Source organism: Meles meles, chromosome 7, assembly GCF_922984935.1.
Source record: "Meles meles chromosome 7, mMelMel3.1 paternal haplotype, whole genome shotgun sequence".
Taxonomy (NCBI): Eukaryota; Metazoa; Chordata; class Mammalia; order Carnivora; family Mustelidae; genus Meles; species Meles meles.
The window spans coordinates 21,220,053-21,351,713 of NC_060072.1; the positions used below are offsets into that span (position 1 = coordinate 21,220,053).

The following is a 131,661-nucleotide window of genomic DNA, read 5'->3' on the forward strand; positions in this document are numbered from 1 at the left end:
AATAGAGACCGGAACAAGACCAGAGTGGAGAGGGAGGACTACAAAGCACAAGAACGTTCTGAGATTGGAAATCAAAGCACACTGTGGCGTCAGGGCGGCGAAGGACACGCGTCCAGTCCGGGACAGGAGTGGCGGGGCCGCACACCACCCGCGCGGGTCGGAGCCTGCGTTGCCCCGCCCCACGCCGAGTCCGCCCCGCCCCGCCCGTCCGCCCCCAGGTCTCTTAGGTGATGCTGCAGCCAAGATGGCGTCGGCGGCGGCCACGGTGGCCTGAGCGCGATGCTCCCGGTCCTCAGCAGCGGCGGCGGCGGCTGTGGCCTCGGCCGGGGCCTCCGGTCTCTCCCGGGCGTGAGCGCTCAGGCGACTCTCCTCCGGCCGGGTTAGTCCGGACAACGAGAGGCGGCCACGAAGAGAGGAGGCAGTAAGAAACGCGGAGAGCGAGCGACGCCTCCTGACGCGGCACCATGGCTGGGCTCATTAAGAAGCAGATCCTGAAGCACCTCTCCAGGTCAGCTAGAGCCTCAGGCGTGGGAGCCCAGTGCGCCTCGGCCCTCGCCCGCCTTGGGGGTGGCGGGAACTGGTAGCCGTACGGGAGGCGACTCTTGAGCTGCCAGGTCTAGCCAGGGCAGGGGGTCGCGGCCCCGGGGTCGCGGCCCCGACCTCCCGGCGCCTGTGGCGCACGGCTCTGGCCTCAAGAGTCGGCTGCCTGGACCGGTTCTCCCCCAACCGGCTCGCGGAGCAGCGTGGAAGGCACGGGGGGAGGCAGCGCGCTGAGATTGTTCCCCCACGCAGCGTCTGGGGGCGTCTCGGGGACCGGCTTGGGCGGTCCTGCGCAGCGGCTGGGGATGGTTTATGTGGCAGGGTGATTCCGAGCTCCGTGCTCGCCTTTTTCGGAGCAGGGCGATTCCGCTCGCTAACCCAGGTCATCTGGAGCAGTTTGGACTCTGGGCTGAGCTTGTCTTCGTGAAATGTTAACCTTGTTATTTTCTGAACTCACGCCCCACCTCGCCGTTCCCTCTTTGATGCATTAGAGGGTGTGCCTGTTTGCACAGTTAGGATTTGTTTTAGGTAAACAGCCAGAGTTCCCAGCTTTGGCAAGTTCTTCCTGGAGTCGTTTTAGTTCCACATCATTTTGGCAAAACAGCTTTTTGCTTTTTAAAATGTGAGATCCGTAAATTAAGGTAGTCAACATCTGTGGTGATAAACACAATACTTGTCATTCTTTCCATTTCATAACTCGGTTTTAGTCAGAAACATGACTCAGTAAAGCTGGCAGTTTGTTACTTCTGACTTCTCCATATTTGTCTCAAGACACAGGCTAAATGTGGAATCTTGTTTCCAAGTTAACAGCGAATTCAAAGCACTTGTTATGAACCATTTCTCTGTTATTTGTAAGTTAATGATATTAGGGAAAAACTTGGGTATACTGGTAGGTTTCTATGGTAAAGCCAATTCTTGATTCTCCAGATCATTGAGTTCAACAGGTTGTACATTGGGGAACAAAATCAATATTTCTGTGAATTAGCAAATGTTATCTAAACTTAAACCATTGAGATATAACAGCTTTTTAAAAAAGTAGCAAATTATAGCAGCATTATTATTTTGTTGGAAAGTTTTAATATTGTACAGATGGTCCAATACTGAGTTATCTTATTTTGGAAAAAGGTTTTTATCTTTTATTTTATTTTATTTTAAAGATTTTATTTATTTATTTGAATGACAGAGATCACAAGTAGGCAGAAAGGCAGGTAGAGAGAGAGAGGGGGAAGCAGGCTCCCTGTGGAGCAGTGGAGCAGAGAGCCCAATGCGGGGCACGATCCCAAGGCAGAGGCTTTAACCCACTAAGCCACCCAGGCGCCCCAAGGTTTTTATCTTTTAAATTATTATTTAGGTAATATCTGACCTCTAGCCTTTGTCATACTCCATTCCACAGGAAAATTGAGACGTACAGAAAATGATTTGACTGTTTTTCTTGCAAGGGTCATGGTACGTGGCTAGTTCCATTCAGTTGCTTGTAAGGAAAGTTAATTCAATCAATGAGTGCCTTAGGGTGTTAAATTCTCTTGTAGAACTCCAGTTGAGAAAGACTCCTAAAAATTAATAGCGAAGGTGATGGCTTATTTCACAAAAGAGACCATAACTGCGTATTCAGAATTGAGTCCTTAGGAGTACTGTTTTAACCTGTATGATTTCTAATACTTTTGTGGCAAATAGTAATGAGGATTTTTTTTTTTTTTTTAAGAGATGAGGATTTTTGTTTCTGCACCGTGGGCCGTTGGTATGCTTTTCTCTTTTTTTTCGAGTTATAGTTGACACACAATGTGAATGTTAGTTTCAGGTGTACAACATAGTAATTTAACAACTCTATGGGTTATGCTGTGCTCACCACAAGTGTAGCTACCATCTGTCACCATACAATGCTATTACAATACCATTGGCTGAATTCCCTATGCCCTGCCTTTCATCCCTGTGACGTAATCATTATATGCTGGAAACCTGTACCTCTCTTTTCCCTTCACCCATTTTGCCCACCCCCAATACTTTACTCTGCCAACCATGAGTTTGTTCTTTGTATTTATGGATGTTTCTGCTTTTTGTTTGTTTCCTTCTTTAGATTCCACATATAAGTGAAATCATATGGTATTTGTCTTTCTCTGTGTGACTAATTTCACTTAGCATAAAACCCTCTAGGTCTATCCATGTCGATGCAAATGGCAAGATCTCATTCTTTTTTATGGCTAAGTACAGAGGTGAGTTTTTGAAAACACTTGAATTTTTGGTTATTTCATATTTTCAAACAACTCAGGTGATTGAAGAGTGTCAAATTCATATTCTTGGTTAATATATTACTCTTAACTGCTATTGCTGTCATCTCCTAAGAAAAATAGTTATTAATGTAAAGTATGACAATAGATGAAACAAGGTGGGGGTTGTGATAAGTTACAGTTATTCAGGTAGGGGTGAACTTTTGAGATTACCTGGATTCAAGCTTAATTTTGCAAATTATCCAGTAATAAAGATGTCTCTATAATGAAGTAATCATCTGGAGGACAGTTGAATATTTTTAACAGGAAATACTTAGAACACATTATGTTGCAATAATAGACATTTCTTATAGCCAGTGGATGCCATTCATGACACCTCAAAGGAGGCCTTATCAGACCACCCTTTTCATCCTTTCCTGTGCATATATAGATAGATAAATATAGATATGCTTGTTCTTTGTCTTCTTCACTAGAATGTAAACTACATGGTGCCAGGGATTTTGTTTTGAGTCTAGCATAATGTAGGCACTCAACAACTTTTTTTTAGTGAATTATTTTTTAATGAACTATTTTTTATGAAAATGAACTACTTAATGAACTGTTTTTTTTTAAAAGATTTTATTTATTTATTTGACACAGAGAAAGAGATCACAAGTAGGCAGAGAAAAGGGGAAGCAGGCTCCCTGCTGAGCAGAGAGCCCGATTGGGGGGGGTGTGGGGCTGGATCCCAGGACCCTGGGATCATGACCTGAGCGGAAGGCAGAGGTTTTAACCCACTGAACCACCCAGGCGCCCCTGAACTTTTTTTTTAATGAATGGCACCAATCATTGACTTTGCCTCACATTTTCTTAACTGAAGTAACACTATATGCCACCAGTATTATTACAGATATTGGGTACTACCAGTTCCCATGGGGTTTTAGGAAGGTAATGGAATCATTGAATAAATGAGCCTTTTGTTGTTTTGGAAAGGAAGGACTAGGAAAATAACCCTTTCTCAATGGGGTCTTCCAGTAAGGAGTAAGACTTTATAGGAATGAACAGGAGAAAGAGAATGCTTACTCTGAGCCTTGAGACTGAAGTATGGTGAAATTGTAACATTAAAACCAGTGTTAGGCAGATATAGGGGCTTGAGAAACTGGTATAGTGGAAAAGTATAAAAGAGAAATTCATAAAAGATTAATAAATGCTGTAAGTAAATGCTGAACTATTTGAGAAATGTAATTCTGTATACTTGTTCCCTGCCTAATTGTTTAGTTTGTATCCTAAGCATCTGTTGCATTATTAATAAAAATAGTTTGTGTACTTGGAACTGATTTGAAAATGAACAGGTTGGGAGAGAGGGAGAGGGAGCAGAGCTGGGCAGATTGGGCAAGGGGGCAGGACAAGAGGGTGAAGAGAACGTGTGTGTGTGTGTGTGTGTGTGTGTGTGTGTGTGTGTGTGTGGTGGGGGTGGGGGTTGGACTACTTAAATTTTAAGAGAAGTGAAACAGGAAAAGCCTTTGAAGAGAAATTATTCTGATCTTTCATACTATAACAAGCACAGAATATGTTTTAGAGTCTTCATCAGGAGACTGTTTTTTTCACAAAGGAACGGAGAGTTCCAAAGAGAAGTTATAACAAATGTAAGAAAGGAAATAAGAACAGGAGTTACCTTTCAAGGCCTCATGTTACTGTGGCATTTGTACTTGTGTGCTAGAGCAAAGGAGATGAGGAGGAAAACAGAAGCTGGAAGATAGCCAGGACCTGAAAAGGAGTAAGGAAGATTTAGATACAAATACGCCCTCTTCCCTTCCTGCCATGCTTTCCCTTTGGCTCATATACACTATGCTGACAGAGGGCAGGACAGGCCTGGGTGGAGTCTTCGTATAGTTTAAAATCCTGGTTTCTAGTCAGAGATGATTTTGCCCCTTAGGGGGCATTTGGCAATGTCTGGATACATTTCCGACTGTCACGACTTGTAGGGTGGGATAGAGGCTAGGAATGCTGCTAAACAGGCTTGCCTACACAGCACAGTCCGCCACAACAAATAATTATATTGCCCAAATGCCATTAGTTTTGAGGTTGAGAAACTGGTTTGAAGTATACAAGCATGTCAGTTGATTGAACTAGGGTACCGTGCTACTTGAGGCTGTTTTGTCTGCAAACAACAAAAAACTCTGTTTAATGTAGGTAATAGGAGAAATGTAACAGAAAGCTGTTGGGGTGGGTCACCAAGTCTGGGAAAGGGCAGGACCTAACCAGCTCCTGAAACCTCACTGGGCAAGTTAATTCTTTGTTGTGAAGTCTGCTCCTTGTGGGATGTTTAGCAACATGTCTGGTCTCTACCCACTAGATGCCAGTAGCACTCCAGGCATTACCAAATGTTTCCTGAGAGTAAAATATGTCTTGGTTGAGAACCACTGCTTCCACCGATCACAACTCCCAATCTGTGGTCTCTCCTGTCAAGTTTGAGATTCCTGGGAGAGAGAACCTGTTTGGCCCAGTTCTACTTATCAACATAGATCAGTTAACAATGGCAAAGGGTCATAAAGCAAAGAAAGGGTCATAGGGAGAACTGTTTTGAGTGTGGCTTGCTGTTCCATTTGGTGTCTTTAATAATCACTGAACTAAATTAGATTTCAGAAGGCCTCATTTGCTACGTTAAAGAAGTTGAACTTCATCCCAGGAGGTGCCTGCTAATAAAGAATTCCAGGCAGAAGAGGGACATGATCATCAAAGATGCTTGGTTATCAGTTTGGTTTTGGAAATCAGGGTTCAGGAGCTCTTGACTGTGGTGGAAGTACCGTCTACAAAGGATCTCTGATTAATTTATACAGAAAAGTAATGTATTATAAGGTTATCATTCCACAGAATTTATGGAAGGCTTGGGGACCATACTTGAAAAGGGATTGGATCCATGTCAGTTCTAATGATCTAGGGAGAAATTACTTGACAATCTCAGCAAGATATGTTCCCTAAACTAAGGGGAGGGAACAAATAGAGAGGGTGGCTTGAGAAGATTGTTGAATATTTGGAATATTTGTTAGGTAGATTAGGAATGGTTGAACACTTGCCAGGTCTTGTGACTGAATGGCAAAGTGATAGGGAGTTTAGGGTGCCTTGCAGTGAATTAATGGAATAGGTTACACTGTGTAAGAAAGTAAAGGGGGGAACAGCAGCTGATAGTCTGGAAAGAATCTTCAAAGGGTTGGAAATTTTATCTGGGTGGGAGAGCAGTTGAGAAAAACAAAGAACTGGAAATATTGGAGGTTTTGTTTAGAAGTATTAAAGTTTAAAATTTCAGAGGAGGATTGGGCCTAATATAGAGCAGGGTATCCGTTAAGGCCATGGAACTGAATTGCTGAAGAGAAGTTAAGGTGGATATAATCTTCTGGAGTGGAATGAGGAGTGAAGTAAGTAGAGGAAGATGAGATCAAAGAGAAAACTGGGCCAGACCTTGTGAGGCTTTCCGAATTAAACATTCTTAAAGGGAAACACAACATGATTTAGACTGTCAGAAATTATTTTTTCAAATGATAATTTTATATGTTTATTGATAGGCTAATTACATCTTTCACTTTTATGTTAAAGCTCAATAAATAATTTTGAGAGTTTATGTTTATCAGCTTCTTGAACACTGGGCATTGGAGATATAGAGATGGATAGGACATGGTCTCAGCTCTTGGGAACCTTCAGTGATTCTTACTGTGGCATAGGAAGCATGAGTAGGATCACTAAATGAACCTCTTTCTAGAAATACACTGCCATATGAAGTTTATGAGATTTGATTTACTTGGACTGGGCAACTGGGAAAAAAATCAAGTTATTACCTTTTGGAACTAGAAATAAATTTACTTTTGTAATTTTGGGAATTTTTAAAAAGTAATTTTTAGTTACTTAAATTGACCATATTCTTTAAAAAATAACCCCCAGGGGCGCCTGGGTGGCTCAGTGGGTTAAGCCTCTGCCTTGGGCTCAGGTCATGATCTCAGGGTCCTGGGATCCAGCCCCGCATGGGGCTCTCTGCTCAGCAGGGAGCCTACTTACTCCTGTCTCTCTACCTGCCTCTTTGCCTACTTGTGATCTCTCTCTCTATGTCAAATAAATAAATAAAATCTTAAAAAAAAAAGTAACCCCCAATACTGTTGATTTTGACCCTAGATATATAACAGTTATTTATTTAACAAATATTTACTGAGTGCTACTTTGTACCATGCACTAGTCCTTAGTGCTATGGCAAGAATCCCTGCCCTCTGGAATTTACATTTTTAATCAAAGGAGGCTGATAGCAAAAAAGTAAAGTACATTATACCAGTTTGTGGTAAGTGCTATTAAAAATATAACACAGGGAAAGAACCAAGATGCCCTTCAACGGATGAATGGATAAGTGGTACATATAAACAATGGAGTATTATGCCTCCATCAGAAAGGATGAATACCCAACTCTTGTAGCAACATGGACGGGACTGGAAGAAATTATGCTGAGCGAAATAAGTCAAGCAGAGAGAGTCAAGTATCATATGGTCTCACTTATTTGTGGAGCATAACAAATAACATGGAGGACATGGGGAGATGGAGAGGAGAGGGAGTTGAAGGAAACCGGAAGGGGAGATGAACCCTGAGAGACTATGGACTCTGAAAAACAACCTGAGGGTTTTGAAGGGGGGGGGGTGGGAGGTTGAGGAACCAGGTGGTGGGTAATAGGGAGGGCACGTACTGCATGGAGCACTGGGTGTGATGCCAAAACAATGAACACTGTTATGCTGTAAATAAACAAATTAAAAAAATATATAACACAGGGAAAGGGGTAGGAAGTACAGAGAGGTAAGGGTAGTTTGCAGTTTTAAATTTGGTGATCAAGAAGGCCTAATTGAGAAGGTGGTATTTGAGAAGAGATATGAAAGAAGTAGTGGAAGTAAATGCAAAAATCCAGAAGTGGAAGCTTGCTTGTCATTTTTGAAATATATCAAGGCCACCAACATGAGTGGAGTGAGGTGTGAAGTAAGTAGAGGAGGATGCATCAGAGAGAAAAAAGGGCCAGACCTTGTGGGGCCTTGTAATGACTTTAGCTTTTACTCTGAGTGAGATTGGAAACCACTTAAGGCTTTGAGCCAAGGATTACTCTGCAGCCATGTAGGAAATAAGTAATAGGAACTCAAGGGCAGAAGCAGGCACCCAATTAAAAGTGTTAACTATCGCAGAAGCAGGAACCCAATTAAAAGTGTTAGCTATCGGGGCACCTGGGTGGCTCAGTGGGTTAAAGCCTCTGCCTTCGGCTCAGGTCATGATCTCAGGGTCCTGGGATCGAGCCCCACATCGGGCTCTCTGCTCCTCTGAGAGCCTGTTTCCTCCTCTCTACCTGTCTCTCTGCCTCCTTGTGATCTGTCTGTCAAATAAATGAATAAAATCTAAAAAAAAAAAAAAGAAAAAAAAGTGTTAGCTATCTAGGTGATAAAGGTTTTGGCTTGGACTAGGTTGATGCAGTGGACTTGTTGAGATATAGTCAAGTTCTGTAGTTCAAAGGTAGAACGACAGGATTTGCTGACAGGTAAGATGTGAGTTGAGAGAGAAGGAACAGTCAGGATATAAGCAACTGAGAAGGTGGAGTTGTTGTTAACTACGTAGAAGACTGCAGGAGAAGCAGGCTTAAGGTACAGAGATAAGGAGTCTGGTTTTGGATGCATTAACTTGGAGTTCCCTTTTATTTGTGAACTAATTTAGACTACACATTTTAGTCCTCTGTTCTGTGAAATGGAAGTAAATGCAAAGCAACCTTCAAAGGCCTAAGGAACCATGACTGAAGAAAAACACCAAGTTCATCTTGATGAGAAATGGTTTTTTAAGGAGACTTATGGACAGAAGCATGTCTTGGGGGGCTGCAAAGCGGTTAGATCTCCGCAGTCCTGCCTCTTGTGAAATCTGCTTTTATAGCTCTAGGGGCTGGGGAGTACATGCTAGGAGACTACCAGGGAGGAGCATGTGTAAGAATAGGTAAGTATCATAGTTATACCTCCAGAGCGGATCTGAAATGTTATGCCCTAAGGGTGTACTTAGGGGTGCTGTTAAATAAAAGGAAAGAATGGGAATGGGGGCTGTATTCAAGAGGAATCCGGGTCACAGAGTAGCCATCATGGTGTTAGTCTGGTTCACATGTCTGGCAGCACCAATGTCAAATGTTTTGGGTGTGGTTATTCTTTGGTTTATGCAGTACATAATTACAGCGAAGTTGAATTGTGAGATGAATTAAGGGGTGGACTTTATAGTGCTGTATTTTTTGCTATTAAGAATGCTATGTAGAAGTATCAAGCATGTGCCCATTTCTGTCACACTGATTTCCAACTAAAACCAGATATTGATTCTTCAGAAGTTAATTTCAGGAGATTGATTTGTAAACTTTAGTTGAAAGGGGACTTGGATGTTTGATCCATTGGATGTTGTAATATTAACCATTCTAGAATCAGAGGGGATTTTTTCCGGTCTCTGAGAAGGAAATTATTAAAACGTTAAGATTAATTACTTACCCAAGGTTTGCCAGGTAGTGTTGTGTAGTTAAGTCACTGATCCAGTACTCTTTTATTTTTTTTAAAAGATTTTATTTATTTATTTGACAGACAGAGATCACAAGCAGGCAGAGAGGCAGGCAGAGAGAGAGGAGAAAGCAGGCTCCCCGAGGAGCAGAGAGCCCGATGCGGGGCTTGATCCCAGGACCCTGGGATCATGACCTGAGCCAAAGGCAGAGGCTTTAACCCACTGAGCCACCCAGGCGCCCCCAGTACTCTTTTAATATGATTATTCTGTGCTGCCTGCTCAAGCTGTTGTTCCTCCCCAACAGTTTGCTTTGCTTTTACTCTATTTTCAGTATTTATTTGTTATAAAATTTCAGTCTTACTGCTCTTTTGTGGTATTTCACCATCCTGTTGCAATATCCCTTAGGAGATTCTTTTATTATTTGGGAATCCTTTGGCTCTGTAGTCCTTTGAAGGTTGGGAAACAGCCTTTGACTTAGCAATTCTGTGAAATTGGGAAAGCATAATTTCTCCATTTCTTTATAATTGCATAATTTTTTTTTGCAATATAACACTTTGCCTTAACACTGCAGTTTCCAATCTAAATATTTCCTTAGTAAGTTGATTTCTTATCAGTTATATATGTTCTAAATGTTGTACATTATTTTGCATATGTTAGGATGAATAATTTAATATTTCCATTAAATACTGGTATTTTAACTAGTTGTTATTAGTAACGAGCTCAGATTGAATTTAAGTTACAGGTGTAATTTATGCTATTTCCATGAATGAAATATGAGCAGTTATCACATCGAGACCAAGTTATTAAAACAAAGTTGAGAGCTGCAACAAATATGATCCAGGATAGAGTAGTTATTATTTATTTTTTCAGATATTAGATTTACTTATTTTGAGATTTCTGCCAGACAAAATGAATGTTATATATAAATTTTGAATCTCTAGATTAGTCTCTTCTTTAAGAGCTATATGTATATGTACTCTTTTCTATCCAAAAATACCATTAAGAGAGAGCTCTCTGGCTTCTTTTTGCCACTGCTAGCATAACATCAAGTGTTATTTTCTTTTCTTTTCTTTTTTTTTTTTTAAAGATTTTATTTATTTATTTGACACAGAGAAATCACAAGAGAGAGGCAGGCAGAGAGAGAGGAAGGGAAGCAGTCTCTCCACTAAGCAGAGAGCCCGATGTGGGACTCGATCCCAGGACCCTGAGATCATGACCTGAGCTGAAGGAAGCGGCTTAACCCACTGAGCCACCCAGGCGCCCAAGTGTTATTTTCCTTTACTGTTATCTATTTGTAAACTTTTTGTTTGTAATTTTATTGTTAGGAATTAATATTTAGAGAGAAACTTAGAAATACCAGAAGATTCAGTCATTTTAAAATTTGCTAAAATTGTGCTGTTAGGTACTAAATTTAGTTCATATTCCAAAGTTTTCTTCTGCAGAGATGGATCCTTATATATAAATGAACTGTACTATAAAAAGGGACATCATAAAATCTAAGATTTGTATTATCTTTAAGGAATATTATGATTATTCCCATTGATAAATCATTCATTTATTCTTTCCACCAATACTTATGGAAGATCCATGAGATATATAAGAGAAATTAAGAAGAATTATAAATGCTTCTGAAAACAGTATGGTAGATGATTAAATAGATAACAGGATAAAATGTAAGTCTTAAGAGACAGGCACAAAGTACTGTATGCAACTTTAATGGAAGTAGAGACCTTGAGTCAGAGGTGGTTTAAGTCCAGAGAAACTGTAAAGAAATAATGAATTAAAAATACATAAAGAGGGGCGCCTGGGTGGCTCAGTGGATTGGGCCGCTGCCTTCGGCTCAGGTCGTGGTCTCAGGGTCCTGGGATCGAGACCCGCATCGGGTTCTCTGCTCCGCAGGGAGCCTGCTTCCTCCTCTCTTCTCTGCCTGCCTCTCTGCCTACTTGTGATCTCTCTCTCTGTCAAATAAATAAATAAAAATCTTTAAAAAAAAATACATAAAGAACAGCTTATGTGATATAAAATGGGTAGTTATTAAGTCTGTTTGCTTGACAGTGGCATGCATTCCAAGGGAATATTTAAGGCAGTTGTTTAGAGAAGTTAGGGATACTTCATTTTAAAAAAAAATTTTAAAAAGATTTCTGTATGTACCGTAGCACCAGAGCATGTGCACAGGAGTGGAGGGCAGAGGGTGAGGGAGAGAATCTTCAAGCAGATTCCTCAAGGTCAGTAGTGTAATTGAGCTCCATCCCAGGGCCCTGAGATCATGACCTGAGCCAAAAACCAAGAGTCAGATGCTTTACTGACTGAGCCCCCCAGGCGCCCCATTAAAGATACTTTAGATCCTAGAAACTTGGCTGCAGTTTTTCTACTGTTTTCCAGTACTACACTTTCTCTCCCTTTTTTGTTTTTCACCCATCTTTTGTTGTCTTATTACTGTAGCCAAATTGTCTACCTTCCTTCCTGCCTGGGTATCCTCTCAGGCTTCATTTTACTGGTGCATCTTACATGGGCAGCTTTAACTGTGTAGACTAGTCTTCATTGGTCTTAAAATATTTTATTACAACAAAATTTTATGGTTTTAGTTCATAGATTGTCATCTCTTTTTTAAGTTAGTTTCTTTCTCTCTCTCTTTCTTTCAAGTAGACTCCATGCCTAACATAAGGCTTGAACTCATGAGTGCCATGCTCCGCCGACTGTGCCAGTGAGGTGCCCTCTAGATTCATCTCTTTAAGGGCAGAATCACCCTGACAGACTGCATTCTGAGGCAGTGATTGTGTTTCTCTTGTTCACTTTTGTATCTGTAGCATCTGGCACAGTATTATTACACATAGTAGCTGTTTAGAAACATTTTTAGCTAACTAGAGAATAGATTAGCTTTGACCTTCATAGAATATATAGGATATAAATTGGTTGCCCTGAATACATTTTTGGCAGATGACTCATATCCAAGAAATTTAGATTAAAAACTTTTTTTTTGATAAATATTCTAGTTCTCTGATTTGTTTTTGCATATAAACATAAAATTTATTTTTGGATCTCTCCTTGGTTTGTGAGTTACTTTTCATAGCTAACTTTACTCTTTAGTGTTCTCCATAAAATGAAGATTACAGTTTTAAATGGGGTTTTTAGCAGTTAAACTAATTCGATAATTTGTATTTGTAAGTAGCTTGTCTTTTAGAGTGCTTGTCCTATTTGGTTTGATTTAACGTTGAATTACAGTTCAGTCTTCGCATAACTTTTATACAACAGAGATATCTCATTTTTGTTGATATTTTTAATGTGAAAATTTTTGAAAATATTGTCAGAGTAGTAGTAATACCAGTGGTAGAGAGAATGAAGGAAATCACAAATGATTAATTTATCTTAGAATTTAAGCAGTGTTTGCCTTTAGTTATTCCAGTGTGAAATACAACTGTATTTTTTTAAGTGCATCACAGCTAAATATTTTTATCATATCATTCCTTTCCTCTTCCTTCCCTTAAACTTGCTCCCTCCTGTGTCCCCCTGTGTACCCATTCCCTGCAGCGATCCCTGCTGGCTGTGGTGGAGATTGGTGTGCTGTGAATTTCATAATCAAGGAGTCTAAGAAACCCTGGCAACTGACTACTTGCTTTCACCAGGAATAGGGACCTTTTGTGTGAATTTCCTGCCCTCAGGTAATACTTCTATTCCCCATCGTGTTTGGTTTCTTTTTCTTTCTTGTCATAAATGCAAGCACTTATTTTGCCCCACATAAAGATACTTTGAGAATATTTTCTAATTCTTAGTGTATTAGTCAAGTACTCTTTTCCTTTCCTTTTTTTTTTTTTTTTACCGTAGCTAAAGGATCATGCAGTTCCTTTCTTAGATTGTCTTTTCTAACGTATAAGGTTTGGCAATGCACTTAAAGTTATAACCAACTTTCTATTGTTAAAAGAGTTTTATAACTTACAGTCAGCTATTTGAGAATAGTAATTAGCATTTGATCTACTCTTTAATGGGTAATATTTCATAGTCTGATGTAATTAATGAGGTATGAAGGCTCTTTCGATAAAGAGAATGTTTTCATCACTTCTCATTGAAGGACTTAAGAATTTATTTTGTGTATTTAATGTTAATTATAATCTTTATCAAAGAGATTTAAGTAATTCTTATGAACAGCAGTGAAAATAGAGTTCTTGAGGAATGTAAGGACTTGCCACCACATTTAATACTTCCCCTCTCCCCTTACTTCTTTTAAAAATTTATTATCAGGAAAGTAATTATGTTATAAAGCCAGATTCATGGAAATGGCACTGAATTTCTTTCAAGTTGGACTTAGTGAAAAACCTAGAAACTTACATCATTGAACACTTAGAGTGTTTAGGAAATTTATCCACATTAATACTTTAACATATCCATAAAGTCTAGTGAGAAATTGGTAATTAAAGATTAACTATGATTGGAGCACCTGGCTGGCTCAGTTGGTAGAGCATGTGACTCTTTTTTTTTTTTTTTTGAATTTTTATTTATCGGACAGAGAGAGAGCACGCACAAGAGCCTGCACAGGCTGGCAGAGTAGCAGGTAGAGGGAGAAGGAGAAGCAGTCTCGTTGCTGAGCAACGAGCCTTATGTGAGGCTTGATCCCAGTACCCTGGGAAGATGACCCGAGCCAAACGCAGACACTTAACCAACTAACCCACCCAGGCGCCCTGTAGCATGTGACTCTTGATCTGGGGTTGTGAGTTCAAGCCCCATGTTAGGTGTAGAAATTACTTAAAAATAAAAAAAATTAGTCAAATAACTAAATAAAATCTTTTAAAAAAATTAAAAAAATATATTAAAAAAATTAAAAGTCCAAAAAAAGAAAAAAAGATTATCCATGAGCAGAAATGTGTAACTCATCTCAGAGGAGTAATGTGATATTTGATACACTTACTTACCATATGTTAGCAATTGTGTAAATATCAATTAAGTATTATTTTCCAGTATTCTTGTCCACCTTGATTCTTTGATATCATTTGGGTGTCTGGATCTAAACCAGAATTGCCAAGGGATAGATGCCAAACTTTAGCCTTAGGTAGACCATTAGGGAAACCTTTGAGGTTATCTTTAGAATATTGTTAGTTAAGGATGTTGTTTATAAAGGCATTCAAAGATGGTTCTGGTTTTGTATATAACTCTAGTAAATCCTCTGGGAGCTTTGCTCTTAAAGTATAGTCATAGCTGTAATCCTTTGCTTTTTTTTTAAACTATACTTCCTTAACATATCTTTATTTGACCTGATTTGTACTTAGCTTATTGAAGATGAGGTGTTGCAATTTTATTCTTAGTTTAAACCACAGCTATCTATTTGTTCATTCAAGTCACCTACCGAACTTAATTCCTTTTCTCTCTTTATCTTCTCATTTTAATTGCTTATGATGCCTTTTTATTAAATAACTCTTAAATTTACCTTTCTTTTCCTGAACCTAGCACATCGCAGGCATCTTGGCCCAAAGGAGACATCAGTAAAGACTTGAATATCTCTGTTGTCATGACCCAGATTTAACTCGACATGTCTTGTGTTATTCTTGCAAATAAGCATTCTCATTTCCTTCTGGTCTCATACTTTTCTATTCTATCCTTGGCACTGTTACTGGAGAGATCTGTTCAAAATGCTAATCTTACCATTTGATTTCTTGGTAACCATCTTTTTTTTTTAATTGAAGTATAATTGACACAGAATGTCCCATTAATTCCAGGTGTGCATCATAGTGGTTTTTTTAAGATCTTTTATTTATTCATTTGAGTGAGAGAGTGAGCAAGAGCGCTAGCACAGGGGAGGGTCAAAGAGAGAGGGAGAAGCAGATTCCCCTGCTAAGCAAGGAGCCTGACTTGGGGCTCAATCCCAGGACCCTGTTGTCATGACCTGACCTGAAGGCAGATGCCCAACTAAGTCACCCAGGAGCCCCCATAGTGATGTATTTGTTTTAAAGATATATTTATTTATTTTATTGTATTATTATTTTTTAAAAAGATTTATTTATTTGACAGAGAGAGAGAGCAAGACAGCGAGAGAGGGAGCACAAGCAGGGGGACTGTGAGAGGGAGAAGCAAGCTTCCTGCTGAGCAGGGAGCCCAACATGAGGCTTGATCCCAGAATCCTGGGATCATGACCTGAGCTGAAGGCAGACACTTAATAACGGAGCCACCCAGGCGCCCTTATTTATTTTAGAAAGAGGGAGAGAGAGGGAGACCTAGAGGCAGAGGGAGAGGGAGAAAGAAACCCAAGCTCTGCTATATGCAGAGCCTGGACACAGGGCTTAATCTCATGACCCCGAGATCAAGACTGGAGCCAGAATCAAGAATTGAGTGCTTATCCAATTGAGCCACCCAGGCACCCCATCATAGTGATTTTTTTATACATTTCGAATTGAATCCCACAATAAGTCTAGTTACCATCTGTCACTGCACAAAATTGTTAAGAGTGTTGTTGGCTGTAGTACCTATGCAGTATATTATATCCTCATGACTTACTTATGTTATAACTGGAAATTTGTGCCTCTTATTCCCCTTTATCTATTTTGCAGAGCCCCCAATCCCTCCCTAGTCTGGTAGCCAGTAGTTGCTTCTTATATCTGTGTCTCTTTTTGTTTTGTTTATTTGCTTTGTTTTTTAGATTACACATGTAAGTGAAATCGTATGGTATTTGTCATTGTCTGACTTACTTCATTTAGCATAAAACCCTCTAGGTCCATCCATGTTGCAAATGGTAAGAGTTCATTCTCTTTTGTGGCTGAGTAATATTCCATTGTCTATGTGTACCACGTCTTCTTTATCCATTCATCTATTGATGGATAATTAGATTGCTTCTGTATCTTGGCTGTTGTAAATACTGCTACAGTGAACTGAGTGTAGCTCTTTGAATTGGTGGGGTTGGGGCGCCTGGGTGGCTCAGTGGGTTAAAGCCTCTGCTTTCGGCTCAGGTCATGGTCCCAGGGTCCTGGGATCGAGCCCCACATCGGGCTCTCTGCTCCGCAGGGAGCCTGCTTCCTCCTCTCTCTCTGCCTGCCTCTCTGCCTAGTTGTGATTTCTCTTGTCAAATAAATAAAATATTAAAAAAAAAAATGCTTTGAATTGGTGGGGTTTTTTGGTTTTTTGTTTTGTTTTTGTTTTTTGTTTTGTTTTGTTTTTGTTTTATTTCGTTTTTTGGGGTATATACCTAAAGATGTAATTGATGGATTGTGTGGTAGTTCTAATTTTAATTTTTTGAGGTGCTTTCATACTGTTATCCATGGTGGCTGTACCACTCTGCATTCCCACCAACAGTGTATGAGGGTTCCCTTTTTTCCACACCCTCACCAACACTTATTTTTTTGTCTTTTTGATAATAGCCAATCTGACTGGTGTGAGGTGGTATCTCCTTATGGTTTTGATTGGCATCTCCCTAATGATTAGTGATGTTGAGCATCTTTTCATGTGTCCACTGGCCATCTGTATGTCTTCCTTGGGAAACTGTTTATTCAGATCCTCTCCTCATTTTTAAATAGTATTTGTTTTGTTTTGTTTTTTAATATATTAAGTTGTGTAAGTTCATTACATATTTTGGATATTCACCTCTTATCAGACATATGATTTGTAAATATCTTCTTTCATTCACTTAGATTGTTTTTCATTTTGTTGATAGTTTCTTCTGCTGTGCAAAAGCTTGTAGTTTGATATAATGCCATTTATTTATTTTACCTTTGTTGCCCTTGCTTAAGAAGACTGGTTCCAAAAAAAAAATATGGCTAAGACTGGTGGCAAAGAGCTTACTATCTGGTTGTTGTTTTTTTTTTTCCCCTTGGAGTTTCATAGTTTCTGGCTTCACATTTAAGTCCTTAATTTTGAATGTATTCTTGTATATGGTATAATGTAGTGGCCCGGTTTCATTGTTTTTTGTTTGTTTGTTTTGTTTTGTTTTGTTTTTTACATGTGGCTGTCCAATTTTCCCAACACCAGTTATTGAAGAGATCATTTTTTCCCATTGTGTATTCTTGCCTTCTTTGTCATAGATTAATTGAACGTGTATGTATAGGTTTATTTCTGGGCTTTCTTTTTCTGTTCCATTGATATATGTGCCTAAGTTTTTATGCCAGTACCATCCTGTTCTGATTACAACAGTTTTGTAGTATTTGAGATCAGGAAGCATGATAACCTCTAACTTTGTTTTTTCTCAAAATTGCTTTTGCTCTTACAGGTCTTTTTGTGGATCCAGGCTGGTTTTAGAATTCTTTGTTTTAGTTCTATGAAAAACGACATCGGTATTTTGATGGGAATTGCATTGAATTGGTAGTTTGCTTTAGGTAGTATGGACGTTTTAACAACATTTTTTTCATTCCATGAGCACAGAATATCTTTCCATTTATTTGTGCTGTCCTCCATTTCTTTCATCAGTGTCTTACAAGAGTGTATAAGTCTTTCACTCCCTGGTCAGATTTATTTGTAGTTTATTCTTTTTGGTGCTGTTGAAAATGGGATTGTTTTCTTAACTTCTTTCTGATAACTCTTTATTAGTGCAACCTATTTCTGTATGTTAATTTTGTATTCTGCAACTTTACTGAATTCATTTACTAGTTCTTATTAGTAGTTTTTGGTAGAGTCTAGAATTTTCTATATATTGTATTATATCATTTACAGAGTAACAATTTTATTTCTCCTTTCTAATCTGGATTTCTTTAATTTCTTCTTCTTGCCTAATTGCTCTGGCTAGGGCTTCCAGTACTATGTTGAATTAAAGTGGTGAGAGTACCATCCTTCTCTTGCCCCTGATTGGGGGAAAATCCTTCAGCTTTTCACTGTTAAGTATGTTGTTAGCTGTGGATTTGTCTTAAGGCCTTTATTATGTTAAGGGGTACATTTCTTCAGTGCCCACTTTGTTGAGAACTTTTATCATAAATAGATGTTAGATTTTGTCAAGTGCTTTTTCTGTCTACTGAGATGTTCATATGGTTTTTATCTTTTACTTTGTTAATGTGTGGTATATCACATAAAGTTTGGTAAAAAAATTTTAATGGCTCGGGCACCTGGGTGGCTCAGTGGGTTAAGCCTCTCTGCCTTCGGCTCAGGTCATGATCTCTGGGTCCTGGGATCAAGCCCCACATCAGGCTCTCTGCTCTGTAGGGAGCCTGCTTCCTCCTCTCTCTTTGCCTGCCTCTCTGCCTAGTTGTGATTTCTCTCTGTCAAATAAATAAAATATTTAAAAAAAAATTTTAATGGCTCTCTCAGAAAGAGAGAGGGAACACAAGCTTTTTATTTTTTTTAATTTTTTTAATTTTTTAATTTATTTGACAGAGAGAGATCACAAGTAGATAGAGAGGCAGGCAGAGAGAGAGAGGGAAGCAGTCTCCCTGCTGAGCAGAGAGCCCAATGCGGGACTCGATCCCAGGACTCTGGGATCATGACCTGAGCCGAAGGCAGCGGCTTAACCCACTGAGCCACCCAGGCACCCCGGAACACAAGCTTTAAAAAAAAAAATGTTTATAACAGTAAAATTTTTTTGTCCAAAGATATATTAAAATAGAACTTAACTGCATAAGATAGGCAAAAAGTAGGGCTCCTTGTTAATGGAACAAAGACCGGCTATGCTTATAATTGCCTTTTAGTAATTTAGTTGAATCAGTAATTAGGGCGATCAGCTATTATATCTTTTCCCTTTTTATGTCTACTCCCAGCTATGTTGAATCATGAGTCTTCTTAGGAGCATTGTGGGAACAGTACAGATGCATAGGATGAAACCTACATTCCTTGGCACGGGATGCAAGTGTCCTTTGTGATCTGGCTTCAGTCCATCTTTCAAAGGCATACCATTTCGTTACAAATTACCTGATGCCTTATACTTCTTCCATGGCTACTGTATGTGATCCTGTAGCCTTGAACATTCTGTCACTGTGCCTGAGATGTCCTCCTTTATCCTATTCACCTGGCAGAAACTTAACTCTAAACACAGTTCAAGTTTGGCCTCCTTCATGAAGCCTTCCCTAAACAGTGTTTTTAACAAATGATCACTACTTCTCTTGTACCTCCATCTTATCCTATTTTCATTTTTATTGTAATACCTGTCACACAGTGCTTGGCACATAGTAAAACTATAATGTACTGTCATGATTTGTGTATGTGCTTGTCTGTAATAATAAACTGTGAGGTTTTTGAAAGCAGTAATTATGTCTTGTCTAAGTCACCCAAGAGCCTAATTAATCATTGTTCAGTTTTTGCCGTGAAGGATGCATGTGTATTTGTTTCAGATCTTCCAATATTTCAACAAAATTAGGAAACCCAGATTTTAATATAATGTCTACTCATTTTAAATGTTAGCCACCGATTCAGGTTTTTTTTTTTTTTTTTTTTTAAGATTTTATTTATTTGACAGATAGAGATCACAAGTAGGGAGAGAGGCAGGCATAGAGAGAGAGAGAGGAGGAAGCAGGCTCCCTGCCAAGCAAACCAGGCGCCCCGATTCAGGTTTTTTAAGATTTTATTTATTTAGGGCGCCTGGGTGGCTCAGTGGGTTAAAGCCTCTGCCTTCAGCTCGGGTCATGATCCCGGAGTCCTGGGATCGAGCCCCGCATCGGGCTCTCTGCTTAGTGGGGAGCCTGCTTCCTCACCTCTCTCTCTCTGCCTGCCTCTCTGCCTACTTGTGATCTCTGTCAAATAAATAAAATCTTTTAAAAAAAAAAAGATTTTATTTATTTATTTGACAGAGATCACAAGTAGGCAGAGAGGCAGACAGAGAGAGAGAGAAGAGGAAGCAGGCTCCCTGCTGAGCCTGATTCGGGGCTCGATCCTAGGACCCTGAGATCATGACCTGAACTGAAGGCAGAGGCATTAACCCACTGAGCCACCCAGGGCCCCCGATTCAGGTTTTTTAAAACACTCTGCAGACAAAACGTATTTGTGGTAAAACAAAGCTCACAGGGTGTCAACTTATAACTTCTTCCATCCTTTAAAACTTTTCATTTCTTTAAATGTGAAAAAACTGGCTAGACAAGATGGGTTGATTTCCTTTATATGTGTGTTATAGAAATAACCAAGCCAAACAAACTCTGTGAATTGAGAATACTAAAAAAAAAAATTCTTCCGTATTACTTGTGTGTATGTGTGTGTGATTTCCTTTATTATAGATCTTTTTTTTTTTTTTGTAGAGGGATTACCATGTAATGCAGTAAAGCACTATTCATACATATGATTTTACTAGGGTATACTGGTCAAGTTCTCTGCTCAAAGTCTCTGTTAAAAATATTTTTTCTGGGGCGCCTGGGTGGCTCAGTGGATTAAGCCTCTGCCTTCGGCTTACGTCATGATCTCAGGGTCCTGGGATCGAGTCCCGCATTGGGCTCTCTGGTCAGCAGGGAATCAGCTTCTCCCTCTCTCTGCCTTCCTCTCTGCCCACTTGTGATCTCTGTCTGTCCAATAAATAAACAAAATCTTTAAAAAAATATTTCTTCTGTGGGAAAAGAAGATAGGCTTTGGATCCTTGTTTGCATGCACTCTGTAAAAATCAATGCCAGATTGGCAGGTTCGTAAATACTCTAGGTACCCATTTCGAGGCAGCCATGTAATCTGCACAATGCTCTCTGCTAAGTTACTAAAAACAAAAAAACTGGATGTAAGAAATTCTGAAAAATTTTATGAATCAAGAAATAATACTGGTTGAGAGACTTATAGCAAAGATTTTTATTAGGCTTCTCATAGTCTTAATAAGAATTAACTCCAGTGTTATGCTTTGGATTTATGCTCTCAGTTTGCATGACTCATTAGAGCTTTTCATTTACCCCTTTGAAATAAGGTATGCATGACAGATTTTCTATGGTTGAGAAAAACAGATTTTAAGATTAGCTATTCATGGACTGTTTTAAAAAATTGAAAAGACAGGATTTAATAGCATTGGAGTCCATCTCTTTTATTAATATATTATAAGGTATAGTACATTTGTCACAATTAATGAACCAGTATTTACAAATTATTATTAACTATAGCCTATACTTTGCTCACATTTCCCAATCTGGGAGATTTATCTCTTCTTTCCCAGTTATTTATTCAATCTTGTATTTATATCTGCATATATTCTGTATATTTATTTTACATTTTGAGTTATAATCTAATAATTTATTTTGTTGCCCAAATTGTTCCAGCTTTAGCCATTGGGAATGCTTTCATTTGATTCCTATGTCCCTTCATTTGATTTGATTTTTTATATTTCTCTTATATCCTATAACCTTGCTACACTCATTTATTAGTTCTGGTAACTTTTAAAAGGGTTCTGTATGGTTTTCTGTACAGATGATCATGTCTTTTGGGAAAAAAGACAGTTTTACTTCTTTTCTAAATAGAATCTTTTATTTTTTTCTTGCCTTAGATTGTGTTGGCTAGAATTTCTAATACAATGCTGAGTGGAAGTGATAAGAGCAGATGTCCTTGTCTTGTCTCTGTCTTAGGGACAAAGCATTTTAGTCTTCCATCTTTTTTTTTTTTTTAAGATTTTATTTATTTATTTGACAGAGGAAGAGGTCACAAGTAGGCAGAGAGGCAGGCGGGGTGAGGGGAAGCAGGCTCCCCATTGAGCAGGGAGCCCAATGCGGGGCTTGATCCCACGACCCTGAGATCATGACCCGAGCCGAGCCGAAGGCAGAGGCTTAACCCACTGAACCACCCAGGTGCCCCTAGTCTTCCATCTTTAAGTATGATTTTAGCTGTAGGATTTTCATAGATGCCCTTTGTCATTTGGAGGAAGTTCTATTCTTCTTATTCTTCTTCTTCTTTTTTTTAAAGATTTTATTTCCTTGACAGACAGTGAGAGCAGAAACACAAGCAGTGGGAGTGGGAGAGGGAGAAGCAGGCTTCCTGCTGAGCAGGGAGCCCATTGTGGGGCTTGATCCTAGGATCATGGGATCATGACCTGAGCCGAAGGGAGCTGCTTAAGGACTGAGCCACCCCGGCGCCTGAGGAAGTTTTCTTCTGTCCCTAGTTTGTTGAGAGTTATTTTTCCATGTATGGTGTTGACTTTTGTTTAGTGCTTTTTTATGTCTCTATTTTGATCATCATGTGATTTTACTTTTTATTTTTATTTATTTATTTTTAAATGTTTCATTTATTTTGAGAGAGAGAGAGCACACAAGCAAGAGAGCATAAACTGGGGGAACAGCAGAGGCAGAGGGAGAAGCAGACTCCCCACTGAGCAGGGAGCTGGATGTGGGACTTGATCTCAGGACCCCAAGATCATGACCTGAGCCACCCAGGTGCTCTGTGCTTTTACTTTTTAATATGGTGTATTACACTGGTTGATTTTTGAATGTTAAACCAATCTTCATACTTGGTCGTGATGTACTTCTTATATATTTTTGTTAAGCTGTGAGTTACAGCTTACTTTGTGAAATATGTGTTACGTTGTGACCGTATTTTACTTCATTTTATTTTTTGAAGACTTATTTGAGAGAGCATGAGAGAGAGCCTGTGTGCATGTTGTTGGGGGAGCGGTAGAGGGAGAGAGAGCCTGACACAGGGTTCAATCTCAGAACCCTGAGATCATGACCTGAGTAGAAATCAAGAGTCAGCTGTTTAACTCATGGAGCCACCTAGGCTCCCTGGGATCACTGTTTTAAAAGAATGAAATAGAACTGAAAATATCAGACTGTATTAAACTATTGTTCTGTGGAATTTTCATTTTAATTGTGTGTGTGTATCTGTATGTCCTAGGCTGTAACAAAGTGTATTTCTTGACCTAGCTTATATCAACATTTTTCAAAATAGCTAGTTCACTTTTTGATCCTGAAGATAATAAGGGATAGAGTAGGGCAAGAAAGCAAGAGAAAGCAAGTAGCCCCAAGAGGAGAGTGCCAGATTAAAAGAGGTACAACTGTGGTGAAAAAAATGGGGTTAGATTATGGAGTAAGTGAGGGAATATGATTTCTTTAGAAAAGCCTCATCCATTTCTCTTTCTTTCTTTCTAGATTTATTTATTTAAGAGAGAAAGAGAGACAGAGAGAGAGAACAAGCGGGAGGGGCAGATAGGGAGAAGAGAATCTCAAGCAGACTCCATGCTGAGTGCAGGGCCCCAACGTGGGGCTCAGTCCCAGGGCCCTGAGGTCATGACCTGAGCTGAAATCAAGTCGGATGCTTAACCAGTTGAGTCACCCAGGCACCCCTGTTTCTTAGTTTTGAGTGGAGTGATATTTATGTCTGCATGATGAAACCCATGGACTATGAAAGGATGTGATTAGTTGCTGATTAATAATTTATTGTTCCCAGTCGAAGGACTTGGTAGTCTTTCAGATTTTGGGAAGTCTCTCCAGAAACATCCTCTTGTGTATGATTTTAGTGTGGTCTTAAGGTACTTTGTTTTCTTCTAGAAATACGGTTTTGAATAAAATCAAACAAAGGCTTTTGCTTAAACAAAGATAATTGGTTCTTAAAATATCTCTTCGTATACAGTGAGAACTTAATCTTTATAGGGATGCACAGTCTTGAGAAACTAGCTAGTGATGTCAGTTACTAGTTCATTTCATAGGTGTGAATTCGACCCAATTTAAGAGGTTGGAGCAGTGATAGAAGAATCTTTATGGTATCTTTAATTTCTAAAGTATTGGATCTGTGTTTCTCTGTCAGTCATATTCCTTTGTTATTTGTCATCTTGGTACTGAGTGTTGTAGTTTCAAATTTCTGAAGGAAAGAATCTGATTTAACAGCCTAGATGCCTTTTCAGCTTCTAGATCAATCACCTGTACCCAAGGAAGTATGTTTTAGGTGTGCACTTTTCTCCAGTATATATAGACTTTGTCTGGAAGATGGAATCATTGGTAGCTGGGCAGCCACCCTAAGAGGGGTTTGTTTATAACAAGTCAATTATATTAAATTATAACAGTATTGAAAACCAACTTAAAATACGGAAGTAATTTATTTTCTGAAAGGTTTAAATTAATCCTTTTTCTTTAAGTCGGTGGTTTTTAATTACCTTTTTTTGTTTCTAAAAGCCCCATTTGAAAATATTTAAAATATCTTGGATCCTTGAAGTCCGTCCAGGAACTTCAGATTACTTGTGCCTACTTTAAGTTTCATAATCAAACGGTTTAACATGTGTTGTTAAATTCCCTGTAAAATTTAGTTCAGGCCAGAGCATGAAATACCACAGAACAGAAATTATTATTTCTAGTTACAACTGTTATTTGAGAAAATAATTATCAAGTAACAGAGCCAATTATTAAGTTTAGAAGAATAGTAGACACTGATGTGAATCTTTAATAACATGTTCAATAACAGGAACCATAAACAATTTCAGGGCAAGGTGACTAATGCAAGAAATGCATATTTACTGATGAGTTTTGAAAAGAATATCCTAGGGTTTTAGTATTCAAATGCAAAAGGTAAGGGTAGAGGAAGGTAGGTAACTAGTCAGAAAAGGTTTATAACTGTGTTAAGATTCTTTTGAGCACTAAGATTTTACGATTCTACCTCCAATTAAGTGTATTTAGCCTGGAGATGGTACATTTGAGAAATCTGTTTCAGGTTTCTTTAGCAAATAACTCTATTATCTTTGTTTTTATGATGTAGCTATAGAATGGATCTGATGAAAGTTAAATCATGACTAAAATTTATAGTAACATCAGATATAAAATGTATGCTTTTTGATTTATGATCTGCATACTTACTGCATTATCAAGACCCCCTCTTTTTTTTTTTTCTTTCTTTCTTTTTGGAAAAATTTCACCACTGGTTATATCAGGGCTTTGTGTTCATATTCCTATTTGATCTGTGTTTTTGTATTAGTAATAGCTACTACTGAGTTTTCCTTTGTAGTAGGGTCAGTTCCTAGCATTTTACATATCCTAACCCAGTTAGTTATACCAAAACAGCCCCATGAAAGCAGGTATTATTTTATCTCCATTTCACAGATAAAGAAACTGAGGCATAGAGAGGTTGAGTAGTAAGTTGCATTTTTATTCTTGCAGAGCTGTAATTCTTTTTTTTTTTTTTTTCCCAGAGCTGTAATTCTTAACTTTTTCTGCATTTGGGGCCTATTACCTTAAGCAGATTATAAATCTTTGATTATGGACTGACTTTGTTTTGCCATAAGTGTCTACTTAGCATAGTGCTTTGCATGTAATTTAGACTCCTAATAATTATGTATTGATTCTAAAATGCATAATCTAAGTCAAATGCATTCTTTTCATTTGCCTGGAAATTTTATTCCTCTAGTTAGCTATGTCTGTTGTTAATAACTGAAAAAACTAGTAAATGTATTTTCATGTATTATGTGTAATTAGGAAAGATTTTGGATAAAATGGAAGCCTGTTTTCATATTTTAAGTATGTTTTCAAATTACTACATTGTTAAAAAAGATGGTAAAAGTTAACCAATAAAATATAACCATTCACATTAAAATTTATTTCATACAGTACTAATGTTAGAGTGAAGGGTACTTATTTTAAAATATACCTCTTTGCATGCCATAATATACATAGTAATGAGAGGGTGTTTCTAAATTTTAAAAATAAAAAAATCAGTAAAAGTTGTGCCCTTTTTTACATATCGTATGACTTTCTTCCGTGTTGTTGTGACTTTGATATATTCAGGTCAATCAGCTTTCTCCTTTATCCTCCTTTGAGTCTTTGTTAACAGCTACTTTGGTTTTGTGTATATGTTATGCTTCATTTCTCCCACCCCACCCTTTAATCTTAAGTTAAAAAAAATAATTATTCAGAAGTTTAGTTCATTGACTTAAATTTCTGCCCTATTTTTAAAAGTTTGGTTTTAAAATGATTATATAACTCTTTAGGGCTTTAAATGGTTCTTTAATGAATGAAAGTGGTTTATTTCAGATAATAATTTATTCTCTTTAGGATCAGGTCCTTCTCAGTTATAATATTTAGTAGAGTAATACAATTATCTGGGGATTTCAGATGGCAATTTATTCGGAAGAGCTGTAGCAACACTTGGAGAAAGTATAGGTAGAAAAGTACCTTTTCTAAGCCTTACTGCTCTTTTGTAAGTTTCCCTCCCTTTTTTGCCTGGTATACACTTAAAGAAGTCTGCTTTTCCTTTATCAATTAAGTTATGAAAAATGTGGCTGAAGAATCATTATCCGGTTTCTGTTTTTGCAGGAAACATAGTTAGTAAATGATTGGGACACATTTGTGCAAAACTAAAATATATGTGAATTAAAGCCTAATTAACATGAATAATGGAAGATAAATAATTTGATATATATACTGTTTACCCAATGTGGGGAACAAGCTGTTTAATAACTGTGAATGTAGGTTACCATTATATCTTCCGCTTTCTATTTAAAATAGTTTAATAGATGAGCAGTATTAATATGTTTTCCAGATAGCTCTATAGTTTAACCATTTTGAAGTCCTATTTGGATAAGCATGAACTTTTGATATTGCTTTAGTTTAAACTATAGTCAATATGTCCATAATTTAATCGAAATGGAAGGAAAAAGAGAGCTCTTATTTGGATATCTGTTTTGCACCAGGTGCTTTATATATTATCTTTAATCCTCACTAAAATTGTTTGAGGTTGATGTTTTTCCCCCATTTTATAGATGAGCAAACTGGGGCACAGAGGTACCACAGTAAGTGTCTAAACAAGAATTCAGACTTACTTGTCTGATTTTAAGGCCCGTGCTCTTTGATGATGTTGTCCCTTTGGTATGAACTAAATTTAAGGTAGAATTTCTTGTTAATGGCATGAATTTTAATCTTTCCATCTTTCACTTTTACTCTTGCCAGGCCTTTTGGGGTTTTTGATGAACTTTTGTCTTTATAAAAGTGATATATGCTCTTTATTAGAATACTTAAACATATATAGGAAAGTATAAAGATGAAGAAGTTTAAAGTCTTACCAACAACCATAGTTGCTATTTGACATTTTATAATATACTTTTTACATAATGGAAATCACAGTATGTAATTTTAAACCACAAATTTTCACCATAATAGAAGCATTTTCTTTATATTTATATAAATATATAAATATATATATATATTTATATAAATATATATAAATATATATATATATTTATATGGTTGGCAACACATATTACTTGATATGTATGCAGCATGATATAAATAAAGGGATTATTTCCCTTTGGACATTTAGGGGCTTTCATTTTTTTCCCTTTGTAAGTGTCACTGAGATGAACATTCTTGTACATACCTGGTTAAGATATTGTTTTGAGTTCTTCACTAACCCCTCCCATATGCACACACATACCCTTACATCCCTTCTTGCCCAACACTAAGAATATATATAGTCAGATGTTGGTTACTCAGATTATTTTTTGCCCATCTGTCCTTCCTCTCTCTTTTCCCTTTAAATATGCTTGTAGTATTTTTTTTTAAGATTTTATTTATTTGTCAGAGAGAGAGAGAGCGCGTGAGAGAGCGAGCACAGGCAGACAGAGTGGCAGGCAGAGGCAGAGGGAGAAGCAGGCTCCCTGCCGAGCAAGGAGCCTGATGTGGGACTTGATCCAGGACACTGGGATCATGACCTGAGCCGAAGGCAGCCACTTAACCAACTGAGCCACCCAGGCGTCCCTATAGTATTTTTGAAGTATAATTAGGCTCATTTGTTTCAGTTTACTTTCAGTTTTAGGTGCTTCCCTTCTCTCATTCTTTCTCATTTTATTTTTTACATGTATAGAATATTAACCTGCTTTCCAGTGTCAGAGCTGTTCAAGGCCAACCCTTCTCATGTATAGTGCATCTGCTGTCTTCTAATCATGGATTTTGCTCTAGCAGTTGTCTGTCCTTACTGTAGCATCAGTAGTTTTGTTTTGTTTTTTTTTCTGCGTATAAGCTTGTCACCAAAATATAAGCTTGCTGAGTTCTCTTGCCTTAATAAAGAAAACAAAACTTGAAAGCAACTCTCCTGCCTTACTGCTTCTTCTGTAATCTCCTTTATGGTTTCTTTCACATTTCTTGCCTTCTTTGTGGTCTCTGACCATAGTCCTTGAGTCATTTGATTTCCTGTCTCCATCTTGCAACTACAAATACCATCTCTAACATTGGTGATTACCAAATTTGTATATGCAGTTACTGAATGAGATTTGAATATTCACCAAATTGGCATCTCTCCTTGGATATCGAAGGGGCATATCTTAATTAAACTATACAGATCCTAAATTCTGATCCTCAATCCCAGACTTATTTCTCCCTCAGTTTCTTTATCCTGATAAATGGTAACTTGTCCTTCCATTTACTCAGACTAAAAACCTTGGACCTTGATGTCATTCTGTACAATCAAATCCTGTTGGCTTTACTTTCAGAATGTATCTCGACTGTTGCTTTGTCACTTTTTACTCTTCCATCTTGATCCAGGACAGCATCTTCTCTTACCTGGGTTATCGCAGTAACTTCCTATATGGGCTGCCTGCTTCTATGTCCTTCCTTTTTCATATAGTCTCAATGGAGTGAACCTTTGAAAATTAAAGTTTCCTGGGGTGCCTGGGTGGCTGAATGAGTTGAGTGTCTGATCCTTGATTTCAGCTCAGGTCATGATATCAGGATCTTGGGATAAATCCTGTGTTGGATTCCACACTCAGCATGGAGTCTGCTTGAGATTCTGTCTCCCTGTGCTCGCTCTCTCCCTCCAAGTAAAAAATGAATGAATCCTTAAAAATTTCCTATTCTAGTTAAAACCATCTTTAATCACTCTTAATTTTACTCAGAGTAAAAGCCATAGTCCTCAGAGTGGTTTGTTTTTTTTTTTTTTAAGATTTTATTTATTTATTTGTCAGAGAGAGAGAGCACAGGCAGGCAGAGTGGCAGGCAGAGGCAGAGACAGGCTCCCCGCTGGACAAGGAGCCCAATGTGGGACTCGATCCCAAGACGCTGGGATCATGACCTGAGCTGAAGGCAGCGTGGCTTAACCCACTGAGCCACCCAGGTGTCCCGCCTCAGAGTGGTTTTAAAGGTCCTGCGTGATCTGGCCCCATTATTTCTCTAACTTAATCTAATTTCCTTTTACTCTTGCCTTTCTGTTAATTACTCCAGCCAACATTGACCTTCTCGCTATTCCTCAGATATACCAAGCATTTTCCCACCTCATGTTTTTACCATTGTTTTTCCTTGGCCTAGAGTATTCTTTCTCTAGATGTTTGTAATAGCTACCTCCTTCACTTCCTTCAGATGTTTGCCCAAATGTCATCTTTTCAGTGAGGATTTTTCTGTCCGTCCTTTTAAAAATTAAAAGGTTCTCTGCTTATGCCTGCTATCTTGCTGTTTTGCTACACTCCTTAAGTGTACTTCTTGTTAGTGTATGTGTCTGAATAGTGAATTCTCAGTAAGTACTTACTGAATGCTCCCTTCTAGCTCTAATAATCTGCCTTGAGGTAGTAGTAGGCCATTCCTTTATGATTAGGAGTGAAAGGCTGTCAGGAAACATCACAGTATTAAACCAAACATGATTGGTTGTCAGTATAATACAACCCAGCATCGCAGGTCAGATATGGGTTAAATGTAAATTCTGCATTTCTCAGTTGACATTCTGTGAGAAGATACGAATCCCGATAAAATACAGCTCAAGAAATTCTGGTGTAGAGTCAGTAGGAAGCATGAAATGAAGCGTGTGTATATTTATTGATATTCTTGTTGGTGTAAATAACCAGTATATTTTGTTACTTTAATAATTAGTTTCAAAAAAGGTAAAAGACTGGCTGATAACTCTTGTTAACTGGTAGTTAATTTTGTCAGTAGTTTTATTTTTGAAAAAAGTGCTTACGGGGTGCCTGGGTGGCTCAGTGGGTTAAACCTCTGCTTTCTGCTCAGGTCATGATCTCAGGGTCCTAGGATCAAGCCTCACATCCAGCTCTCTGCTCAGCAGGGAGCCTGCTTCCCCCTCTCTCTCTCTGCCTGCCCTTCTGCCTTCTTGTGATCTGTTTCTCTGTCAAATAAATAAATAAAATCCTTAAAAAAAAAAAAAAGTACTTCCTGGGCAAAGTTAGAAGTTTTTCTTTTTTTTCTTTAATGGTTGTTTTATTTATTTTTAGTTTTCATTTGAACAGTTTTTATTTAAAGTCGTATATAATGTACTTTATTTCTGCATCTTCTCAATTGTTTCTCCCTCATATTTGCCCCTTCTTTCCTACTTGGCAAGTTTTGGTTTTATATTCAAGGATCTTTTTGTAGCTTTCATCCAGTTTTGGTCCAGTGATAACCACCTTGCTAGGGTGAATAGCCACATGGACAGTTGTGCTGTTTGCTTTCTCTCATTTTACTCATTTGGTGTAGAGGGTGTATTTCTTCCGGTAAACCCGCACTACTTTGCCAGTCTGCTGACCTTTATAGTGTTCTTGCCCAGCCTGTACTTCATTCTCCTTTTGGATGGGCATGGATTGACCATTGTACTTCTGTCTCAGCTCTTTGGAAAGAAGGGAAGAAGACATAATCTTCCTGTGAATGTGGGAAGGTGCATTGAAATGCCTTTTATGGTTCTTGCTCTGGTCAGAAGTCACAAAGGGATTGAACTTCATTTTGGCCGCTGTTCCCTTCTGCAAAAGGGAAGAACTAGGGTTGTTGTAAGGATCAAATAAACTGATGTAATTGGAAGTACTTTAATGTGTATGCATAATTTATTATTATTACTGTTATTGTCTCTACTAGAGACAATATCTCTCTGTCACTCTCTATCACTTGCCCAATTAGTGATATTGAGCAAGTTAAGTTAGTTTCTCATTATGTTTGCTTACCAAAACAGTGGGAATAAAAATAGTATTGACCTTAAAGGTTTATCATAGGAATTAGATAAAGTAGTAATGCTTGCATACAAAGAACCTGGTACACCATAAGCCCTTGGAAAATGTCCAGTATTGTTTTAATTGTTATTGTTATTTCCAGTCTTTTTTCTTAAGTTTAAGAATTTTCATTTTTCATTCACCATAGAGAATCTGTGTTCTTTAATTAGAATTTAGGATCTAGTCTCTCATGTGATTTTTGACACTTTCAGTAAACACTTTATACTTCATTTATCTTAACTCTTACAGAAAGGATAAATGGTATTTGTACATCCAATTCAGGATTATAAGTAATTGGTATTTTTAAGTCTCATGTAGAAAACACCAAGATTGGCTGTCAAGTAGAGTTGCATAACCCCCTTCCTCAGAGACATTTTAGAAAAAAAGATTTGTGTAACGATCTGGGTCAGTTTCTGAAGCTGGGAATCTCTGGATGATTCTAAAAGGAGTACTAATATCCTTTGATATTGTTCTTGGGATGATGAATGGGTAGCAGCTGCAATTGCTACTTCGAAAGGGTCCCCTTTCCCTTAACCTTCCTTGTAGGTTGGTTAATAAATAGAAATATCCCTTTTTGTGATGTGGTCTTTAGCAAAGTGAACAAAACATGGTTATGGGATGGTCTTATCCTCACTATCTTGCATAGTACCTGGAAAAAACTGGATGTTATTAAATATCCATAAATTTGAAAGGCAGTAAGAACCAGAGTTTTATGTATGTGGGAATATGGTATTCAAATATATGCTAAAAACACTGTAGGCTTTATGTAAGAGAGCTCCAGATAAGAGAGATCAAAACAATAATAACAAAACCTCATTGAAAAACATGGATTAAAGGGAGGCCTGGGTGGCTCAGTTGGTTAAGCGGCTGCCTTCAACTCAGGTCATGATCCCAGCGTCCTGGGATCGAGTCCCATATCGGGCTCCTTGCTCGGCGGGGAGCCTGCTTCTCCCTCTGCCTCTCTGCCTACTTGTGATCTCTCTCTCTCTGTCTCTCTTTCTCTGACACATAAATAAATAAAATCTTTAAAAAAAAAACACACACACAAAAAAAGGATTAAAATAGAGCCTGAAGTTTTGTGTTTCTTTGTGCTGCTATTACATTTTTAATGTTCTGTATATTTGCAAGAATGGGGTACAGTAACTGACACTAAAATGAATGTCAATATATATTCTCTTTCAGATTTACTAAAAATTTATCTCCTGACAAGATAAATCTAAGTACCCTCAAAGGAGAAGGTGAACTAAAGAATTTGGAGTTAGATGAAGAGGTGCTCCAGAATATGTTGGATTTGCCGACATGGCTTGCTATCAACAAAGTTTTTTGTAATAAAGCATCTATTAGGGTAAGACTTTGATATCTGTGGAAAGAAAGCATTTTCTATTTTCATTTTTTATTTCATTCCTATTGCTTAAAATATTTTGTTTTAGGTGATTCTCCATGTCCTCATATCAGGGAGATCATATGATAGTTGTCTTTCTCCGATTGACTTATTTCACTAAGCATGATACGCTCTAGTTCCATCCACGTCGTGAGGACATGGAGAAGCAACATGGGGGGGTAGGGGGATAGGAGAAGAATAAATGAAACAAGATGGGATTGGGAGGGAGACAAACCATAAATGACTCTTAATCTCACAAAACAATCTGGGGGTTCCTGGGGGGAGGTGGGATTGGGAGAGGGGGAGCGGGCTATGGACATTGGGGAGGGGAGGCGAACCATAAGAGACTATAGACTCTGAAAAACAACCTGAGGGTTTTGAAGGGTCAGGGGTGGGAGGTTGGGGGAACAGGTGGTGGGTAATGGGGAGGGCACGTTTTGCATGGAGCACTGGGTGTTGTGCGAAAAGAATGAATACTGTTACGCTGAAAAAATAAATAAAATGGAAAAAAAAAATATTTTGTTTTAGGTGATTCTGTAAAAAGGCATTTGCATTAATATAATTTAAGAAGACAGATACCTATGTCTAGGTAATTGCATGAATGTGTGCTGGATAAATTTAATTGAAGTCATATATTAATATATTATTTATAGTTTAATTTTTGTTTAAAGTTTAGTCTTAACATTAAAATAAAATATTGGTAGCTAATAAGATAATTGGTTAAATTTGGCATATATTCAAAGATATTTTTTCATAGGATTTATTGTTAATAGGGACAGTTTAAATCTGTAGTAAGGAAACATGATTTCAAATAAAGATATGAAACCATAAATCCTTATCTTATTCTGTACATTGTACTTTTATTTGAAATTTTATTTCTTTTCCTCATTTGTTTCTTCCTCAAAGATTCTTGTTTTTTATTATTATTCCTTATTAAAATTTATTCCTGCATACCTTTGATTCTAATTATTTGTCATATCACTTCTTACTCTTAAAGACCAGTGTTTCTGAGAGTCTTCTCAGTAGAAGTACTGCATGAGTAATCTGTTTCATAAAATTAAAATTGGACTCCAAAGAAAAGAGTATGGGAAGGTTCCTATATTGTTCAATGGTCACCTTTAACCCGAATGTCTATAAAAATGTGACTTTTTAGTGTATGTTTGAACATTATTATTTGATACTGCCTACATTTTACATGAGCGGCCTCACCTTTGTATCTATAAAAAGATTGATCAGAATTTTATGTTATTAAAAAAAATTTTGTTAAGACTTTGTTTTTAAGTAATATACACACCCAACATGGGGCTTGCACTCATGACCCTGAGATCAAGAGTCATATGTTCTTCTAAGATGGAGCCAGCCAGGCGCCCCATCGTCAGAATTTTAGAATTTAAAAAACTGTTCAATAAGTATAAGACTGGTTATGCTCTGCTGGGAAATCTTAGTTTAAATTACGAAGTTAAGGGGCTCCTGGCTGGCTCAGTCAGAAGAGCACGTGACTTTTAATCCTAGGGTTGTGAATTCAAGCCACAGGTCAAGCATGGAGCCTATTTAAAATTAAGTCAATCAATCATGAAGTTAAAATGTGTTTTAAGGTCTGGGAAAAAAGAAACTTATGAGGGCCTAAAATTCTTATTTTAAAAGATGACTAAGAAAATATGATTAGTAATCAATTCTTATACAAAATAGGTACATCTGATTTTAAGAGTAAATGAGTTGCTCAGTTAATTACTTAGCAATTTGAGAAAAAGCTGATAAAATTTGGTATGTCTGTCACTATATTTAGAGAACATCTGTGTTGATTACTGTTTTAAATTATTTTTTTAATGATTGATTTTAAAGAAAAAAATTTTTTTTTTGTTTTGTTTTTTTTTTTTTTGGTAGATTCCGTGGACAAAATTGAAAACACATCCCATCTGTTTGGTGAGTTCTGACTCGCCTCAAATAAACATTTATATATGGATATGATCTAACTGCTCTGCTAGTATTAATCTTTTGTTTCGCAGAAACACAGTATTCTGGCTTTTCTACAAATTGGCTTTCATTTTATTTGGATGGTACTTAGTTTTTTCAGCCCTTAAATGAGAATTTTGAACTTTAAAATGGGAGGGTCTTGTATTATGTTCTAAGTTGGTATATTTTTATTGTGTCACTTAGCTGTTTATTGACATACTATGACAGTTTTAGTAACATTTAATTCAAACATTCTGTGTTTCTGATTTTATTGATCTACTAAAATAATAGGACCTGAATATACTTTCCTTTTTTGAAGAGTTTATTATTTATTTATTTATTTGATACTGAGTGTGCACACGTACAAGCGCACGCGTGTGCGCGCGTGCACACACACACACACACACACAGAGGAGTGGGGTGGGGAGGGGCAGTAGGAGGAGGATAAGCAGACTCCCCACTGAGCAGGGAGCCCAGGCAGCTGATCACAGGACCCTGGGTTCGTGACCTGAGGCAAATGCAGATGCTTAACTGACTGAGCCACCTAGGCACCCCAGTATTTCCTTTTTTAAGGAAAATTGAAGAAAGATTGGTCATTTGGTCATTTTATTCATTCATTCCACAGATATTTATTGAGCACCTTCCCTGTGCTCTGAGGGAACTCAGTATTTTTATAGAAGAGACCAGTAACAAGTAAATGACAATTTCAGATAATAAATGCTTTTTTTAAATAGAGAATAAAGAACGTTAGTGTTAATGATGACTACGAAGGACATTTGATCTTCAAAACTGTTACCTTGAAAGAAATTTTTTTCATTATGGCAGTGCTTATTTTTTCACATTTCTTGCATATTTCATGTTTCTCATTGTTGTTTGTCTTAAATCTTAAGTCTTAGATTGGGATAAGCTTTTACAGCTACTTAAATCCCATTCATTAATATATAATCTCATTTAGCAATTAATAATATCATACATTTTGGGATTAGCGATTGAGTTTCTGTAAAATCTGATTTCAGCAGCATAAGGCTACTTGTAATATTTTTTTTGTTTCATATTCCTATATACCCACAGCTTTTTCATGAGATAATAAGTGCCTTGAGAAAGAACTGAGCACATTTTCTGTTTTGGTATTTGTCTTTTTAGACTTTAAGAGGGATTTAAAATAATTCTCCTTACTTACTGTTTATGTTGTTCCTAGAGAAATGAAAGAGAAAATAGTGTTATAGGATATTTTCATAAAATATCTAATTTTTTACATTTTAATCTATTTTTATTAGTCCCTCGATAAAGTAATAATGGAAATGAGTACATGTGAAGAACCACGAAACCCTAATGGCCCATCACCAATTGCAACTGCTTCAGGACAAAGGTAAGCTATTTCCATTAATCTGCATGACTTGCAAAGGGAGTTCTTTTCTGTAGTCAGCTCTATTATCTGTAGTAATGGAACATAAGACAAAATTTCCTAACCTCATACAGTTTCTATTTCAGTCCTCTGGTCCCATCAGACATTTTGCAGTTTTGGTATTTTGTTGCCAGAGTAGTAGAATTGATTTTTAGCCTCTCTTATTCATCTTGCTTTCCTTGATATTAAATAGTAATGATGAACCGAAAGCATTTTATAAATCAGATAGTCTCTTAATTTCTGAGTAGTTTCTTTGTCTATCATTTATTCTACGCATCAGTGGAATGACTCTTAAGGGTTAAGTTGATGCCTTAAAAAATTATAGGCCTTTTGGGTTACCCTAAAATTCATTAAATATAGAATGTTCACACTTCATACACACTGGATTTTGATAGATAAAAATCAAATGCTAATAAAGTAGAAGCATGGGAGCCATTTTGCAAAATTTTCTTGAGAAGTTAGATCTTGAGGGAATGAACGTGAGGGTACAAGCAGGGGGAGGAGCAGAGGAGCAAGCAGACTCCCTGCTAAGTAGGAAGCCTGATGCAGTGCTGGATCCCAGGACTCCAAGATCATGACCTGTGAGCTGAAGTCAGATGCTTAACCAACTGAGCCAACCAGGTGCCCCTTAAAAAAATAGATCTTTAGAAAATTACCTGTTTATTACTGCATTCATTACATTTGGGTCTCATATCACTTCCTTAAGGCAGGATTTCTGTACTAATTTTTGTCTGTGTACCTATTCATGTAAAATGTTCGTATGGATTTAATGTGATCAGTGCCTTCTCAAGTTGTAGAACATGGCAGCTCTGAACATTTTATAGTATTCTGGCTGCTGTGTCAAACCAATGATAAAACTCTTCTTTGGAGTCAATGTACACAGGGTTCCTGGGTGGCTCATTTGATAGAGCATGTGACTGTTGATCTTAGGGTTGTAAGTTAGAGCCCCATGTTGGGTGTGGAGATTACTTAAAAATAAGATCTTTAAAACAATAAAAAAGAGAATGAATGTACACATTAGATACACAGATACACACATACACTTGCACATTTCTACCTTCCTCTTTCACTAAGGTTGAACTGCCTTTCTACATTAGTGCTTCCTGTGAGAATACCTACAGCCTGATCATTAGTGCCCCACATAGGAATCTGATGATGATCCATCAAACCACTTCTAGGAGTTGACTGAAGGCCAGATTTATCAGCTGTATAGTTTATATTTGGCCTGCAGGTAATAGTGACTGGGGAACATTAACTTCTTTGCAGTTTATCCATCAGCCAACAATTTGAAATTTTAAAGTTTAAATTATAAATTCATGTGTGAAAAGAGTAGATTGGAGCAATTGGTCAAGTTGGGTAGAGTCAAAAAAATAGAAAAAGTGTAGGTGTTTATAAGATTATTGGAAGTAGAAAAGAAGATTAGGAAAATTGGTATTATTGTTGATAATGTTCTTCCTAACCCACGTTTTTATAGTAAGTTTTATAATTTTGACTTTGTAATCACATGATGATAATCCTTATGTTTTTATGTATGGCTGTATGGTTAATCTGTTTTCACAGTTTCCAGACTTGCCTGATTATAGCAATCATTTAGGGTGCTTATTAAATCTATATTCTTTTAGATTCCTTTTTTTGAAATTATGATTCTCGAAGTCTAGAATAGTTATCAAGAATGTAATTATGTATTTGTAAAAATTCTTTATACTTATACAACTTGGAAAAACACTATTTTATTTTGTCTCTACAAGATTAAAATACAGAGAAAATACTTAAAAAGCTGGCCTTACCTTCTTCTGTGCAGGACCTATGAGTTGATTATGTTCCCATAGATTAATGGTCTAGTAAATTTGTAAGTTCAGAAATTTGATTTTATCACTTCATATAGAGATCTACACCTATGTGAAGATAAATCAAACTTAGAAGAGACTTGTTTGAAAACTGGAATTTCACTTTTTTAATTTATAATGAATGACATAGCCAGAAACTTGTAGACCTTAGTCATTGATTCAGGCTTCACCCCTCTGGTGGTAAATCCTCCAATACAACTGTAACACTTTAATGCACAAGTTAGAACAGATGGGGGTTGGATATTCCAAAGGGCATTGCCAGATAATTATTATAGAGTAATATATTCTTTCCAACTCCAGGAATATTTCTAGCCAAGTAACCAAGTATTTGTCCTTGGGGTTAAAGGAGGTTCTTCCTAGGATGCTGATGAGTTCTTCCTCTTTAGGTCTCAATAATACTGTAAATAATCGTTACATTTCATAAAGTATCATGAGTGAAGAGATAGGCTTTTTGATTCATATGCATTATTTCATGCAACCCACATGTAATATGCAAAGTAGTACCTGATTTAAAAGGTAGGTCATCTGAGGATTAGGAAGTGTAGGTAATTAATTCAGTAAGTTAATAAATCAAGAAGCTTAGCGTCAGGTCTAGGAGAGGAATGTACATGATCAATAAAAGTGATGGGTTCACTTTTATACATGTTGGCTTTGAAATGTATGAGAGGCAACCTGGTGTAAATTCTGGTAGACATTTGAATCTTAACACTTAGAAGTTCTAGGGAGAGATCTGGATAGAGTTAGATTTAGGAATAATGGTCGTAGTGATAATAATTGAAGTAATGTGTCAGTTGGACAAACTTTCACTACCCTTCCTGCCAAAATATATTGATAGTCTATATTTCAGTCATACTGTACTAATTATTCTCAAAATGTTGCCTCGACTTTCCCACTTCACTGTGCCTTTGCTTGTACTTTTCCCTAATAGAAGATTTCCCTTCTTACCATCACTCCCTGTAGGAAATGTATTTTTCTTTCCTGGATAGATTTCCCTAGTTATGAACAGTTTCTTCCTCTACCAAATGTAGTGATGATTCCTTTTTTAAAGCACTTAATTACACATTGCCTAATGTTTCAGTTCCTAGGATGTATGTGTTTTTCTTCTCCAAGTAACTTGCGAGCCCTGGAATACCACACTATATTTTGGTTTTCTTTATGTCCCAGCATTGTGCACATGGTAGATGCTCAGTAAATATTTGCTGAATTGGATTAGAAAATGTAAACTTTTTCTGACTTTATTCCTAAATTTGAGATTATATTGTAGTTATAGTCTGTAACCTTCTTTATTTCAGGAACTTAGCTCTCTTACTTACTTTATAGATTCCAGTTGTTTGAACTTCTGGCAACTTGAGAGTAGGCAGTTTGGGATAGTGATTACAATAACCTAATTTGAAGAAGAACCTTTCAGGGGGGCCTGGGTCACTCAGTTGGTTAAGTGTCCAACTGTTGATTTCCACTTGGGTCATGATCTCAGGGTCATAAGCTGGAGCCCTGCATCTGTCTCCTTGCTGGGCATGGCACCCACTTAAGATTCTCTCTCCCTCTGCCCTTCCTCTGCTCATGCACACATACCCTCTCTCTCTCTGAAAAGAAAAATAATAATAAAATAAACAGTAATCTTCACTCACACCTATCAAAATGGCCACAATCAAAACCACAAGGAACAAACGTTAGCAAGGATTTGGGGGGTAAAATGCACTGTTGGTGGGAATGCAAACTGGTGCAGCCACTGTGGAACACAGTATGGAGGTTCCTCAACAGATTAGAAATAAAACTACCCCTACGATCCAGTAATTTCACTACTGAATACAACAACATTGAATACTACTGAATTGCATCAAAGAATGCAACAACACTAATTAGAAAAGATACACTCACCCCTATGCTTATTGTGGCATTACTTATAATAGCCAAGATATGGGAGCAGCCCAAGTATCCATTGATTGATGAATGCATAAAGAAAAAGTGCTTTATATCTACAATGCAGTATTATTCAGCCATAAAAAAATAATGAAATCTTGCCATTTGGAACAGCGTGGATGGATCTAGAGCTTATACTGCTTAGCAAGATAAGTCAGTCAGAGAAAAATATCATGATTTTGGAATTTAAGAAACAGAACAAATGAGCAAAGGGAAAAAAAAGAGAAACAAACCGAGAAACAAAGTCTTTAGGTATAGAGAACAAACTAATGGGTACCAGAGGGGAGAGGTGAGTAAAATAGATGATGGAGATGATGGAGATTAAAGAGTACACTTAAGATGACCACTGAATAGTGTGTAGAATTGTTAGATCACTGTTGCACACCTGCAAGTAATGTATTACTGCATATTAACTATACTGGAGATAAAATTAAAACTTACCGAAAAGAGAGAAACCTTAAATTTTAAAAATCTTTTATCATTTGAGAAGAACATTTTTATAATTTATATCTAATCAGCCTAGATTATTGTTTTAACCAAAAATTTTTACGTAAAAATGAATAATTTAATGGTCAGTTTGTGCACTTGTGTGTGAATATTGACAGATAACCTTTTCATGATTTATTTTGGCTTTAGTGCATTATTTTTTGTTCTGCTTTGTTTTTCCAGTGAATATGGCTTTGCTGAAAAAGTAGTTGAGGGAATTACTGTTTCTGTAAATTCCATTGTTATCCGCATTGGGGCAAAAGCTTTCAATGCATCCTTTGAACTTTCCCAGCTAAGGATCTATAGTGTAAATGCAAACTGGGAACATGGAGATTTAAGATTTACTCGTATTCAAGATCCACAGAGAGGAGAGGTAAACATTTTTTTTTCATTCTTGTTTAAAAAATGTTTTAGTCACTGATAGATAAATAAAAGAGGACATTTAAAAATAATTACTTCATGTAGTTACCTAGATTCACATACTACATTTACTCTGACCTTTTAACTATTCCTTTCTATTAGTTATTTAATTAAAAATGTGCACATTTTAGTGTTTTTTCTATATCCATTTATAATTCATGACCCCATTTTTTAATGAACCCCATTTTAACTTCTCAGCTACTCAGAATTGAATTTTAAATATACATTTTTCTTGTTCACAAGATTCAAATGATTTTTGTAATTTATATCAAAATTTAAAAAGTATTAACAGCTCTATGAATAATGAATATAATTAAAGTTTGTAACTATACAGTTTATTTTAACTATATGATTTAAAATAAAAGCATAGTGAATATAGCAAGAGTGTCATAAAATTGGTAAAGACATACAATTTTATTTATCTTATTTGTTTAGCTTTTTTGTTGTTTTTATAAATCTACATGTCTCTCATTCTGTTTTGCCTGAGTAACTGAAGCTAATCTCTTTGTTCTCCTTAGGTTTTGACATTTAAAGAAATAAATTGGCAGATGATTCGAATAGAAGCAGATGCTACTCAAAGTTCACATCTTGAAATTATGTGTGCTCCCGTTCGATTAATAACCAACCAATCAAAAATCAGAGTCACACTTAAAAGAAGAGTAAGTCATCAGGGTTATCTTTTCAGTTCATGTGGTAACTAGTGGAATTGAGAGGAAATTTTAAATAATTTTCAGTTCAAACATTGGAATATTAAAACAAGGCAAAATAAAAGGAAATATAGTTCCTCCAACAGTATTTGAAGAAATCTAGTATAATAATAACATTTTTCAGTTTTCTAGATTTAATATTTAGATTTTTACTTTTGATAAATTTAATAGATTCTCCATTGCCAAATATTTCCAAACATTAGCTGTCTTATAATTTCATTCTTCTTTTGAGTCTTACTTAGGAGTATGTAGACAGCAAAACCTCCATTATCAGAAGCCAAAACTACTAGCTTTTAGAAGGTTATTAAGATATGAATGGTAATTTAAATAAATAGGGAAGATAGTTACTTAAAGACCTCAGAATGTGAGACTTCACCATAGATTGTAATGAAATTTAATGAAGGACTAATGACTTTTTAAAACGTGGCTCAATTAAATTCTCAATAATAGGTTTTATATCACTAGACCCAAATAAATATTCTAAATTAAATTGAAAATTTTTTTCAGAGTATAATACTTAATACAGTTTTGTGAAATGTGGTTAAAATAGCATTTCAGTTTTTAATTTTAATGTTTCTTTCTATACTAGAATTAGCACAATTAATATAGGTAATTTTGTGATTTGTTAGCTATAAATGCAAATTTAAATTATATAAACACTTGTACCTGTATAATGTGCAACTGCATCTGTTAAGGTACAGGAATTTGTGAGTCTTTCTTTAACCACCGTATCTCCAATACAAGGAGATATTCCTTCTGTAGTATAGGAGTACAATAAATACTTGGTGAATGAAGGAAGGATCCATATTTCATTCAAACATTTTAAATATTTTTAAAACATTAGTGCATTGTGAGTTCTATGTCTTGGCTTAATTTTATGAATGATTTTTTTTTGACAGTTAAAGGACTGCAATGTTATTGCAACAAAGTTAATTCTAATATTGGATGACTTATTATGGGTTTTAACGGATTCCCAGTTGAAGGCTATGGTACAATATGCAAAATCTCTCAGTGAAGCAATAGAAAAATCAACAGAACAAAGGAAGAGCATGGCTCCTGAACCTACACAGGTATGCTTTTAAGAGGAAAAACACTTAAATCTGTAAATGGTTTAAAAATCAGAATGGTTAGTTGTTTTCTTTATGTGAAATAGATTGTGAGACTTTGAGTCCAAGAATCTTTTATCTAGATATGTTACTGTTAACATATCTAGATATGTTAATTTTCATGGAATCTATGTGAAAACATATATTAAGTGTGTTTCTGTCTATATAATGCTTATTTTGTTCGGAGTTTTGTATTAAGCATAAGAGTTAATGATGATGTAAAAGTTTGATGTTATAAATACCTCTTTTTAGGAAGTAAAATACAACTTAAACTTACTAAAGTAAGGGCAAAAGGAAAAAACTTGGGTATAGTCAAAGGAGAAATGTGAGAATTAATATTGCAGAAAATGTAAAAAAAAAACAAAAACCTGGGGAGTTGCTGAAGTTCAACACAAAACTGTTGGCATTGTATCTGTTCTTAATAAAAACAAGGGTATTGTGAAATCCTATTTCTATGAAGCTATTTCTTTGGAAACAGAGTAATGTATCTCAGACATATGGCTTTTTGGTAATCTGGCTTGGTACATGGAAGTAGCATACATTTTAGGCTTTCCTATGACTATTGAATTGGCATTAGTTACTGTCTAGCTGCTATGTGATAAGGAGCAGGGCTAGACACTGTGGATGTAAAAGTGAATATTATCAGACCCTGTCCTCAAGGATCTCAGTATAATGGTAAGTCAAATATAAAACAAATCATTGTAGTTCATCTAGTTCATTTTTTTAAAATGTCTGTGTTTTTTCTACACAGAATTCTTTTTTTTTTTAATTAAAGATTTTCTCTCTTTGTCAGAGAGAGAGACAGAGCGCAAGAGCACAAGCAGGCAGAGTGGCAGGCAGAGGTAGAGAAGCAGGCTCCCCACTAGCAAGGAGCCTCATGTGGGACTTGATCCCAGGACCCTCCGATCATGACCTGAGCCGAAGGCAGCAGCTTGGCTGAGCCACCCAGGCATCCCACGAAAGTGCAAATAAAAAGGGGAGTGAAGGAACCATAGAAGCATAAAGTTATAGTCAACTGCATAGTTTGGAAAGGTTTCACAAAGAGAGGATAATAAAAATAAGTCTTAAAAATAAGAAGTTCGGGGCACCTGGGTGGCTCAGTGGGTTAAGCCTCTGCCTTCGGCTCAGGTCATGATGTCAGGGTCCTGGGATCAAGCCCCGAATTGGGCTTTCTGCTTGGCAGGGAGCCTGCTTTTCCCCCCACCCTCTGCCTCCTTCTTTGCCTACTTGTGATCTCTCTCTCTCTGTCAAATAAATAAATAAAATTTTTTAAAAAATCTTCACTGGTTTAAATTATGATTTCAGAGGCTTTTTAAAAAAATAAATAGTTCATAGGTGAGGGAAAGGGTATGTCAGATGAGGGAATGGAATCTGCAAAATATATTGTTAAAGAGCATGGTATTTTCTGATAAAATTGAGTTTGGCATTACTAGAGAAGTCTTTGAGAGTTACATACACATGCCTCTCAAGATAATACACCTTTCCAGGTTTTAAGGAAACTGGGTCACACATACTCCATTTTGATGTGTTCTTTCTTAAACTTGGTCTGTTAGAGAATGTGCTTATGGTAAAATGTCAGATTTATTCTCCCTTTTCCAAACTGCTCTTATCCTACTTGACAAATGAAAGGCCTTCTTCCTACTTCTTACTCATTCTTACTATGATGGATTTGTCCAAGAAGAGGGGAAAAAAAATTTTAAAAGCTTGGGGTGACAAGAGGAGTTAATTTGAAATACTGTTACTCATGACAAGACAGAGGTAATTTGAAATACTGTTACTCATATTGGAAGTCAATGACTAATGACAAAGTAGCAAGTCAGGTGGTTTCTACTTCCACTTCTTTGGTTTCAACACATTTAAAAAAAGGTTTTTTAAGATTTTATTTATATATTTGAAAGAGATTGAGTAAGAGAGAGCATGAGTAGGGGAAGGTCAGAGGGAGAAGCAGACTCCCCGCCAAGTGGTGGCCCAGTGCAGGGTTTGATCCTGGAACTCCAGATTCATGACCTGAACCAAAGGCAGCCGCTTAACTGACTGAGTCACCAGGCGCCCCTGCTTTCAACACTTTTGAAGGAGGATCTATACATATCAGCTATTAGATTATTTAAAACATTTTTTAAAATCATTTCATGAATCCTGTCATATAACTTGAAGGAATTCAAAGAATCATGTCATATTGCTAAAATAAAGTTGTTTTCATTCCAACTTACCTATTTATTTGAATAGTTTTCTAGAACTTTTAGCCATAAAAAGAAATGAAGAATTGACGGTGAACCTTGTATCATTCTACCAATAAATACTATTTAAATAGCCAATGAGATATCTTTATAATTCTCTGGGGGAGTCTGATTTTATAAGCTTGATGAACAGAACACTAAACTGTAACACAGAATAATTTAGGATGTCAGTAACAGACATGGTAATTAAAATTAAAGGCTAGTAGACAGAGTGTTGGTGTTAATGTAGGTCTTATTTATATAATATGTGGATACATTTAGATAGAATATAGATTAGGAAACCAGATAAAGATACAGATTAGAAAACTAGAAACAAGGATGAAGTTCTATAATCCTATCACAATAATAAAACCAGTGTTAGCATTTTGAGTTCCATACAGGTTTCTTTGCCTAGGCACCGGCAGTTTTCCTAGTTTTAATATGTAGTAAATGGATGTATACAATTTTCTTCATGTTGTTAGTCTTTATAACTACTATTTTTTTTCTTGTTCCCTAATATTTCTTAGTAGATTTACTTAACCACATTTCCACAGAGTCGTGATTTGAAGACCAAGAGAGTGGATGAATGAGTGAAGTAGTTGACAGTGTTCCTTTGCTCAGCTGTACAAATTGAGAGATACCTTCTGTCATAAATATTTGATTAGCTTCATCCTTTCCTTCTCTAAAAGGGAAGACTACATTGAAAACCAAGAAATGTTAAGATAATTCAGAAGTTAAAAGAGGTCATAATGGCCCACTTCCCCTCATTCCCCACAAACAGCATATAAAAACTGAATCTACCACAACATTAAGAAAAGGGTTTGTAGAAAGATTAATGTTTACGTTTTTGTTTATATCAGTTTTTTTTTGTTGTTGTTGTTGTTTTTTGTGAAGAAGATAGAAAACATTGTTGAAAAAATACAGGAGAGGACGCTTGGGTGGCTCAGTCTGTTAAGTGACTGCCTTCAGCTCAGGTCATGATCCCAGAGTCCTGGGATTGAGTCCCACATCAGGCTCTTTGCTCAGCAGGAAGCCTGCTTCTCCTCCTACCTGCCGCTCCCCCTGCTTATGCTCTCTCTCTGACAAATAAATAAAATCTTAAAAAAAAAAAAAAAGAAATACATGAAAATTTTTTCCTTCAAAATTGCACAGTCATAGATATAAAGAGTAGTCCGTTAAAGCTTTGAAAGTAGAACATTAAAGTGATTTGTCTTGGGGCACTTGGGTAGGTCAGTTCGTTAAGTATCTGACTTGTTCTCAGATCAAGTCTTGAATTCAGGGTCCTGAGTTCAAGCACTGTGTTGGGCTCCATGTGGGGCCTGGAGCCAACTGAAAAAAAGTAAAAATAAAAATAAGTGATTTATCTTAATGGAAATTACTTTGACAATTAGTAAGAAAATTTTTCTGGAGCTCCTGGAATTTAAGGCTTTACAATTATATTTCATCTTTTCTTTTCTTTAATCACTGTGGGTCTTGATCATTTTCTATGAGAAATTCTCATTTACTGAGTATACTTTGAAATTTGTTTACAGATAGTTCTTAATAGATAATGTGTAAATATGTATACGAGCAAAATATATATACTTTAATTTTCCATACATCACTAACTATACTTTTATTAATGAATTTTTCTTAATTAGAAACTTGTTAATTTTTTTATGAAAAATTTGGTCTTCATTTTGTTATTACCAAATTCATGTACAGTTCTATAGCTTATATAACAGGTGATCTTATAGTATGCTTACATATGTAGTATCATTTTAGGCTTTTAGGTTCTCATCAGTCTTTATACTTCAGTAGTATTCTATGCTTCTTCACTTTGGGGAGAAAAGAATTTGAGGGGCGGCTTTGTGTTAAGCCTCTGCCTTCGGCTCAGGTCATGATCCTGGGGTCCTGGGATCAAGCCCTGCATCGGCCTCTCTGCTTGGTGGGGAGCCTGCTTCCTCCTCTCTCTCTGCCTGCCTCTCCGCCTACTGATGATCTCTCTCTCTCTAAAATAAATAAATAAAATCTTAAAAAAAAAAAGAGAATTTGAATTCAGAGTCTATTATAAATCTCTTCTGCTTTCTGGCTTCTTCAGATATCCACGTTCAAAGGATGTGCTACATCTCTTATGAGAGGCACCAGAGCACTTAGAGTACTCTGTACCATATCACAAGCACTTTGCAAAGAAGTGATTTATTTTTACAGGATGTATAATAGTATATACAGCTGATAATATACAGGGCTCACATTTGTTTCTTTTTTTTTTTTTTTAAAGATTTATTTATTTGAGAGTGGGGGGTTGGGGAGACTGTGCTGGGTGGGGGAGGGGTAGAGGGAGAGAATCTTCAAGCAGACTGCCCGCTAAGTCCTTGCCTACCATGGGGCTCTGTCTCACAACAGGTGAGATCATGACCTGAGCTGAAACCAAGAAATGGAAATTTTAAACCAAAATAACAAAATGATGGGTCCAGGTTAAGTAATAAGCAAAAGAATAGAGAAAAGTGTCTTCTAGGCTTTTTTACATTTATCACTCTTTATATTCCCTTCTAGAATAAGCTGAATTATGTTATTTAAGGGGAAAACTCCTCCACTGAATGAGCCACCCAGGTGCCCCTGTTTCTCTTCTAATATGTAGAACTAATACTATTTGAATAAGCCACCTTGAATAGTTAATATTTTCTAGAATAAGGACTTAAAGTATATAAATATAACTATTCAAGTATTTATTAAAATACATTGGTTTCATGTTCAAATTGTGTGTAGTTCTCCAGTTTTTAGATATAACTTTATTCTCATGTAATTCAGAAAATATTTGGGGGGAATTGAGTTATTGATAAGAAAATATATTAGCTTATTTTTCATGATTTCATTACTAAAGATATTTAAGTTTTCTTATTTGTGGAATTTCAAACATTTAACTTAAAGTGATAAGACAGTTTTGAATCTTTTAGAGCTCTACAGTAACCCCATCTACCCAACAAGTGAAGACACCGCAGACCTCAAATGCTCCGGATCTAAATGATGCAATTGTGAAACTATTCAATGACTTTGATGTTAAAGAAACCTCTCATCACTTGGTAATTTCTCATCTAGATCTACACATATGTGATGATATTCATGCTAAAGAAAAAGGTAATAAAAGCTGCTTATTTCAAACTATTTTGGTTTTTCTAGGATTTCCTACAAAACTGAATTGTTTATCATATGTAATATATAGTATGTCTGGTATGATAGCTGGTCATAATTTTATCATTCATGTGAGATACATAGATGAAAGTTGTAATTTTAATCAATATATATTGGTATGAAATTTCTTTTGCTTTAGGACTTAGTATTTTAGCACAATTAATTGTTAGCTAGTATTTCACCAGATACTACCAGTAATATTAGGTTTAAAAAAAAAATCAAGGACTAAATAGATGACATCCTTGGAGGATGATGAAATATTAGACTTGCCTTTGAATTAACTTTTTCATAATTTTGAAATTGTCTAAATTAAATTTGAGTCCATATGCAATTCATAATTATTTGCACACATGTTTTCCCATGGTGGTCTGTCTTCATTTTTCTGACCCATGTACATGTAAACACAGCTGTGTGGTTGTTTACCATTTCTTGTGTCTCTTTACCAGTAATCCCCCCAAAATTTGCTTGGGAAGCTAAATTCTAGTTAGTAAGTTTTTTCTTTATTTTTAGCTTTTATTTCTCTTATTTTGGAGAATTACAGTGGAGTAAGTGGAGTAAGTGGGAAGCTATTCTTGGTCGCTTTGAAAATCTGTGGTTCCATAATGTAGGTGCTAGGCATTTCTGTTTCCATTGGAGAGTGTTCCTGGCCCATATAAGTTTTGGGAGGGTTCATCAAGTGGGCCACCTTCCAAGACAGTAGTTCTCGAACTTTGGTGAGCTTGAGGATCAAGCTGAGGATCTCTTTAAAACTGGGATATTAATATCTGACCATTCTACCTCAGACCTGATTCATGTATCTGTGAAAATTGTTGCTCTGTATTTTTAAAGCTGAAAGAGAAAATATTGAGACTGATCCCAGATATTTAGCTGAAGTTACCTTGCCTTCATCAGATAAGGCAGCCAGGTATCAGTGACTGGATGAAGGGTGGAAGAAGGTGAGGAACGTTTGGAGTTAGAGAAGGATTTGTTCTCTTTTCTTTTGTCTACCTTTGTGTCTTTTGATTTAAAGTTGGCCTCTTCTGCTTTAGTTAGATGAAAGGAAAGTGGAAAAGTTAAAATAACCCAAAATAATAAAATGAAGGGTCAAAGTTAAGTAATAAGCAAAAGAATAGAGAGTCTTCTAAGCTTTTTGTACATTTATCACTATATTTCTTCATAGAATAAGTTGAATTATGTTATTTAAAGGGAAAACTCTACCACAATATTTCCCTGATTGTACAGATCTGTTCTAAAATCCAGAAAGGTCTGAAATGAATTATATTCATTTGTACTTAGTGGTATCTTAATTTATATTTTCCTTACTTCCAGTTGATTTATTCATGCTGTTTTAAAATTTGATTTTTATGTTGGAGTCACACTGAGTTGTGATCTACTTTCTAATCTTCCTATAGCTGTGTTAATTTGGACAACTTACCTGACCCTATAGGCTTAATTTCCATCTCAGCGAGAGATAGGATTATATAGTGTAGTGGTTAATATTTTTCCTAGGTTTAAAACCAGCTCTGTATTTCTTGGCTAAAATGACATTGATCTTTTTAATTCACCTCTTTGTGTCTCAGTTTACTTAATTGGAAAATGGGGATGATGATGATGATAATATTGTCTATCTCAGGATTGTAAGGAAGAGCAAATGAGCAAAAAATAAGGTATTTAAAACAGTGCTTGGCGTATGGTTAGGGCTGTGAATATAAAAGTTCTGTTCTTTTTGTGTCCTCACCTTTTAGCTTGGTACCTTGCAAATGATAGGGGCTCAGTAAACACTGATGGGATTGAATTGCATTTCCTGAAATCCTTAATATATTATCTGTGATAATAGAGACAGTTAATCACTGCTTGGATTGCAAATACGATAAATGAAGTGTTTCTGATACTTGCTTAATGTTTCTTTCTCTTTCTCTCACTTTATTATTCTTTTTCTTTTTCCAGAATCAAATAGACGTATTACTGGAGGGGCTATGCAACTGTCTTTTACACAGTTAACTATAGATTATTATCCTTATCACAAAGCAGGTATGCTTAATAATTTCTTTAATAGATGTAAATGCTGCTTTAAAGTTATATCAACAGTTTATCTCATTTCCTTTTATATTTATTATTTGCTTTAATTCATTTTATTTTATTTTGTTTTAATTTAATGTATGTTTATTTTTATTTTTTATTATTTTAATTCCAGTTAGGTAACATACAATATTTTATTAGTTTCAGGGGTTCAGTATAGTGATTCAGCAGTTGCATACATTACTCAGTACTTATCACAACTGCAGTCTTCAATCCTTGTCACCTCTTTTACGCAGCCACATCCACCCCCCCATCAGTTTGTTCTCTGTAATTAAGAGTCTGTTTTTTAATGTGTTCCTCTTTTTTTCCCCTTTGCTCCTTTGTTTTGTTTATTAAATACCACATGAGTAAAATCGTGCTATTTGTCTTTCTCTGAATGAATGATTTTGTTTAGTATTATACTCTTTAGCTCTATCCATGTCCTTGCAAATGATAAAATTCTTTTTTATGGCTGATAATATTCCATTTTAGATATACACCACATCTTCTTTATCCATTCATCTATCCTGGACACTTGGGCTGTTCCCATACCTTGGCTATTGTAAATAATGCTGTAATAAACTTAGGGGTGTATGTATCCCTTTGAATTAGTGTTCCCTTTCTTTGAGTAAATACCCACTAGTGCAATTGCTGGATCATAGGGGAGTTCTATTTTTAACTTTTTGAGGAACCTCCATATTGTTTACCAGAGTGACTGCACCAATTTGCATTCCTACCAATAGTGCAAAGGATTCCCTTTCTCCACATCCTTGCCAACACCTGTTATTTCTTGTGTTACTGATTTTAACTGTTCTGACAGGTGTAAAGTGCTATCTCATTAGTTTTGATTTATAGTTCCCAGATGATGAATGATGTTGAGCATCTTTTCATGTATCTGTTGGCCATTTGAATGTTTTTTTTGGAAAAATGTCTGTTCATGTCTTCTGCCCATTTTTACTTGGATTATTTGGTTTTTAGGTGTTGAGTTGTGTCAGTTCTTTATATATTTTGGATACTAATCCTTATTTAGATATGTCATTTGCAAATATATTCTCCCATTCCATAGATTGCCTTTTAGTTTTGTTGATTGTTTTCTTGGCTGGGCAAAATTTTTTATTTTAATGTTGTCCCAGTAGTTTATTTTTGCCTTTGTTTCCCTTGTGTCAGGAGACGTATCTAGAAAAAAGTAGCTATGGCTGATGTTAAAGAGGTTACTGCCTGTTCTCTAATAGATTTTTTATGGTTTCAGGTCTCATATTTAGGTCTTTAATCTATTTTGAGTTGTTTTGTGTTTGATGTAAGAAAGTGGTCCAGTTTGTTTCCTTTGCATGGTTCTGTCCAGTTTTCTCAATACCATTTGTTTGAAGAGACTATTCTTTTCCCATTGGATAGTCATTTCTGCTTAGTTAAAAATTAATTGACCATATAGTTATGGGTTTATTTCTGGGGGTTTTCTTTTTTCTTCTATTAATCTATCTGTTTTTGTGCCAGTACTGTACTGTCTTGATGATTACAGCTTTGTAATATGACTTGAAGTCCAGAGTTGTGCTGCCTCCAGCTTTACTTCCTTTTGCAAGATTGCTTTGGCTCTTCGAGGTCTTTTGTGGTTCCATATAAATTTTAGGATTGTTTGTTCTAGTTCTGAGAAAAATACCTTTGGTATTTTAATGGGAATTGCATTAAACTTGTAGGCTTTGGATGGTATAACATTTTAACAATATTCTTCTAATCCAGGATAAAATATCAATGTATAGAAATCTGTTACATTTCTATACACCAATAATGAAACAGCAGAAAGAGAAATCAAAGAATCAGTCCCACTTACAATTGCCGCCAAAACCACAAGATACCTAGGAATAAATCCATAAAAGGGCAAACGCCCTATATGGAAAGAAATATCTTTCCATTTCTTTGTGTCTTTTTCAGTTTTGTTTTTTTTTTTTAAGATTTTATTTATTTGACAGAGAGATAGAGAGCACAACTAGGCAGAGTGGCAGGCAAAGGGAGAGGGAGAAACAGGTTCTTTGCTGAGCAGGAATCCCAATGCGGGACTTGATCCCAGGACTCTGGAATCATGACCTGAGCCAAAGGCAGCTGCTTAACTGACTGAAGCACCCAGGCGCCCTTCTTTGGTTTTTTTTTAGTCAGCATTTTATAGTTTTCAGGATATACTTCCTTTGCCTCTTTGATTGGTTTATTCCTAGGTATTTTACGGTTTTGGGGGCAATTGTAAATGCGATTGATTCTTCGATTTCTCTTTCTGCTATTTCATTATTGGTGTATAGAAATGCAACCGATTTCTATACATTGCTATTTTATCCTGTGATTTTTTTTTTTCCATTTTATTTATTTTTTCAGCGTAACAGTATTCATTCTTTTTGCACAACACCCAGTGCTCCATGCAAAATGTGCCCTCCCCATTACCCACCACCTGTTCCCCCAACCTCCCACCCCTGACCCTTCAAAACCCTCAGGTTCTTTTTGGGGAGGGGAGGCGAACCTTATCCTGTGATTTTACTGAATTCGTTTATCAGTTGTAGCAGTTTTTTGCTGTAGTCTTTCAGGTTTTCCAAATGTAGTATCATGTCATCTGCAAATATTAGAAGTTCCACATTCTACTTGCTGATTTGGATGCTGTTTATTTCTTTTTGTTATCTGTTGTGGCTAGGACTGCAGTACTATGCTGAATAAAAGTAGTGAGCGTGGACATCCTTGCTCTATTCCTGACCTTAGGGAAAAGCTCTCAGTTTTTCCTCATTAAAGATAATGTTCATCTAGGTTTTTCATATATGGCCTTTATTATGTTGAGGTATGTTCCCTCCAAACCTACCTTGATGAGGGTTTTTATCATGAATGGATGTCGTACTTTGTCGAATGCTTTTTTTGCACCTGTTGAAACGATCTTATGGTTCTTATCCTTTCTCTTTTTGATGTGGTATATCACATTGATTGATTTGCAAATATTGAACCACCGTTGCAACCCAGGAATGAATCCCCACTTGTTCATGGTGAGTGATTATTCTGATGTGCTGTTGAATTCAGTTTGCTAGTATATTTTGTTGAGAATTTTGCACTTATGTTCATCAGGGATATATTGGTTTATTGTTCTCTTTCTCAGTGGTATCTTTACCTGATTTTGGTATCAAGGTAATGCTGGTCTCATAGAGTGAATTTGGAAGGTTTTTTTTCCTTTTCTAATTTTTTGGAGTGGTTTGGAGAAAGTAGGTATTAACTCTTCTTTAAATGTTTGGTAGAATTTGCCTGTGAAACCATCTGGTCCTGGGCTTTTGTTTGTCAGGAGTTTTTTTAATTACTAATGCAGTTTCCTTGCTGCTTAACAGTCTGTTCAAATTTTCTTTTCCTGTTTCAGTTTTAGTAGTTTATATGTTTCTAGAAATTTATGCATCTTTTCTAGGTTGTCTAATTTGTTGGCATATAGTGTTTCATAATATTCTCTTACAATTGTATTTCTGTGGTCTTGGTTGGTATTTTTCCTCTCTCATTTGTGATTTTGAGTCCAATTTCATTTTTTAAGTCTGGCTAGACATTTATCAACTTTTTTGATTTTTTTTTTTTTTTCCTCAAAGAAATAGCTCCTGGTGGTTTCATTGATCTATTCTGTTTTTGTTTTTTTGGTTTTTTGGTTTTTTTTTTTTTTTAGTTTCTTTTTTATTTATTTCTGCTCTGATCTTTATTATGTCCTTCTACTGGTTTGGGATTTTGTTCGTTTTTCTTTTCCTAGATCCTTTTGATGGTTAGGTGGTATTTGAGATTTTTCTTGCTTCATGAGGTAGGGCCGTTTTGCTATAAACTTCCCTTTTAGAACTGCTTTAGCTGCATCCCAAAGGTTTTGGACCCTTATATCTTCATTTCCATTTACTTTTTTATTTCTTTTATTTTTCTGGTTGACTCATTTATTGTTTAGTACCATGTTATTTAACCTCTAAGTATTTGTGATCTTTCCAGATTTTTTCTTGTAGTTGACTTCTAGTTTCATAGTCTTTTGGTCAGAAAAGGTTCATCGTATGACTTCAACATTCTTGAATTTGTTGAGATTTATTTTGGAGAATATTCCATGTGCACTTGGAAAGTTCCTCCCAGATCTGGATATCTGTTTCCTTTGCCAGATTAGGGAAATTTTTAGCCTTTCTTTTCATTTTTCTTTTTTCATTTCTCTTCTTCTTTCTTTTCTCTTTTCCTTTTGTTTTGTTTAATTTTGTTTTGTTCTCTTTCTTTCTTTTCTTGGTGGGCAGCAAAAGCAGAGTTTATTGAGTGATAGTAACATTTATTGAATATGATAGAGTACAAAGCTCCTGAAGAGGGAGGGGACCCAAGAGGGTTGCCTCTTTTATTTCTTCAAATGAGTTTTCTGGCCCCTTTTTTCTCTCTTCTTTTTCTGTGACTTCTATAAACTGTGTTTGATATTATTATGTTTGATGGAATCATTGAGTTCCCTAAGTCTTTTCTCATTTTGGATAATTCTTTTCTCTCTCTTTTGTTCAGCTTGATTACTTTCCATTAATCTGTCTTCTAGGTCACTAAATTGTTCCTCTGCTTCTTCTGTCCTGCTGCTTATTCCACCAGGGTGTTTCTCCATTCACTGAGCCTTTTATCTCTACTATGTCATTCCTTATCACTGTGTTAAGGGTCTTACCCATGCCTTCCACTCTCTTCTCAAGTCCAGTGAATAATAATTAACTTTAAATTCTTATAATCTTATAATTACTTTAAATCTACTTATAATTATGACTTTAAATTCTCTATCAGAGATGTAACTTATATTTGTTTCAGTTAGCTCTCAGGCTGTGCCCTTGTCCTATTCTTTCACTTGAGATAAATTTCTCTTCTCGTTTTGTCTAAGTTTCTGTGCCTGTTTCTCTGTGTTAGGAAAATCAGCTATGTCTTCTGTTCTTGAGGGTAATGGCCTTATGAAAAAGAGGTCCTGGAGTGCCCTGCTTTCTGGTATTCCCTGTTCACCAGGTCCTTGTGCTTCTGGGAATGCTCTGTTGTTGTTTCCTGGTTGCTTTATCCATCAGGCCAGTTGTCTGCAGAGGCTTTCTTTGCCTTTCATTGGCAGTGTTTTATCCCTGACCTAAATATGGAGCATTTTAGCTAAGTATGCTCTGGTCTGCTTGCGAAATGAGACCTGTTGCCACGGCTGCTGGAACAGAGGCTCTTCAAAACTCCCATTTAGGGTGATGCAGAGTCAGCAGGGATATGGACAGGTCTTCTGAGGGAGGGGGTCCACGACACTGGGATTGAGGCATGTGTGAGTAGGAGGAGCAGTTTGACTGCAGTGTATGGAGCAAGGTTTCGTGTAAGCAAGTTAGGTAGTGAATGTCCACAGTAAGCTGATTCCTGCAGGTTACCCTGTGCTTCTGCTAAGGGGCGTGGGCCGTGCTAATAGCACTAAGCAGTGCTAGCCTGTTCCTTTGTTGCCCGAGGGGTCTCTTCATGAACGCTTTCTTTCTAGGACACAATCCAAGGTGAGTGAATTACTTCCCTAGTGCATGCTTCAGGTGCTCTTCATACTGCTGTTCCCATGCTGTATGTTTGTGGGTTGTTTGCCTGTCTTCTTTACAAGAGCTGCTTCAGTGTCCTCTGAGCTTTTTCACAGCCAGGCATGCTGACCTTCAGAACTCCAAGCTTTAAGCGTTTCTGGTTGCTGGAAGTCATGAAATTCGGCTTCTCTTGCCTTCCAAGTCACTGCTTATGGGAATTCATTTCCCCCATGTGCTCCCCTGTGTGTGAGTTTGTCTCTCACCCTTCTTTGTGACTATGGCTCCTCCCCAACACAGTAGCCACAGTGATCTTTCTCTCCCAAACCATGTCACCACACTTCCTACCTTCAGTGTGGCCTCTTCTTTTCCTTTAGAGTGGCATTCTGCCAGTGTTGAGATCAATTTCTGGGGTACTTAGGATGATTTGATTGTAACCTAATTGTATTTTTGGATTGAGGTGAGCTGTAGTTCTACTCTATTGCCATCTTCCCTCTCTCTCTAACTTAATTTTTTTAAGGAAAAAAGAACCGACATTTGTTATTTTTTTCCCCAGTAATATCTTTACAAGAAGATACAAATGCCGTAGAAAATATTTATGCATTTTGTAGAGTTTTGTGTAGATTATTAGAAAGTATAATTGTTAGCATTTGTCAGTATTCTAAATAATTAATTTAAAATTTAAAATCAGAATGTGGAAGACATAGTTTATGCTATTTTATTTTTTTCATTGTGGCAAAAGTAAGTTACTGATGTGTTTTGAATTTAAAAATTAGTATATTATTAGTATATTAAAAAAGTCAAGAAAGAATATATAGTAAAAATATAACAGTAATTTCAGCTGCATTATAGGAAGAGTCCTGGAACTTTTTTTTTTTTAAACTTTTCTGTATTTTCTGAGTTTCATTAATAGACTTTTTAAACTTGATTTTAGCCAAAAGTCTGAGAAAATACATAATATGCTTTTGAATAGTTGAATATTGATAGGCTTTTTCTCCCAAATAATAAAAACAAGAAGTATATATATTTATGGCCAAATAAAGTAATTTGACTTTATACCAATCTGTTATTTGGTGATGTGTGGCTTTTTTTAAATTCACAAAAATAAGAAAAAGCAAGTATAATGTGTTTTTTCAGTACTTTATGAAAGTGATATTCATAAATTTCCATCTCCTGTTCTTTGTTATTTCTCTATCTGTACCTGATAGAATTTAAAGGTTTTACTGTTTGTTTTGATTTTTATTAGAAGGCTTTGTTGTACTTCTGTTCTCCTAATTTGTAAGTTACTTACATATACATAAAATATTTTTTTACTATAGAAACAATTCATATTTTGGGAGGTAAAATTCTTAGTCATCAAGATTTTATTTTCTTAACCCTTTTTTGTACATATTACTTTTCTCAGTTTTTGCTACAGAGAAACCTAATAATCCTCATCTTTTATTTTTCTTCCCAAAAAATCTATATAGGTATAGATATATCTATATCTTTATGACTGATATCTATCTTGAAATATTTAATTGGTCTTTAGTGTCTTCATAATCTTTATTGTATCATTTTAAGGATAGGTTTTAGCCACTATTTTATAACAAATTTTTGATGAAAGGACTTTTTTTTGTGGTAGCATTTTCTGGGGTTCTTTGTAGTGGAGATATGCCAGGTAGTTGAGCATTCAGTGAAGGTTGACCAGCAGTACTGTTTGTAACGGAAACTTTGAATGATGTTCTACCAGTGGTGGGTCTTGATAGAAACCTTTCAGATAATTTGCTTTTGACATTCTTTTCCTGTATTCTGTATGTTTTGCTTCTACGTTCTAGGCAGATTAAAAGCTCTTGTAGGCTTTTAAAAGCTCTTGAAGACTGCTCCCTTGAGAAGGTCTCCCTTGGAAAATGAATAAATCTCATTAGAAGCAGGGCTATAATAAAATAAATCAATTTTGTGCATTTTTTCAGTGAAATACCTGTCATTCATTTTACAGGAGATAGTTGTAATCATTGGATGTATTTTAGTGATGCAACCAAAACAAAAAATGGATGGGCCAACGAGTTGTTACATGAATTTGAGTGCAACGTTGAAATGCTTAAGCAGGCTGTAAAGGATCATAATGTAGGTTCACCTCCTAAATCCCCAACACATGCCTCTCCCCAGCACCCACAAACAGGTATTTTACCTATAACAACATTATGGCATTCCCCTGGTATTAAGTGTCTGTGCCTGTCTGTGTGTTTGTGTGTGTGAGCGATCATAGTATGATATTTTCTGTGGATAAATTAATATTTAATAATTAATATCTAATAATTAACATAATAATTAATATTTAATATCTAAAAGTTCCGGACCTTATTCAGACCATAGGATTATGGACCAAAGCACTTTTAAAATTAATATGATCAATAAGAATAATATCCAGATGGAATCTTTGAGACTGTTAAATGGCTAATAGTTCTCTTTTTTTAACAAGAATTTCAGGTAAAAGTTATTTTACAAGAATATCTTAAATGTGATGTAAGTATGACTATTGTTTAAGGAATAATCACACACAATAAAGAGGAATCATTGCAATAACTTATATTCCTACATCAGTTTATATATAAAGTATTTTCACATATATTATCTTGACAGTTGAGTTCATGTATATTTCTAGTAGCTATTTTAATAATTAAAAAGTGACTGTTATAAAAATAATTTTGCAATAAATTGAAAGGTTTTTTTCATTTCCCACAGAGAAAGACTCAGCTCTGAAAGGGACTTCCAGAACACCTTCAGTATTACCTCAACAGTCCAAAGCTAAGTTAATGTCTAGCTCTGTTGTGGTTAGACTTGCAGATTTCAATATATACCAGGTATGCCTTATGTTTTAATTAGATCTTCTGATAAACACCTTCTGCAAGTATCTCTTATAAACTCATGTCACCATTTCATTTAATAAAAGTATCTTGAACAGGGGCACCTGGGTTTGATCTCAGCTCATGTCTTGATCTCAGGGTCATGAGTTCAGACCTTGTATTGGGCTCCATGCTGGTGTGAAGCCTACTTAAAAAGAAAAAAACAAACAAAAACCCCTCATCTTGGACCAGTTTTATGAAATAGCTAAACTGGAAAGGATAGAAAATGTCAGTTCATTAATTTTTGTTTATATGGTTATGCAGAATTAACCACACTATGAGGTTAAGAGCATAGTCCTCCGGACTGCCAAATCCTCACAAGACTTCTGACAGCAACTGCAAGTTCAGGAGTCTCCCCTAAACTACCTGTGGATTCAAGAATCAGAGTAACTCAAAGAACTCACTGAAATAAATTATACTAAGAATCACATTTATAGGGGCGCCTGGGTGGCTCAGTGGGTTAAGCCACTGCCTTCGGCTCAGGTCATGATCTCAGGGTCCTGGGATCGAGTCCCGCATTGAGCTCTCTGCTCAGCGACAAGCCTGCTTCCCTCTCTCTCTCTCTTCCTGCCTCTCTGTCTACTTGTGATTTCTCTCTGTCAAATAAATAAATAAAGAATTAAAAAAAAAAACACATTTATACTAAGAATTACATTTATTACAGAGAAAGGATATAAATTGGATTTAGCCATAGAAAGAGCCCTTGAATTGGCTAGGAGGGTTCCAAATATGAAACTTCTTGTCCTCAGGACATGATAGCTTCCCGGCATGGATCTGTAACAACATGCATTAAGTATTATCCTTGTAGATGAACTCAATCTCTACGTGGATTAATACCAGGTTACCCAAAGTCCACACCTTCTAAAGCCTACCAAGACTGTCAGGTCTGGCTAGCCCCACTCTTAATCACCGTAAGCACAAACTATCAGTTGAATTTAGAATTATCTCCCAGGGCGCCTGGGTGGCTCAGTGGGTTAAGCCGCTGCCTTCGGCTCAGGTCATGATCTCAGGGTCCTGGGATCGAGTCCCGCATCGGGCTCTCTGCTCAGCAGGGAGCCTGCTTCCCTCTCTCTCTCTCTCTCTGCCTGCCTTTCCATCTACTTGTGATCTCTCTCTGTCAAATAAATAAATAAAATCTTTAAAAAAAAAAAAAAAAGAATTATCTCCCAGAAGCAGTGATAAAGGGCATACCTCTCTTTGAAGGCCAAATTCCTTATTACACAATGCTCTTAGTGGAAGAAACTAAAATACTTTTGTCTTTTTTTTCTTTTTTAAGATTCTATTTATTTATTTGATAGAGGGAGATCACAAGTAGGCAGAGAGGCAAGCAGAGAGAGATGGGGGAGAAGCAGGCCCCCTGTTGAGCAGAGAGCTCTGTTCTAGGACCCTGAGATCATGACCTGAGCTGAAGGCAGAGGCTTAACCCACTGAGCCACCCAGGCACCCTAAAATACTTTTTTTTTTTTGTCTTATTGAACTCTCAAGTATTGGCTATTTTGTGAATATAACTTCATAGCTAAGTTTATATTGTCCCATTTATATTGTTCAGGCTATCATAAAACATGGTCTAATATTACAATCCTTGAGACCAACAACAGAATATATAACATTCTTAAATAAATGATTTCAGATATGTGTTGTCATATGTGAATTGTCATGGTTTATTCTGATAAATAAATTTATTTTTATGTTACTCAGTGGTTTTCATCTGGGGCTAATTTTACCCCCTGGGGGCATTTATTTGGCCATTTCTGAAAACAGTTTTGGTTGTCACAGCCAGAAGGGGTTGCTGCTGACAAATAGTGAATAGAGACCAGTGATGTTGCTAAACATTTTAACAAGGCACTGGGCCTTGTTAGCAGTGCCCACAACAAACTTTTATCAAATTCAACACCCAAAGAGCAAATAATCTAGTCAAGAAATGGGCAGAAGACAAAAACGTCACATTGTTCCAAAGAAGACATGGAAAAATGCTTCACATTACGCAGCATCAGGGAAATACAGACCAAAACCACAATGAGATACCACCTTACACCAGTCAGAATGGCTAAAATTAACAAGACAGGAAACAACAAATGTTGGCAAGGATGTGGAGAAAGGGGAACCCTCTTAATACTGTTGGTGGGAATGCAAGCTGCTATAGCCACCCTGGAAAACAGTATAGTATTCTTCCTCAAGAAGTTAAAAAGAGAGCTACCCTACGTCCCAGCAATTGCACTATTCGGTATTTACCACAAAGATACAAATATAGTGATCCAAAGGGGCACATGCATGGCAATGTTCATAGCAACAGTGTCCTCAATAGCCAAACGGTTGAGAGAGCCAAGATGTCCATCGACAGATGAGAGGATAAGGAGGAGGTGGTGTGTGTGTATGTGTGTATGTATGTATATATATATATATATATATATATATGAATATTACTCAGCCATCAGAAAGGATGAATATTTACCAATTACATTGAGGTAGATGGAACTGGAAGGTATTATGCTGAGGAAAATAAGTCAGGAAAAGCCAATTACATGTTTTCACTTGCATGTGGAATATAAGAAGTATATAAGAAATAGAGCAGAGGATCATAGGGGAAAGGAGGGAATACTGAATGGGAAGCCATCAGAGAGGTAGACAAACCATGAGAAACTTAACTCTAAGAAACAAACTGAGGGTTGCTGGAGGGGAGATTGGTGGGGAGATGTGTTACTAGGTGATGGGCATTAAGGAGGGCATGTGATGTGATGAGCACTGAGTGTTACACACAACTGATGGATTATTGAACTCTGCCTATGAAACTAATGGTGTACTATGTGTTGGCTAATTGAATTAAATTAAAAATGAGGTATAATTGACATAACATTAGTTTCAAGCGTGCAACATAATGTTTTGATGCATTTCACTATTTTTAAGTGTCACATTCACTGGCATGTTTATTCACAGAGTTGTACAGCCATCACATCATCACCATTATCTATCTCCATAATTTTTTTTATTATCCCAGCTTGAAACTCTGTGTGGCTATATTATTTTTCATAATAATAAATTATAATAAAGTATTAATGTAAATACACACCAGGGAAGCAGTCTATTCTTATGGACCTGGATCTGTGTTCTGACTGTGCCATTTACTTACTTCTGTTACAGAAATACTCTGATATTTTATGGCTCAAAATAAGTTTGCAAGGACTATTTTAAAGAGTTGATATGATAAGCCTTTAAAGAGGTTATAATTTTTTGAATAGCTGATTGGTATTACCAAAAATAATTTAATGCGAAGTTAAAAGTATAATAAAGTTTGCATTGGAAATTAACAAATTATTTGAAGTAGTTTTAGGAGTCTGAAGTGATGTTCATGGGGCATAAATTGTTTGGAAAGGGTTTTATTCAGTGTACTTCAATATGTTTAATTATTTTTTTTTTAGGTCTCTACAGCAGAACAATGTCGTTCTTCCCCCAAGAGTATGATTTCTTGCAATAAGAAATCCCTGTATCTTCCACAAGAAATGTCAGCTGTCTATATAGAATTCACAGAATATTACTATCCAGATGGAAAGGATTTTCCAAGTAAGAGTTTCCTGCTTTTTCATTAGTTGTCCGTTACTTAGGAAGTTGTTTTTTTCTTCCTAAGGTTTTGAGTTTTATTTTTATTTTATTTTTTTTTTTAGATTTTATTTATTTATTTGACAGAGATTACAAGTAGTCAGAGAGGCAGGCAGGGAGAGAGGAGGAAGCAGGCTCCTGCTGAGCAGAGAGCCCAATGCAGGGCTCGATCCCAGGACCCCAAGACTATGACCTGAGCTGAAGGCAGAGGCTTTAACCCACTGAGCCACCCAGGCACCCCAGGTTTTGAGTTTTACAAGCGTGAAAAAAGATACGAAAGTCCGTTGTTCTTTACTTGTCTTTGTACTTAGTATATAATTGTAGTATAGCATTGTTTTTTTAAAGGTTTTATTAGAGTGGGTGAGAAAGTGAAAAAGAGAGAACACAAGTGGGGGAACAGCAGACTCCCTACTGAACACGCGACTTGATCCCAGGACCCTGAGATCATGACCTAAGCGGGAGGTAGAGGCTTAATAGACTGAGGCACCTAGGCGCCTAGTATAGCATTTTTTCACATATTCTGATTATTCATATTTTGTTCTCTTACTATCTTACAGCATCCTTTTTTTAAAAATCTTTTTAAACAATATTTTATTTATTTGAGAGAGTGAAAGAGAGCATGAAGGATCTCATGAGCAGGGAGATGGGGCAGAAGGAGAGGAGAAGTTGACTTCCCACTGAGAAAGGAGCCTGAGATGAGGCAGGGTTTGAAGGACCAGAAGGTCATGACCTGAGCTGAACGCAGACACTTAATCAACTGAGCCACCCAGTGCATGAGGTTATAGCATCCTTAATGTTGGGAATCATGTAGAAGTTATGCTTCACTTTATCCCAGAGGTTTGACTCTGAATGAAAGAATTTAGCAAAGTTCGGTTATTTGCAGAATAAGGTCATTTTTTTTCCCTTTAGTAAAATCCTATTTCTATTTCAGCTATATAAAACTCTATATTTCTCCCCCCCCCTCCCCCCCCCCCCGCCCAAGATTGTATTCATCTGAGAGAGAGAGGGAAAGAGGGAGAGAGAGAGATCACAAACGGGGGGTGGGGGGGGGGGGAGCAGACTTCCCACTGAGCAGGGAGCTGGATGGGGACTTGATCCTACTCGGAACACGATCTGAGCTGAAGACAGATGCTTAACTGACTGAGCCACCCAGCCATCCGAAACTATATTTCATTGAAAAATTAACGGTGGAGTTACTCTTTTCGCTATAGAGAAATATATATATATATATATTGCTGTTTTCTTGTGCACAGCTATATACTTTGGATAACCTTTGGCCCTTGTCTTTAGTTAGAAACATTAAGTTATGTGGATTTTTATTTGTAAGCTATTTGGGGGTCCTAAAGTTAAAATAATGATATGTTTGTATTCTTTGAATGGTAAATTTCTATACTACTGTCTCAGATCATCCATGAATTCTGAAAACTAAAATTTGCCTTTGTTTATGTGATACCTTTTTGTTTAACTATATAACCATTAATCCTTGTTTGTGCCAAAGTTTTGGGATCTAATTTTTACCATCTTCATGCTTTTCAGCAGTCTTTTATGTATTCTCATTTGTTTCTCTTTCTACCTTCCTGACTAAAACAAGGAAGTTACGACATTTGCTCAGCACTTTAGTAAGATGGCACAGCTGAAACTCAAGCATGGGTCATAAATCAAAGGTCATTGTGTGTCTTCCCCCCATTCCCCAACCATAATACACTGCCTTCCTAGGATATTCACAACCATTTGTTTATAACTGGAAAATCCCATAGTTTCCAGCCCTCCTCACCTCTCACAAATAATTGTTTTCTTTAAGTAGTACATCCCTGAACTAGGAATTCTTCAGAGTTAAGACTAGTTTACAGGATTTCTGATTTCTAATCTAGGCTTATTTATTTCGATCAATTTTGTTAACATGTGCCAAAGGAATATAATCTCATTTTATAATACATATATTTTTTCTGATAAAAATATAAAGTTCTTTCTCAGCAATTTAAACCCTAGCCCCATAGATTCTTTTTTTTTTAAAGATTTTATTTATTTATTTGACAGAGAGAAAGATCACAAGTAGGCAGAAAGAGAGAGAGAGAGAAAAGCAGGCTCCCTGCTGAGCAGAGAGCCTGATGTGGGACTCAATCCCAGCACTCCGAGATCATGACCTGTGCCGAAGGCAGGGGCTCAACCCACTGAACCATCCAGGCGCCCCGTCCCATAGATTCTTAAGAGTGGATTTGCTAGGTTATGTTTAACTGTGTTTAACTTAACTGTTCATTATTCAAAAGATTCAAGCATACACAAAAATAGAGTATGTTCATTCCTCATGTACAAAGATCCATTTTCAGCCCTGATATTTCATCTCTTTGTTGAGCTACCCAACTTTAAAAATATATCACCTTGGGGCGCCTGGGTGGCTCAGTGGGTTAAAGCCTCTGCCTTTCGCTCAGGTCATGATCCCAGGGTCCTGGGATCGAGCCCCGCATTGGGCTCTCTGCTCAGCAGAGAGACTTCTTCCCTTCCTCTCTCTCTGTCTGCCTGCCTGTCTCCCTACTGGTGATCTCTATCTGTCAAATAAATAAATAAAATCTTTAAAAATATATATATATCACCTTTTTTTTTAAAAGATTTTATTTATTTATTTGACAGGCAGAAATTACAAGTAGGCAGAGGCAGACAGAGAGAGGGAGAAGCAGGCTCCCTGCTGAGCAGAGAGCCCGATGCGGGGCTCCATCCCAGGACCCTGAGATTGTGACCTGAGCCGAAGGCAGAGGCTTTAACCCAATGAGCCACCCAGGCACCCCAAAAATATATCACTTCTTAAATATTGTAAATGTAATATATTTTTTTAATGCCAAAAATAAAAAATTGCTCCCAAGGCTACAATTTAGAGATGACTTCTGCTAAAACATGAGTGTATGAATTGTTAGGGCTGTCATAACAAAGTACCATAGGTTGGATGATTTTTTTTTTTTTAAGACTTTATTTTATTATTTATTTGACAGAGAGAGATCAGAAGCAGGCAGAGAAGCAGGCAGAGAAAGAAGGGAAACAGGCTCCCTGCTGAGCAGAGAGCACATATTGAGGCTCAATCCCAGGATCCTGAGAACATGACCCGAGCCAAAGGCAAAGGCCTAACCCACTGAGCTACCCAGGTGCCCCAGATGGGTGATTTAAACAAAAGAAATGTATTTTCTCATAATTCTTGAGGCTAGCAGTTCTAGATCAAGTGTCAGCAAGGTCATTTCTTCAAAGACCTCTTCTTGGCTTATAGAATTCTGTCTTTTCACATGGTCTTTCTTTAGTGTGTTTCCTAATGATGCTGATCATACTGGACTAGGGCCCACCCATGTGAACTCATTTTTACTATGATTGCCTCTTTAAAAGTTCTGTCTCCAAATATAGTCATATTCTGAGATACCCTGAGTTAGAACTTTATTAGCATATAATTTTTGAGGGGACACAGTTCAGACCATAATGATAAGTATCGTGTTCCTAGTCCTGTTCTTAATATATGTGTTTCTTTTATATGTTTTATTTTTATCCTGTCCTTTCCCTTGATATGAGCATATTCCAGGTTTCTACAGGTTTGTTTTACATACTTCTAATAACTGTGTAATAGCCTATTTCACTAGTCCCCTGTTAGATACTGTGTGGATTTTTCTACTGCTTAGTACACCAGATTTCTTTCTCTGTCGCAGATCTGCAGAGCCTGGGTTCTTCTTTCCTTTTTTACTGTAGCCTTGGGGACTACATTTACTCCCGAGTCCTCTCTGTAGATGTCATCTTTCAGTCTATACTTGAGAGGTCTTCTTCCTACCTTCTAGAGTGCAATGTGATCTCCTTAGCATGCCGCTGCCTTTCTATTTTCAAATATAATCACCTCCACATCCCAAGTGGCTGTATCTGTTGGACTTGAATTGCAATTTTTCTGCCTCCGTGTCTGTCTTGAATAAAAACCTACAGGCTTTTAGTTACTTTAGCACCATACACAAAATGTAGTTAGTGTTCAATGAATCTTTGTTGAAAGAAAATGAAGGAATGAATGAATAAATGAATGAATGGAATGCCATGCCAAAAATGTCCTATTCAGGACATAATTATAATGTTGTCTCTTTAGTAATATCCTATACTGTGGGTTTATTTTCCCAAATTATTGTTGTCAAAAAGTTCTAGATATGCATGCTATTTACTTTACTAAATGTAAGTAGGTCTGAATGTTTAGAATAAAAGATTTTTTATAAATAAGAAATGCTCTAAAATATAAAGATGCCCTGAAAATAATAGTGGTTTTTAGGATATAAAAAAGGATTTCAGGAAGTGATGTATACTATAATTGTGAATATTTATTTAATATAAATTAACACTAATACATTTATCCAACCCCTGAGCATTCTAATATTTGGGGGGGGGGGGGACTGTGAAAAAGAGTATATTCATTTTATTATTTACTAGCCACTTGAGTTTTTACTTTGCACCAAGCACTGTTCTAGGGTTAGGATTAAGTAGAGAATGAAAGTACATGGCCTCTCAAGGAGATCTGCCTTGTTTACCACTTTCATAAGGTATTAGTCATTGGTTCTCTTATTTTAGAGGGTTTGGATTGTATGCATATAGTAAAAGTCCTTACAGAACTATCTGATTAAGGTAACTTTGATGTGATACTTCATCAAGAAGGTAAGGTTTTTTTGAAGTTTGCTTCTTGGTGACTATAGCATTAGGAAAAGAGATCTAAACAGTACTTCGTATTCATACAGATAGTTTAAGTAATATATTTTCAGTTAATGAAACATAGAAAAATCTTGTTTTATCTATCTAAAAATGTTTCCTATCATCCACTTGCCACTTTAGTTTTTTTTTTAATAAACTGTCAAAACTTTATTATCTTAATTTAAAAAGAATAAATGTTGTTAAAAATGTTTTCTCTCAGGGAAGATTTAGACTACCTGTTCAGTAAAAATTTAAAAAAATTTTTTTTCTCCACAGTTCCATCTGCCAACCTTTATAGCCAACTGAATGCACTACAGTTTACTGTGGATGAAAGAAGTATTCTGTGGTTAAATCAGTTTCTGTTGGATTTAAAACAGAGTCTTAATCAATTTATGGCTGTATACAAGTTGAATGACAGTTCAAAATCTGATGAGCATGTTGATATTCGAGTTGATGGCTTAATGCTAAAGGTACCATATAACCAAGTGGCTGTAACAACGAAACCATTTTTCTTTTCTTTTTTTTATTAAATATTTATTTATTTACTTGAGAGAGAGGTGAGGGCAGTGGCAGAGAGAGTCTCAAGCTGACTTTGCACTGGGTGCAGAGCCCAGTGTGGGTCTTGAGCTTACGACCCTGAGGTTAGGACCTGAATTGAAACAAAGAGTTGGATGCTTAACGGACTGTACCACCCAGGCACCCCACAAAACTTTGTTTTTAGAGAAGTTAATAGCTTTAGAATTTCCAGGATTTAAGATGGGTGCTCAAATATAAATCGACTTTATTGTAATCTTAATTTTGATTTTGAAATTTCAGTTTTAATTTTGATTTTCATTTAAAAAAGCTTTAAGAGACTGGTTTCCCCCTTCTTTCTCTATCTTCTTTTATTTTATTTTGTCACTGCTCATCCATTTGGAGGTAAGCAGAAATAAAATTTAAATCAGTGATTTTTTTTTTCCCCTACTTCTTACCAGACTGGATAAAATTTTTCTTTCAAAAGTGGTAATTAATATAATGAAACTAGTAAGTTAGATCTGTGTTTAATTTTTTCACAGTTATTCTGTTACTGATATCCAAAGATAATAGAAAGTTGCTTTGTATTACAGCCAAGTAGTTGATAATCTGATTTCCATGGATATCTCTCAACTCTACAGGAGGGAAGTTTTTTTTTTAAATAAAACAGCTAGTAGTATAGTGTAGTAAATAGGCTAAGACTTGGACATGGATGAAAAATTTCAGTTTCTAGTTGTGTTGCTCGTACTCTATATTTCTATACCTTTAATTTCTTCCCTTAAAGGTATACTTCTATAGCTTTAATTTTCTACTTAAAATGAGGTTATGAATAAAACTCATATATCACAGAAATGTTTTAAAGATCTTTTCAAAGCTCTTACTCTATTCAATATAAAAAACATTTTTTAACATTTACAGTTATACTCTAAGACAGTTATGTAATGATCTTTACACTTTCTCAGTTTGCACAGTTGTAAAACCAGTCCCTTTGAACACTTTGATGTGAATATTTTGAGGACTGAGGTTAATTATTTCTGAAAAATTACTTTAGCAATAGTTTGGCCTATCCTTTTAAGTTTATTTTCTTAATAGTTTTATCCCCCAAAAGATCATTCTAATGACAGCTATCCAGTCATTCTATTTACCCATCCAGTCATCCTCCAAATCTCTTGAATTTAAAATAACCTAAGAAAAAGTTCCTTTTTCCAAACTTAGCTCTTATATACTTAGGGTATAGTAAGCTTTTAGTAATACTTTTTTAATTTAGTTTCATTTTTTTGTTTTAACAACAAAAAATTTTGTTTGGTTTTGTGATATATTGTATGCAAATATGCATGTATGTTATGTTCACTATTCATTATTTATGGGTTTTTTAAAAGTTTTTTTTTTTCTTAGTGGTTAATCAGTTAAGTCCCTTTTACTTGCTTTAATAAAAATACTTGGTGGGAGAGAGTTAATATTTTATGTCTGGAGAAAAGTAGTATTTTGAGGGGAAACACCCAAAAGAAGTCCTGAGCTAAATTATGTTTGCGATTATTTTATCTTCAAGGCATATATATGGATTTGTAAGTTAGAGTAATGTTTTTTCTCTTATAGTTTGTCATTCCTTCTGAAATGAAATCTGAATGTCATCAAGATCAACCACATGCAGTTTCTATTCAGAGTTCTGAAATGATTGCCACAAATACAAGGCATTGTCCAAATTGTCGACATTCCGATCTAGAAGCTTTGTTTCAAGACTTTAAAGATTGTGATTTTTTCAGTAAAGCAAATACCAGCTTCCCCAAGTCTGATGACAATTTTAATCTTTTGCACCCCATCTTCCAGAGACATGCCCATGAACAAGATACTAAAATGCATGAAGTTTATAAAGGAAATATTACTCCCAAGTTGAATAAACACACTCTTAAAACTTCTGCTGCGACAGATGTTTGGGCTGTGTACTTTTCTCAATTTTGGATTGATTATGAAGGGACAAAGAGTGGGAAAGGGCGACCAATAAATTTTGTAGACTCTTTCCCTCTTTCCATCTGGATTTGCCAACCAACAAGGTATGCAATGTCACAAAAAGAGCTACAGTCATGTAATCAGGTATCTCTAAATACATCACAAAGTGAATCTAGTGATCTGACTGGCCGACTGAAGCGAAAAAAGCTCTTGAAAGAGTATTACAGTACAGAATCCGAGCCCTTGACAAATGGTAGTCAGAAACCTTCTGATACATTTTTAAGATTTACCTCTTCATCGTCAGATGCAGATGTTCACGTCCTGGTTCACATTCATAGACATGTCAGTATGCAGATCAATCACTACCAGTATCTGCTCTTGCTTTTCCTCCATGAGTCCCTTATTCTGTTTTTGGAGAACTTAAGGAAAGATGTAGAAGCTGTGACGGGTACTCCTGCTAGTCAGGCATCCATTTGTATTGGAATTTTACTTAAAAGTGCCGAAGTGGCTCTTTTGCTACATCCTGTGGATCAAGGAAATACTCTCAAGTCTCCTGTTGCTGAAAGTGTGAGCCCAACCGTTCCTGACTATTTGCCTACAGAAAATGGAGAACTTTTGTCTTCAAAAAGGAAACAAGTTAGTAGTGTAAATCAAATTAGAAGTGTAACTGTTAATCACATGTCGGACAACAGATCTATGAGTGTTGACCTGAGCCATGTGCCTTTGAAGGATCCTTTGCTTTTTAAATCAGCTAGTGATACAAATCTGCAAAAAGGTATTTCTTTTCCAGATTGTTTATCAGATAAAAATTTAGGGAAGATAAGTGAAGATGAAAGTAGTGGAATTATCTGTAAAAGTGGATCAGGAGAAATTGGATCAGAAACAAGTGACAGAAAGGATTCCTCTTATGCAGGTTCAAATGGTGTCTTAAGCCACAGAGAAGATTCAAATTTGCTCTCCTTTGATAATGATGGTAATCAAAACATACTTTCAAACAGTTTAAGTAGTGGAGGACATGAAACCATACAGTCAGTCTTTAAAGCGGAAGATTTGCTTCCAGAAACAGCTTCACTCTCTGAGAACCTTGAAATCAATCAAGAAGAAGCACCCACTGTTAGAACATTTACATCTCAGTCATCTTTAAGGTAACAACATACTATTGGAATTTGGGGGGTTTTGGTTTTCTATGCATGTGTGTGTGGTGGGAGGCATATTTTGTTTTTGGATAGAAAACCTCATGATAAAATAAGGCATTGCTAGAGTTAACACCTAAAAAATAGGTTTTATGTGATGTTTTTCTAATAATTTTGTTAACAGTGGAAAGCCTAAGGACCGTATCCCACCCAGCGTGGCTCCACTCTGTGTTTCTTATAAGAACATGAAGAGAAGCTCCTCACAGACTTCATTAGATACCATTTCACTTGACAGTATGATATTGGAAGAACAGTTGTTGGAAAGTGATGGGAGTGATACTCATATATTTTTGGAAAAAGGTAAAGCAATACAAGTTTTAGAATTCATAATAAATATACAAATCTTAGAAGTGATGTTTAAGTATTTTTAGTTCTATCCAGTAATAAATTATAGCCCCCAAAAAACTTTTTTTATTTATACATATACATACCTATATACTACAAAGAGTATTGTACCTATCTTTCTAATGGTTGTTCTGTTGCTTCTTTTTTATGGCCACATCCAGCAGTTATTTGTATATATATTTATTTAGAGCATAAAGCAAACCACGTGAATGCTATTAGCCTCTTGTCATAGAGACTCCTTTATGTGAAGTTTTGGTCAGATGGGCTTAATTTGCTTGATGAATTCTCAATTATGTTGGTCCTGTGACTGGAATTTTTCTGGACTGGATCTGCTCATCTCCATAACAAGTATTCTGTCACGTACATGATTATTAATGATGGAACATGATTCCCCCATTTTACTCAGAGGCAACTAATGCCCCAGTAAAGACCACTAGGAATGACTGAGAAAGTATTAAATGCATTCCCATCACTAAGACACTGGGGCCTTTGTGAACAAGAATGAAAGGATAGGCCACAGCTAGAGATTAATTACTAGATACTGAAGTAGAAGAGACCATAGGTAAATACAAATTACTTTGTGAATGAAGGATAGTAAGCCTGTTATTGAAGATGTTGAAAACAGCTTAGGGTAAGAAAAGGCTCATAGGTTCACAAACTGAAACTTACAGAAATTAGTATACAGTCAGGAAGAAATAGGGGCAGTTTTTGAAATCAGCTAGATGGACCTAAGAGCCTAAGCTTTCAACCAATCAGTATGTTATACTAAATCCCCAGACTTTGGAAATGATTACCATATGTAGAAGAGGTACTGACATGGGTCATAGAACTCTATTCTAGATTCACAGATAGCTCAGTCGCCTAGTTCCCCAGTCCCCTTTATGGTTTAAAATCCTACCTTAGCAGATTTCTGCTTTATAATCAAAATATATTTTAAAAAGAGTATTCCTATAGAAAATATCCCTAACTGTTCTCAGAAAGCATCAGTGATTTCCTTATTATTTCTAAAAATTAAATAATAAAAGGGACTACCACTCACAGACAGCTACAATTTGGAAAATAAAATAACCCAAAGTTCCCGCAATTGGAGATACCATCATTTATTCTATGCCTCTGTGTATATATTCATATACGTATATTTGGTGTCATGCTATATATATATATGATTTTTTAACCTGCTTGTTATCACTTTTCATCATTTTCTAATACCATTTAAACTCCTTTGAAAATATTTTTAAAGTCTATATTAAATTGGCATGAAAATGTACCATGACTTCTTTTTTAAAGATTTTATTTATTTATTTATTGAGAGAGAGTACACATGAGCAGTAGGAGGGGCAAAAGGAAAAGGAGAGGCAGAAACAGAGAATCCCAAGCAGGTTGTAGCCCCAGCATGCAGCCCAGTGTGGGGCTCCAGACAGGCTCGATCTCATGACCCTGAGATCATGACCCCAGCCAAAATGAAGAGTCGGGCATCTAACCACCTGAGCCACTGTGGTACCCCTGAACCATGAGCTTTTAATAATTTCCCTGATCTCTGATGATTTTCTTTATGTCAGAGGAATTGATTTACATTAGGAAAAGACTCTTGGTTTTTTGTGTTCTTTTGTTTTAATTCTATAAGAAATATATGAAAAAATATGTGAATACTTTTTCATTATAAAGAAATCAGTTACTATGAAAATATCTGGAATAAAAATTGAAAGTGTCATTTTAATACCACCCTTACTCTGCCCTTGATACTGTTCCCCACTCTAGAAATAACTGTCATCAACTTTTTGTATATGTATTTCCAGACGGTTTTCTATGTGTTTTTATATACAGATTTATATGTTATATATGTACACACAAACATATGTGTGTGAATATGTATGTGTATACATGTTTTTTAATATATATACATATTTATGAACAAACATGTAGTGGGACTGCCTTCCCACCACAGGCTCTTAACTCTCTTCCCATTTATGTTCTTGTCAATTTATAATTCATTCTTTGTTCTATAGTCACAAACTCTTAAGAATGTAATTATCACGGTGCCTGGCTAACATAGTCTAATCCACGTGACTGTGGATCTCAGGGTCATGAGTTCAAGCCCCATGTTGGGTGTAGGGCTTACTTCAGACAAACAAACAAACAGAAATGTAAATACTATCACTTTCATCCCCATTTTAATTCTGATAACTTCTCTCACTGCTATAAGGCATTAATTTTAAAAACATTATCATTACTCACAATGCTCTGTGTGATACGGCTCCAGCTTAACTGGTTCTGCTGTTCACCCGTGTATTTGTTATACTTCAGGTGTACTGTAGTACACTTTACTCCTTTAAATTCACTCTTCACAGTTTCTTCACTAAGACAAACTTTTTTCTACCTCAGGATGTTTGTACCTGTGCCTAGAATGCTCTTTTTCCCTTTAGTTTATATAGTGTTTCATCAGGGAAGCCTTCTTACCCTCTAAGAGCCCTCTGTGAAATGGGAATTGTATTTATATGCATTTTCCCTGGTTTTAAACATTGTTTTCTTTCAGTAGATGATTTATTGAGCACCAACTGTGTTTCCAGGCACTGAGTTAGAAGCTGAATGTGTAGTCATAAATGCAGTTGACCCTTGAACAACATGTGTTTGAACTGCGCAGATCTACTTATAAGTGGATTTTTTTTTCAATAAATTCAGCACAGTTCTATAAATGTTTTTTCCTTGTGATTTTTAAAATAATGTTTCTTTTCTCTAGCTTTTTTAAATTGTAAGAATACAGTATATAGTATATATAACATGTGAAATAGGTTAATTGGCTGTTTATAATTTATAATACATTTATAATTAAGATTTCAGTCAGTAGTAGGCTATTAGTAATTAAGTTTTTGGAGAGTCAGAAATTATATGTGGTTTTGTTTTTTTTTTTTTTTTTAGAAATTATATGTGGATTTTTGACTGCATGGGAGGTCAGCACCCCTAGCCTTCACACTGTTGAAGGGTTAACTAGATAATAATTTAAAAACTGAGGCTGTCTCATGACTTGCACTTTTCTTTTATCTTTTTTTATTTTAATAATTTTTTTTTATTTTTTTATAAACATATAGTGTATTATTAGCCCCAGGGGTACAGGTCTGTGAATCACCAGGTTTACACACTTTACAGCACTCACCATAGCACATACCCTCCCCAATATCCATAACCCCACCACCCTCTCCCTACCCGCCCTCCCCCTGGCCACCCTCATTTTGTTTTGTGAGATTAAAGAGTCTCTTATGGTTTGTCTCCCTCCCGATCCCATCTTGTTTCATTATTCTTTTCCTACCCTCCAAACCCCCCACATTGCATTTCGACTTCCTCCTATCAGGGAGATCATATGATAGTTGTCTTTTTCTGATTGGCTTATTTTGCTAAGACTTGCACTTTTCCAGTGCACTTTTTGTAGTAATTCATTTTTATGTTTTTTTTTTTTTTTTAAGTATTGGTCTGTGATGGGCACAGAATTTTTTTAAGATTGTCTTTGACCACAGAGTTTGAGAAATAATGAGATACAGCACACTGAGAAATTAAGGCAGGTAGGTAAGAATGGAGGATGATCACATTGGTAGTAGTGGCATTAACTTCATGTAGATGATAATTAGAAGTTATTGTAGGCTATTGAAAGGGGAAATGAAGTGGTTAAACTGGGACTGTTCAAAGTAGAATGGCCTACGGAGGCAAAAGCTGGCTGACTAGGAACCTGCTACTCTAGCACTCTGCCAGCAATGAGGAAGCAGTGGTTAGCGTTTTAGATTTCTTTTCATACTAAGTCTAGGGCTTTAGTATCTCTAACATTTTATTGTCTTAAGCTAATCAGAGTTTAATTTTTCTTTGCCTATCATCTTTTTTTTTTTTAAGATTTTATTTTATCTATTTGCCAGAGAGTGAACACAAGCAGGGAGGAGCAAGGAGCCCAACAGGCAGAGAGAGAGGGAGAAGCAGGCTCCCTGCTGAGCAGAGAGCCTGACGTGGGGCTCAATCCCAGGATCCTGAGATCAGGACCTGAGCTGTAGACAAAGGCTTAACCCACTGAGCCACCCAGGCGCCCCGCCTATTATCTTTTAAATAAGCCTTTGCTTGAGAAAGAGTTGAAGGGATGCTGCGTATTGATTAGATAAATGTAACATCATTGGCTCATGTGTAAAACTGATTTTAATTTGTTAGTTTATTTCTTTATTACTTTAGGTATTAAGAAGAACGTGACTACAAATTACCAGAGCCTTGCAGAGAGTGCAACTGCTAGTACAAATCTAAAGAATTTTGGTGAAACCTCTCCAGATGCCATCAGTACAAATTCAGAGGGTGCTCAAGAAAATCAAGACCTGGTAATCATTTCAGAGGGATTTTGTGAAGAGAAATGCCAGCCACAAGGCTGATTTACCTTTATTTTGTATTTAATATGGGCACATTTCAAGACATTAATATATAAAGTGAATTGCCCTGGTAGTAGTAATTCACTTTGCTCTTTCCACTCGTGAGACTGCTTCCTTCCTTCCTTATTGAATTGTTTTTCTCTGAATTTCACTTCTCTAAATCTGTTTTCTTGCACTGAGGAGGGAAGTTCTGTCTTTTTCCATCTTTTATTTTTTGACCTTTATTATTGTTCCATTTAAATACATTTTGGAAAACAAGTTTGATGGTTGATAGTAGTTAGTCCTTATGAGGAACTTTCTACAAAAGAAGTATGTTACTGGTTTAAGCCCTTCCCACCTAGTGAAATGTTCTTACAGATGACTTAGAAAACATGTTCAGCCTTCAATGAAAGTAATTTCATACAGAAATGTCATATAATTAGTCTTTGTGACCTAAAAAATTCTCTCTTGACTGAATAGGAAGAAAGGAAGCTGAAATTTGTCACTATAATGTATAACCATGTTTTCTTGGTCAGCTACATTTTCTGTTATATTAGGTCACAATTTTGTTTTTAGAGGCTATAGTAGTTTCCTTTGTCATTTCTTAAATTTTGTTTGAATTGCTTGGTATGCTAATATTATTTATGCAATCATTATTAGATGTCAGTTGTGGTGTTTAAAATTACTGGTGTTAATGGGGAAATTGACATCCGAGGGGAAGATATGGAAATCTGTCTTCAAGTGGACCAAGTGACACCAGATCAGTTAGGCAATATCAGTCTTCGGCATTACCTGTGTAATCGTCCTGTAGGTAAGACTTCAATATGATTTAAACTTCTTTTGTTTTTTATATATATGTTTCCTTAGCAGTTTTATCTTTGGTATAAATGAATTCAAGGAAAATTATATTTGTTTATAATCATGTAAGAGATTTCTTTTAGATTATTTTCATAAAGTATTATGATTGTTATTAGAAATACGTGTTGAAGATGTATTCTCTAACTTCTTTTTGTTTGGTTAAGTGTCATCTTTTTTGGTCTTCTCATTCTTTTATATAATAGGTTTAAGAAAACTGAGCTCTTTTCTATATGAAAAGAATAAGATAATCCTAGAATGTCAAACTTAGTTCTATGTTGGAATAAATGTCAGTTTTTATATTCCATTATCTTGCTTATAAGCAAACATTTCCTGAATCTAGCATGATACTTGGTGTTTGGAAAAATCATGTATCATGTTTTTATGATCCTTCGTTCCAAGATCAGCACATTCACTTGGACAGAAAGGAATGTGAACCACAAAACATGTAGTGTATGAAGAGGAAACCACATAAAACCATCCCTTTTTTAAAGTTTATATGGAGTTATCACTCATGGTTTTCAGTCATTCGAAGAAACTGATTTATTAGAATAGTTCTCCTAAGCATTTGAAATGACAATGTTCAATTTTTTAAGTCTTTAAAAAGTCACTGAGCTGTAATATTTTTCTTTGCTATATATACAGAATGATAAATCTGATACATAACATGTTGAAATACATAGTCCTGCATGATATCAAATAAGTATGCTATCACCTCACATCTGGGAATTGCAGGTAAATGTGCCATTTGTCTTTCAACCAGCATCATAGAAAAAAATTGTCTCCTGGCTTTTTTCTATGTATAGGTCTTGCAGTTTACAATGTATCTGTTAAAAAATCGCAAGAATTTTGTACTAGAAATATAAATCCCAATAGCATGCAAAATAGAGGAAGCTAAATATATAACTGGAAAGGTTTCATAGGGGACAAAAGAAATTTCAAAACCTGGACTTTGTTCTATTCCCAACCCAAACACTCTTCAAATTGTACACTCTTAAAATTACGTCCAGTTGCTTAGTTGTTTTTGCTTATTTTTAACGGGTCACTTAGTACCATGTCCTATTAGTTTGTTCCATGTTGTTCCTTACTGAAGAAATCATTTTGAAATGGCTAGTATGTATGGGTTGTATAGTCAATGCCAATGCCTTATTTTTCTCAACTGTCTCAGTTGGCTGTTACAGATAAACTAAAAACAAAAAGGAAAAAACAAAGGAAAAGAAAGGAGCAAAGGCAAATGGAATAAAAGGAAAGGGAGAAAAAAAATAGTTTAGTTTGAACATTTCAAACAATAAGCCATACGAACAAGGATTGATCTGCGGTTTATGTCTGCTGTCACTCTGACATGACCAATTAAAATTGCCAAGTTGTTTTTGCTTTTGTTTGTTTTTGTTTTTCTATAATGTGTGGATTTTGGAGTTCTTTAATAGGAAGACCTTTATATAATAGTTTCATGGCATAAAAGGTAGAAGAGAGGAATGAGTTTTGACTAAGATCTCTGCTCCAAGTAAATACTCTTTTTGTTTGAAATTATTTCTGGCTCTCACGTCCTTAGAGTGAGTGGGTATCTCTCTCTTTCTCTCTCTATATATACAGATATGTAGATAAGTAGATAAAAGCCAAAACAAAATCACATTTACCAAGTTGTTCCTGATTGCTCTTATTATTAAATAGACAAATTAATTAACTCTTTTTTGTCTTGATAGAGGAAAGAACACTAACAATTATCAATTTGTGGATGTTTTACCTTTTATTTTTTTAAAAAAATCGGATTCTTAATTGTTCAAAAAATTCTTTAGAATTTTATTTGAACTCTTCTTGTATCTATATTTATTTATTTTGAATGTTCATCTCTAGTACTAACATTGATTAAACATCATTCTGTACCTGAAATAAAGTTATAAAAACAACTCTCCATTATGGGTTGTGTGTGGAGATCTGTCCTTGGTACATAAATATAAGTATATTTATTTTCTTACATCCCCTTCCCTTCACAAATATGTTTACATTTGTTACTTTCGCCTTCTCTAAGACTGAAGTATTAGCATCCCTGCTGAGGGAAAATAAACATCTCCCCATCATGAATTTAATTAGTAGGGTTTTCTTAAGACCACAGAGACTGGGGCGCCTGGGTGGCTCAGTGGGTTAAGCCGCTGCCTTCGGCTCAGGTCATGATCTCAGGGTCCTGGGATCGAGTCCCACATTGGGCTCTCTGCTCAGCAGGGAGCCTGCTTCTCTCTCTCTCTCTCTCTCTCTCTCTCTCTGCCTGCCTCTCTATCTACTTGTGATCTCTGTCAAATAAATAAATAAAATCTTTAAAAAAAAAAAAAAAAAGACCACAGAGACTGATAAATTTGATACTTGAGTAACTGAAACAGTTTCACTTTTCCAGAACATTTCGTTTGTTTTTAACTCATGGGGCTCTGTGGATTGTGGAACTGATCATATTTTTATCTTTGCTGCTAGAAAGTTCATTTTTGGTTCACCTGTGGCACAGAAAAGTAAATAATGTGTTTAGAGTTATTAATCTTGCTATCCGTCCATTTCTCTTTTATTCTTTCCAATGCTTACTTATTTTTTATGTAATTATGCCATAAACGTGTTGCCTCCTGTTCTTTTTGGAGCTAGGTATTATAAAATAAACAAAGTACTTACCATGAGGGTCAGTTCACTTAAGTGGTTGCATTGAAAACTTCTGTTTTTGAAAATCAGATATTCTAAAGCCACCTCAGATTCATTTTTGGAATAAGGCCAAGACATATTTATATAAATATAAATTCATATATATATATATATATGTGTGTGTGTATATATATATTTGCTATATATTTATATATATCCTTTGCTACAATTTCAGTTTTAAAATCGTCTTCTAGTAGAGACATTTTAATGAGGTCTTGTCTATTTACTGTTCTAATTATTTAAGGACCTAATTTTAATGAGAAAAGTGCAAAACCTCAGACTTTTGTTACTTCTTGAGAGATGGCTTAAGAATCACTCTAAATGCCATCATTTGTTCTTTATTACAGTTGTCCATTATCTTATAGATATATAGATAGTTATATACCAAGATAGATTGTAAGTCTCTTAGGTATGCATCATATCAGATTTATATCATGGTATATGTTTGCATGGTACCAAAGAAATAGAATATATAGAGAAGTCAACATTACTTCAGTGGAAGGTCATCTATAAAAATGGAAGTTAGGGTTATGTATGGTATACTGTACATGTACTGTAAGTATCAAATGAAAGGTAAATATTAAAACTTTAAGATATTATTCAACATTGTACAATATGACAATAATGTCTTAATGACAAATAATTGAGAGTGACACTTTTGAATAGTGCTATAAGTTATAATTTTTATGTGTTCTTTTTCTGTAGGTTCAGATCATAAATCTATAATTCATTCCAAATCCTCTCCTGAGATTACTCTGAGATTTGAGAGTGGGCCTGGTGCTGTAATACACTCTTTGCTTGCAGAAAAAAATGGATTTCTGCAATGCCATATAGAAAACTTTAGCACTGAGTTTTTTACATCTTCTCTTACTAATATTCAACATTTTTTGGAAGATGAAACTGTTGCAACAGTGATGCCAATGAAGATACAAGTTTCTAACACAAAAATTAATTTAAAAGTATGTTAATAAGTATTTTTATGTTTTCATGTTGTAAATGTTTACTTTGCTTACCTGGACTTTGATTCATGTCCAGGAATATGTCATCTCTACAGTATATACTCTACTAGCATTTATTGAAATGCATTTATGCATTTGTGGTCTTTGTGGGGGAATGATGAAGAGATCCTTCTTAGAAATTAGAAAAACATAGAAATAGAATAGGCAGTTTTACACTATCAACTGAAGCATATAAAGATAAATTTCTAACTCATTAAAAATATTGACTGTAGTAACATTTGTTAAGGAAATGATTAATTTTAGCACTTACTTCACTAACAATGTGTTGATGTTGTTTCTCCTTTCTGTAGGACGACAGTCCTCGTAGTAGTACAATATCCCTTGAACCAGCTCCTGTAACTGTTCATATTGACCATCTTGTGGTGGAGAGAAATGATGATGGCTCTTTTCATATCAGAGGTATATATATGAAAAACATTATAATTGAATGCCTGCTGAAATTTAAAATTAAATTTATATGCTGATTGTTTACTCATAGTTCCTGTCTATAATGTATACAAATGTGGAGAAATCTTCCCAAAAGAGTGCTGAAATTAGAATAGATCCCTGAGGCAATAGGGTGAACAATGTTTTTGTACTTCTTTTTGGGACCTTTTCCTGTGCTTCTACCAAATAGCAGACATAGGGAGGTTTTCACTTAAACATGGAGGATAGATTTTGCTGCTGCCAGGCCCTATGAAGGGAATGATTGTGTTATATCCTTTTGACAAAATTTGGTATCTCTCACCCCAGCAGCACAACCTCTCCCTCCCACCCAATCACTACATTTCAACTGTGGCGCATCAAAAAAACATCCATAGTCAAGAAAATGGGTTAAGCATACATCCAACAATACTCAACATTTGATGATTGTAAACAGGCAGTAGTCATGTTTGTTGTTGTTGTTTTTTAAAAGATTTTATTTATTCACTTGGCAGAGAGAGAAACACAGCAAGAGAGGGAACACAAGCGGGTGAGTGAGAGAGGGAAGCAGACTCCCCGCCAAGCAGGGAGCCTCATGCAGGGCTCAATCCCAGGACCCCAGGACCACGATCTGAGCCAAAGGCAGACACTTAACGACTGAACCACCCAGGCGCCCCAGTAGTCATGATTATAAGCAAGAAATATACTCTAGCTAATTGAGTAGAAAAGGAGTTTTATAAGGACTATTGTAATGGAATAGAATTAAGAGACCAGAAATAAACTCTTACGTTTATAATTAACTGATTTTTGACAGTGGTGCCAAGACAATTCAATGTGGGAAAGAATAGCCTTTTCCACAAATGATGCTAAAACGACATGATATACATATGATTGAAGCTAGACCTCTTCCTTATATCATCCACAAAAATGTACTCTTTGTGGATCAGAAATCTTAAAGTAAGAGATAAAACTATATAAAACTCTTAAAAGAAGACATAAGAATAAATCTTAATGGCCCTGGCTTAGGAAGCCTTGGATACCACACCAAAAGCATAAATAACAAAAGAAAAGTATAGATGGATTGGACTTCATCAGAATTTTAAACTTTTATGCCTCAAATGATACTACCAGGAACATGAAAAAACAGCCCACAGGATGGAAGAAATATTTATGTCATATATCTGGTAAGAGCCTGGTATCCAGACTATATAAAGAACTCTTCTAATGCAAAACTGGAAAAGATAAGGAGATGTTTGGGGGGCACTCTGCATGCTGGATCTTCTCCTCTTCCTGTGCTGATTAGCTGTGGTGGCTCTGAAGACTCTGAACCCCATGGCCGAGGTGGCCTGAGCTCAGGAGGCCATGGCGGTCAACATCAGTGTGGCCCAGAGGCTGCAGGATGTGCTGAGGACCAACTTGGGGTGTAATGGCACCATGAAGATGTTTGTTTCTGATGCTGGAGACATTAAGCTTTACTAAAGATGACAGTGTGCTCTTTTATGAAATGCAAATTCAACATCCAGCAGCCTCCTCAATAGTCAAAGTAGTAACAGCCCAGGATCACATAACTGGTGATGGTTACACTTCCAGTGTCCTGTTCATTGGAGGGCTACTGAAACAGGTGGATCTCCACATTTCTGAAAGTCTTCATCCAGGATAATAATAGAAGAATATGAAGCTGTAAAGGAAAAGGTACTTCCGTTTTTGGAAGAGTCAAAGTAAGCAAAGAAATGGACAGGGAAACACTTAGAGATGTGGCCAGAACATCTCTACATACTAAAGTGCATGCTGAATTTGCTGATGTCTTAACAGAGGCTGAGGTGGACTCCATTTTGGCCTTAAAAAACAAGATGAACCTATTGACCTCTTCATATTTGAGATCATGGAGGTGAACATAAATCTGAGACTCATACAAGCTTAAACAGAGGTTTTGTTTTGGACCATGGGGCGTGGCATCCTGATACGAAAAAAGTAGAAAATGCATACATTCTCATATGCAATGTGTCATTAGAATATGAAAAAATAAAATTGAATTCTAGCTTTTTTTTTTAACAAGCGTGCAGAAGAGAGAAACTTGTAAAAGCTGAAAGAAACTTTATTGAAGATCAAGTTAAAAAAATAATAGAAATGGAAAAGGAAGTCTGCGTGATTCAGATAAAGGATTTTTTGTTATTAATCAAAAGGGAATTGACCCCCTTTTCCTTAGAAGCTATTGCCCCAAAAAGCATAGTAGCTCTGTGTAGACCTAAAAGGAAGAATATGGAAAGGCTGAGTCTTGCTTGTGGTGGAGTAGCTCTAAATTCTTTTAATGACCTAAATCTTGATTTTTTGGGACATGCAGGACTTGTCTATGAGTATACATTGGAGAATAGAAATATAACAATCCTCAATCTGTCACACTGTTGGTCAAAGGACCAAATAAGCACACACACACTCAAAGCAAAGATGCAATAAGAGACAGTTTGAGGGCTGTTAAAAATGCTATTGATGATGGCTGTGTAGTTCCAGGTACTGGTGCAGTGAAGTAGTAATGACAAACAGAAGCCAGATTAAATATAAGTCCAGTGTAAAGAGCAAGGCCCAATTTGGGAGTTCAAGCATTTGCTGATGCACTGCTCATTATTCCCAAGGTTCTTGCTCAGAGCTCTGGTTTTGACCTTCGGGAAATGTTAAAGTCTAGAATCAGGTCGACTTGTGGGTGTGAACTTGAACACAGGTGAGCCAATGGTAGCAGCCAAAGTTGGCATATGGGGTAACTACTTTGTAAAGAGACAGCTTCTTTGCTTCTGCACTGGGATTGCCAACAACATTCTCCTGACTGATGAGATCATGCAAACTGGAATGTCTTCTCTGAAATGTTGAATTGAAGCTTCCCTTGTCTCATGTGAATCATAAAGACCCTACACAGTGATCCTAAGAATATAGCTGTGGAATTTTGTCCAAGCTTCAAGTGATTTTCTTTCTTCTTTTTCTTTTTTAAGATTTTTAAAAATTTATTTGAGAGAGAATTAAAGAAAGGTGAGGGGCAGAGGGTGAAGCAGACTCCATGCTGAGCAGGGAGCCCAATGAGAGGCTTGTTCCTGGGACTCCAAGATCATGACCTGAGCTGAAGGCAGCTGCTGAACCAGCTGAGCCACCCAGGTGCCCCTCAAATGATTTTCAAAAGTATTTTCTTTTCCCATGTGAAAAAAAGGGAATGTTAACACTCAAATTCTGAAGTTCTGAAATTATAATTAGTTTGTATTTTTTATATTGCACTGCAGTGTACACACATTAAGCAAGCCCTTTTTACCCAGTGAACAGGATGTTTTGCTTTAGCTTCAGTGATAAAAAAAAAATACTGTGTTAGATAAGTATATGTTATCTACATTGTTATTAAATGTTCCTTGAAAAACAAATGAACAGAAACTGAAAAAGATAAATAACCCAATTTTAAAATAGGCAAAGATTTGAACAGATAATTCTGTGATGAATATATAAAAATGGCTGGCCAAAAGCACATGAAAAAATGCTTGACATCATTAGCCATTATAGAAATGTAAATCAAAACCACAATGAGATAACACTTCAAACCCACTAAGATGACTAATCAGAAAGATGATAACAAATGGTGGGAGGTTGTGCAGAAATTGGAACCCTCCTACATTGCTGGGCTTGTAAAATGGTGTGGGTGCTTGGGAAATAATTTGGCAGTAACTTAGAAAGTTAAACCATTACTTATGACCCAGCAGTTCCACTTAAGAGAAGTAAAAACAGAGGTCCACTCAAAAACTTGTACACAAATGTTGATGTTGACAAGGACAGTATTCATAATAGACAGCCCAGAAGTGAAAACAACCCAAGTATCATGCTATGAATGGACAAGGAAAATGTGATATATCCATATAATGGATTATTTGTTCAGCAATAAAAAGAATAAAGTACTAATACATGTTACAACATGGAAGCTTTGAAAACATTTTGCTAAATGAAGGAAGCCATTCATGAAAGACCACATATTATATGATTCCATTTACATGACATGCCCAGAGGAGGCAAATCTGTAAAGACAGAAAGTAAGTGGTTGCCTAGGGCTGGTGGGTAGGATGGAAAGGAATGGGGAGAGACTGCTAATAGGTACGGTGGATTTTGAGGGTGATGAAAATGTTCAGGCCACCTGGGGGGTTCAGTTGGTTGTCTGCCTTTGGCTCAGGTCGTGATCTCAGAATCTTGGGATCTATCCCTGTGTTGGGCTCCCTGCTTAGCAGGAAGTCTGCTCCTTCTGTCCCTCTCCCTGCTTGTTCACCCTCTTTCTCTCTCTCTCAAATAAATAAATAAATCTTTAAAAAAAAAAGGTTCTAAATTGATCATGGTGATGGTGTTACCATTGGTGAGCATACTAAATACCTAAGGGTCACGCACTCTAAATGGATAAATGGGCCATGTGAATTATTTTTTTATGTGAATTATTTTTTAACAAAACTCTTAAATATATATTTTAGAATCATGAGAGATCTGGGGAACCAGGCTCAAGGTTTACCTTCCAGATCCATACCCCAGATTACAGTGTAATCTGGTGTGATAGGAAACACTGCTACCTGACACTGGACAGTTGATTTTACATTTTGCACTACTGTCACTATTTTTGAGTAAATTCAGCTTTACTGCAGCTGCTGCAGCCAGCAGTTTTTGAGCTTTATTACTTAGGAACTCGACCTTGCCTCTTCTGTCACTGCTGCTGTCCACCCAGGGTCTTGGGATAGAGCCCCGCATCAGGCTCTCTGCTCAGCGGGAAGCCTGCTTTCTCCTCTCTCTCTCTCTCTCTGCCTGCCTCTCTGCCTACTTGTGATCTCTGTCTGTCAAATAAATAAATAAATAAATAAATCTTTTTAAAAAAGATTTAAATTGAACAAATATATTTTTAAAATATTTTATTTATTTATTTAACAGAGAGAGATTACAAGTAGGCAGAGAGGCAGGTAGAGAGAGAAAGGAGAAGGAAGCAGGCTCCCTGCCAAGCAGGGAGTATGCCTCTGACAGGAGGCCAGAGTGAATGGTACAAAGAGGGAGAGTAGCAGGAAATAAGGACAGAAACAAGCAAAGAACAACATCAGGAAGGACCTTGGTAATTTTAATTGGCTTGAAAAAGGAATCCAGTGGAGGGTCATTAGCTGGGAAGTTATCTGATATAAATTACATTTTAAAAATGGCACTCTGATGAGTGGACAATAGTGTAGGGAAACAGAGGCAGAAGGGACACAACTTAGGAATTAATTACAGTAATTCAAGCAGATTTGAAAGTACCTGTGTTATAGATGGTGGAAAAGGTCCAACTCTGGTTATCTCTTAAAGATAGAGCTGGTGGGTTTCAGGTGAGCTATTACTAGGGGAAAGGAATCTGTAAGGTTCCTTACAGGTGTATGGTTAGGGTGGGAGGGCATTTAGTAGGAGAAACATAACTTTTTTTTTCCCCTTAAGGATGTACTTATTTATTTATATATTCATTCATTCATTCATTCATTCATTCATCGGGGGGAGAGAGTGCATGTGAGCACAAACAGAGGGAGCAGCAGGCAGAGGGAGAAGGAGGCTCCCTGCTGAGCAAGGAGCCCTATGCAGGACTTGATGCCAAAATCCTGGGACCATGACCTCAGCGGAAGATGGACACTTAACCAGTTGAGCCAACCGAGTGTCCTGAACATAACTTTTTTTGACCTGTGGTGTTCAAGAGGCCACATACACGCACACAGACACACACACACACACACACACACACACGAAAGATAGAGCCAGAAATTTTAGCATTTATCAAGAGTTCCAGAAAGAGAGAACAGGGTAAAAAGAAAGAAAACATCATCAAAGAAGTAATGAAATGTCCCAAATTTGAAGGAAGAAACAAGCCTTCAAATTGATAGAGCCAACTAAGTGTGGAGCAAAGTGAATGAAAAACAACTCTTACTTAGGCATATTGGTGATATTTCATAATGATGAGGTTAAAGAGAAAAATCTTAAGATCCTCTAGAGAGAAAAAGAAAAAGGATGAAATCAGATTTATTTGCATCAGACTCTCCATTGGTAATATTGGATGCTAACAGACAGTTAAGTAATATCTTCAAAGTTCTACGGGAAAATAATATGAACCTTAACTTTTATTTTAAAGGCAAAAATAAGGAGTTTTTTTATTTTTTATTTCTAAAGATTTATTCATGAGAGACAGAAGCAGAGGCAGAGGGAGAAGCAGGCTCCCTGGGACTCAATCCCAGAACTCCAGGATCATGACCCGAGCCAAAGGCAGATGCTTAATCATCTGAGCCACCCCGTTGCCCAAGGACAAATTTTTTTTTAATGGAAAGAATTGCTTAGTTAAAATGAAAAATTAGGGTGCCAGGGTGGCTCAGTAGGTTAAGCCTCTGCCTTCAGCTCAGGTCATGATCTCAGGGTCCTGGAATTGAGTCCTGCATCAAGCTCCCTGCTCTGCAGGGGACCTGCTTCCCTCTCTCTCTCTCTCTGCCTGCCTCTCTGCCTACTTGTGATCTCTCTCTGTAAAATAAATAAAATCCTAAAAATAAATAAATAAATAAATAAAATGAGAAATTAATAAGGAACAGCAATAAGTAAAGAAGCTAGTAAAACTTGGAATTGTCTGAATATTTGTTCATGTATAAGGAGAATTGGTATTTTGTAACCAAAATTCTAAATGACCTGTGTATGAGAGGTTGCAATGGGGAGGAAAAGAAGAGAAATAGGGAAATAAAATTGTGCTTTTTTTTTTTTTAAGTTTTTATCCTTCTAAAGGGGAAGTCACACTAGACTTTCATAGAACAATGGGTATTTAAATAATATGTGCTGATAATATATATATAACTTTAGATGACCAAAAATAATGAATAATCTTTAAGCTGTTATGACTGGGGAAAATCCTAGATGAAAATACCCAGTTAATCTAAACAAAAGGCATAGGGTGTCCGGGTGGCTCAGTCGGTTGAGCATCTGCCTTCAGCTCAGGTCATTATTCAGGGTCCTGGGATCCAGCCCCATGTTAGGCTCCCTGCTCGGAGGTGGCGGGGGGGGTCTTCCCTCTTCCTCCGCCTTTCCCCCTTCTTGTGCTTTCTCTCACTTACTTTCTCTCTCTCAAATAAAATAGTCTTTAAAAAAATAGCTAACAAAAGGCAGAAAATTAAAAATGGAATAAAAAGGAAGCATGGGGGGCGCCTGGGTGGCTCAGTGGGTTAGGGTCTCTGCCTTCGGCTTGGGTCATGATCCCGGGGTCCTGGGATCGAGCCCCGCGTCGGGCTCTCTGCTTTGCGGGGAGCCTGCCTCCCCTTCTCTCTCTGCCTGCCTCTCTGCCTGCCTCTCTGCCTACTTGTGATCTCTGTCTGTCAAATAAATAAAATCTTTTAAAAAAAATTTTTTTTTAAAAAAAGGAAGCATGGTAAGTAGAAAACATTAAATTAGAATATAGCAATGAAGTCAGTGTAGTAAATTTGAATGGTTTAAATTCCTTTATTAAAATACAGAAGCACTAAGATAGTGTTAGGGGAAAAAATTCCAGGTATGTGTGGCAAGAAGATAGTCCTAAATAAAATGACAAAGGCACTGAAAATAGGTGGTGGAAAAAAATACATACCAAAGGCTAAGAAAAAGGAAAAGAGTATTAAATAACATTAAATTTAAAACTAAAAGTAGAGAATGGGACAGAGAGGTGTTTTTTAGAGTTTATTTTTTAGAGCATTTTTAGGTTTATAGCAAAACTGAGTAGACAGTATAGAGATTTCCCATATACCTGCTGCCCCCACGGATGCATAGCCTCCCACCTGAGTTAGTTGTGCTACGATTGATCGACACATCATCAAAGTCCATAGTTTGCATTACAGACATTCTTGGTGTTGTTTGTAAGTTTGCATAAACATAAAGTAATATATATCCACCAGTATAGTAACGTACAGAATAGTTTCACTGCCCTGAAAATCCTCTGTACTCTGCGTGTTTATCCTCCCTCCCCACCCCAGCCCCAGTGTTATTACTGTCTCCATAGTTTTACTTTTTCCAGAATGTCATATACTTGGAATCATCTGTTATGTAGCCTTCCTAGATTGGCTTTTTCCATTTAGTAATATACATTAAAAATTCCTCCATTTTTTTTTCAAGGCTTAAAAGCTGATTTCTTTTTAGAGCTGAGTAATTGTATGTGTTTATTTATCCTCTCACCTATGCAGGAACATTGAAGTTTCTTCCAGTTTTAGGTAGTTGTAAATAAAACTACTATACACATCCATGTGCAGGTTTTTTTGTGGATGTTTTCAGCTCCCTTGTGTAAATACCAAGGAATGTGATTATTGGGTTTTATGATAAGAGTATTCTTAGTTTTGTAAGAAAGTGACTGTACCATTTCATATTCACACCAGCAGTGAATGAGAGTTCTTATTGCTCCACATCCTCTCTAGCATTTGTTGTGTGTTCTCGATTTTGGCCATTCTAAATAAATTTGTTTAGTGGTAAGTTGTTTTAATTTGCATTTCCCTGGTGGTATATGATGTAGAGCATCTTCATATGCTTATTTGCCATCTGTATATTTTCTTTGGTGAAGTGCCTCTTAAAGGTGTTGGCCCCAAAGAAAGATTTCATATTGATAAAAGATCTCTGAAAACACACGCCATTCATAAACCTTGATCCGTCTAACAACATAATTGAAAAATATAGAGCAAACCTGTTTGGAATCATATCTTAAGATACTATAATTTTATTGAGAAAATTTAACATTCTTCAGAGTACATTTAAAAATATTTAAGAAATAAGTACATAAAAATCAGTTATGGGGAATTTGAATAACATGTTTAACAGCTTTAATTTTATGTATATATGTGTTTATGCATGTATATGTGCATGTGTCTATATGAGTATGTGTTTGGGTTCAAAAACAGGTAACTTTAAATGCCTATGAAACTTCTATTTATTGAATCTCAAGGAAATAAAACAACATGCAGACCATTTCTCTCCTTTCAGTGAACTTGGGTTTGTCATTAACATGAAAGAGTAGCAGAAAATAAAATATTGATTTTAATATTATAATAAATAATGATAAATTGATAGATTTTAAGACATCCTTGAAGTAGTTCTTGGGGAATTATTGGCAATGGAGTGAGATTAGGTTATTTCTAAGGCTTCCCCACTCTAAAATTCTGTTACTCAAGATTGATTCTTGGTATTTTTGCCATCCCTTAAATGCAGAAACTTACTTACCAAATAATTACTGTTTGCTAAAGAAAACAAACACAATATTGTTGTATATAAGAGGTTTGTAATACCCGGAAAAATTCACTTGCATACACATATTGGAGAAATAGAATTAAGTATCAATTTGATGAATAAAAACTAATTTAAAGATCTAAGTGTTTTATGTGACTCTTGATCTTGGGGTTGAGAGTTCAATCCCCAAGTTGGATGTAGAGTTCACTTAAAAAAGATTTTTTTTTTCAATTAAACAAACAGAAGAAATCAAGGTGCTTTGAAATTTCTCCACCTTCAGTGTTTTCTCCTTCATTTCTTATCTGTGTTTTACAGTTAGTTATATATTTTGCCAATTGCATACTGTATTTTAATACATTAGTTAAAGGCAAAAGCAAATCACTGATCAGGCAAAGATACATATTTGCATGAAGATCATTTTGGTATGGAAGTTCTGTTTGCATTTGTCTTTTAAAAAGTTGTGTGTTCACTCGGCATCAGAGAAATACAAATCAAAACCACAGTGAGATACCACCTCACACCAGTCAAAATGCTTTAAATTAACAAATCAGGAAATGACAGATGCTGGCGAGGATGCGGAGAAAGGGGAACCCTCCTCCACTGTTGGTGGGAATGCAAGCTGGTGCAACCACTCTGGAAAACAGCATGGAGGTTCCTCAAAAAGTTGAAAATAGAGCTACCCTATGACCCACCAATTGCACTACTGGGTATTTACCCTAAAGATACAAATGTAGTGATCCAAAGGGGCACGTGCACCCGAATGTTTATAGCAGCAACGTCCACAATAGCCAAACTATGGGAAGAACCTAGATGTCCATCAACAGATGAATGGATAAAGAAGATGTGGTGTATATATATACAATGGAATACTATGCAGCCATCAAAAGAAATGAAATCTTGTCGGGGCACCTGGGTGGCTCACTGGGTTAAGGCCTCTGCCTTCGGGTCAGGTCATGATCCCGGGATCCTGGGATTGAGCCCCGCGTCGGGCTCTCTGCTCAGCGGGGAGCCTGCTTCTCCCTCTCTCTCTGCCTGTCAAATAAATAAATAAAATCTAAAAAAAAAAAAAAGAAATGAAATCTTGTCATTTGCGATGACGTGGATGGAACTAGAGGGTATTATGCTTAGCGAAATAAGTCAATCAGAGAAAGACAACTATCATATGATCTCCCTGATATGAGGAAGTGGAGATGCAATGTGGGAGGTTTGGAGGGTAGGAAAAGAATAAATGAAACAAGATAGGATCAGGAGGGAGACAAACCACAAGAGACTCGTAATCTCACAAAACAAACTGAGGGTTGCTGGGGGGAGGGGAGTAGGGAGACGGTGGTTGGGTTATGGACTTTGGGGAGGGTATGTGCTATGGTGAGTGCTGTGAAGTGTGTAAACTTGGCGATTCACAGACCTGTACCCCTGGGGCTAATGATACATTATATGTTTATAAAAAAAATTATTTTTAAAAAAAAGTGTGAGTTTCAAAAAAATCACATCTGAATTATTAGTCTACCCTAGTGAAGGCAAGATAATATCTTTTTAGTTTTTCATTATGTCATGTCTCACATATATTTACCTCATTTCTACATTTTAGAAAACTAGAAGTTGATCTTTATTAAGTGTATTATATTTTATGAATTTTTTTTCTTATGTCTTTAAATTGATGCTTATTTGGGTCTTTTCAGCAAAGCAGTTTAGGTAGTGATGACATGTTAGAAGAAAAGGCATATCCTAGATTTTTAAAAAATATAAACTCAAAGTGTGAGAACTCAGGCATCAAAATATCAAGACTCAGAGTACTGTATGAATTTAAACAGCAGCTCTCATACATGTAAACTATTGTAGATATACCTTTCAGAAACTTATTGGGATGATGGAAAAGTATGTGTGTTATTCAGGATATTAGCATTGTACAAAATTCAAGATAATTTATTTTAAAGATGTTTTCCATTGGCACTGGAAAGAGCATATTTTAAGCCTAAACAGATATGCTTTGTTTTTATATAGAGTGTCTCATATTTTATTTTAACGTGTTCCTAAAAGCAGTGTCATGAAGCAGATTGTTAATATTTGATGACTGATGTTGTTATTTTTCTTATGATATGGAAATTAATTGCATTAGTCTTCAGTGCATGAGGTATATAATGTAACACATAGCCTAGTATATCACCCATATAGCTAGCATGTTAATGTATTATAAATATGACTTAAGCTAATACATCAGAAATAATAAATCACTATTAACAATTTTATGTGCTGCTTAGAAGTTATAAGGGCATTGGGGGATGATTTGAATGGCCTGACTTTCTCAAACAGCTCTTTAAGAAATGGTAAGCTATGCTGTTTTTTTTCCTCCCCTGAAGCAGATGTATTTAGCAAGGAAGAGAATTGAAAATAATCTTATTGGTAGCTATTTCAATATTAGTTGTAGGTGTTTGTTGCTGTGATAACGTAATGGCAGCTTACCTAATATTTTTTTTCATTTCTTCCTGTTCTTTCAGTTTATTCTGAGGTATACTAGCAGCTGCTCTAATGTGATTAAATAAGGTCAATCATAAAGGAATAAGTACTTTCATACCTATTTTGCTGCTTATCATAGTACTTCACACTTTCTTGGGATATTCTTAAGTACAATTAGCAGTTTTTAAATAGCCATTTTAAATTAGAGAAACTTACAGTAATTTTTCAAAAAATTACAGCACTAAACTACAGTTTATTTCTTGTTCCAGTGAAATATGACTAATTAGGTAGATATTAATAGGACTACTAATAAGAGAAAAAGGAAATGTTTGTTGGTGAGTGTATATATGTATATGGTGTATGTATATATACCATGCCATGTATATATGGTATAATTAATTACTTTTAATAGTATACTGGCTCACAACATTTTTCCAACCGAGTACAGGTGGGGCCTGGCATACTCCTATCGGGAGCAATGGCTATTATGGCACTGATTCTCAACCAAAAGGATTGTGAGGAAGGGACTACTAGATTTTGTCAGAATGCTATAGGGGAGTGGTGCTGTACATTTAAAGGTCTGTGATAAGCAACTCTGCCATTCACTTTCCTAGAATTATTGCTGTAATGGTTCCTAACTGGGAAGGTTATGAAACCTGGTGAATTGTGTAAAACCTAAACTCTGAAGAGCCTGTATGACCAGAGAAGAAAAATGAATAGAAATCTTCTATTGAAATAAACAAATAATTAGTAAAGTCTATATATTTTTTAAAATATTTTATTTATTTATTTGACAGAGAGAGAGGTCACAAGTAGGCAGAGAGGCAGGCAGAGAGAGAGGGAGAAACAGGCTCCCCACTGAGCAGAGAGCCCGATGCGGGGCTCGATCCCAGGACCCTGAGATCATGACCTGAGCCGAAGGCAGAGGCTTAAACCACTGAGCCACCCAGGCGCCCCTAGTAAAGTCTATATTTAAAGTCAAATATTTATCAATACCTACTGTGGTGGTATTAATGATTATATTTGAATAATGCTTGCCAATTTATAACGTTCTTTTACATTAAGTATTAACTAATTTCATTCTTACCAGACCCTTTGAGATAATTGAGGCAAGTATTCTTATTACCTCCATTTTGCAAATGAAGAAATTTAAGTTTAGACATGTCATATAACTTCTTCACGTTGAAGGAGCCTGTGCTGGGGGATAAGTATGTTACTGTAAGATGCTGCACATTTCATCTATGAGTGGCATAGATTTGTTCATGAAAATTTGTCCTAAAAACTTGAAACTCTTTTAAAGCAAATAAAAAGAAATAGGCCTTTCTACTGTAATAGACTCCAGTCACCTGCTTCATTCACAGTTTTTCTGTCTTCCCATCTCTTTCCAGTCCTCCTCTTTACATTCTTCCTGCTGCCCTTTCTTTCCTATTTCCTTCCTTTTTTTCTCTTCCTTTTCTCTTCCTGTCTCCTCCTCCCTAAATACCCTCCCTCTTTATTTCCCCTCACCGCATACATCCCTCTTTCTTCCCATCCTTCCTCCCCTACCTTCTCCATTCTCCATCTCTCTTGCACCTCCTCTATCTCATTCCCTTTTTCCCCTCTCTGCATATGTCTTCCTCTTCCCTTCTATCCCTCTCCTACTCATTTCTCTCCTCATTCCATCTTACAATGATTGAAATAAATGGAACTTACTTATTTTGGGGGTCACCAGTAACCACTTTTGCCATCATGTAATTGGTCCAACACAAAGGAAGAGAAACGTGGACTTCAGAAATAGGTTCCTAAAATGACAGTCCTGAAGACATTTTATGAACCCCAGTATCCAGCCATGACTGAAGCACCATCACTTGGACTCCCTGTTCAAGCCAAATATTCTTCCTTTTTTATTTAAAACTTTTTTTTTTTCAATTGAAGCAGAGTTGACACATAATGTTACATTAGTTTTAGGTGCATTTTCTTTTTTAAAAGCAAGTTTTGAGTTGGGCTTCTATTCCCTGGCAACCAAAGTGGTCTATGTGTAATCCCAAAATTAAGAAAATATGTTGATGTGTGAAGATATTCACTGCTTTGTGTTTTATAATTATTTTTTAATAAAAACATTTTTGAGATATAATTCACATACCATACCATTCATCCAATTAAAATACATAACTCAGTGGTATTTAGTATGCTCACAAATGGTACAATCATCACCACAGTTTTAGAACACTTTCTTCACCCTAAAAAAAAAATCCCATCCCTACCAGCAGTCTCTCCCCAATCCTTCTCCTGCTGTAGGCAACCACTACTTTACTTTTCATCTCAATAGATTTGCCTACCCTGGATACTTTTTTGTTTGGTTTCTTAAATTCCACATATGTGTGAGATTGTATGGCATTTGACTTTGAGTGACTTATTTTGTTGAGCATTATACTGTCTAGCTCTAGCCATGTCATTGCAAATGGCAAGATTTCATTCTTTTTTATTACTAATAATATTCCATTCTAGTATAGACCACATCTTCTTTATCCATTCATCTCTCCATGGACATTTGGGCTGCTTCCATAGTTTGGCTGTTGTAAATAATGTTTCAATAAACTTATTAGTAGTGCATGTATCCCTTTGAATTAGTGTTTTTGTATTTTGGAGGGTAAATACCCAGTACTGTGATTACTGGGTCAAAAGCTAGTTCTATTTTTAACTTTTTGAGAAACTTCCATACTGTTTTCCACATTGGCTGCACCAGTTTGCATTATCTCCATCAGTGTACAGTGTTTCTTTTTCTCTATATCCTCAACACTTACTGTTTCTTGTGTGTTTGATTTTTTAGCCATTCTGACAGGAATGAGGTGATATCTCATTATAGTTTTGGTTTGCATTTCCATGATAATGATGAGTGATGTTGGGCATCTTTTCATGTGTCTCTTGGCCATCTGGATGTCTTCTTTGAAGAAATGTCTGTTCAGTTCATTTCTTCTGCCATTTTTTCATTGGATTATTTGGATTTTGGGTGTTGGGTTGTATCACTTCTTTATATATTTTGGATACTAACCCTTTATCGGCAATGTCATTTGCAGATATCTTCTCCTAAGGGTGCCTGGGTGGCATATTTGGTTAATTGTCCTACTTTGGGTTTCAGCTTAGGTCATGATCTCAGAGTGGTGAGATCGAGCCCCACCTCTGGCTCCATGCTTAGTGCAGAGTCAGCTTGAGATTCTCTCTCTCTCTCCCTCTGACCCCCGCTCCCTTCCCTCCCCCACTTATACACGTGCTTGCTCTCTCTCAAATAAATAAATAAATAAGAAAATAAATAAATATTTTCCCATTCCCTAGGATGCCTTTTAGTTTTGTTGATTGTTTCCTTTGCTGTGCAGAAACTTTTTATTTTGATGTTGTCCCAGTAGTTTATTTTTGCTTTTGTTTCCCTTGCCTCAGAAGACATATCTAGGGGCACCTGGGTGGCTCAGCGGGTTAAAGCCTCTGCCTTCAGCTCAGGTCATGATCCCAGGGTCCTGGGATCGAGCCCCGCATTGGGCTCTCTGTTTGGCTGGGAGCCTGCTTCCTCCTCTCTCTCTCTCTCTGCCTGCCTCTCTGCCTACTTGTGATCTCTATCTGTCAAATAAATAAATCTTTAAAAAAAAAAAAAAAAGAAGACATATCTAGAAAAACATTGCTATGGCTGATGTCGAAGAGACTACTGAAAACTTGTAGTTTTCTGAGCATAAATTTTATACTTTCTTTTGTTAAATTTATTTTTAAGTATTTTATTCCTTTTGATTACATTTTAAATAAATTGCTTTCTTAATTTCAGTTTTGATTGTTTATTGCAAGTATTTAGAATTAACAGTTGATTTTTGTATATTGACCTTATATCCTGCAAGGAAATCTGAAATCATTTGTTAGTTCTAAGAGTTTTTTATTTTTTATTTTATTTTATTTTTTAATTTATTTATTTGACAGACAGAGATCACAAGTAGGCAGAGAATCAGGCAGAGAGAGAGGCAGAAGCAAGCTCCCTGCTGAGCAGAGAGCCCAGTGAGGGCCTCAATCCCAGGACCCTGAGATCACGACCTGAGCCTAAGGCAGAGGCTTATTAACCCACTGAGCCACCCAGGCGCCCCAGTTCTAAGAGTTTTTTAGTGGACTCTTTTGTTTTGTTTTGTTTTGTTTTTCTATATACAAGATCATGTCATCTGTGAATAAAGATAGTTTCATTTTATCTTTTCTAATCAGGATTCCTTTTACTTTGTTTGCCTAATTGCATTGGCTAGAACCTCTGGGATAAGGTTGAGTAAAAATGTTGAGAAGAAATATCTTTGTCTTATTCCTGATCTTAGTGGGAAAACATTCAGTTTCTTAACATTAAGTATGGTATTAACTGTGGGTTTTTTGTAGATGCTCTGTATCAAATTGAGGAAGTTACCTTCTGTTCCTAGTCTGCAGAGTGTTTTTATCATGGGAAAGTGTTGATTTTATCAATTTTTTTTTTTGCATCTATTGAGATGATCATGTGGCTCTTGTTTTATTGTATTGATGTGATGTGTTACATTAATTGACTTTTGGATATTAAATTACTCTTATATTCCTGGGATAAATTTCACTTGACCATGGTATATAATTTTTTATATACATTGCTGGGTTCAGTTTGCTAATATTTTGTTGAGGATTTTTATGTTCATATTCATAAGGATATTGATTTTAGTTTTCTTGTGATTTCTTTGTCTGGCTTCACATAATGAGTTCAGAAATGCTCCTCCTCAATTTTTAGAAAAGTTTGTAAAGATTTGTAATTAATTGTTATTTAAACCTTTGATATAATTCACCATTGAAGCCCCCTGGGCCTGGACTTTTCTTTGTGGTTAGTTTTTTGATTCTTATTTCAACCTCTTTATTTGCTATATGTGTATTTGCATTGTCCATTTCTTTTTGAGTCCATTTTGGTAGTTTGGTAATTATTTTGTTTCATATAAGTTATCTAATTTATTGGCATACAATTGTTCATAATATTTCTTTAAGTCGTTTTTATTTCTGTAAGATTGATAGTAATGTAACCTTTTTAGTTTCTGATTCTGGTAACTTCTTTTGTTTTTTTGTCAGTTTAAACTTTCTTTGACTTTGTTTATTTTTTCAATAAACAAGATTTTTTGTTTATTGACTTTATTGCTTTTCTGTGTAATAATAATGTCTTCATACGAATAGAAATATATTTTTAAAAGTACTTTTTAACAATAGAACTTAGTATTTCTCATATATTTTACAATGTTACCTGAGCATTTGTTTGTTTGATCAGATTCTCAGATGCTTAACACTGGAAATGATTTGAAAAAAAAAGTCGAAAGTGACTCACTGCTGCTTACCAGTGAAAAGTATGATCTGAAGAAACAACACAGTGTCACTCAAGCCACTCAGACGAGTCCAGAGGTTCCTTGGCCTTCTCAGTCAGTTAACTTTCCTGAATGCTCCTTTGATTTTACTAGGGAACAGGTAATGGGAAAATTAATTTATTCTCATTCAGTTTGGGCAATTAAAATACTAGATATGAAAAAGTTAAAACATTATTTATTTATTTGAATAATGTTTCTTGAGTGCTTGTTTAGGAGTGTTTGCCTAGGCACTGTGTTAGATGCTATAGAAATAGTGTTGCGTGAGACTAGGATATTCCGTCTTCACAGAGGTTATAGTCTAGGAGAGTACTAGTTCTTGGAATCTGGAAAAGATTCCTGGAGGATATTTATTTTTTCGTCTTATTGTTAACTTTGCAAAAGTATTGTAATATTTCAGAACATTGGAAAAAAAATTTTTTTTGGAAAAATATTTTTAAACAACTTTAATACAGTCTAACTTTCTGCAGTGCTATCAATATATTTTTAAAAGTTTTTCCTCTCAGGCTCTTTTCCATAATCTTTCAAAACAATTATTATTCTAGTATTATACTATATTTTGTTAACATGGCTTAACAAATATTTTTCCATATTACTACATATGCTTCATATTTATTGTTAATGGCAGAGTAACGTGGTTGTGAATATACTGTCATTTCTTATCCTTCCCCTTAATATTTGTTAACATTTTAACATTTGAGCTGTTCTTTTTGTTATTACAATGTCTAGCAGAATTTTAATTCTCTATGGTAGAACCAAAGAATGAGTTCATTCATCTGTTCACCAGGATTTTTTGGATGTCAACTTTGAGTTAAGAATATAAAATTGAACAATATGTCATCCCTATCAAGAAACTTCAAAAGTCTAGTAGGAAAGTTGGGGGTGTGTATTTGAGGTCATAACATACCATATCAAGTGTTGTACTGGAGACTGGAGAAATATAGGGAAATACCCAACTTGGTCTATAAGGCAGGAATTCTTAGGCTGGGACTAAAAGAAGTCTGAGAGGGGCACCTGGGTGGCTCAGTGGGTAAAGGTCTGCCTTCAGCTCAGGTCATGATCTCAGGGTCCTGGGATCGAGCCCCGCATAGGACTCTCTGCCCAGCAGAGAGCCTGCTTCCCCCTCTCTCTCTCTGCCTGCCTCTCTACCTACTTATGATCTCTCACTGTCTGTTGAATAAATAAAATCTTTAAAAAAGAAATAAAAGAAGGCTGAGAACTCTTTGAAATTAAATGTATATATATTAATATATTTGTATAAATGTATTTTGAGGGGGAGAAAGTTCTTAGTTTTATCATTAAATCTTCATGGTTAGGGTTTAGGAATAGTTCCAAGAGGATAATGTACTTGAGCTGAGTTTTTTTTTTTTTTTTTAAGATTGTATTTATTTGACAGTGAGAAACACAACGACAAAGGAAACACAAGCAGGGGAGTAGGAGAGGGAAAAGCAGGCTTCCTGCCAAGCAGGGAGCCTAATGTGGTGCTCAATCCCAGGACCCTAGGATCATGACGTGAGCCGAAGGCAGACACTTAACAACTGAGCTACCCAGGCACCCCTGAGCTGAGTCTTAATGTGGGGAGGGAGATCTTTTGGCCATGTAGATGAAAATATTTAAAGAGAATATTCATAATATAGGTCAGAGATATTCAGAATATGGGTCTGTAGCTCAAGACAGAGGTTCGTGCTAGATCAAGTTATGTGATAGAGCCATAGGAGTAGATGAGATCATCTAAGAGAGTGACTCAAGTGATAAGATGACCAATTATGGAATCTAACGGTGTAGTAAAATTTAAGGGTTCGTAAACAGCAGAGGAAAAGAAGAAATGTCTCTAGGTAAAAAGAGATAATCATGAAACAGCTGAGGCGTAAAAGTCAAGAGAGAGGCTTAGGAAGGAGGAGCAAGGTCTGCAGTGTGTAAACCACAGAGATGTCCAGAGAAACTGAAATTAAACAAAATTACCAATAGATTTGGAAATTAGGAGTGAATTCTTGTTTTAAATTGCTGAGTCAAAACTTACGAACATTTTAAAGTGCTTCTCCAAGCTATTTCAGCTTAAGTCACTCTCTCCAGCACTGGGTGTTTTTACTACCCCTGTGTCACACCTTTAGATGCTATGTGAATAGTCTGTATTTTCTTAAAATGATTAAATTCTCTTATTTTCCAAATTTATCATTTCAGCTCATGGAAGAGAATGAATCTCTTAAACAGGAATTGGCCAAAGCTAAAATGGCTCTTGCAGAGGCTCACTTGGAAAAAGATGCTCTTCTTCATCATATAAAGAAGATGACAGTTGAATAGCAGGAGTGGCAGTCAAAAATTCAAGTTAGAGCTCTGGAGTAGGGAGGTTATATTTATAATGTTATGTTACCAGTTAGTGAAAGACTTTCCTTTTCATGAAAAGACAATAAAATAAAATACAAGGTGATGAAGTGGTGACTGTTCCAAAGCCAGTTTGGAAGGTATTAGGTACGGCATTACAATCTTCTGGTTTGTGTTTTAGGGTTTAATCAAACTCTTTTAAACTGGTGTGATAGAGGGAAGTCAACAAATACTGTAAAGTAATCACATGCTTAATGGAAAGATGTCATTTCCTAATTTTGATATCACATTATAGGCACTTTTTAAAAAGAAAAATGGAAATCTGTTGTGTTCTCACAGATTGCTGATTTTATTTATCACTATTTGTTAATAATTTACTATTATTTACAAAGATTCAAATGCTTTCAGGGCTAATGTAATTTAAAAGGAGGCTTACATTTAAATGTTATTAGAATTATGTACTTAAATCTATAATTATTTAATTACTGTGGAAAAGTCCAATCAAGTTAATAAATTATATTGACTGGGTTCAAAAATTTGAAAATCATCACCCTACTGATCTTATAAAGTAACTTGAGAATGTGAAAAAGAAATCATTTAAAATGATGAATAAACTGTATAAGTTAAAGATAATAATTTTCAACTAAAAGGATCATACAAATGTAAAAATAAAAAGCACAAACTGTAAAAAAGCAAAACATTACAGTATATGGCCAACTGATTTAAAAAATACTACTTGTACATTCCTTTAAACAGTTATTGTTAGAAGTAAAAGAGTAATTTAACAATCCTAAATTTGGCAGCATTTGTAACTATAAAAATTTTAATTAATACTATTTATATTATTTCTTTATATTTTCTCTGTTTAAGGAGGGGAATGTTTTTAGAGAATTTTTTTTTCATATACATAAAATAATTTCATACCATTCTTGTAGTATCGTTAGGTAGATGTTTGCACATACTATATTTATAAAGCTAGTTTTGATTAAAGGTGTATGTGACATAAATACTATCTTCTATAATAAGAATAATTGGTAAATTTTGAATTCTATTTTCTAGGGATTGTTAAGGTTGAAACCAACACGAGAGAGAAAATCATGCGTTATAAAATAAGTTTATGAGTGTTTAAGAAACAGACATTTTTAAAGATTTACAATATATTTCTGATAGAATTAAATTAAGTGGGTCTATTTTAAAATTAACATTCTTAAAACAAATATATCCAAGCTATAACATGAAACAGCTCAGACTACTCTTTCCTCAAGATACTTGAAAATTTTAAACATTATGATACTTTGTGGTGCTTTGCTTGTTAGGCATGATTTATACAGCCACCCCTGTATCTGAATACTTAGATGAAAATACATCTTTCATTTACATTAAGTGTTGGGGTGATTTAGATTTCACTGAAAATAATACTGGCTTTTTTTCCCCCCCTTTCTGTAACATCCATTTTCATTGACATTATTTAATAATACAGACCCTGTTTTGGGAGCTAAGGTTACAGCAAAGAACAAATTAAATTACCTTTTTTTTTTTTTTTTACCTCAGAGTATTTTAAAAATCACATTAAACCATGTTAATCTAAAACTATATCCTAGTCTTAGATTAAACGCAGAGGTCTAGTTAAAGATTTAAAACATACAGCTCATATCCATAGTTTAGAGTGCTTTTGATTTGTAGGTAAGTATTCAACAAAATAACCTCTTACAGAAAAGCAGGATTGATGGGACATTAATGTCTTCAGAGCTGACAGTTTCTCAGGATTCACCCCTTTGCTCCATAGAAGTTTTAAATTTATGGTATAATTATTTAGCGTTACAGAAGCTGAATGTTTTACTTATTCCTTTTCAGTTTACTTGGCCTTCTCAAGAAAAGTACATGAACAGTAGAGATAATTAACATGGATCTGAGCATTCTTGTATGCTTTGTTGGATTTTTTAAAATTTATAGTGAGTACTATTTTTATAGAGATTTAAAATTCATAAAGCACTTTGAAAAACATCTCATGTAATTCTCACAACAAATCTGGGAGGTAGGTATTACTTACATATTAGAAGTTAAAAAAAAAAAAAACCCTAAGGCTTAAAATGAACAAGTGATTTGACTGAAATATTCACAATAACGTGACCTTTTGATTTAGATCCCAGTTATATGCTTTTATTTTACCTTCCTCATTAATTCACAGATTTTGCCAGAGGTAGAGAGAGGAATCCCTTATTTTCTTTTGTCTGTTTTTCTTTTAAAGATAAATATATTTTTAAGTGTGTGTGTGTGTGTGTGATATGTGTATATATTTTCAAACTATAGTGGGAGAATTTTTGTTTATGTTATCCCCAACCTTTTTCAGTGTGAGAAGTATAGGAATAACGCTATGATAAACTTACAGAGTTATTTAATGACCATAAATTAGAAAAAAGTTGCCATATTTTGATTTTTTTCCCCCTAAATCTCTAGCAGAGATGTTAGTAATCAGGGAAGGAAATGGTAATCAAGTTTTGCCTTTTAATTTTATGTAGTCATAAACATTTTCTTGGTATCTTATATTTTTTTCTTTTTACATTTTGTCCTGGAATTTCAAAAGACCACCATGTGACATTAGTTGTGATGAAGTGTTATTTTAATTTAAGCTATGTAGGAATGGCTATGTGTGATTGCACAAAAATACATGTGGAATATTAACCAGAAACTCCTTTCTGGATTTTTATTGTAGTTACTTGATATTTTGTCACTACAGGAGTTTGACTTCAAGTTTATTTTTAACCTACACTCTAATCAAGGCATTTCCTATTTCTGTGAATGGTACCACTATCATCCTGGTTCCCAAACTAGTAACCTAGAACTACTCTTAAACACTTTCCCTAACTTCTTCCTGCCCCCCCCCCATCAGTTTTTTACCAGGTTCTGTCACCTCAAATGTGTCTGCATCTTTCCACTTCTCACCATCTCCCTAACTATAATCAGCACCATTTGCCTGCTTTACTGCAGTTGCCTCCTAACTCCTCTTCCTACAGCTACTATGGCCCTCCTCTGATCCACCCTACTGTAGGCACAATTCTCTTTTGAAGTGCAGTTTTAATTAAGGCAACCCACCTACCCCTATCTCACCCCTTAAGAGCTTTTTTCTTGCTCTTAACATGAAAACAAAATATTTATGTGACCTGTATATTAGAGCCAGTATTTACTTTTTAGTATAAATCTGAGCATTAAAAGAGTTAATGTCTCAATATTAAAGCAGTGGCTGGCACATAATTTTAAAAACACTCAATAGGGGCACCTGGGTGGCTCAGTTAATTGTCTGTGTTTGCTGGGGTCATGATCCCAGGGTCTTGGGATTGAGCCCCACATCAGGCTCCCTGCTCAGTGGGGAGCATGCTTCCTTCTCTCTCCCTCTACCATGTCTCCTGCTTGTGCTCTCTGGTGTCTCTCTCTGTCAAATAAATAAAATCTTAAAAAAAAAAAATAAAAACATTCAGTAGAGGTTAGTTGCTATTACTGCTGCTTAGCCTCATTGTACGCCATGTTTTAGTTATTAATTGGTACTTCATTGAACTTGAAGTATATGGAATAAGTGAGAATTAAACTGCTGCTTCTACCAAAGGAGCCTTTGTTCATGTTCCTTTGGCTTGAAATACCTTCCCCTGTTCATGGCTGAGTTGAATTCTTATTTGTATTTCAGATCTTAGTTTATTCATCACTTCCTCAGGAAAGGATTCCTTTATTTCAGTCACGTAGTAAGACCCACTGTTGTATATTATCACATGAACACATACCTCTACTCAGCATTGAACATCTTTGTAATTATACATATTTGATTAATGTAGACTCTAGACTATAAACTCCATTAGACAGGAACTGTGTTTTTGTTGTCTGTTCAATTTTGGATTCCTTATGCTTCATACATGTTTAGTACATAGTAGGTGCTCAGTAAATACGTCGAGAGAATAAAATGAGTGGATAAGGTATCAAGGATATTTTTTAGGTATTAAGTTTTACCTCTCAGTTGGAATGAGAGGAGATGGAACATAGGAAGAAAGTAGGTGGTGGTAGTTATTTCAAGGGTCAGACTCTTTGAGTCCATAGGGTAAGAAAAAGATGGGGAATGGAGAAATTTGCCATACTGTTTTCTTTTTTTTTTTTTTTAATTTTATTTATTTGACAGACAGAGATCTCAAGTAGTTGGAGAGGCAGGCAGAGAGAGAGAGAGGAGGAAGCAGGCTTCCCGCTGAGCAGAGAGCCCGATGTGGGGCTCAATCCCAGGACCCTGGGACCATGACCTGAGCCAAAGGCAGAGGCTTAACCCACTGAGCCACCCAGGTGCCCCTGCTATACTGTTTTCTTTAGAATTTTTAATATCTGAACTTGTAGTTGATTTATCTCAAACCATCACAAAATAGAAAATTACCACATCTCTTCATAAAACTGCTACAGTACCAAAATGTCATCTGGCTTTGGTTGTAACATATGGTGTTGTGGCTGTCAAGATCTGACAGTCCTATCAGCTAAACAAAATGGAAATAAGGCCAAAAGAGTAGTGGCTGAAATAGTTTTAAATTTTGACAAATTGACTAATACCCAGGATCAGTTGTGCCTAATTCCTTAAAGTACGAACATTCTCATTTCAGCTTGTGCCTAGAGATGCTATAAGTAAATTTTAAAAAATATTTTATTTATTTATTTGTCAGAGGGAAAGAGAAAGGGCCTGAGCAAGCAAAGCAGGGAGAGCAGCAGGCAGAGGGAGAAGCAGGCTCTCCGCTGAGCAAGAAGCCTGATACGGGGTTCCACCCCAGGACCTTGGGATCGTAACCTGAGCTGAAAGCAGACACTTAACTAAGCCACCCAGGCATCCCAGGGAAGTAAATTTTGAGCTATACTTAAGTTTACTTTTAGAAAATGTAAAAAACTGGGCGCCTGGGTGGCGCAGTGGGTTAAGCCTCTGCCTTCAGCTTAGGTCATGATCTCAGGGTTCTGGGACCTAGGATCCAAGCCCACATTGGGCTCCTTGCTCAGCGGGGAGCCTGCTTCCCCCTCCCCCTCTGCCTGCCTCTCTGCCTACTTTAATCTCTCTCTCTGTGTCAAATAAATAAATAAAGTCTTAAAAAGAATGAAAAACACTAAAAGCTGGAATTACACAGGATATAGAAACTAAAGCAATAATGAATGTTTTTAAAACACTCATTTCTTCATTAAATTATAATTCACAATATTTAAATTTTTGGCTGCCTTTTTTGAGAAATACAAAAATTAAGGTAACAGGAAGTAAAAAATGTAAGCATGATAGTTTTTATCAACCATTAGATATTATCTAATGAATCACTGTATAGTGAAGGGAAATTCATGTTACTGTTAAAATATTGAAATTTCGCATATATATTGCTAACACTATAGTTTTGTCAGGTCTGAAATTTTGAAACTTAGGAAAAATATGAAATCTGCTTAATGTCTTTTTTTCTATTTGTATAATAAAACGTGTGATAATTTTTTGGTCTTAGAAGAAGACATATTACTAAATCACCAAGAAGAATTAACTGGGTCTTAAAAGATTTGAAACCATTTAGACAAAAAGGCAGTATATAAAAACTTACAAATTAGATTATTTTCAATTTGCTCATGTCATCAATCAAAAGTCAATTCATTCCTTACAAATTGTAATAAACAATGTTAAGTAAATTTTCCCATTCTTAATTCTTAATTCTTTACTGTGTATATGAAAAAATATTTGCTCGTTTAGTGAAGAAATACTTGCGCATTATGGAGATTAGGAGGGTACAGTGAGGTGATTTAGTCTTTATCTTGCAGCCATTCAGCAGAATTGTTTTGGCTGATAAGACAGAAAACTCAAATACTGACTCAAAAATGTCATCAAGAATAAATGAGAATGAAAAATGGGTATATGAAAGCTTAAACGAGTAGAGACCAGAAGTATTCCTACAGGATATGAGTCAAATTATAGGGGTATGATCAAAGCTCATCATTCACAACATTTAAAATCACTCCATTTAAAATAGATACATGGTATAATCAGAGCAAGAAATTTTGAAAGTAACCATAGTAGACAAATACAATGTAAGGAAGTACAGTGGATAGTATCTCAATAATAAAGCACTTGAAAAAGATTTATGGTAAACAATTCACTTGAATTAAAGCAAAACATTGATATGGAGGGGCACCTGAATGACTCAGTGGGTTAAAGCCGCTGCCTTCGGTTCAGGTCATGATCCCAGGGTCCTGGGATCAAGCCCCCCGCATCGGGCTCTCTGCTCAGCAGGGAGCCTGCATCCCTTCCTCTCTCTGCCTGCCTCTGCCTACTTGTGATCTCTGTCTGTCAAATAAATAAAATCTTTTAAAAAAATAAAAAATAAATTGATATGGAAATTCTTAAATTTAATGTGCAAAAATTGACACATGCAGAAGTTCAGTTCTTGAATAAATGATATGCCCACAACTATTAAAATTCTAATTTCAATTACATGAAGAGTGAGGACATTCCCTGCCATTGTAGACATTTTATTGGTATAGCAATAATGCGGCATCTTAGCATTCTGTCCAAATTCAATATATTTGCTTCATAATACTTATTAGCATTATTAGCACAGCTCTGATAATCATTTGCTGTTTTCTTCACACTGGTTATTTTTACTTCATCCCTTGCAGTTGAACAAGAGATTTTCCATATAAAACATTAGAGTTAACAAAGACTAAAAATCTAGAGAGGGATATGGAATAAGCAAGTTAATCAACTTTTTTATATCCTGTTTCTATAAATTTCCAGAATTTAAGACATTCCCATATTATAGTATCAATATAAAAACATGCCAAGGCCAAGTATATCTTTACTAAAAGGGGTAAGTTTTTGCTGCATTAGTACAGATATTTGAGAATTACTGTGAACATGTATGGAAGCCTTTTCCATAATTTTAGTGGGGCACAGTTAATACTTTGCAGTTTTTATATGTACCTTTAATATGTCCCCTCCCTGCCTTTTGACCTTCAGAATTTAATTTCTTGTAAAAGTACGCTTTGCTGAGTAGACTTTAACTTTGATTTTGTATTGGTCCACTTTTTGTGTAGCTTCATTAATATGCTCAGAGACCAATATAGTGTGATGAATTTTAGAAATTGAATCATAAATAATAGAAAAATATACACTGATGATTTTACATTCATTTTTCTTTCCTGCTTGTACAATCAATATGGCAATATTAAGTCAAAGAATAAAATTGTGGAAGAGTTGGAAGGAAACTTAGGAGTACTCTAGTTGGCTTCCCGCCCAATATCAGTCCAGAGTTTCCAATGAGGAGTCACCAAATTAGAGCTGAAATTCCTAATGAGAAAACATTTTACCCCATAAACCTTTCTGTTTTAAGTAATTCTAATTGATCATTTTTTTTCCTCTTCATGAATTAGAATAGCTCCCTTTTACTACATGTTGGTCCTACAGTTTTCACTCACATTGCAAAAGCTGTATATCTCTTGCCAAGTCTCTTTTCCAGGCTTAGCATCCCTAATCTGTTACTCATTGAAAGACAGTTTCCAAAGACTGCACCATAATTTGTTACTTGGATGTACCCCAATTTGCCAGAGTCCCTCTTAAAATTTTGTCATTTAAGTAAGTTTGGATGCTTCTGTCTACAACTTAAAACCCACCCAAAAGTAGTGATACCCTTAAAGTTTTAAAATAGAAGTAGTTTATTGTTTAGTATTACAAAACAATACATCTGGAGATAGGGTGGCTCTGGATGCTCATTGATGTTATGAAGGATTATATTATTTCTGCCATCCTCAGTGCAGGGGATTTTAGCCTCATACTTCTCATGGTTGCAAGGTGTCACAGCCATCTCCAAGAAAACCTTACACAGCCACATCCACAGGGGTGAGGAGCGGGGGGGATAAGGTGGAGAAGGGTGTTTTTCCTCTTTTCCCTTTGAATAAAACTTTCCAGAAATTCCTCAGCAGATGCACCCTTTTATCTTACATCAGTTGCATTCCTGCCTAAACCACCTTTGGTTTAACTTGATCACTTCCAAGAGTGTGTAAGAGCGTTCCTAGCCAACATCTGTTGTTTCCTGACGTGTTAATTTTAGCCATTCTGACTGGTGTGAGTTGGTATTTCATTGTGGTTTTGATTTGTATTCCCTGATGCCGAGTGATGTGGAGCACTTTTTCATGTGTCTTTTGGCCACTTGTATGTCTTTTTTGGAGAAATGTCTATTCATGTCTTCTGCCCATTTGTTGACTGGAATATTTGTTCTCTGGGTGTTGAGTTTGATAAATTCTTTATAAATCTTTATCTGATATGTCATTTGCAAATATCTTCTCTGATTCCATAGGTTGCCTTTTAGTTTTTTGACTCTTCTTTGCTGTGCAGAAGCTTTTTTATCTTGATGTCCCAATAGTTCATTTTTGCTTTTATTTCCCTTGCCTTTGGAGATGTGTCTGGCAAAAAGTTGTTGTGGCTAAGACTGAAGAGTTTGCTGCCTGTGTTCTCTTCTAGGATTTTGATGGATTCCTGTCTCACATTTAGGTCTTTCATCCATTTTGAGTCTAGTTTTGGGTGCAGTGTAAGAAAATGGTCCAGTTTCATTCTTCTACATGTGGCTGTCCTGTTTTCCTAGCAGCATTTATTGAAGAGACTGCCCTTTTCCACTGGACATTCTTTCCTTCTTTACCAAAGATCCATTGACCATAGAGTTGAGGTCCATTTCTGGGTTCTCTATTCTGTTCCATTGATCTGTCTGTTTTTGTGCCTGTGATGATTACAGCTTTGTAATATAGCTTAAGGTCTAGCATTGTGATGCCCCCAGCTTTGGATTTCTTTTTCCACATTCCTTTGGCTCTTCAGGGTCTTTTCTGGTTTCATATAAATTTTAGGATTGTTTGTTCCAGCTCCATGAAAAATGTCAATGGTATTTTGATAGGGATTGCACTGGGTAGCATAGACATTTTAACACTATTTATTCTTCCAATCCATTAGCATGGAATGTTTTTCCATTTCTTGGTGTCTTCCTCAGTTTCTTTCATAAGTGTTCTGTAGTTTTTATATTATGGATCCTTTGCCACTTTGGTTAGGTTTATTCCTAGGTATCTTATGATTTTGGATGCAATTGTAAATGGGGTCAATTCCTTAATTTCTCTTCTGTCTCACGGTTAGTGTACAGAAGTGCAACTGATTTCTGTGCATTGATTTTATATCCTGCCATGTTGCCGAATTCCTGTATGAGTTCTAGCAATTTTGGGGAAGAATCTTTGGGTTTTCCACACACAGTATCATGTCATCTGTGAAGAATGAGAGTTCTTTGCCAATTTGAATGCATTTTATTTCTTTTTGTTGTCTGATTGCTGAGGCTAGGACTTCTCTTCCTTTCTTCCTTCCCTCCTTCCTTCCTCCTTCCTTCTTTCCCTCCCTCGCCCCTCCCTTCTTCCTTCCTTCCTTCTTTCCTTGTAAACTCTACTCCTAGCATGAGGCTCAAACTCATGACCCAGAAATCAAGAGTCCCATAGCTCTACCTACTACTCTACCTACTGAGCCCCCAGTCACCCCTCCACTTAGTTCTAGTATATGTGCTGCCGAAGCGAGCACCTCCACTTACTTCTAAAATATCATCTGAGTATACTATTTTTAAAACGTTACTTCCCATTATTTTTTCCAATTATACAAATTACTTCACATTTACATTTATGTAATCACTAAATACTTTTTGTCCTTAATAGATCATGAGCATTTCCCTGATATCACTCAGTTCCTTATAATTTAATTATATGCTATTTCATTGAATAGATATACTAAAATTTGTTTAATGATTGCTTTATGATTAATCACTGGGATTTCCCCCAGTATCTCACTATTGTAAATAACTCTAAATGAACATTTTTGTGCCCAAAGGTTATCTACATATTGCATTAATTTCTTAGGATAAATTCTCAACAGTAGAATTGCATTAAAAGCCATGAATTTCTTATGATAGAAACTACCAAAGGGCTTAAACAAAGTCTGTATCCTTAGAAGCACTCTTAACTGTCATGAATATCATCGTTAAAAACAAAGCAAACAAAATCGAAATGAAAAGACATTATAAAATCTTAAAGTCATATGAAGAAATTAAAATCTTAGTAAAGGTAAATACATAGGCAATTATAAAAGCTAGTATTAATTGTAACAATGGTGTGTAACTGTACTTTTTGTTTTCTACAAGATTTAAGAGACTAATACATTTAAAAAAACAATTATTAGTTTAAAAGCTAGTATTACTGGCATTTTGATTTGTATCTCCATATTTTGTTTCCTATATAAGAGGCTAATGCTTTCAAAAATTATTAGTTTGTATTTTTGGAGATACAATGTATGAAGATGTAATGTGTGACACCAACAACTGAAAGGAACAGGGACAGAACTGTTGAAAGAGCAGAAGCAGTGAGAAGTGGTTGGAACCTGAATATAATTTGAAGGTGCTGCCATTGGGAATTTACTATTGGATTGGATGTGGTTAGTGAAATATGAATCTAGGGTTGGTCTGTGGTTTCTGATCTGAGCAATTTACTGAATTGCCTAGTGGAGTGTTCAACCTCTCTGGACTTGAATCATTGGTTTGTAATCACACACCCACATTCAGCAAAACAAAATCCCTGCAAATAACCCTCTTCCTTAGGCAAAGTTAAGAATCATCTACTTTTCCTTGAGCACATCTCTTTGGCGGGGATGGGGGGGGGTATTGTGGGGGAAGTATGATGGATTTTAGCTCCTTCCCTAAGTAGCTTGGGAGAATAGCAAGGAGGGAAAGAGTACAGATAAAAGCAGAGGAGGTTTAAAGACTAAGCTCTTTGCCACTCCAGTGTTCAGAGGTTAGAGAGGTGAGGAAGAATCAGGACAGGAGACCCAGAAGCAGTGACAGTAGGAAAATCACGAGCATGTGGTGCCCTGAAAGCCAAGTGAAGAAATTGTTGAAGTGGGGAATGCTTGGCTGTGTTAAATGCTTCTCAAAGGTCAAAAAGATGAGGTGTGAAAATTGACCATTAGATTTAACAATACAGACATGGTTGGTGGCTTTCAAAACAGCAGTTCCACTAGATTGGAGGAGGCAAGACCTACTTGCAGTGGGACACAGGTGAGGATAAAAGGTGAGAAAATGGAGAGAATGACTCTGAAGGAGTTTTACATTAAAACACAGGCTGATCATACAATTCACAATCCAAACTGGAACACATTTGAAAAGAGCACCATTAATAAGGGAAGATTTGATGAAGTAATAATTGAGTATAAACTGGAACTGTCATGACAAACAAGTGCCATTTCATGAAGGAAAAGAGAAAGAGGGGACTCTAACTGCAAGGGAAGAGGGATAGAAAAGGTGTGTGTGTGTGTGTGTGTGTGTGTGTGTGTGTTTAAGGAGGGGAGAAATAGTAGCTAGTAGGAATGATCTGATAGGGGAAATTTATTTTTATTTTTTTATAATTTTTTAAAAAATGTTTTATAAACATATAATGTATTATTAGCCCCCGGAGTACAAGTCTGTGAATGGCCAGGTTTACACACTTCACAGCATTCACCATAGCACATACCCTCCCCAAGGCCCATAACCCTTTCCCTACTCCCCTCCCCCCGGCAAACCCTCAGTTTGTTTTGTGAGATTAAGAGTCTCTTATGGTTTGTCTCCCTCCCCATCCCATCTTGTTTCATTTATTCTTCTCCTGCCCCCCAAAACCCCCACACTGCATCTCCACTTGGGAGGGAAACTTTATGATGGAGGCAAAAAAAGACATTTTTGGAGAAATGTCTTTGAATAGGCAAGAGAGGATGGCATACGGTACGAAAGTGCAATGACTGGTTTTATCCAGTAGCACAGATAGAGTGCAAAGAACTTGGGGACAAATGCAGGTAGGTGAGGTGATGTCATGGGAGTTTCAAATTTTCTTATGTAGGTTGGTATTTTCTTATTGAAATAGGTGGTGATGTCATTAGCCAAGAGTGAGGATTAGGCAGGTGCTGTTGGAGGCTTTAAGAGAGAGAAGATAGGAAAGAGTTTTATAGGAGTGAAGAAGAATGAATAAAGTAGAGAAATACAATATGATTTCCAAACAGTATTAGCATCCGATTGCAATAAATAATCATATATCTTAAGTGAGACCAATGGCTGTGTATTTTACTCATGCCAGGTTTTACCATACAGGTATAGTCATAGAGCTAAAAATTAGATTTAATGAGGCAAAAGAATTCAGAGTGTATGCACGGGAATGATTTTCATCATTTGACCACTTAATAATTTTTACCGTGTGACCAAATGTAATTCAACCTGGTGTAGTAGTTTCATAGGGCTGCTATAACAGAGTGCCACAAAATAAGTAGTATAAAGATTTATTTATTTGAAAGAGTACAAACAGGGGGAGCTGTAGGCAGAGGGAGAAGCAGGCTCCCCGCTGAGCAAGGAGCCCGATATGGGACTCCATTCCAGGACCCTGGGATTATGACCTGAGCCAAAGACAGATGCTTAACCAACTGAGCCACCCAGGCACCCAAAATGTCCAACTCTTGATTTCAGCTCAGGTCTTGATCTCAAGGCCGTGAGTTTAAGCTTTTCATTGGACTCCCTTAAAGAAATAAAATAAAGAGCAACTAGAATGATCATAATGCAGATATGTCACTCCTCCACCTAAAATACATCATTGATTTTCAGTATACTTAAAACTGCAAATCCTTAACATGGCTCCAAGGCTTAGCACGATTTGACTCCTGCCTAACCTATCTTGTGCTTATCTCCACTCTAGCCTTAGGAAATGCTCACATTATTGTTCCTTCCGTCTGCAATGTTCTTCTTCCAATTCTTCACTTATCTAAACACTTCTTTTTTCAGTATAATTTGCAGAGATACTTATTAAAAACAAATAATTAGACTTAAATTTTGTTTTACTGGATGAATTTTCACCAACTCTCTCATAACATGACTTTAAACATGATAACAAAACATGCTCAGCCCTTTCTGAGTTGTTTTATTCTTCTCTCAGTCAAATGTAATATTTTAAAAAAATTTTTCAGCAAGGGAGTATGGTTGGTATATTTTTTCTAAGTATTTTTATGTCCAAGAATTTGCCCTCATAAAAACAAAAAAGATAGCTGAGTGGGTTTTTAATTTCAAGTTATTTTTTTCCCCTCATGAAGGAGACACTGTTGGTTACCTACCCAACAGCCATTTCCCCTTCTTTCTTGTTAAGAGAACTCTGCTTTTGTTGGGTAATCCCCCTTCTCCACCCAGCCATGCACTTTACTAAGCCAATTGCATTCCCCTTAAAAATTATTGGTTTAGGAATGGGCGTTTGAAGTGACTGGACTCCAGCCAGTGAGATCTTTCTTCTTCTGCTTCATATGTCTATTTGTAATATATGTCTACTTGTAATACCTGGTACTGTGGGACCATCTTATGAATAAAAAGATGAATAACTGAAGACAAGACTAATACCCTAAGCTTGGCAAAGCAGAATGATGTTGAAAGAACCCACATCCTTGAGCCACTAAATTAACTAATCTCAGAGCCTACTCAAAAATTCCTATGTGAAATAATATATCTGCTTTATTGTTTATACTGATCACGTTGAGTTGTTTATTTCTCCTGGTAAATAACGTTTAACTTTATACGTTGTTTTATTGCCCCTTCAGGGAAGTACGAGGTCAGCATGATACTTGTTTGCTTTTTTTTTTTTTTTTTAAGATTTTATTTATTTGTTTGACACACAGAGAGAGAGAGAGATCACAAGTAGGCAGAGAGAGAAGGGGAAGCAGGCTCCCCCCTGAGCAGAGAGCCCGATGCGGGGTTCTATCCCAGGGCTCTGAGATCATGACCTGAGCCGAAGGCAGAGGTTTAACCCACTGAGCCACCCAGGCGCCCCTGATTAAACTGTTCTAAAAACTTGATTCCAGTGGTGGTTGCACATCTTGATATATTTACCAAAACTCATACAGCCTTACACTTATAATGGGTGAATTTTATGTTCTATAAATATGTTTCAATAATGATTCAAGGGTATATGCATTAAATCTCAAGGTGGTTTCTTAAAAAAAAAAAAAAAGAAAAGAAAGGATTGCTATTTAGCAAATAAATTGTTGCTGAGTTGCCAATATGCTTCAGTTTAAAATGCCCAAGGGGCTCAATTGGTTGAGTCTCTGACTCGATCTCAGCTCCGGTCTTGATCTCAGGGTCATGGGTTTGAGCCCTACTTTAAAAAAATGCCTAGGGGCGCCTGGGTGGCTCAGTGATTTAGGCTGCTGCCTTCGGCTCAGGTCATGATCTCGGGGTCCTGGGATCGAGTCCCGCGTCGGGCTCTCTGCTCGGCGGGGGGCCTGCTTCCCTCTCACTCTCTCTGCCTGCCTCTCTGCCTACTTGTATCTCTCTCTGTCAAATAAATAAATAAAATCTTAAAAAAAAATAAATAAAAATAAAAAAATGCCTAATATTTATTCTTCTCCTCCATGTCCTCATATCAGGGAGATCGTATGATAGATAGATAGATGTCTTTCTCCAATTGACTTATTTCACTAAGCATGATACCCTCTAGTTCCATCCACGTCGTCGCAAATGGCAAGATTTCATTTCTTTTAATGGCTGCATAGTATTCCATTGTGTATATATACCACATCTTCTTTATCCATTCATCTGTTGATGGACATCTAGGTTCTTTCCATAGTTTGGCTATTGTAGACATTGCTGCTATAAACATCCGGGTACACGTGCCCCTTCGGATCACTATGTTTGTATCTTTAGGGTAAATACCCAGTAGTGCAATTGCTGGGTCATAGGGTAGTTCTATTTTCAACATTCTGAGGAAACTCCATGCTGTTTTCCAGAGTGGTTGCACCAGAATAAATGAAACAAGATGGGATTGGGAGGGAGACAAACCATAAATGACTCTTAATCTCACAAAACAAACTGGGGGTTGCTGGGGGGAGGTGGGATTGGGAGAGGGGGAGCGGGCTATGGACATTGGGGAGGGGAGGTGAACCATAAGAGACTATGGACTCTGAAAAACAACCTGAGGGTTTTCAAGGGTCAGGGGTGGGAGGTTGGGGAACAGGTGGTGGGTAATGGGGAGGGCACGTTTTGCATGGAGCACTGGGTGTTGTGCAAAAAGAATGAATACTGTTACGCTGAAAAAATAAATAAAATGGAAAAAAAAATAAGGAAGGATAAAAGGGACAAAACAGCATAATAAATAAGATGGATCTTTTTGCACCCTGATAATAGAGAATAAATCTTACGTCTGAATGCAAAAAAAAAAAAAAAGCCTAATAATTGATTTTCTATAAAACATAATTGTCTTTGTTCAATACAGTTATAATATTGAAAACGATACAATTATATTGTAAATTTGAGAGCTATCATGATTTGAGTAATAGACTAGGAATTGTGGTATTATTAATTTAGAGGAATAGTAAGCATAATAAAAATAATAAATAAAGTAATAATAAAGTTGCAAGTAAAACTCCATTTATTTGAAGTTTAATTTCCTCTTAATCTCATAAATCTGTAACAAATTCAAGAATGTGTAAGTAATCAAAAATATGTTTGCCCAGCTAATTTTGAGATCACAATATCTATACCTTAAAATTATAGCCATATTTTTGAGTTAAGTGTTGCTCAAGTTACTATGAAAAACATAGCACATTAATTGCCAAAACAAATATAATATACAGGGAATAAAAATGTATAAATATTTAGCTATTTATTTTCCATCAAATTTGCCACCTCTATCATTATCTGTCATTAGAAGAATAATATATTTTTTATTTACTTCTGATTCTGAACCAAAACTTCTAATCATATGACTTTAGGAGCAGTCCAAAAGGATGGCATTTCTGTTAACAAAGAAATGAACACATTGCCAACCATCGATAATGCATTTCACACATGGTTTTCTGAAAAAATATTTTATCATAGTAACAGTCATTTAAGAAGAAATGTAACAATCATTTAAGATTTAAAATAAAAATTTCCAAGGCTGTATATTTTAAAAAACCCTTTTTCCTTTTTAGATAAATATAACAGAGATTAAGGGGCACCTGGGTGTCTCAGTCCTTGGGCATCTGCCCTTGGCTCAGGTCATGATCCCAGGGTCCTGTGTTCTAGCCCCACATCAGGCTCCCTGGTTGGCAGGGGGGCCTGGTTCTCCCTTTCCCGCTCCCTGGGCTGTGTTCCCGCTCTTGGTGTGTCTCTCTCTGTCAAATATGGGGAGATCTTTATCTCTTCTCTTTACTGCCTACAGTAGTTCCCTGCAAAAGTACTAAGACGTTCACCGATTTTATATATTAATTTAGTACTTATTGATGTATTAATGGAATTATTAATACTACCAGAGGATTTTTCTGAATTTAAAGTTTTACTATATGCATGCATGCATACATACATACATACACGTTTATAGACATTTTGGATTTCTGAGTCAAGCAATCAAACTTAAAAGTTTGACTCTTGTTTAAAAATAAAATCTTGAAGGGACGCCTGGGTGGCTCAGTTGGTTGGGCGGCTGCCTTCAGCTCAGGTCATGATCCCAGCGTCCTGGGATCGAGTCCCACATCGGGCTCCGTGCTCGGCGTGGAGCCTGCTTCTCTCTCTGTCTCTGCCAGCCACTCTGTCTGCCTGTTCTCACTCTTGCTCTCCCTCTGATAAATAAATAAAATCTTTAAAAAAAATAAAAATAAAACCTTGAATAAATTTAATTCCAATTACCGAGTGTTTAAAATACTCATTATTCCCCAAAAGAAAATTTTTTTGATCTTGATGGACAATGTGATCACATGGATACTGAAGGGAAGTAACTTCTCCTTGATCACTGCTGAACTCAAAGGCAGCAAAGGCATTAACTCAAGCGTTTGAATTACTTTGTTACAAGATTGTAGTTGTGTATCCCTATAGAAAATATGGATTTCTTATTTAATGTTTACCTTCAACACCAAATGTTTCTATATAACATTAGATAACATTAGATATAATGGATACTTCAAAAATTACTTGTGTAGATTTAAGTAGCATTTATTGAACATCTACTAAGAAACAAATGCCTTCACTTCTTTGGTCTCATTCAGTCTGATCCTCAAAACATCAACCAACCCTATTATGAACTGAATCATTTGCTCCCCAAATTCATTATTGAAGTGCTAACCATTAGATCCCTGAAAATGTGGGTGCATTTGGAGAGAGCGTCCTTAAAGATGTAGTTAAGTAAAAATGAAGTTATCAGAATGAGCTCTAACCCAATATGACTGGTGTGTTTGTAAGAAGAGGAGATTAGAACACATGCACAAAGAGGGAAGACCATGTGAAGGCATAGGGAGAAGATGGCCATCTGTATTACACAAGGAAAGAGGCCTCAAAAGAAACTAACTAATCCTTATGACACCTGGATCTCAGACTTCTAGCTCTAGAACAGTGAGGAAATAAATTTCTGTTGTTTAAACTGTCCAGTCTGTGGTACTTTGTTATGGGAACTCAAGCAAACTAAATGTAGAGGTATAAACATTTCTCCATAGACACTCATGGCTCTCGACGTTTCTAAGCTAAGAAGAGGTCACACCAGGATTGAAACCCGGGTCTTCTAATCACAATTCTGGTGCTTTCTCTAATACAACACCATAATTTGTGTTCTAATGAAAAGAGTGCTTTGGAAAGCATTTAGATACCAGTAGAAGAAGACACATACATTAGTCAGATAATATCAGCTACTGAGTCCAAGAAAACCTCACAATTACTCCCCTTCTGTTCTTGGCTGCAAATCCAGCCCAGCTTGATCCCCCAATTGGCAGGCGTGGACCTCAGCTGGGTAACAAGAAGAAGCTGGCCCATGAATATGGAAGGTGGGAGGACTTTGGATTGTGGCAAATAAATAGACAATTAGTTGCACATGTTTCTTTGTTAGTACAGAATTAAAAAACATATGCATGTTGGACAATTATAGTTAGAATTAATAATTCATTTTTTCATATTCAGCTTAGCCTTGTTTTCAAGTTGTTTCATGCAGTTTATACCCATTCCTGTTCATTGATCCATAAAGTATACATAGACATTTAAAAAAGTACAAGCCACGGTTTACTTATTTTGGTTTTCTTCATATGAAGAAAGAGGAAAGCTTCTTTGAAGTGGGCAAATATTGATTTAAAAAGGAGTTAGAGAGATGCCTGGTGGCTCTGTCAGTGGAGCATGCAACTCTTGATCTCAAGGTCATGAGTTCAAGCTCAATGTTGGGTGTGGAACCTTGTTAAAATAAACAAAGCAAAAGAAAAAAAAAGAACCATTAAAAAGAAAACAAAATTAGAGACCATATACAAGTGAAAAAGCAACTTTATTTAATTTTTGAAAAAGTATTTGGATAATATTTTATGTAATTGTGAAATTAAGAACATTCAATAACAACAACAAGCTTAAATTTCATAAGCAATGCAAACATGATTAGGAGATGTGAGTGAATAAACCAAGGAAGTGGAGGTAAAGAAAGAGATGGCGGGGGGGGCGCCTGGGTGGCTCAGTGGGTTAAAGCCTCTGCCTTCGGCTCAGGTCATGATCTCAGGGTCATGGGATCCAGCCCCACATTGGGCTCTCTGCTCAGCAGGGAGTCTGCTTCCCCCCACCCCCGCCTGCCTCTCTGCCTACTTGTGATCTCTCTCTCTCAAATAAATAAATAAAATCTTTAAAAAAAAGAAGAAGAAGAAGAAGAAGAAGAAGAAAGAGATGGCAGGAGGTAACACAGAGATTTAGTGCAAAAATATAATTCCCAGCTGCCCTTTAGACAAAGGCAAAGCATAGCGATTCTCACACAGCTCTCTGCATGGAGCATTCTTTCTCCCTCTCCTGTTCCCAGGTGCCACTCATCTCTCAGGTCCCAGTTTGACTATCTCCTTTGGAAACTAATTAGACTTAATTAGATGTCCCCATTATTCACACCTATAGCGTTTATGGCATCTTCTTTATAAAAGTTGTCACATTTGTTAGTACTTGTCCCATGTCTCTTTTCTGGAATAGAATGTAAGCTCTGCTATGGCTGTAACCATATTTGCCTTGTTCACTGCTGAATCACCAGCATCTAGCAAACTTCCTGGCGCATAGAAAGCACTCAGTAGGTGGTGAGTGAATGAAAAGATGAGAAATTCATACGTTCTTTGTATCCTCAAGGCCAAAGTAGGTTTGTTTTTCAAAGTATTTTTTTTTAAAAAGATTTTATTTATTTATTTGACAGACAGAGATCACAAGTAGGCAGAGAGGCAGGCAGAGAGAGAGGAGGAAGGGAAGCAGGCTCCCCGCTGAGCAGAGAGCCAGATGCGGAGCTCGATCCCAGGACCCTGAGATCATGACCTGAGCCGAAGGCAGTGGCTTAACCCACTGAGCCACCAAGGCACCCCTCTCAAAGTACTTTTTGAAGGTAAAACTATGCTCCACAATATTCCCTATGCCTGCTTTCATGTGATAATATGAAATGATTAGAAAAAGAAATAGAGAATGGTTTATTTTTCCTTAATGTCTGGCATCATGAATTTTTTTTTTTTAAAAGATTTTACTGATTTATTTGACAGGGAGAAACACAGCAAGAGAGGGAACACAGCAGGTGAAATGGGAGAGGGAAAAGCAGGCTTCCTAGCAAGCAGGGAGTCCGATGCAGGCCTCCATCCCAGGACCCTGGGATCATGACCTGAGCAGAGGGCAGACGCTTAACTGACTATGCCACCCAAACGCCCCTCACTTTCTTTTTCTTTTTTTTTTTAAGATTTATTTATTTATTTGAGAAAGAGAGTGAGAGAGAGAGTGCATGTGTGCAAGCTGGAGGAGGGGCAGAGGGAGAGGGAGAGAGAGAACCTTAAGTAGACTTCCCGCTGAGTGGGGAGCCAGCCCAATACAGGGCTTGATCTCAAGACCCTGAGATCATTACCTGAGGTGAAACCAAGAGCTGGACGCTTAACTGCCTAAGCCACTCTGGAGCCCTGGCATTATCACTTTCAACTGAAACTCCATGAAGGCAGGGACTATGCTTTTACTCCCCACTCTGTTACCTAGAGCAGTACCTGACATTCAGCAAGTTCAATAATACAGACACATACATATCTCTTATAACAAAAACATACTGGAGAAAATACTGCTAAATTTCAATAAAAATCAAGATGGAAATATTAAAGAGTAATGACCAGGATGCAAAAATATCACAAATATGTCAAACTTTAATTTGACTTAGTTTTCTAGGAGCTAAAGTGGAAAGTCAAACAGTCAATTTCTTAGTTATTACTACCAGAAAAAATAATTTAGAGGTAGCAGAACTTCCCTAGTACAGTTCGATTTTTTTGTAGATGTGGGGCTCAACAGAGTTTAGAATTCCCTAAAGTAGGGGACAGAGTTTCCAAGAACATTCCTGCATATCATATGAGAGCCAGATGTCATATGGCTGCTGATAAAAGCCAAGGACATGGCATTACAATGCAATTCAGTGAAAGCTATTCTTTGGGTCAAGGGTCAAATGCATAGCTACTGGTTGCCCAAGGTTAGAATACCTAAGGCAATGTTCCTAAAGTTCCCTCCCGGCAGATGCTACAGGAAGGGAAAGAAAAGCCTGCATTTTTAAAGATGCCATTTTAGATGCATATACCTCAAGAACTTTTGAGGATTAAATGAGAAAAATCCATGAAAAAATATCTGGCACATATAAAACTTCCAAGAAGCTTTAGCCATTATTTCCCATAGAATGTAAGATTACCTAAAGGGGGTTTCTCTGACCATAACCCTCAGTATCACTGTATCTTAGTGGACTACCAGTGTCCACTTTACCACTGACTACAGGATCATTATGTCTCATATCTAATCAGATCAGACAATCAATTCTAAATAAACCAATGTAGGGAATCCACTCCTAAGACTCTAGTCTCCTAGGGCACCTGGGTGACTCAGTGGGTTAAAGCATCTACCTTCGGCTCGGGTCATGATCCCAGCATGCTGGGATCAAGCCCCGCATCGGGATCTCTGCTCGGCGGTAAGCCTGCTACCCCCTCTATCTCTCTCTGCCTGCCTTTCTGCCTACTTGTGATCTCTGTCAAATAAATAAATAAAATCTTAAAAAAAAAAAGACTCTAGTCTCCTGATCATGTCCAATACTAATTTCTGTATCAATTAGGGTTTCATTAGAAAAGTACAACTATTATTAGTGATATAGAATAACAGGATTTTTAAAATAGAAATTTACCTTATATGATTTGGGGAGCTGGTAAATAAGTTTAGTTAAGGCTGTAGGCCAAAGTTATTGTAAGTCAGTAGGACCAGCAGTTGGGTAAGTGGGAAGTGACAGAGAGAATAAGGACACACTGGAAGCCACAAGGACAAATGGAACTCATGAAGACAAACAGGAATTTGCATCTGTCTCTCACTTTCTCTAATGTCAATGATGTGGGTGGCTTACAGCAGGATCTGACACCCTTCACCATGGAGCTACACATGCACCTGGGCCCAGCACTCATGGAATTTGAAAATAAGAGATATTGAAAAAGATACTGAAGGAAGAGGCTTAGCAGCTGCTTTATACCAATGAGTTGAGACAGCAGATCAATGACAAGCTGTGTGAGATTCAATAGTGCATGGCTACGCTGCACCATCCTTCAGAGTACACTATTTTACCTTAGTCTTCCAAATATTATGCCGGTGTCTTTTGTGGCAGCTCTTAAAATGGGACCATGAAGAGATGAGAACTTCAGGAAACTTAGCTCCAGCTTTGTACTGTGACAGTATAAAAATACCACACCTATAATTGTACTTTAATTTATGAAGATATTTAAAATACTTTGGATATAGCTCTTGGCCTTAGCGCCATCTTCTTGGAAACCTCCGCTCCATGAGAGCCAAGTGGAGGAAGAAACGAATGTGCAGGCTGAAGCCTAAAAGAAGAAAGAGGAGGCAGAGGTCCAAGTAAACTGCTAGCTTGTGCACCCATGGAAGCCACAGAAGCAGAAATAAAGAAATCCAGAGGCCAGGGATGCTGGTATAAATTGTTGGACAGCATCCCTACTTTCTGGAGCTTGATTCAATGGATCTAGAACATCCATCGCCATCTGATGACAAGGATCATTTTTGAGAGACCCACCTTGCTTTTACCAAAACAGCCCCTTTTGGTCCGCTGCCCTAGAACCATGACTTTCAGGACTAATTCTGTTTTCATTTGTGGCTAAATGTAACATATGTACAATAAATCATCTCTACTGCTCTCTTAGCTGAAGAAAAAAAGTTTTCTGGATATAAAATTTATTTTCTAATATTTAGATTTCTGTTGATCAACTTTTTTGTTGCATTACGTCTATAAACATTTTGTCCTAGACAGTTTAAGAAAATTTTATGAAGGGGCGCCTGGGTGGCTCAGTGGATTAAGCCGCTGCCTTCGGCTCAGGTCATGATCTCAGGGTCCTGGGATCGAGCCCCGCATCGGGCTCTCTGCTCTGCAGGGAGCCTGCTTCCTCCTCTCTCTCTGCCTGCCTCTCTGCCTACTTGTGATCTCTCTCTCTGTCAAATAAATAATAAAATCTTTAAAAAAAAATTTTTTATGAAGCTCTTTGTTGAAGAATGAATTGGGGTTTTCTCCTATAAAAAGTAGTATAAAACTTGTCTGTGTTGAAACACACTTGCCATATGCTGGCCCATTCACCCATATGAGCCAATTCCTTTGAATATTTTTGCGATGTTTTTCAATTATTTGTTCTGCATCCAATTTTACTCCTAACCAAATGGAAGGCATTATTTCTGTATAAGGTTTATAAATCAATGGAAGGATTTGAGATGATGATAGCAATATGAACTCAATCATGTTATATACAGTATATTTTTATTTAAAATAATCCCAAAACATGGTCTCACAAATTGCCTCCCTTAATGTTAGAATTATTCAGAATTAATTGACAACAAGTTTCATATTTAATATTTTAAGCCCCAAATATTTTTAGTATATTATCAATATATTTTTAATTTAAATTCACTTAACCAACATATAGTACATCATTAGTTTCAGATATAGTGTTCAGTAATTCATCAATAGCATATAACACCCAGTACTCATCACATCACATGCCCTCCTTAAGGCTCATCACCTACTTAACCCACCACTCCATCCACCTTCCCTTCAGCAACCCTCAGTTTGTTTCCCAGAGTCAAGAGTCTCTCATGGTTTATCTCCTTCCATGATTTCTTCCATTCAGTTTTCCCTCCCTTCCCTTATGATCCTCTGCACCATTTCTTATATTGCACATATGAATGAAACCATATGATAATTGTCTTTCTCTGATTGACTTATTTCACTTAATACCCTCCAGTTCCATCCACATAGATGTCGATGGTATTTCTAGATTTCAATTTGATAGTTAGCAGATAGTCTTTTTGTATAACTTCTATAGTATTGTTTCATGTGGTATCACTGAGAAGTACCATTATAGGAAAGGATAATTAAAGGAAGGTTTTTATGTTTTATAAAGTTGCATAAAATGACAAGGTTTTTTCTCTTTAAAGAAAGGCTATTTTAATGGGACCAGGGAGGGAGCAAACTGTAAGAGACTCAATCTCAGGAAACAAACTGAGGGTTGCTGGAGGGGAGGGAGGTGGTGGGATGGGATGGCTGGGTGATGGACATTGGGGGGATATGTGCTATGGTGAGTGTTATGAATTGTGTGAGACTGTTGATTCACAGACCTGTATGCCTGAAGCAAATAATACATTATATGTTAATAAAAAAGAAAAAGATGTCAGTGGTAGGTATTCATCCTTTCTGATGGCTGAGTAATATTCCATTGTATATGAAACACATCTTCTTTATCCATTCATCTGTTGATGGACATCTCAGCTCCTTCCACAGTTTGGCTATTATGTTTCCGTAGTGTAGTGGTTATCACGTTCGCCTCACACTGTTTAGCTATTATGGACATTGCTGCTATGAACATTGGGGTGCACATGCCCCCTCAGATCACTACAACTGTATCTTTGGGATAAATACCTAGCAGTGCAATTGCTGGGTCATAGGGTAGCTCTATTTTTAACTTCTTGAGGAACCTCCATACTGTTTTTCAGAGTGGCTGCATTCCCACCAACAGTGTAAATAGTGCTGGGAAAATTGCACAGCCACATGCAGAAGAATGAAATTGGACCATTTCCTTACACCACACAAAAAATAAACTCAAAATGGATAAAAGACCTAAATATGAGACAAGAATCCATCAAATTCTGTGCTATGGTGAGCTCTGTGAATTGTATAAGACTGATGAATCACAGACCTGTACCCCTGAGACAAATAATACATTATATGTTTTTAAAAAATCCTAGAGGAGAACACAGTCAACAACCTCTTTGACCTCAGCCACAGTAACTTCTTGCGAGACACTTCTCTGAAGGTAAAGGAAACAAAACCAAAAATGAACTATTGGGACTTCATCAAGATGAAAAAGCTTCTGCACAACAAAGGAAACCATCAACAAAACTAACAGGCAACCTATGGAATCAGAGAAGATATCTGCAAATGACATATCAGATAAAGAACTAGTATCCAAGATCTATAAAGAACTTATCAAACTCAACACCCAAAGAACAAATAATCCAGTCAAGAAATGGGCAGAAGATATGAACAGACATTTCTGCAAAGAAGACATCCAAATGGCCGGAAGACATGAAAAAATGCTTCACATCACTTGGCATCAGGGAACTACAAATCAAAACCATAATGAAATACCACATTACACGAGTTAGAATGGCTAAAATTAACAAGACAGGAAACAACAAATGTTGGTGAGGATCTAGACAAAGGGGAATCCCATTATCAATGGTATTTCTTAAAGAGAATCAATATATTAATTTCTTAACATAATTCCCTGAAATTAATTAATTTCTTAATTCTCTGACTTTATTTCAATTATTTTCAATTTCTCTGATTCTCTCTTTAGTGTAAGCAGCAGAATGACAACTCAAAATGACCATGATTTGATGTATTCAACAAGAGTTCCACTGGTAAAATCAGATCATACATCTCCCAACCGCCTCACACAGATGAATAAGTATTGAGAAAAACAGAAGAGTAAACACTGAGTTATAAACTATTAGAAATTAATAAATATTAAGTCCACTGCTTCTAATCTGCCCTCTTGTCATTTTTCTTCTGGTTTTAATTATAAGGTAGACAAGTCTTAAATCAAACTTTGGAGAAGTAGGAAAAAAAATTGTACTGACTTAAAAAAAATAATCTGGCAAGGGACTCCTGGGTAGCTCAGTGGGTTAAGCCTCTGCTTTCAGCTCGGGTCGTGATCTCAGGGTCCTGGGATCAAGCCCCACATCGGGTTCTCTGCTCGGCAGGGTGCCTGCTTCCCCCTCTCTCTTTGCCTGCTGCTCTGCCTACTTATGATCTCTCTGTCAAATAAATAAATAAAATCTTAAAAAAAATAATCTGGCGAGATCATGATTGATTTTATTATGTAGAGGAATGTAAAATACATACAAATAACATGTTATTTAAACACTCCATTTTAACAGAATATCCTCCATGTGTTTCATTCTAACAACAACTGATGACTAATAAAAATGAGATTCTGGAATAGTTTTCCACTTGCATCATTTGGAGAAAAAAAAGTCTCTAAGGGCTTTCTGATGTTTTTTTATAAACACAACACTGATTATACATAACTGATACGACTCTAATATAATGGTTGGCAATCTCTGACTAGCTTCTAATTTCCTAACAAAATGCTTGTATGGAGACTGTATTATTAATTTCCATTTACTATCCATTCCACATTCATACAATGCTTTCAATAAATCTTCTTCTAAAGTTTCAAGCAGGTGCCTCTAAGTTCCTTGTTGTAAATGCAATGAAATAATGAAATTATTATTCACCCAAAATAAGGGAGGATGTTTCCCCCTGGAAAACAGCTGTAATGTGTTGGGCTACAACTGGACTATAATTCTCAGTGAGGAGCAGGGCTCTGTTGGCAAGGGGAGTCAACTTTTGGATTCAGGAGCCTTTGAACTTTAAACGGGGGTATAAAAAGACAGCTCTGATTGAAGAGATGAATAAAAGGGTTAGCAGGCAGCTGGTGAAATTCTGTGAGAAACAATGTATCATTCTTCAAATTTTTCAAAGAAAGTAATTGGATTTTTCATGAGACCTAGTAATGGGTAGAGTTCTCCACTAGAGTAGAGCAGGAAGTAAAATCCAAAAGGTCCATAAAAGTTAGGCATGCACAGACATCCAAGAGCCTAAGGAGTGAGGATAGGAAATCAGGAATTCTCTGAAGCTGTGGACAGGACATTGGTCATGAAATTAGAGATGATGGAGGAAAGAGTTGGAACTAGTTTAACCTAATTTTCAAGGGATAGTTATGCTAGTTATTTCGTTATTGTCTCTTAATTTAAAACCCATTCTCATGTACTCTTGTGTTCTGCAAACCTCATTACTGCTTTGCTCTCAGGTCTTCATTAGGATCTCTGGATAGAGGGCCCCGGAGAGAGTGCACTTCTTCCCCTATGCTTCTTCAACCTGGTATGGCAGTTTGTTTTAGAAGCAGTGGCTGAATCCAGTTTGCAGTTTTTCTAATATGCAGAATTTATTGTTTTCCTTCAGACACATCAGCACCAACCAGCTGGTTGCCCTCCTAATAGGTCTGGGTCCTTGTCTGAGGTCAGAGATAACAGCATCAGCTCTCTTCTCATGGGCTGTTTAAGCTGAGGGGAGAGTGGCCCTCCTGTAAGCTATTTGCTGTGATCATGGCAAATAAGGGCACATCAATGGAGTGCAAAAAAAAAAAAAAAAAAAAAAAAAGCTTAGTAAGAATACCACAACAGAGGTTCTGAGAATGGGTCTTTCTTGAGATATGAGAGAATCAGAGAGGATTTGCTGATGGAGAGTGTTCCTGTCTGTCCAGGTTGGGCATATTTGGCTGCCTTAGAAGGAACAGTTTGATTCTAGCCTCTTGTCTCCCTTCCCCTCTCTAAATAATCAGGCCAAGCAAAGAAGCAGTATCTCTCAAAGGGGCTTTAGAATAAATTACTCCTAAATCTGTAGGCTTATGGCTCGTGGGCCAAATCCTACCCGCAGCCTGTACGGCCAGTAAACTAAGAATACTTTTTACATTTTTAAATAGTTGAAAAAAATAAAAAGAAGGGTATTTTGTGACACATGAAAATTATACAGAATTCAAAATTCAGCATCCATAAATAAAGTTTTATTGGATCACAGCCACACTCATTCATTTGGATGTTACCTATGGTTACACTCATGCTACAACAGCAGAGTTGAGTAGTGTGACAGAGACTATGTGGTCCACACAGCTGAAAATGTTCTATGTACCTTTACAGGAAAAAGCCTTGCTATCGGAAAAAGACTAAAGTAGAAGATGAAGTGTAAGGAGAAAACAGATTGGGATTAGCCTTGGAGAAGATGAGTTAAGATGCTAAAAGTGGATACTGTGTTCTTGTGTCTTCTTAGCTGCCCCTCTGAGAGATTGTGTAATAGGTTTATCAGAATGTTAGCTATTTTCCTCAGAAGAAAATAAAAAGAGATGGTGAAAATTTATTGGAATTTCAGGGGACTCCTCTCTGAGATAACTAGTTTGAAGTGGAGACAAGACTACATTTTTCAGTGGGCTGTGTGCTGGGTCACTCTTGGGGCACACAGGTTTCCAAAAGTAGTAGACATAGGCATGGTGGCTCTGAGAGAGGAGGAAGGTGATGACAGAAAAACAGGATGGTGATGGAATGCTGTGTGGTATGAGCATCTTGGGGAAACCTTTATTTTTCCTTATCAAACTTTCCTAACAGGGAAGAAATTTCTCCTGATCTTTCCAAGAGGGAGTTGTATTACACTGAACACTTTTGGTTTCTTTCCCTACTTGTATCTACTGGAACGCTTTTACCAGTGGCTGGGGTTACAGTGCTTTCAAAACAAGATACAGGTTCAATTGTGGCTTTCTTATTCTCTTGCCATGCCTGTCTCATGGCTTACTAAAAGGCAGTGGGCTTTTCTCTGCTTTCTACCCCAAGATGGTGAGCATACTTGGATCAGGACCTGTCTCAGAACGCTTTCCAAAGGGAGTCTGGAAACCTATCCCTCTCTCTAGTCCTTTGACTCCAATGTGAGACAAGCTTTAGCTCGGCCTGGTATATGAAATCAAATTTGTAAATTTGTAAACTTTCTCCACAGACAAGTCTCAGGATGCAATTTACAGATAGCTAATTCCTAGTCTCATTTTCAGTCTAGTTTTAGTAGCAATCCCCACACTTTGTGGGATATTAGATACTAATTGACTCAGTAGAATATGGGTGATTCACATTCCATGGCCTTCAACACTCATGACCATAAATTTAGAATGCAAACATCATGATACATTTAGTGTTTGGATTTCCTCAGGAAGATGACAAGTGGCAAAGTTTATGCTAGGTAGATATAGGAGACAAACTTAAATGTAATGTAGAGAGCAAGAACTTGGCTTCTGTTCAGTTGTCTAGTATCTTCATATTCTGTAAGCTGGAATTGTTGACTTCTGTCCCAGAGCCCATCATAATAGCCCCAGATATGCAGAGCTCGAAATAAAGTAGATACTTTCCAAACCCACTACGTTAAATCACAGGGTTACCCTATCTTAGATCAGTTTACTTTATAAGGATATTATTTTCCTCACTACAAACAAACCTTGGTGCATGGTTCTAAACTGATCTGGATTCATGTTCTTTCATTTATTTTATATTTCCAAAATCTCTCTGTGTGTGTGTGTGTGTGTGTGTGTGTGTGTGTGTATACTTGCTTTGTCTCTCCTTTCTACTTTTAACTCCTAGTCCCTTCTTTTATTAATCAACCTCAATATGTACATATGTACATTGGAGCAGTAATTCTCAGCTTGCCCAAAGGTATAGAATTAGATCTGTATATTTTAGAATTTAAATAAGAGATTCAGGGGCACCTGGGTAGCTCAGTTGGTTGAGCGTCTGCCTTTGGCTCGCGTCATGGTCTCAGGGTCCTGGGATCGAGCCCTGCATCGGGCTCCCTGCTTGGCGGAGCCTGCTTCCCCCTCTCTCTCTGCCTGCCTCTTTGCCTACTTGTGGTCACTCTCTCTCTGTCAAATAAATAAAAAATCTTAAAAAAAATAAAGTAAGGGATTCAGAAGTTCTGCAGGAATTACGTTATTACTATTGTATTATATATCTAAAATACATGATATCATATATTATAATAATATATATTATCTACCTCACAGAATACATATCATGTACCTATAAGAAATAAAATGTGGATTATGTTATCATGTACTAGGAATGATACTAGATTCTTTGTCTCATTTAATCCTGACTAGTATGTATATATATGTGCACATGTATAAAACATATATACAACAGTATATGTACACAATGACATGTATCAACATATATATAACAAGTGTGTGTGTATATATATACACATGCAATATGATATATGTCATATATATATATAAAATGAGAAAAAGACTAGTATCATTCCTGGACCATAATATGCATTTACTACTCTTGTCAATACTGTTCACTGAGAATACTAAAGATAGACTTAATTTTTAATTTTTAAAGATTTTATTTATTTATTTTACTGAAAGAGAGAGAGAGAGAGCACACAACAGAGAGCACAAGCTGGGAGAACAGCATAGGGAGCAAGAGAAGCAGGCTCTCACCTTAGCAGGGGGCCTGATATAGGGCTTGATCCCAGGATCCTGGGATTATGACCTGAGCCAACGGCAGATGCTTCACTGACTGAGCCACCCAGGCATCCCAGTAAAGATAGATTTTTATGGAAAATATTTCAATTAAAAAAATGGAGGATATTTTTATTTTTGTAATTAAAAACGAACAGAAATTGATCTCAAATCTATCTCACTTGATTTCTAGCTTCAACTATGCATATAATTTAATGGACTAAGTCCATATTTCATCATATGCATAAATTGTTAGGACTGTAAAGGCCAATGGAGACTATCAGATACAACTTTTGAATTTTACTATGTGCAAATTGAGATGTGGCCTGTTTAAATGGTTCCCGAGATTTTCAGGTTTTTTCCACTTATACACAGATACAAACTATTTTGATGAAATCTGGATGTTTAAAATTTTTTTTTTGCCTCTTCAGATTTTTGGAAGAATGCTTTCACTTTTAATTTGCATTTAGTTTCTATGCATTCAAACCTCTGTCCTCTTTGACAAGAAGCTATGATATAAGTAAAAACAAGGCATTCAGAGTTGTAAAGCTGACTCTGAATATAATAAACCACCAGAGTGCCTGGAACTGTGGAACTGGTTCTTAGAGTTAACCATTACTAATAGTTTTCCCAATGGGGTTGATTTCTGATAATAACTCATTAGCCATGATTAAATGTTCCTTGTGAAAACTTGAGGGTGATTTTTTAGCTCTAACCAACTGACTACTTATCGTATTCTGAGAAAGGTGTTTTGCTTGGGTAGAAACATTAGGAAAATGGAAGAAAGAGTTCCTTGGCCATTTTCAAAATGAATTCAATAGCTCTTTACTTTGTTTCTTTAACCGGTTTGCTAGTCTCATTATGTGAAGGATCATATTATTAGCACATATAATGTCATCTTATCATTAGAGCAGATTCTAAAACAAAAACAAAAAGCCACACTAGGTCAAAATTTCCTTCAGTAAACTTCCTATAAATAATCATAATTTACCTCCTACTTTGAACCAAATGAAATCTCAAAACACTGAATTCCATGAACATTTAAAAAACTATATTTCTCCCCCCCAATCCCAAAACAACCTGAGGGTTTTGAAGGGTCAGGGGTGGGAGGCTGGGGCAACCTGAGGGTTTTGAAGGGTCAGGGCTGGGAGGTTGGGGGAACAGGTGGTGGGTAATGGGGAGGGCACGTTTTGCATGGAGCACTGGGTGTTGTGCAAAAAGAATGAATACTGTTACTCTGAAAAAATAAATAAAATGGGAAAAAAAATAAACTAATTAATAAAAAAACAAAAAAAACCTATATTTCTGTTATTTATCTCTGCATGTGTTATAAGTTTTCCCCAGTTATTTATTTAAAATCTCTGCCTATAGCAGGCAGCTCTGGATTTGAGTCTGGGTTCAGTTACATTCTAGCCGCATACTGGGCTAACCTGTTTGTTCAGCTATAAGGATAAAAATGGTACCTGTCTCATGGAATTGTTATGAAGGTTGAGAAAACAGATGGAAAGCATGTGGCAAAGTGCCTGGCATATAAGGACCCGTTCAGCAATGTCTGTGGTAATTACTGTCAGCCCATTTTACCCTTTCATAGGGGCAGTAAAGTGTATTGGGAAGAACACAGGCTCTACAGAGGATCAGTTCTGGGGTGCAGATCTGACCTACCACTTACTGTGTGCGGCATCTTGAGTAATTTAATTAACCCTTTCCAAACGTATAACCATTTCCAAAATGGATATACGTTGGTAATACCCAGATCACTGAGTTGTTGTGAGGAAAGTGCCTATTATGACCCTTTTCTCACAGTCGATATTCAACAAGTACACATTTATCGTGTATTCCTAGGACAAGGCAAAGAAAGCACAAGGTATCACAGTAAGTTTCAAAAGCAAATAAACCAGTGCTTCCTACCATGGGCAAGGAGAGAAAAAAATGGAAGAAACTTAAGCCAACCATGCACAATGCACTGCTGATGATATTTATGCAAATTAAAAGTGGGTCTCTAATCCATGTCCATTTATATTTTTCCCAGTGTGCGTGTGGAGGAATTTTCAATTAGAGCCTTTTCCCTGATATTTTTAGACGTCAGTTGCTCTCCAAAGCCCAGCTGAAATGTGGGGCTGATTAAAGACTAGAAAAGCTGGAACGGTCACAAACTCTACAGTGGCCAGAGCCACCGAACTAGGATAAAACACACCTTTCTAACCAAGGGTAGCTCTCCTTCGTCTCGCGGAGGTAAGCGGAAGGGCGAAGCGGAGGTCAAGTTGCCAGGACAGAAGCGACCGCAGAAGGGTCCCTTCCCAGCACCACCAGCTTCGCCATCCCCGTCATGGAGGATTTTCCTCAAGCTTCGTGACTGACCCGAGGCGTGGCGCCCGCGCCGGCCCCGCTGACGAGGAGTCACCGCGACCGAAGAACTCCAGACCTCACACGGTTAAACCTCCCCCAAGGAGACTGGAGGAGGGAGGAGGGAGGGTCCCCGCCCACGAAAACGAAGATAATATCATCCCGGCGCCCCGCCCCCATCCCGGGCCGGCCTCCTCCCCCGTTCTCTTCACCCCCTACCCCCGCCACTCCCCCCTCCCGACTCGGGACTGACCCACTGGCCGCACCTGCCCGCGCGCACACGCCCCCCGCACGCCGGCCGCCACGCGCGCCAGGCCTCAGAGCCGCCGCCGGCGGACCCCGGCGTCCTCCCGCCAGCTCTGCCTCAGCCCCTGCGCCGCCGCCGCCGCCGCCGCCCTCGGCACGCGCCTGCCGCGGCTCGTTCGCACCGCCCTGTCTCTGCGTGGACCAGGGCCGCTTGAGCCGCAGACGCCGCGCTCCTCTCCGTCGCGGGCCGCGAACGTCGCCGCCTAACCGCCGAGCCCGCCGGGCGCGGAAGCTGAGGAGAGTCGGGACCCGGCGCGAGGGTGCGCGGGCCGCCGCCGCCGTGGTTGTTCGTTGCGCTCAGGCTCGGGCGAGTACTGTCTCCGCCTCCTCTTCCTGCTACCTCCTT

At 36.7% G+C, this 131,661-nt stretch overlaps 1 protein-coding gene and 2 pseudogenes across 4 annotated transcripts; 2 read left to right on the top strand and 1 right to left on the bottom strand.

Annotated features, from left to right (window-relative positions):
• Positions 1-212: 212 nt before the first annotated feature.
• UHRF1BP1L (UHRF1 binding protein 1 like) lies at positions 213-99,822 on the top strand. Of its 4 annotated transcripts, XM_046011442.1 has the most exons (22): positions 215-508; positions 12,804-12,934; positions 32,170-32,332; positions 34,253-34,291; positions 35,599-35,690; positions 40,163-40,352; positions 40,918-41,058; positions 42,006-42,176; positions 47,365-47,545; positions 49,526-49,609; positions 57,113-57,295; positions 57,859-57,977; positions 61,436-61,577; positions 66,579-66,772; positions 68,412-69,907; positions 70,080-70,255; positions 74,504-74,643; positions 75,331-75,481; positions 78,910-79,163; positions 79,514-79,622; positions 96,574-96,767; positions 98,846-99,822. In XM_046011442.1, exons 3-22 carry the CDS (start codon positions 32,270-32,272, stop codon positions 98,963-98,965), a joined length of 4,239 nt encoding a protein of 1,412 aa, XP_045867398.1. In that variant the 5' UTR covers positions 215-508; positions 12,804-12,934; positions 32,170-32,269; the 3' UTR covers positions 98,966-99,822. The 4 variants fall into 4 exon arrangements, 3 of the variants coding, with proteins under 3 accessions (XP_045867399.1, XP_045867398.1, XP_045867397.1); XM_046011441.1 differs by lacking the exon at positions 12,804-12,934; XR_006819603.1 differs by lacking the exons at positions 12,804-12,934; positions 78,910-79,163; positions 98,846-99,822 and having other exon boundaries at positions 213-508; positions 96,574-96,709.
• On the bottom strand, positions 30,288-30,726 carry LOC123946175 (annotated as a pseudogene).
• LOC123945873 lies at positions 80,761-82,557 on the top strand (annotated as a pseudogene).
• Positions 99,823-131,661: the final 31,839 nt, after the last annotated feature.

Bases quoted from the DNA above. Each gene is read 5' to 3' on its own strand.
- UHRF1BP1L (XM_046011441.1), top strand. From the start codon at position 465: ATGGCTGGGCTCATTAAGAAGCAGATCCTGAAGCACCTCTCCAG. The intron at 509-32,169 runs GTCAGCTAGAGC...ATTCTCTTTCAG, and splicing joins ATCCTGAAGCACCTCTCCAG to ATTTACTAAAAATTTATCTC. The intron at 75,482-78,909 runs GTAAGACTTCAA...CTTTTTCTGTAG, and splicing joins CCTGTGTAATCGTCCTGTAG to GTTCAGATCATAAATCTATA.